The 132778-nt window shown below is 36.0% G+C and overlaps 1 protein-coding gene across 3 annotated transcripts; it reads right to left on the bottom strand.

The window, feature by feature from the left end:
- Positions 1-31811: 31811 nt before the first annotated feature.
- ITPRID2 (ITPR interacting domain containing 2) lies at positions 31812-122210 on the bottom strand. Of its 3 annotated transcripts, XM_074338864.1 has the most exons (20): positions 122107-122210; positions 73762-73865; positions 67882-68127; positions 67478-67523; positions 64420-64469; positions 63534-63590; positions 61556-61595; positions 61376-61474; positions 59984-60192; positions 58253-58950; positions 49047-49119; positions 46841-46929; positions 44274-45482; positions 42152-42229; positions 41941-42068; positions 41398-41548; positions 40281-40346; positions 39153-39608; positions 33844-33961; positions 31812-32969 (listed from the first exon to the last, which is right to left on the bottom strand). In XM_074338864.1, exons 3-19 carry the CDS (start codon positions 68090-68092, stop codon positions 33857-33859), a joined length of 3765 nt encoding a protein of 1254 aa, XP_074194965.1. In that variant the 5' UTR covers positions 68093-68127; positions 73762-73865; positions 122107-122210; the 3' UTR covers positions 31812-32969; positions 33844-33856. The 3 variants fall into 3 exon arrangements, with proteins under 3 accessions (XP_074194965.1, XP_019608400.2, XP_019608401.2); XM_019752841.2 differs by lacking the exons at positions 73762-73865; positions 122107-122210 and having other exon boundaries at positions 67882-68382; XM_019752842.2 differs by lacking the exons at positions 33844-33961; positions 73762-73865; positions 122107-122210 and having other exon boundaries at positions 67882-68382.
- Between the last annotated feature and the right edge of the window lie 10568 nt (positions 122211-132778).

Genomic DNA, 132778 nt, shown 5'->3' with positions numbered 1-132778 from the left:
ACAAAATAGGCAACAAATAACTTCCAGTTAAAATGTCTCCATTTTTTTTTCTTTAAAACATGTTATCAAATGCCAGATAGAGAGCATGCAACATCAATTAGCCCCACAATTTTAAATTTATAATTTTTCAAGGCAGGGTTTTGTGACTCACCTAAGATCAGTGACTTGTGACCTCAAATGATTGATGTCAGGTACAAGCTTGCTAGTCATCAACATTCTGGTAGACTCTTAAACCCTTATGTGCATTTTACAGCTATCAGGAAAGATATTCTGTGTACTATCTTTATCTACAGACTATTGTAAATGACTGAAAAAGACAAGAAACAGCTGCTCTCCTGAGACGGTGAAGCAATTTATTTTAAAATACATGTAACATTTGAAAAGGTACTCAGGTATAGCTAGTGGGAGATCAGGTTAGTCCAAGCCAATGGCTGCTGCCAATGTAATTCTGACTGCTAGGGACCCTTTAGAATTCTGATTTGTGGTTCTCAGATTAGGAGCTTCTTCCAACCCCCAACTGACCTTCTGCTGGTGCTTTGGTCCATCCCCCCTTTCATCCCTTCAGGCTTAGACAGTCTCAGATAGTTTCTTACAATCCTGGGGCACAACTAGAAAATTTGAATTCCCCAGAGAAATTCCAGGAAGGTCCCACCCTGTGTGTAAGGTTGTAATTGAGATGCTTCAGGTTTATCTTAATTCTGGAAGAATTCCATCCCAGAGTGGATTGCAAATCTTTATGCAAGGAGCATGACTATAGTCTTTTCCAATTACAATTTACATTAAGAATGAAATCTAATCTCTGTGATGAGGTGAAAAAGCAGGTAAGACTTTTTAAATTGAATTTTTGGTTGTTCTCTGATATGTTAATAGTATCTCAACTCATTTGTACCTGCAAAAGTATTCTATGGGATCCAATTTGAAATGTATATAACACTGAAACACACATCAAGCAAGAAATATTCTCAGAATGTAGTCTTTTGTATATTATTTTAATTAATATTCACAACCATCTCTTGGATTTCTATGGGAAAGAGAGACAAACAGCACATGCCTGATTTAAATCAACTCTAGATATTGGTTCCAATTTTCTTTCTTTAATGATTTTTTAATCTAAATTCTGTCTATACATGTATATATAAACCTTGTATTAGAAATATTTCAGGGTAACATAATTGACTGGTTTAAGTTTCATCTCTTATCCCTAAGTCTCCCTGCCTTGGGTAAAATACTGATACTGAGGTGATTGCTTAAAGGCAAGATACAGGGAAGAAAATAGAGGAAACAAATGTCTGTGTAAGCCACAAATTAATTCATCATTTCTCAGAAACAGGAAGTTGGTGCTAATCATAACTGATTTGACAGCTACTCAAAGTCTTTTTTTGAGAAAATAGGATGTAAATTTAAATTAAGCATGCATGTGATTCGAAAAGGTTTATACACTATAGATGTCAGCAAGGCGATAGTATTATATGAATTTAAACTATATTCATATTGAGTACGTTTTTCAAGAAATATATTTGATTAGAACATCGCTGTAGAAGAAGACAGTTGTTTTCTATTCTCTCAGTGTAAGAGAAAATCCTACTTTGCCAAAAATCCCTTTTCTTCGGACTTATATACCTCAAGAAATGATTAGCTTAAGTGGGCTCATTAACACTCATCACTTTACCTTTTTTACTATTAAAAAACACGATAAATGCTCTCTTCTGTCTTACTCCCTCTGCTCACCTCCATACTTACTATGTAAATGGTATTTACACATTTAGTACTTTGTATATGTTCTCTTTGTTCTAAATTCCATTTTTACAAAGCAACAAAAGAAGTTCTTTAAACATGATTGCAACTTTGGGCTTCATGTTGTAATTTACCAATCTTTTGGTTCTGAGTAGACTCTTAAAAAAAAAAAAAAAAAAAGATAGCCATTCTTGATTGTTTGCCTATGTTTCCATGCACAACGTAGGCTTATTTATATCCACAAAAAACTTAAGTAATGGAACATTAAAAAATAGAATACTTTACTGATTAGGATGAGTCACTTCCCGTAAAAGCAAACCTCTTAGTAAGAACATGAAACCTGTATTGAATGTGTGAGGGCGTTTGCCCTTGTTTCTTGGTCATGTTGGTCTGTAGTGACTCTGGCCTGGTCTCTAAGTCAGAGTTGTTTATTGATCACATGTATTTCACAGCAACCTGTTATAAGGATCACCAGTGCTATCCCATAATCTGTTTCTTGAGAGTTTGAAATAGTATAAATCTTTTTTTGTGATTCCATAACCACCTAGTTTTAAAAGTATAATTAACGTATGACTCATTAGACTACTTGTGTAATATATGCATAATGATTTTGGAAGCAAAGAGATTATTCTTAACTCAGAAAGAACATGAAATTTCTAGCAGGTTGTAATGTGCTGAGCCTTATTTTCCAGTGCAAATAATTAGTCATGAAGCAAACGGATGATCAGAGTAGGTTATTAAGAAAGTATGATAAAGAGGTCAATTAGATCATCATCTGGCTCTTTATCCAGAGAAGAAAGAAATTTTAAAATCTTATTTTCTAGACATCTCAAGCCATGCACTCTGCAGCCACACTGGACTTCTTCTTCTATCTTGAATAACCCAGACCCTTCTACAACGCTGCACCCTTTGTACCTGTGGTCACTTTGCTCAGAACATCCCTCACCACACCTTTGTTACTTTACAAACACCTTTTCCTTTAGGACTGAGTTCAAATGCCCCCTCCTCCAAAATGTCTTCCCTGAATCCTCTGGGTTTCACAGGACTTTGTTTATACATTGTTGTCTGCCCAATTAAAATTAATTATATAAATAATTAATACAAAAATGAATCAATAACATTCTCTTTTTTTTGTCTGCATCTGGCCCCAAACAAACAAAGCACTTAGCTCCCCCGTCTTCACTCACCTAACATGGTGAAATGATCTTTTACATTAATTTCAGGTGTTTTGTTCTTTTCTTTACAGTGTGTTTTGACTATTGCATTTTCCTGGTTTATTTGCTCACCATTGGTCCTACATCCCACTTCTTCATCTTGGATTCATTCTCTGTCTTGCTCTTGCTGAACTGTGTTCTTTGGTAATTTTTTTTAGAAATGATTCATAGGTAGTAAACTTTCTGAGTTTTTGCATATCTAAAAATGCAAATCTTTACTTTGCCCTCCCACACAACAGAGTTTGGCTCTGTAAAGAACTCAGGTTAATATATATTTTTTTCTTTTAGAATGTTGATAATATTTCTCCATTGCCAACTTGTAGCCAGTGATACTGATTTTAACTGGGAGAGAATTCTTTCATAGGCAATCTGATTTTTTTCTTTTGAGAAACTTTTCAGACTTTTATCTTTGTGTCTGGCATTCTGAAGTTACCTTAGGGTGTATCTAAATGTGGGTAGTATTTTTTTAATTCATGTTACTCAGAAACTTTTTGGATCCTTTCAATATTTTGAATGACTCACTGTCATGGTTAAGTTTCTTCAATTAGTTTGTAGTTTGGGGTTGCTATTTATATTCATAGTTGGGCATCTTTATCAAACAGGATTGTTGAAATGTACGTCATCAATCAAATGAGAACCTCCTTGACAGTAAATGACTTTAAATTCTGAATATAGAAAACTGCTTTGGATGTTTCAGAGGAGGATCAGGCTGGGAAATTTTGCAAGATGTACCAATAACTTTTATTTAGGGTCTGAGGGTTCCCCAGCCCTGCTGGTTATCGTACGTTACCTGGTAAACTGCCCAATGTGGGGACAGAGCCGCAGAGAGCTATTTCCAGGCTCTCGGCCTCACGTGGAGGGGTGATGGCTCGGGTAGTAGATGGCCGTCAGCTTTGGCTAGATGGCCATCAGCTGTAACCATTGAGCCATTGGCCACTAATATAACTGCCGCAGCTACGTTGGGGAGTCAAGGAGAGTCGAGGGAAGTCAGAGAGTCGGTAGATTGGCAGAAAAGCGGACAGCAGGTCGCACGTCGTGTGAATCCAGCCTCCAGTGAGACTATAGTGGTATGACTCCTCTACCTATGGCTCCGTGGGTGTTCCTTTTTGGCCTCACCATATCCTGTGTTCTTGTGTGGGGAGCGGGAGCAGAGACCCCTCATGACAGCCCACGTGACACCCTGTCTGGGATTATCATGTGTCAGAATTCTCATTTCAGGGTGCCCCTCTCCCAGATTTGTCGTGTGGACAAGGGGTCCGGGGGTACTCCTTCCTTCCTTCTTTTTACTGTGGATTTTGAAATTCCAAGTTACCACTGCTCCCCTTCATGTCCAGCCCCAACCTCACACACAGGACTCTACAAGGGAGGTAACTCACCTTGTATGCAGAAAAGTCCTCCAGGCTTTTTCCTAGGGCAAACACTGCTGCTGCCAACTTCTTTTGCACAAAGGGCTGAGGGTTAGGGGGAGGAGCTGGCCAGCTGGCCTATTATTCAAGTGCCATCTTTAATTAATTGCCCTAACTGCCCCCAGGGGCCCCTCCCTCTCTTTGATTTTTTCAATCTGAGCAAGAGGTTTCTCCTAGCTTCTTTAGGAAATGCTAAAACAATGATGAGCCTATTCCAGCAACGGCCTTTATATTGCAGTTCTCTCTCACCTGATTTCTCCAGTAAAATGAGGCTATCTGCTCTTTACCACCAAAGAGTTCCACAAAACTTCTCGTCTGCTGAGTTCATCTTTTTTTTATTTCGGGTATATGATGGATTTATTATCTATCTCTAGATAGATAATGGAACATTTTCTACCATTTCTATAGAACTATTCTGCAATTCCAACAGAAGGGGAGCTAGAGCCTATCTTGGTTCATAATTTTCATAAATATGATAGGATAGGTAGAAAGATAGAAATGAGCAGCAGGAGGAGGGAACTAGCCGCCGTTAGAAGGCCTCTGGCAGCTGCTCCTACTTGGGTCAAGGCCCCTTGCAGCTGCTCTCCTTTGGAGCACAAACACCTTATTTGCTCAGCAGGATATTGAGAACAAGATATGTCATTAGAAAGAGGAAAAATGCCGGAGAAGGAGAGGCAAACCATCCTGCTTATCAGAATGTACGTCCTACTTCTCAGGACCATTTTAATGAGCTTCTCAAATAAATCATGGGAAATTGACAGGCTCATGCTTATGCCCTGAGAAACAACCTTGGGAACTAGAAGGGAGGACAAGACATCTCAGCACAAAGAGAGGAAGACAATAGAGAGGGGATAGGGGGCACAACTCTACCCATAGAAATAAAAACCCTCACACAATGTAAAAAGGGGCTGCTTTCCTCTCTTGGGTCAGCTCACTCCATTTCCTGGAATGTACTTGCTTTTAGTAATAAACTTCTTGCTGTCCTATGCTGCCCAAACTCTGTCTCTTGACTTCAAGAAGACAAGAACAGTGGTACAAACATCATTCCTGGTTACAAATATATTGCATTGTACACTAGAGTAATTACACTCTGTTTACACACTCGAAAGTCTCCCAACTAGAAAGTGACTCCCAGATGGCAGCAGCAGTGTCTAGATAATCCTCATTACCGAGCCCCGTTGTCTGAAAGTGGAGAGACTGAATGAACAAGCAACAGAAAAAAAAAAAAAATGCAAGGACTCAAGGAGAAGAGAGTTCAGATTTTTCTGTGAATGAAAAACAATAGAAACTGGTGAAGGGGGTAGAGGAGGTTTTATGAAGCAACTAAAACTCTACAATGATGGAAAACTTTTTGTGTGACATTGAAGTTGTTCTTGATCCTTTTTCTGAGCCTCAGTTCTGCTGTATGGGAAAGAGAATGTGGCTACAAGACGTCCAAGAGTCTTTGTCTGTTTAAACTCTACAATTTTGTGAATTAGATGTTAGAAATCAATAGACCTTACCAGACCCACTGATCTTTTCATAGCGTCCCCCAGCTAGAAACCTTACGATTTGCACTTATCCTATTAATAAATTGTGTAGGACCAGGCTTCAGCACAATAGTGAAGACCTTATTCTTTTCTTATTTTCTGTGATTTCAATTCTTTTCTCTTCAGACACTAATATCCTTGGTTTTCTCTCTTTCAGCCAATAATTTATTTTGTGCCTGATTCTACAAATCTTTAATTAGGCATTAACTGATAAGGACTGAGGGCAGACACTTTATAGCGTTACATATAGTCATGCGCTGCAGTAGGATGTTACCATCAATGAAGGACCACATATATGAAGATGGTTCCATAATTATCATGGAGCTAAAAATTTATATCACCTACTGGCGACGTCATAGGCATCATAATTGTTAGGCATGGCCAGAGGAATGAGTCGTGGGAGACCAAAATTGGTCTGTTAGAATGTATTTGGTGTGTTTGAGCTGTGGGAGGTCAGGCTAAAGCAGAGAGAAAAGACCATACCCTCCCTGAGCAAAGAGGGGTATGGAGTTTTATAGGAGGGGGTAAACGAGGCTATTCCCCCTTCAATGCTTCAGGGGGTTTTCATTGGCAAAGGGTTTCAGGGCATGTCCAAGCCCTCCGGCTCCACACCCTGGCCCCAGGTCGCTGTCCAGACCACCCAGGCCTGCCCAGGCCCACTGATCACAGGTCCCTAGGAGATGAAGCAAGACAGGATCAAGACAAGATGGCTTTTAACATAAGGTTTCTGCTCCTAGCCTAAATATAGCATAACAATAATGTTGTAGCTCTCGTAAGATCATAGTTCGTAAAGTTGTAGCCATCATAACATCATAGCCATAGTAATGTCGTAACCATCGGAACATTACAGCATGACGTATTACTCAAAATTATTAATATAGAGTAAGGATATAAAAAAAGAAATATTTTTGTACAGCTGCATAATGTGTTTGTGTTTTAAGCTAAGTTAAGTGTTGTTTACAAGAGTCAAACAGTTTTAATGTCCTCTGCACAACTCCCTGTAGAATCAGGTTAAGTTTGGGACTTGACATAAAACTGCTCCTTTGCTTAGCTTCTTTCCCTTCCCTGTCAGGCCTCCCGTAAGCCTCTACTGGCTTTTCCTGGGAGTACTGCCTTCATAAATCTCTTGCTCATGGATTCTCAAGTCATCCTCTGAGAACCAGACCAGAAACTGCCACTTTGGAAACCCAGTATCACATGATATAGTTTTCTTTCCTCCACTACCCTTCAAAAATACTTAACAGTTCTTTCCTTATCATATGGAGTTTATACCCCAAACAGTTCCTTTTAGGGATTAAGATCTTGAAAGGCTTCCACTAATTATATGGAGACAAAATCTCAAGGCATGACTCCTGAAGCATTTATCAAAGATTTGCATTTTAGCAAAACGCAATAAGATTAGCAATGCAGTCATCTGACAAGACCCTTAGCCACCAGGAGACCTACCATTGACTGGTGATTATAGAGATAAGGAAAGATGGTCAGAAAAAAGTCCAAAGTATAAACCTTGCCTGGGAGGGGAGCAGAGTGGGGCATGAGAGGCACATTTCTCAAGCTGCAAGCAGCAATATCAGATTTCGATCACAGATTTAGGGCATAGGAAGGAAAGAATGAAGACTCAAAACAGAAAAAATTTTGAGTAGAAGACATTCTAACTTCAGTAATTTTATCTAGGACTATCTCTCAATTGTTTAATGTTTCCTAATCCTATGTATAAACAATGAAATAAATGCATGTTGTGATTCAATCAGCCAGAGGGATTTATAATATTTTTAAGTGGTTAAGAATAGAGAAATTACTAGATGGAACCCAGATGACACCCAGATGGCTTTATGAATTGAGATTTCAAATGCTTGCTTGATAAGAAAACAGTTATCCACTGGGAAAATACATCAATACTACTTACTCCAAGTCAAACAGCCGATCAAATGTTTTTTTTCCCAATATCCATTTTAAGGTTTAACAATATGAACAGCTGGTGGTATGAGCTTTAGAAATTATTACGGAATGAGTCAATAAACATAAAATTATGTAATATTTCAGATATAAATTTCAAAAATAATGTTTTAAATCTATACCTCACAACTTCAATTTACTTGTATCTAAAATAATCTTAAATTGGCTTTTGTAAACAGCTTGTGCAAAAAGAAAGGTGTTAAATATTACATGATTGCATTAATTGGAGTGAATGGTAGTCAAAATTACCCAAAGAAACTGTGACACAAAATGATATGAATAAAGCCAAAAAACATGTATATTATAACATTTTAATAGTGCTTATGTCTGTGTGCTAGGATTGAGGATCATTTTATTTTACTCCTCAGGAAAAGTGTTGTTTATAAAAATGATACTGTATAAGATCCTCCCAACACTTCAAACTTCCCTCAAATAAAATATTAGTGGGTGAATGTTACCGGGGCATGGACATATTATGAAAGTACATTACTATAAAGGCTGTGTGGTTAGGCAGAGAATTTACTTTGATCTCTTTGAATTACTATATATATACTGCCTAGAAAACATTCTCAAATAAGGGAGTGTTGAAGACCAAAACAGAACTGTTATTATTGGTAGTGGTGAGATTAAACAATCAGACGTTTTCTTAACATCTATTTATTTGATGGACACATACTGAAAGAGGAGAGACATACATATCTAAACACACCCACATGACATTTACCTGCTTGGAAAAAAATTATATTTGTGCAGGTCTCCCTTAAGTAATTGCTCAACGACTTCAACCAATTTGAAGGTATGGTACAGGGGAAAGAAAAATGAAACAAATTTCAGAGAAAATCCACAGCTGATGAGAACAGGATTTTTATAAAGGGGAGTTTCAAAAATCAAGTTTCCATCACATTGAAAGGGATTAGCTGTAAGTCTGCCAAACGATTTCTCTCATATTTCTCATTCCCTGTGAGTCACACCGTTCACCCGAGCATCTTAGAATATTTTATAAACAAAAAAACCTCAATAACATCTGTATTATTTTCTTTGTTTTATAAATGGATGAATAAGTCCTCAAAGAGCTTGTAAATTTGACAGAGGTCACCTAGGATGAGATTGATTCCATATCAACACTTCTCCCCATGGCCCTCAATTAGGATTTTGAGAATTCCACAGCTTCCACTCCAGCACATTCTGTAGCATGAAGCACATGTCTCTAACTTTTAAAAATAATTTTTAAGATGTCTCTAGGGGAAATAAATATCTATATACGCATGTACAGATAAATATCCTGGACCTATAGGTATATATAGGAAGATATACATAGAAAGGTTTCATAACCAGTAAAGTGGCAGTAAATTGATCACTGGCAAAGAAGTTGGAGCCTGGTTGCTGACCATGGATATCTGCCTCTGTTTACATAGCTGAGAACAGAATGGGGAATTCTGTAAGCAATAAATAGAAAGGTGGAATGTTCTCAATTTTGTTGTTAACTTCTTGTGAATTGTGATCTTTTTGACATCTCTTAATACTTGTTCAGAGGTTCTTAAACTTTCTTGGTTGATGGCTCCCTGAGGTCTCAGTAAATTTTTCACAGTACCCCTAAGCTAAAAGAAATAACCTAATAGTTCCGTTTATTAAGTTGCTAGGTCCAAACAATTTAATATAGTAATTGGAGTGATTTCTGACAGATGGTGCTGCACTTTCCCTCGACAGTTTTAAACTCTCCCTTGGCACTACTGCGAGTTTGCTCTGAGGGGCGCCTGGGCACGTGGGCTCAGTTTGCAAACCACAGCTCTAGGTCATCTGTAAACAAGGTGGATTGAACAGCAGGACTGGCCTTGGTAGATGGGATGTGAAAACACGTGAAAGAGACTCCATGGAGTTGTCTTTCTCTCATTGTAGGAACTCCGGAGGGTTATCTGGTTCTAATAAAAATGCCTAATTGCTACCCTTTAAGCCTAATTACTATTGTGCTCACTCCAGTAAAGAGGGGCACGGCTGGTCTCTCCCACATACACAGGAAGCCTATTGCTATAACAGGTTTAGCGATCACCTCTCCAGGCAAAAACCTTCAAAATTACAAACCCTCTAAGTTGATTCGTTTTATTCAACCTTTTATTTTTTTATTGTCTATGCATCATTCTCCAGTCCACATAGCCTTAAAGATGACTATACGAATAAAATTAGTCTCTCTTTGTATCTGAATCACATCAGAAGATATAAATACTAAATTCCTTTGTAAATACTAAACTTTTTTTGCAAATACTGTTTGGGAAACACTTAAAACATAAACATAAATGAAATTTGTTTTCTGGAATCCTGAAGGGACACTCCAAAGAAATCGGCAATCCTGTGACTGCCTCTGACGGTGATTTTGGTAGCAAATCTGTGTGCTTGCCAGTTGGATGAGAGGTTCTGGATGTAGTTAAGGTGCCCTGGACAGAGGAAATTGTGGGTTTAAATAAATCTGCAGATGAGAAGTTACAAGAGTAGAATGTTTTAAATGACGGTGTTGATCAGCTATGGAAGTTTTTCTCACACAGGCAACTCCATGAATCACGTATCTGGGAGAAGGGCAGCAGGCTTTTTTCTTCTTCTTTAACCAGCAAGTAGTCATTCACCTAAGCCACACCAAGAATGCCAGACAGTTTCTAATGAGGCTCTGGTGAGAACAAAATACTCTCTTCTGAGTTAAATACAATTCTTTTATTTTCAAGAACTCTAGATAGAGTGCCTACTAAGTGCCAGGCATTGTCTAGGTTCTGTGGGCTATGGAGGACGATGGTAGGGGGTGAGCTGGGAAAGGATGTTGCCTGCCCTTACAGAATTGGGATGGGTAGTTAAGAACAACAGGAGATTCCATTTTACAGCTTGGAGGAAATGGAGGAGGTGTCCGGGCATTCACTTTCTTCTCTGACCTCAAGGTACTCTTTTCAAATGAGGGGGCTGGACCACGCGATCTCTAAGCTCTGATGTTCTGATTCTAGCACCCTATGAAGTTCACTTCAAAGTCAGTGAAAGAGTTGCAGCCACATAAATAGCCTTCAGGATATAAACACTATGTTATCCAAAGGGAAAATAAAGATGACAGACTACATGTTTTAAAATAAACTCACTGTGGTTTTTAATTCTCAATTCCAACCTTGAGTTTTATGAGTATTGATTTCCCAAGAAAGGAAAGCTTACAACTACTACCTTTTTAAAGTACCATTCTATTCATTTAAAATAAGGCCATTAAAAATTTTCAGGCCCAATATATTAATATATAACTTTCAGTTTAAATGTCCTTCTTACCCTCACCAAAAGGACCTTTCTTATATAACTCAAACAAAGGTTTAATTTTGGACACATAAAAAGTTAGGCTTAATACTGAACAGCTATATGAAAACAATACCTTGCTATGCCTTAAAAAACATCTTGACTGTGATGTACTTCAAATGTTGACATGAAGTGTCACTGACAACACAATGGGATGGGCAAACTGAGGGACAAGACTTCTGTGATTTACTTAAGGTCATACAGTTGTTTTATGTATCTGCCTCATTTTCAGCTTATTTTATTTATCCCTCACAATAGTGCTATACAGTCATGTCCCTGTTCTACAGACAAGGAAATAGCTTCAGAAATAGTATGTTCTTACAGTAGTAATGGCTTCAAAAGTAGGTCTCCCTATCTCAAAATCTCTTTCAGTTTTCCCTTATACCTTGTGGAATTCTACCACATAATCCTTACTTGCCAAATTGAACATTCTCACATAGATCAAGGATATCTTATTTTTCTTCAGAGAATGAGAAGGAGGCAGTTATAGAAGGATGAAAGTGGTGTTGAAGAACTTCCACTTTGTTACTCCAAAATGTTTCCAGACTTAACTTACCCGGACCCTGTCCGGATCTTATATTGTACCCAAGTTCCTGGAATGTACTCTATCCAGCCTCAGCTTCTTTATTCTTTCCTCTCCTAGAATTCCTTTCTCTCCTCTCTGCTTACTGAAAACCTATTCATCCTTTCAAAGGCCATTTCATGAGTCATACCTCTTCCATGAGGCTCTTTGAGCCTCAGTTTTCTCAATTAGAGTAAAGAATTCCTACTGAGATAATAATACCTGTCTGGCAGAGTCGTTAAAATGATGACATCTCAGTCAGTAATACAATGTGAAAAGACAATAAATATATTATTTCTCACTGTTAAAGATACAACTTTAGTAGGTTTATAGCCTTTATACTCACTCTTAGATAATGTTTTGGCATTAAAAGTTCCAATCTAGTCTAATAATTGAAAAACTGGAGTCTGGCCCAGTAAAGAAGTGAAATAGCTAAACTCTTATTTGGTGTCAAGCTTTTCCCATTCCCAGAATGGGGGCCCCAAGAGAAGAGGAGAGAAGGCCATGGTTGGCTTCTTAAGCAATTCCTCCCCTGCCTTCTCTCTTCCTGTGTAAGCCACAGTTTTGGCCTCTGGGAAGTCAGCCTAGGAAACGAGGAAATAGAAGAAAGGGGTCAGGTTACCTGGCTGGTATAATGTAATCTGGTTTCAGTGCCCTCTGGACTGAAGCATTGCTAACTCTTCCCCTTGGACGCTTTCATTGATTCTTTGGAGATTCTCACTCAAGATCACCAATAAAGTTCCCCTGCCCTTGGCTGTGCCCTCCTCTGGGTAGCTCTTTTCTGTGCATCCAGCAACTCACCATTTCTTCGGGTATCGTAACCCACTGAGGCTGTCTTTTTATAAGAGATTTCCTTTTAAGATGACCCAGGTCAACTCATGTCTGGAAGGGGTCTCATTTTGTCCTCACGAGCCAATTTGAGTGGAAGTGCATACCCAGTGGATTCTCTTAACACCTTCTCAGACTGAAGTCAAACACCATTGTCTGGGCGGGCACGGTGGCTCAGGCGGTTGGAGCTCCGTGCTCCTAACTCCAAAGGCTGCTGGTTGGATTTCCACATGGGCCAGTGGGCTCTCAACCACAAGGTTGCCAGTTCAATTCCTCGAGTCCCACAAGGGATGGTGGGCTGCGCCCCCTGCAACTAGCAATGGCAACTGGACCTGGAGCTGAGCTGCGCCCTCCACAACTAAGACTGAAAGGACAACAACTTGACTTGGAAAAAAGGCCTGGAAGTACTTCTCTTCTCCATTAAAATGTCCTGTTAAAAAACAACAACAACAAAAACAAAACAAAACAAAAACACCATTGTCTATTACCTTCAATCTCCAGGACACCGATATCAAAATATACTCATAGTATTCACTCATTAGCTTGAGGTGAAGGTGAAACATCCTTCAATTTTCATGAGGAAGGAGCAGAGAATATCACACAAAACAATCTCTCTACTCCAACTGTGTCCTCTTATACCAGCTGGAGTACATGGTCAAGCTGGCAGAACCTTCTGTTATCCCTTAGCAAATCATGGACAGGTGGTCCAGCATTTCACTATACTATCTGGGAAGTTGGCTGGGAGTAGGGAATGTTCCCTGGAATCTATTATATTGTTCTTTGTCTTTGGTTCCATTTTAACAACATGTTACACAGATAAGGGACCTATGCAGTCGCTGAACCATGAATGTGAAAGTCATCAGGAAACAAGGAAGATTTTCTCTGTCTTTCTCTCTCTTGAGTGAAACAACTACCTTAACACTACTTCTCCCTGCTCATAATCTACTTTTTTCTCTTCTCTCTTCCAAAATTGGCTTTCTTTGTTTCTCAAGGCACATACAACTATAGCTACTGCGCAGCATCCAGTGTTATATGTTTGCTTCCATAGACCAGAAGAGACTAAATAGTTTGAATCCCACTACGTGTCTACTACAGATCCAATCACCTTTGTCTAACAAACAGGCTATCAGAGCCCATTCCTGAGGACAGGGAAATTCTCTGAGCAGATACTCCCCAACATGCCCGGCACAAGGCCTAGCATAAGTCAATGTTTGGTATGATTTTCTTCTCTTCCAAGACATGTACTCTCTTCTGAGTAGTTAGATATACTGGACATTGTGGTTACTCTCCACATTATTCTCATGTTCCTACCCAAATTGTCTTTCAGATACCTTTATCTCTGAGCATCTCACACTAGCAGTGAGACAAGTGGCTGAAGCCCAAATTAACTAACATAATCCCTCTCCCTGGTCACAGTTATTGGTTCCAGGATGACTGATGTTAGGCTGAGACCAAAGGAGTGGTTTTCTTGTGGTTTCTGGAGAAAAAATGTCCTCCCTCTTCTGAGAACACTCTTGGAAATGATCTTCTCTTTCTCCATAGATGTGCATGAAGAAGCACGTTGCCATGGGAGTGGACACAACCATCAAAGTAGACCACAAGTAGAACCAGACTTAAGAAAAAGCTGAACCTGCAAGAGACAGAGAAGAGATAAAAGGAAACGATCTTTGAAGACCCCATTGAGCAGCTGACTCAAACCAATCCTGAAGCCAACTTGTATGTTAATTTCCAGTTACACGAGCCAATAAATCCTCTTTGCTGTGTTAACCAGCTTAGATTGGATTATGGAAAGACCTAATTTGTATATTCACCTAAAATGCTAACAAGTCAGGACACACTGTTAATAATATGTTTGCAAAAGATTGTGATGTTCCCTGAGGGGAAGTTGTAAATGGAGTCTAGGAAAAAAGGGAATCAAGAATTAGAACTCTCCAAAACAATTAAGATAAAGGCAACCTTAAAACCTCTCAGGGAATACAGAAGCTATGTTAAGAACTCAGGGAAAGGTGTAAGGAGATGTTTGAACTGAATCATAGGAATCTGGCTAATTTTGTGCTAACAGGTGACCCCATGTGATATCATATGGCTTGTCCTCTCACTCTGCCCATGGAAAATAGTGTTCTAAATCTCTCTAGAAATTGAAAAGAACGTAAAGAAATGCATAACACCTGGACTACCTGAGAAAATAAAAAAGACTATATAGAAACCACAAAAGTAATAGTGTTGAGGGGGAGCGGGGTATAGGCTTTTTATTACTTTTAATAAGCCTCTCAAGAGAAGTCCCCGGACATCAGGACCCAGAACTAAGAGGAGATGGGGAGATCTCAGTAAATGCCGCAGTCACACTCCAAGGTAACACATGGAAAATGTCAGAGAAGCAGCAATCCTGAGACAAGTGCAGGGGCCAAGCACGTACTGCCCATAAAGCTTCATACCAGAGATGCTGCCAGAAGAGAAGTTTGTCATCTGGGTTCTAGCAGTGTCATGGGCTAGAGGGAGGGAAGAGAAGAGCTTAGAAGGGAATACTACTTTTTTTTAAAACCATTGTTTGTTGTTACCTAGTTCTCAATTATTTTTTATGCATAGATTATCTTGCATTATATTTGTGCAATGAAATAATATTTTTAAATACTTTATAAATGCTTTTCTTTTCATCACATCCTTGGCATTTTTTTTTCTTTTTCTTTTTTCTTTTTAAAAAATCTTACTCCTATTCAACTAGAGTTATTCATCACCCCAGGAGGATTAAGATTGTTACAATTAATAAAGAAGAATAATCCATAGTCAGAGTTTGACGTTTGGCTTTCAGAATTAGGTTCATTAAAACCAGTTTCAGTAAGGACAGTCTTAAATTTAGTTTTCAATTTCAAGAGCCAGGCAAAAGATTGAGGTAGGGTTTTTTTTCATTTTTAATTTCACAATCTTTCTTTGAAATGTCAAGAAACAAATCTTAGGAGGCTCAGAATAGAGATTTTGCTAAAAACCTTATAAATATGAAGAATACAGCAGAGGACAGGAGGAGAGTTTTCTAGCCCAAAGAAAGGAAAGAAACAAACAAAAATAACAAAAAACTCCCTTAGGTGCGGTATCTTACACTGCTGTGGCTGAGATAAAATATTGCAGACTGGGTGGCTAAACAACAGAAATTTGTTTGTCACAGTTCTGAGGCTGGGAATTACAAGGTCAAGTTTTCGGCCAATTGAGTTCCTGGTAAGGACACCCCTCCTGGTTTGCATTGTCACCTTCTCTGTGTCTTCACATGGCATAGAGAGGGAGAGAGAGCAAGCATACAGGTGTCTCCTCAAATAAAGACACTAATCCTATTGAGTAGGATCAGGGTTCTACTTTTAAAGCTCCTTAAACCTTAATTACAGGCATACTTTATTTTATTGTGCTTCACAGATGTTGCCTGTTTTACAAACTGAAGGCAAGACACTCCACGAGCAAAAAGATTATGACTCACTTTATTGAGATACCCACTTTATTGCTATGGTTTGGAACTGAACTCGCAGTATTTCTGAGGTATGCCATTACTTCCTTACTCCAGATACAGCCACATGGGGAGTTGGGGTTTCAACATACGAATTTAGGGGGAATACAATTCAGTCCAAAGCATGTGGAAGTGTCCTGAAGGTGAGTGAGAGCAACTAAGTGAGTCACAGATTAGTTTCCAGAGAGGCCCCTACTCTGCCCTCTTCCCAAGTGTAGAGGAAGGTGGGTTAGACAATAAACTAGATGGCAGAAAACTCCCAAACTGTTCACTCCTATAAGCAGAAGGAATTTTTGCTTGTTTTGAGACTGGACTTCTAATTGGAAACAGCCTCAAAGAGTGTTCCAAGCCAAACTGGCATGGGTGCCATAAAGTACAAAACAATAGACCAAGAACACCTATTATGTGCAGCCCCTTCATCTCCACCTGCAGAAGTTTCTTCATGCTCAAATTGGTGTTGCTGCAGCCCTTAGCAGAAGGCTGTAAGGAGGAGTCTCCTAAACAAGACATTGCATGGGAAACACAGAAAATCTCACTGGATCCAAAACACTAGGAAGAGCTAATGTGAGCTCTAGTCAACATGGAAGTTGGTCTAGCCCTCCAGCCATAGTGGCTGCTACACCATTTGTTGGCATTCTACTATTCCAATACACCATGCTATATTTAAGTAAGAAAACACAATAGTTTTGTTGGCATACTATTGTTGTTCTGGATATTTTTGAATTGGTGCATCCCTCTACAAAAGCACAACTGCTTACAGAATTTACCCTCCTATGGAAAACAACCAGAAAACTAGATGAAATAGATGAAACAACTGTTTTTATACATTGAATGACTGCTCTCTGAGAGAAGGGAACTAAACAACATGAACCCTATGATTGTCGCTGCAATTTCTGGACTGCAGCACAGGGAGAACACCCAAACAGACCCTGGCAGTTACAATAAGTTGAGATGACAGAGCTCAGAGGTGAGGGAGGCTAAGGCAGCTAGACTTTGCAGGGGAGATTACTAGAGAGGAGAAAGCTATGCATAGGATGAACTCTAGAAATCTGCATTGAGGTCTTTGGTGGAATACCAATCTTTGGTAGATAAGGTGAAATTTAACATGGCCAGACAAAAAACAACTGCTGGGAGAAGATAGTTTTTAGGGAGCTGTAAAAAAACTACCCCTAGAACTCATGTAAACCTGAGAAACATTTGAGTTCCTATCAGTCAGAGTGGAGAAATGTTGCTAAATACACATGGCATTTCATTAGAGAAACCAGAAGATTTGGGGAGTAAAGGCTACTATAGACCTATGTGAAAAACTGAAAGGCAAGCCTTGAAAGAATCAAGCTGATATACAAGTAGTTTAACCTGGCAGAAAAACACTCTTTAAAAGACTACCACAAATTCCAGCACTCCATGACATAAAATCACAATAAAAAAGAAAAATCCTAATCATGTGATGAAGTGGGGAAATATGCCCCATAACCAAGAGATAAATCCATTAATAGAAATACCCCAAAAATGACAGACATGATGGAATTAGCAGACAAGGACTTTAAAACAGCTATTATAAATAATGTAAATAAGTTCAAAGATTCAAAGAAAAACAGAAACACAGTAAAATGAGAAATGGAAGATATAGAAAGAACCAAGTGGAAATTCTAGAGATGAAAATATAATATTGAAATCGAAAATTTTATTGAATGGTATTAACAGCAGATTAGATACTACGGAAAAAAAATCCATGAACTTGAAGACATAGAACTAGAACTATCCAAAATGAAGCACAGAGTGGGGGTAGGAGGAAGAAGAGAACCACAGTGACCTGAGGAACAATATAAAAAATTTAACACACACATACATACACATGCACACACACGCGCACACACAGGAGTATATATGTAGTTGGAGTCGCAGAAGGAAGGGGGAGAGGTAGGAGAACAGAAAAGAAAAATATTTGAAGAAATAATGACTAAACATTTTTCAAATTTGGTGAAAGTATAAACCTACAGATCCGAGAATCTCAACCAAGAAACTCAAACCACACCAAGGCAAATCATAACCAAATTTCTGAAAACCAGTATGAAAGAGAAAGTCTTAAAAGCAGCCAGTGTTGAGGGACAGGGAATGGAATTGGTATCATTTATATCTTGAGGTATTTCCAGAGAGTCATTACACTCCTTTAAAATTTTGCATTAAACAATAGTGCCCTCATTTAGGAAGCATCCTTTTACATTGCCAGGCAACCCTCAATTTGGACTTAATACTTCACATTACACTAATTAAAAGCCAAAAAAACAAAAACAAAAACAAAACCCTTTTTCAGTATCTGTAACAATTTACAACCTTGCATTTACCTATACCAGTATTCAAGGGCTTTATTTTTTTTAATCGTAATTAAAATTTAAATATTATTTCTAATGATTAATTAAATTTTCAGCATTTTATGAGTCTGATTTAATATATTTATTCTTCTTACACTTTATAGTACATGTTAATTTATAGTAGAGTGACAAAATGTGTGATATTTATATTTTTTTTAATTTATGATTTGTAATGTGTTCATAACTTTTGTATTTAAACTTATTAAGCATTTAGTTTCATTGCCTATTTTGTTTTGACCTCTGAACACACTTTTAAAATTAAAAAAATATAACATCAATACTGATTTTTAGTTTTAAATAAAATAAATAGCAAAATATTTGTGTCATAATTTCACTCCCTTATTGGAATCACAACTCAGGAGGAATCACTCTATACTTCTCATTTTGATAGAAAATATAATTAATTATATCAGCACAATAAGAAGAAAAATCTCAAATCGGGCATTGGCAAAAGATTGATTCCTTAAGGATATATAGTTTTGTTTTGACTTACTATTTCCATTAATTAAGGTATCTTACAACTGTAGTAAAGTAAATGTTAACTTATAGAAAACTGATAGCATTTCAAATTATTTTTGTCCAATAGCATTGCTAATGAGTTTTCTTCTGTAGATGTGTAAATGGTTTCTGTATGGTCGAAAACATAAAAACACAAGGTTTTAAAATTCAGTTTAACAATCTTATTCTGCAATTTTTTGATTTTCTATTATAGTATTTCTGCCTGCCCAGTACATTTTTCAATTAGCTTTATTATCCTTCTGGTTCCCTCAGTAATTAACTAAATCAATCTTTGACACTTGCTAACTTTGTATTTGTAGATGAATCATATTTTTAATTTTTTGAAAACTATAGGTTGATGAGCACCAAATGCAAATAGAAATGGTGAGTAAGCACAGTTTTAGAGAAATAAAAGTAAGCATTTTGCACATTTAATTTATGATGAATGAATTAAAAACTCACCTCATTTGTGTCATAAGATTAGTTAACCTGCACAGGAGTTTCTAGTTTCAAGAAATCGATGTCTTTTGCACACTGTCCCTTAGGTTTATCTCCCAATAATATCTAAACACTGGACACAGTCTCATTAGCTGACCGCCAGACAAGTACACAAATTTTTTTCAGTTTATGTGCATCACTGATGTTCATTTTAGGAAAACAGATGGACATGAAAAACAAACAAACATACAAAAATGGGAAAAGTACAAACTTAAGAAATCCCCAAATTCTTTTGACCATCATCTTTTTTCTAGAGTCCCTAGCTTCCTTCTGACCTAGTGATAGGAAGTTCTATTAGACTGTGTACTTTTACAGGAACTTTGAATTTCACAAAATTTCTCTCTAGACAAGGGGTATGTGGTCTTCTTTCTGCAGGAAGTCCTTCTATAAAAGCTCATGTTCTATAAAAGACATCAGAGTTGAACAATGGGGGTCTGTTTTGTGGATGCCCAGCCTGCACCATACACAATTCTCCAGGGACCCTGACACGGAACAGTTGTAGTTGCTGTCTTGTGGTGGTAGTGGATTTTCTCCCCGAGCAGTCAAAAGATGAGGGCCAAATTAGAGCTCTCACAAATGTGTGGTTCAGGACAGCAGAATCAGCTTTGCATCACTATCCTGAAGCAAGAAAGTGTAAGTGTTGCCTAGTGTCTTCTAATTGGAGTGAGAAAAATACTAAAAAAAATAAGTGTAAATTAATATGAAAAAATTATCCTGCCAGAGTAAATCAGGAATGAAGATCTGTCAGACACTGACTCTCTTAAACTGTGTAAAACTGGACTAATCAAATGACAGTCAACTAAGAAGTGAGATTCCACCATCACTCAACATTGAATTAATGATTTGATCAAATCGGGTTTGTTACTTTGTAAGTAAATGACTTTGAATCCAGAAAAAGTGATTAGTTGTTCAAACAATAAAAAGCCATTTGTATAGAACTTGCGAGAATTCCATATATGTCTCTATGAAGCTTGGGAAACACAAACAAGGGAAGCTCATTCACATATTTAGGTTTCTATAAACAAGATGACAGAGAAAAGGATGAGCAGCTGATGTTTTTCCATTTCATCCTGTTAACATTTTACTCTGGAAATTATCACCAGGGCTAAGGTCTTTGGGCTCCCCATAATTGGATTGTTTTACAAGGAATGAAGCTCAACTGGTGCTTACTTAGTTACTGTCAACACTGCAAATACATGCTGCACAGGGAAAGATATACTTCACACAGGATCTGCGACAACCCCTAATATGTATCTACTGCAACACCAGCTTCCAGTCCCAAGATGCTAAATCCAAAGACAAGTATTTCAGATATATTGAAACTCCAGTTCACCTCCTTAAACTTAACATAGTTGAAGTGAATAAAAGGAAGCAATTGGACTAATCCTATAACTATTTAAACAGGATTCTGTCAATATTTACTGTTTCTACTGGCCACATTTGATATTTGCTTCCTACTTTATTTTTCATAATCCATGAACTGTTTCTAATAGAGGCAGTTAACACTGTAATCTCCTTGTTCTGGGATTTATGGCTAAAAATATTTAAGTAATTTTTCACTCACACTAGATTCAGTGAGACAGCATCTCCATGATCATCAAGAAGAGTTGTGTGTTTACAATGAAATATTAAGAGTATGAAAGGGAATCTGCTACTTTTGGGAATAATAGGTTAAATAGACAAATAACATCATATCTAGGTCTGGTAATGGAAAGAAACAAGCCAGCGTTAAAAAACTAAAAATCTACCATATAACCTTGGAACATAAACAATGAAAATATTTTGTTACTGTTTGGAAACACACAAAGCTCACAAAATAGAAAATAATTCTCTATGCCCTACTACACAGATAGACACATACATCAGCTCTCTATTTCTAGAATAAATAATCAGTCATTATAAAAGCCTGACAAACTAGAGTACCACGTTTTAAAGTAGATTCAATTTATTTCCAAAATGAGGGGTGGAGGAGAGATGAGATGTGTCCTTTACTCCACAACATTCAAACACTTAATTTTCAAAAATTTCTTTTTACTGAGATATAATTGACATTGTGTAGTTTAACATTTATGCACTTTATTTTTTATCAGGAAATACATTATGAGAGAAAAAACTCTATTTTTTTTAAATTTGAAAATCAGTTCAACAGTTTATTTGAAGCCTTTAACGCTTACTAAATTAATGAATTGGGGACATCTTGTTTTTCAAATTCCAGTAGTGTTAGAAATCTGAAAATGCCCTTTCAAGACAGAAATATGAAAATTTAAGACACATAAAGGAAAATACACCACCCGAGCAAGACAATAAGTAATCTGATATAGCACAACGGTAGTTTGAATTAAAAAGCCCTGCCTCATGACTCTCAGAGTTTGGGGATCCAAAACCCTCTTCATTTTTTATTGTCTCTCTTGCTTTCAGTCTAAACTGATATAATTCTTTAAAAACCAATGTGGGTTTCTTATGTGTCAATTTATAACCAACACCACTATAGTCAAATCCACAAAGCTCTTCAAGATAAACTCTTGTCTACTTAGACTTCTTTTGAGACACCTGTGGAAGAACACCCTTAGAAGTCCTGTTATTTAACTGAAATGATGGGGCCATGTAGGCGTTCATATTTTTAAAGAATCTTTCCTCTGTTTGAAATGTTTTGTGAGCAATGCTCTTAAATCCTTCTGAAGTATTCACAAAGATCTTAGAGATTCATTCTGGATTTGATTTTTTTCCAGAATTAGTAATTTAGTAATTTTTTTTAGAGAATCAGGGTATGAGAAATAATTGTATTTCAAATCCAGCAAGTTCTGGCTCTTTTATATTTAATGGTTTGTTATTATTATTATTATTATTATTATTATTTTTTAGCTCATCTGTCTTTCCTCACATTTTATTATGAGCAATGAGAAAAAAATCAGGTGGCATTTTGAGTATTCTACACGGAAATCTCCTTAGCTAGATCATTGAGTTTATTAGGAACATTTCCTCTTTGCCACATTACTGCTTATGACTATGTTGGCAAACTCTCGCCATCACCTAACAAGGATCCCCTTTCCTTCAGGTTTCAATAATATTTTCCTCTTTTTCCTTAAAGGCTTTGCTGACAGCCTCCTCAAGTCCTTTTAGGCTTCCACTAACACACTGCTTGAAACTCTTTTGGCTTTCATGAACAATCCCCTCAACACCATTCCAACTTCTTCCCACAGTCCATTTCCAAAATCAACGCCACATGTGTAGGTTTTTGTTATAGCAGCATCCAATTTCTAGGTACCAAAATCCCCAGAACTTAGTGGCTTAAAGCAACAATTATTTATTTTGTTGATGAATCTGTAATTTTGGCAGGGCTTAGTAAGGACAACTTGTCTCAACTCTACATGGCATCATCTGTGTGGCTTGACTGGGAACTGGAGGATCCACATTTGGAATAACTCACTCATATGGTTGACAATTTGGTGCTGTTCATTGCCTGGGAATTCAGCCAAGACCAAAGGCTAGAAGATTCTGTTCTTCTCCACATAGACCTGTTCTTCCTAGGTGTTTTGGGCTTCCTGACAGCATGATGGCTGGGTTCCAAGACCAAGCATCATGAAAGAACCAGATCGTAGTGCATGGCATTTTTATGTCCTAACCTTTTATGTCCTAGTCACAAGTTATCACTTCTCTTACACTCTATTGTTCAGAGCAGTCATGAAGTTTCAATCTGTTGCAAGGGGAAGCGATATAGACTTTAGCTCTTGATGGGGAAGTGGCAAGGTTTTAGAAGAGTTTGTAGGACAGGAGACGTTGTTGGACCCATCTTTGGAAAACATAATCTGTTACACTAAGTAAAAAAGGATTGCATAAGGAAATTAATATTTGGGGCAATGTTCCTTATTACTGATGCAGATACCCAAGGGATGTATTTGAATTTTAACTCAAAAAAAATCAATGGAGAGTCATTAGAAGGCTTTGAACAATGGGGGCAAAGGGGTTACAGAATCATATTTACATTTAGAGCAACCACTTTAACAATATAGGGGAATATGGACTTTAGATGAATTACTGTAGGCAGGAAGGCCTAGGTAGAAAATAATGCTATAACTCAGGCAAGAAGTAGGAGGGCCTAAACTAATGTATTAGCAATAGAGATGGTTGGATATGAAGGAATTAGACTATCAGGACTTGGTGGAAAGAAGCAAGGTGCCTGGCATAAAAAAGACAATAAATATTTCCTAAGTGGAACTGGAATTAAGGTAGGACTTTTACTTAGCTATTTCAACAAGGGAAAATGTAAAAAGTAATCTGAAATGGGTAGTGCTTCAAATGATATAATCTTTGCATAAAATATACCTTTTTAAGAGAAAGAAATGACATGGCCCAATCTATAAACATATTTTTATGTGCTTAGAATCTGTAAGTTTTTAATTAAAAATAACCTCAAGGATATAAAACCATCCACACATTTCTTCTCAAGGAGAAGTCAAATATATATTAACTACATAACCACCAAACCAAGGAATTATTATGAATATCATGAAGTTCTTTTCATAGCTATTTTTGTAGATCTACATCACCATTAATTAGGAGTCCCTTAATTTTTTAAAGAATTAACTATGAAGTTTTGTACCAGCAACCATAAAAATAGGTGTGCTGGGAAGAAGCACCTGCTGCGTGTGGGTTGTTTTTCTAGCGGTGTACCAGAATATTTTGGAGATGTCTAAATATTCCTTGTTTAAAGAAGAAACCAGGAAGTTGGCAGTGGGCATCACATCTCAAAAGTGCCTCTTCTTCTTTTTTTTTTTTTTGCCTGTAATGAGATGTCAAGGTCATAAAATATTGATGTCCACACTTCCTGATTTTCAGTCTGTAAGATACACAAGTCATGTGATTAAATAAATGTTACTCCCTTAGCAATCCTCGTGACGCAGAGTTGTAAATTCTTCCATCTAGAGAGCAGATGTTGACTGTCCCATCCATTGTAGTGCCTTAAAGTACTGTTCCCAAAATTATTTGTAATTTCTACCAGTTGAACATTTATTCAACTTTAAATTATATGTCTTTCAGAATTAACTTGAAAATCACTTGGCTGATACATATCCATTAGAACTCTAATATTCTGAATAGCAGAACTCCTCAAAAGTAAGTAATTATAATGCACTCTGGATATAGTACATTTTGGCTTAATTTGTTAGCCAATTTTTTCTCAACATTTTTTTAAACCAATATCCCACTAGTTCAGATTTTACAAGGCTATGTTTTCCGCAGTTTGTGTTTCAAAGGAATATTTCTCCAAATATAAAATTATAAAACTGAGTAAAACCACATGCACAGGCATTCTGTGTGCGCACACACACACACACACACACACACACACACACACACACACCACAAAACACATATTCTGATAATTGCACTTGTCTAGCTGAGAATCTCTATGTTTAGAGGGTTTTTAAAGCTCAACTCAGTCATCCATTAGTTCATTTTAAAAAATGAGAAAAAGAAACAGGAGAGTAATGCTAACAGAATGTTACTGTCAAGGGCATTCTTATTAAAAAAAATAATAATAAAGGGCTACAAATAGCCCAAACCAAGGATTCTGAACCCTCAAATCCTTTAAATAAATGATGCAAGAGTAATGCATCTCATCATTGGCAATTATCCCGATTAACTTTTTATTGTGGTGTCAATTAAGCATATTCTTAAAAATAATAGAAAAAAGAAACTGACAAATGTATCTAACATTGAACTTTTCCTGAATAAAATAAAGCTTAGACAGGACAAGTCACAAAATGTTGATAGTTAGTGGTTTATTTAACATAAAGCTGGAATAACATCAACTATATTTTCATTCATATTTGATTCAGATCATCAATACAGTATATCATCTTGATATTTTAATATACTGCTATATATTTTTGCTGTCTTCTCTTATTATCATTACTACTACCTCTTGCTAATAGAGCTCTTACCATGGAGTATGCTTGTGTTATTATATCTTATTAATCTCCCCAATAAATCAGAGGTAGGTGGTATTGTTATTTTCAGGACAGTAAAGCTAAAACAAGTAAGAAAATGGCAGAGCTAAGCCTGGAACTGAGGCTTTTCTGCTTCTACCGTGTTTCCCCGAAAATAAGACCTAGCCTAACCATCAGCTGTAATGCATCTTTTGGAGCAAAAATTAATATAAAACCCAGTTTGTATTATATTATATAAGACCCGATATTATATTATGTTATGTTATGTTATGTTATGTTATGTTATGTTATGTTATGTTATGTTATGTTATATTATGTTATATTATGACCCGGTTTTATATTATATGAGAATAAGGCTGGGTCTTATATTAATTTTAGCTCCAAAAGACACGTGAGAGCTGATGGTCTGGCTAGGTCTTATTTTGGGGGAAACATAGTAGATTGGACCACTTAATGTTTACACTCTTCTACTCACTTCGTTTTACACACACACACACACACACAGACCCAATTTCAGCAATATTTTCTTGTATAAAGAAGTGAATATAGATATCTTTGGTTTTTAGCAAATTCAGTACAGATGCAAACATATAGGCCAGATAATATGAAGAATTAACTTGTTTTACACAATCTAAAGTCTCAAATTCAGTGTTCAGACTAGAACGATGTTGAAAGGAAGGAACACTTGTTGGCAAAATATGATGTTTTTATTCATCTCTATCAGATACTATAATACACAGATTTTAGGAAGAAAAAATGTTCTCAGAGCATAAACGTGGGGTTCAAGGAATCTCTAAATAAGGCAATAATCTCTAGATCTTAAGGTAAGAAAAGAAGAAAAAGCAGAAAGGAAATGCTGAAATTGAGAATACACTATAAAAGAACTCCATTATTACTCTGAAAGTACCTGTGGCTAGGATTTTTCCATCACAGAAACATTTCCTCATCAAAAGATTTAAATACAGGCTATTACTGATGACTCCTCATCTTTTCCCTTTATTATTTTTTTATTAATTGGAAATATTAAGTACTTTAAAGAAAACTTGCTTTGCGGCCAATAATTCAACTAATCCATCAACCAGGACATCTTGTAAATGGATGGTTATCAGTTTTGCTGATGCTCCATATTGAGTTCCAGGTTTTTTTGTTTTGTTTTGTTTTGTTTTGTTTTTGTTTTTTATGAAGCCAAGCATTCTGCCACTTGGATTTCTAAAAAAAAAAGAAAAAAGTAGTTTACCTAGGGGTGAACACAAATCCAAAATTTCGGGGAGGTTAATCCCATTTTGGAAAAACATGTCCCCCAAATTGTGAATGATACAACTGTGTTTTATAACCCACATAATTTCTGATCATGAATCAAGTTTCCTTCACTGCTGTTGTGCCTCTTTACAAATAATTTCTGTCAAAAGGCGTATCTAGATTTTAAAGAAGTCAAACATCTCAGAGAAGACGAGCTGTTTCCTTCATTTCCCTTTGCCATTATGGACATTACAGGCAGAATGGACCAAGCTAAGACTCTTCTAGGAAATTCATATCTACTCTAAAAAATGGTTTAGGGATTATACCTGACAGAATTGAGATGTTATTTGTGTCCTGCTTTTGTTTTTTATGGAGTATTTGAAAGAACAAAAACAACCATAATAAATTTTACCAATATAAAAACTCTCTTTTGTGAATCTTGAATAACTTGGCTCAAATGCTAGTAAAATTAACAAGTTATCCAATAGTACAATAAGGTCATGAAAACATTGACTGTCAGTGCCTTCTACTCAACAGTGGTTCATTAAATGCATGTTGAATGAATCTAACTGTGGTGAGATTTCTCAATAGAAAAATAATAAATATGTGTATGCTCAACATTGGTCATTAAAATATTTGTCTGTTCCTAAGAGTAGGAGGGAACCAGCTTGTACCTATAGTGTCATGCTAAAGATTCAGCCACGATCAGTTTATATTAGTTGATTTGCAAAAGGGTATTTTGGCAGAGAGCAAGAGAGCTTGCAAGCACCAGAGGAGAAAAGCGGATGGGAAGGACAGCAAGCTATCTGTCTCCAGTGCTTTTCACCCATGGCCAAGCCCTGTGGATATGACACTGAAAGTATAAATGACCAAAGATGTGTTCACAGAGGATTCATGGAAAAATTGGGTTATAAGCAATGCTGCTTTGCTGCCAATGTACCATGTTTCCCCGAAAATAAAACCTAGCCAGACCATCAGCTCTCATGTGTGTTTTGGAGCAAAAATTAATATAAGACCCAGTTTATATTATATAAGACCTGGTATATTATATTATATTATTATATTATATTATATTATATTATATTATATTATATTATATTATATTATATTATATTATATTATATTATATTATATTATATTATATTATATTATATTATATTATATTATATTATACACCCAGTCTTATAGTAAAATAAGACCGGGTCTTATATTGATTTTTACTCCAAAAGACATATTACGGCTGATGGTCCGGCTAGGTCTTATTTTCAGGGAAGCATGGTAGTGACTAGATACAGCAAGAGAAGCTCTCTCTCTGCTTCCATACAGTGTATTATAATTTAGCCAACTGAGGGCCTGCGTAGAAGAGCAGAGAATCACAGTGGGTCTCAACAGAGAAAATAAGAGAAGAGGAAATCACTTGGAAATGATAGATGGGAACTGTTGGGAAGATATTTCAATAACTCTTGGGGACACCCCCTACCCACAGTATAAATGCATGAGATTTGAGAGGATATGTGGCAGCAGGTGAGAGAAAAATATTTTTTTAAATGGCTGTCATCATTACTGAAATCCCATTTGTCCTCACAGGCTGAGGAGGCCTGGGTAAATGCATTCCATTTTTATTCAAATGATTATATGAGTCAGGTTATTTTACATATCTTAATAGGTTAATAATGGTATAAGTACTTCTAACAAAACACAAATCAGAACATTCACTACTGAGATTTATCTGATGACTGCTTGTGATTCAGTCAAGAACAATCTCTGCCCAGGTACAAAATGGTGGTAAGTGTTTGTGAATCAACTCATCCGATAATATCTTCTTTGCAATATCTCAAAGGATTTTTTTTTACCTGGAGAAATAATAAAAGGAAGTATCTGAGACGTACTTAAACAAAACATGAATCATCTGTGAATGGATTTACTAAACAATTAACTCAAGAGCACAAATAACATATTACAATGTGTTCGACACAGGTATAACTTTTTAAATCACTAATCCCTTCCCCAAAGGAATGGTAAGCAACTTCAAATGCCAATGACTGAAACAAATTCCACACTTTAGAGCTCATCTCCCTTCTTTAGCATCACCAGCACGAGTTCTTTCCTTTTTGGGTCTTGTTCGAGTTCTTGACTGGTTAACTCTAGAAGCATTCAATGTCCAGTCCACACAGTCTATGAACTTATTACCTACCCACCATTAACAAAAGAGGTCTTTACTCATGCTGTTATTGCTGCCACACAGGGCTCTCCTGACCATTGTGTATTTCCATGAGGCCATTTCCATGAGGCCATGAGGTATTTCCATTAAGTGGTTCCCCTCATGGTTTCTTTCCTATGTGCTGTACTTATATTTGTTCTTGATTTTGAGCTTTGGGCTATAATGAAGCTTCCTCTAAAATGACATCTCCTTTTTTTGCTTAACCAATTTCTCCCTTCAAAGCATCTGCAGACAGGTAGTAAGACCTAGTACTATTTGAAATCTTTGCTACCAAACATACAGTTCATAGACTAGCAGCATCAATTTCACCTGAGAGCTTCTAGAAGTGCAGAAATTTGGACCCCTGAAAGTAGGACCAGATGTACTCAGAATCTTCATTTCTACAAAATCTCAGGTGATTCGATTTCTATGCATATTGAAGTTTTAGAAGCATTGCTCTAAGTGGTATTGCATGAGCCAAATTTTTTTGTTCCAAAGGACAAAATCTCTTTGTGGAAATGGATAGGCCATAATGTTCACCCTTCACATAATAGGAAAGTCAGACCCGGTCTTATATTAATTTTTGCTCCAAAAGATGCATTAGAACTGATTGTCCAGCTAGGTCTTATTTTTGGGGAAATACGGTAGTTGTGTGGTCCTCACTTAAACTGCATATTTAAAGTATCTCCTGAGGTTAAAGTAAATTCTTTGAAGTTCATTCAATTTTTTTCTCCTTAGCCTACAGATAAATCAGTTACTTTATCATCACTTCAAATATATTTCTAAAATAAAGCAACATTCTTTTCTGTCACACTTCTAAGTCCTTCTGAAGTCTGCTCTTCAAAATGCATTACTTCTCATATTCACTCCAACTCATATTATCTTCAATACATTTAAAATGGTTTCCTTTCCATTAAAGTACACTTTGGGTTTTTTTTTAAATAGACAAAGAAGAGACAATCTAATTCCTAAATGTATTGATTCTTTCACTTAAAGTTCTAAACAGTGTACTTTATTACCTTTTCTTAGAGTATGCTGTTATTCATTCATTCTTTATATATTAATCTTCCTCAGAGCAGAGCCTTAAAAAGAGTGGCTAACCAGAAAACTTTTAATGGAGTGAATGGAATGAGCAAGCAAGCTAGTTAATCATTGTTCACAATAGGTTCAGTCTCCTTTGGGGTATCCAAGAAGACTCTCATGAAGAAACGGACCCTGATATTTGTCTGGTATGAATGTTTATCTTTGAGTACATTCTGATGTACTGCTGAGCACACTGACTTTCTGTATACAAGCTATTAGTTATTCAATGAGTATTAGAGCGTCAGTTGTGAAAGTGAGAAGAAAACAAGGTAAAGGGCCTGAGTTAATAGTAATAAGAAGAAATTTTAAAACTATAGGAAAGGAGCTATTAGAAATGAACTTAACTTTATACATTTAGAATGCAGCCAGAATAAGTGCTAATTGCTTTCAATATTCATAAATGATTCCAACAATCATACACAACTCACTACAAAACTTACATCCTCAGCTTTAATTATGATAGAATGTTCCCTCTTCCCACTTCCTAGAACTGTTATAAATTCACCCTTTCCATGAGAGGGGAAAGAAGAACCTCTGCTTCTTCAGTTTTGCTTTATTCTTCCACTAGCACTACACTCCCATTTGTTCAAGTGAGGAGCCTGCATAGTACACCATCCCGTCAGGAATCCCCCAAGCATACTTTTTCATTACATTATTTTACATGCATTCTTATTTTCCTCTAAAAAAGTTGAAATATGTCATAAACCTAAAATTGCTCAAAAAATATAGTCTTTAAAAAAAAAAGATGGCCAGCTGAGCAAACACTCTTAACTGATGTAATGCATATTTCAAATATTCCTGAAATTCAAATGAGTATTCTTAGAGGAACAGTATGTACTTCAAGTCTGAGAAGCTGCCCATTATTGCCAACCGTATTATCATTCATAGTGACTCCCAACTTCCAAATCACCATTGCAAGATACTTGTACTTCTATGCCTCCTCGTTCAGGCTCTTAGCACAATACACACAAACTATAGACAATGTACATTCTTAAAAACATTCCTTTCATCATGCACATAGTAGTTCAAACTCAATTTATGCATTCTGGATAAACTTTGCCAATGTTCTCTACTACTTCAACCCCATCCTTTCCACGTCCTAGTCTTTAAGACTTTCCTCAAACATCTCCTTGGTGAAGACTTCTCTGACCACCCCAGGATATAGTCTCTCAAATGCTCTTTATTCTTCTTCACATTTTTCACTTGGTACTCCTAAACTTATCTATAAATAAAAATGTGCCTTGTTCTTCTATCTAGTTTGTTGACCCTCTCTTATTCTTTTCTAGCAGCTAGCATGGTGGCTTGAATATAGTAGCTTTCAAATGTTCAAGTATACAAAGGTTTAAAATGGGGAGAGGAAAGTAGAAACTCTAATAGCGTTGAGGTGCATTTTATTTGTATACTAGTAAGTGATCTGCCCATTGGCTCATCCTATTTTTGCAACTGTTACACCTCTAATTTGATTAGCAAATTCTGGGTATCTTGTATTGTCAGAAATGAAGTAAAAGTGGCTACAAAGCTGAATAATTAAAATCACTGATGGCTGTATTACTATTAATATGGGGTGTTTGGTTTACACATATCATTACTGTTATTAGAATTAACTATTCAGCAGTTAAATTGCTGAATAAATTGACCAAAGAATAAGATAATACTTTAATGGGCTTTTTTTTGGTAGTTTAACACTACATTTTAAAGAAAAGTTTTACTTGGCCTCATGGCAATCATTAGGACCACAGAACTAGATGGAACCAAAAGGCATCAGTATGTGCTCTTTCTCCAGTGTGGTCTAGTCTAAAGTACATTTTGGCCTCTTCAGGAACAGAGAATATCAACCTATTAGGTTATATGCTGTAATTCTTTTAGATCTTCTTTGTTACACATCAAATCTAATCCAAATTCTTCATGGTGTAATTGAAGAAAAGAAAGCGCTAAAAACATGTTATGTAAAATAAATACTTTATTCTTTTAATATTTTTTTTGTTTTTAGAAACCAGCCTTTGTGTGATAATTCAAACATTTATAAACCTTTTAGATTGTCTTTCAAAAAATATTGTTAACATCTCAACCACTTTTGATTAAAATTTCACACAAAGAAATATAATGGGAGTTGAAAATTATAAATGCTAAAGGAACAATTCTAATAACATTTGGTTGTTACTTTACATATTTATTTAACACATATATAACCAAATAGGAAACCACCTTCCTTTTTTCCATAAAACCAAATAGTTCTCAATGGTTAAAACTGAATTAAAACCATCTATTGTGAGGAGAACAAATCTAAATTACTTCCATTTTGAAAACACAAAACCAGCTTATTTCTATCCATTCAAGTCGAAGGCCCCATTATTTTGGTAATATTCTATTTAGTCTAGAAGACAGAAGAAGAAACATCTCCTTATAATAAAGAAGCCTCAACAATGCAAAAAGTACATAGTGTTTAACATAAGGCACATTTCCAACAGAAAAATACTACATAAGCTATAACAAAATTAAATTTGTCTCGGGAAAAGTAATAATGCTTACAGTGTAAGAACATTTAAGTAGTTGTAGGTAACCTCATATAATTCTATCCTACCGCTATTAGTAACTTCCTCAAGAATTAAGAGCTATTTTTCACAACAGAACAATTTTTCTTCTTGGAAGTGACACTAATTAACAGCAGTGGAGGGAAAATCATTGGTTTCTTCAAGCTCTCAACAAATGAATCAGTTATTGCACAGTAAATACCTCACAGAGGTCAGTGTTTAAGGAAGCTAATCTGAAGAAATATGCTATTTATAAGTTGGTTAAGTCTGGAAGTTTTCAAGTTTTAAAATTAATTCTACATAGGGAGTCGACTGGAAAATATTGACATACAAATAAATATTAGGCTTTTCAAATGGCTACAGTTTCGATAGTTTAGAAAAGAAAGTCAGCAAAGTGCCTATTTCTATGTATGTTTTTTAAAAAGATATGCATAGAAGAAATAAACATTGTACACAGTATACAGTAGCCCAGTTTAGCAGCAAGTATCTTCTGAAGCACAAATAACACCTCCACCAGTGTATATCAGTGATAATCCCAACATTACACAGCTAATACGATCCATGCCAACCTTAAAAAAGAAAGAGAAATGAACATTAAACATCTTTGAAATATATTATTAGATTCTTTAAAAAGCTAAATGAGAATATTCTCTAAATATAGATCTATAAACAAGATCCTGCTGTGATCTCTACACATCTGAGTTAATTCTTTTATCCCTGGCTTTGAAAAGAAATTCTTGTTAGTTACTTTATGAAATAGATTTTTCCCCCATTTTCTACAGCTGAAATTATATATTATACTTTTCAAATTATATTTTTGTTTCTCATATTTTATGGAATGGATATTTTTAGTTCTATAACAATATTATTCTAATGAAGTATATTACTCCCTTTTTCATTCACCAAGAATTACTGTCAAAATACATATTTTGTAAAATGTGTAAAATTACAGCTATGAGATAAAATTAAAGTAATTCATTTTAATAAATAAAACAGTTCTTTATAAATTGACATGATTAGATATGGACCTATGGGATACATTTCTTTAAAACACAAAAAATTATAAAATACACTAAGAATTTGTGATTAATTCTCAAAATCTTGGTCCACAAATTGCACGTCTGAAATCCATTATAACCAATGCTATCAAAATAAGACTCAGGTTTGAAGGTTCTGATTTCCCCAATTCCAGCATTTATTTACTATAATGAAATTTCAGTAAAATGACATAATAATCCCTTAGAAATTAGTATTATGAGATTTGACTTGCTTACATTTGAAAAGGGGTCGTATGAGGTTTTCACACTACAGGATAACATGTTACATACATTCTAAAAATTAAAATTTCATTAGACTAAACAGACCAGTATATTAAGAAAACAAAGTATTAAAAACTAAGTCCTAATTTACATTTATCTAAACTAAGAAATTCAGAAAACTTACCTATTAATTCCATTTAATGACTATCTTGCTTAGAATTAGATGATTTACTTGAAGATACTGCTGCCAAAAGTCCACTTACAATTTCCCGTCTGATTTCCCCAACAATAGACTCTTTAATCTAGAATAGAAAAAGATAAAAATAAGAATTTAGCAATATGACTGTCATCCGTTTTTATTTAAAAAAAACACCATAAATAGCATTTAATTCCTGCAATCACATAAATTGTAAAGAAAACTACAACCTTCATGTGAATCTTCATGCAATACAGAGTAGTGGGAAATCACATCCATTTATCCTGAAACCCTGATTAATTAGACTTCTAGATCTGATCTACCATCAGTCAGACAACTACATTATAAAATATCACATTTCTAAGGTTGAGAACATTAGAAAATGTTATTTTATGGAGTTAAAAAGCTTCTATTAAAGAATTTGCTTCATGACACAAAAATAACCTGGAAGAGTGACTAAATGTTAGGTTCACTTTTATGTTTATAATGTCCACCTTTGTATTGTAATTAGCAGGATGCTCACGTGTTCTCAATGTTAAGAAAACCCATTAGTGGCAAAATAATATACAGGTATATTGCCTGTTTATATTAGGCTGGTGCAAAAGTAATTGCGGTTTAAAAGGTTAAAAATTGACAACACTGCAATTACTTTTGCACCAACCTAATATTAACTGAAAGTAGAGTATCTAAAGCATTTATATATTGTTCTAATATAACACACACTTTTTAAGCGGAAAGAAGAAATGATCAGTTAGCACAAATTATTTTAAAGCATGAAAAACATTCTCTAAACAACTATAGACTCTAAAGAAATAAATTTTTCTTTAGTTGTATGGTACGTTTGTCACTATCTGAAACATTTGCTTCAGATAAAGATATACACTTTATTTTATTGCTGGAAAAAGCAGAGACCCAGGGGCAATAACAATTCCATCAAAATTTTCTTCTCCAGATGCCCTAACACTGCATATGCCTATCCATGCCCTTTTCTCTCTAGTAATATAGCTTCACCTCCAAATAGCCCTTTGTGAAGACTTTAAATGTGTATTTCCTGAAACAAACTGATAATGCCCTTCCAAATTAGCACTCAAGACACTTTCAACCAGCTTTTAAAAATTCTACATTTCCACAGTTTCCTGTCAGCCTGATCTATTTCCTAAAATGTCTCTAAGTACATCCTGAACACATCTCAATTGAAGTCTTTCCCAAAATGGCTCTGTATTAATCTGTCATGCAAAATTGGTACACAGTACACAGATTTATACATAAGTATCCAGAGAAACAAATGCTCTTTACCTACCAAACATCTGTACTGGAGTATATATAAGTAAATATAAACTTGTTTTACCTTCTACCAATATTTCTAATTTTTAAGCATCATCAAAAGTTTTGGAAGTTCGTAGCACTTCAGATTCATTTTTTTAAACAAGTATGTGTAAAGACAAATATTATGAAAACCAGAATCTCTTAGCCACAGGTACAAGCACAACATGTCGAATCAGAACCACTGCAAATCTGTATTTATAAAAGACAATGACTAGCACAATATTTGCACTTTCGTTGTCCAATGCAATATGGCAAATTTATTAAATATCATCATTCTTCATCAGTCAAAAAACAAACTTGCCAAAAAGCATTATTTAAAAACTGAAAATGTGTGCCAAAGTATTTGGGGAACACTGAAGTAAAGTCTCCACCATCATGGATGTTATCATCTAAATGGGCACAAAATGAATATTATTTCATAAAATATTAAGAGAAAAAAATTACTTAACAATTCATTAATAATATAATAACTCTGAAAAATGAGAGACCAGTATGAGTTAGAAGAGGAAAAAATACCAAATTCTCAGAGAATGGCGGACTTTAACGTAGTACAGTGTTTCCCCGAAAATAAGGCCTAGCCGGACCATCAGCTCTAATGCGTCTTTTGGAGCAAAAATTATTATAAGACCAGGTCTTATTTTATTTTACTATTATAATAAGATCGGGTATTATATTATATTATATTATAATTATATTATAATTATATTATATTATATTATATTAATTATATTATATTATATTATATTATATTATATTAATTTTTGCTCCAAAAGATGCATTAGAGCTGATTGTCCGGGTAGGTCTTATTTTCAGGGAAACAGGGTAGGTCTTGAAAAAGGAAGGATTTCAGACAACAGTGAGAATAGAAAATTGCTAACAGAGCCCCCTGGATGAGAGGGCAGCCAGAAGAAAGGAGCCTCACTGACAAGACAGTCCCTGCTAGTGAGTGGAAGGAAGTTAGAATAGAAAGGGTGAGGTCAAATGGAAAGTGTTTACTGTGAGCTATTTCAGGGAAAGGATTGGGTCTCATTTATCAATGTATCCTGGCATAAAGTAAGTGCTCAATAAATGTCTGAATGAATGAATCAATGACATCGTAAGAGAGCACAAGAGTGAGAAACCATATCTGACATAAAAAAGGGAACAGACAGTAGAAAAACAAAGGACTACAGACTAGCACTGAAAATGACAAAATGCCTTTAACAATTTATTGAAGGAATAAATGTATGGAAAAATAAATCAGTTCTCAAGTCTCCCATGCTATAGAGATGTTGGAAGGGTTAGGAGAGAGAAAACTCTACTGGAATGGATGGTAACATTGCTCACAACTTCCAAAAAGTGATAAAGGCTATTTGAGTTTAAGAAAGGAATGCTCATTGGTGACAGAAACAGACAATGCAAGTCTCAACTGTGAGGCAATACATCCATTTAATATGTATCTGCTGACTTCGTGGCAGCCATTACATCAAGTGATCACTAAAACAAGTTATAATAAGAACAGAGTCAAGCTGTGTATTTATCAAAATTTATGTTTAAAGCACGTCAGATGAACTGTAATGAGCATATTAAAAGACATGAATCAAGTCTAGGAACTTCAATAACAAAGAACAACTGAACATAAAGCAATATATGTTTATGCTTTGACTACTGTGGGCACATGTTCGTTCATTCTATTAAGTAATCTTTTTATTTACTTTTTAAAAAAATATATAATAAGTAAACAGTTTCAGGCCACTGATTATATACACCAATAACCACCTGGGCAAACTGCAGGAGAGTGTATTTTTCCCCCACTACAACACATACAATCTGGGCAGAAAAGAGGTAGCTTTAATCTAACAAAAGCTTAGTGATTGAATGAGTGTGAAAGGGCTTTCTTTCAATGCTCTCCTTCAAAAAACGAATTCTGCTGTATTGATATATTATAAATAATGAAAGCATTCTTTCTAAAAACTTCACATATCATGAAATGATGGAAACCAAACCCTGACAGACATTGTTCTCATGCGCTCATCAACGCAGTAAGAAAACTTCCCTGCAAGTGTCTGCCACACATGCTTAATCCTCACCTGCAAACTTGTTCAATCCAAGTTGAAAGCTTGCCTTCCTGAATAGCGGCTTTGTTAATGGGGTCAAGGACCCAGAATTTACTGGGAAGACAGAATCAAATTTTCTTGGTAGCTGATACAATAAAACTGGAATGCAGTACCAAGTGTATTTAAGTAAAAAGATGATGGATTTGAAATGTATGGCATCAAGACCAATCTGAATTTTAAATATTTTGTAAACAAAGTTTAACAGAATTCCACTGTAATTAAGATGATAGGAACACAATTCACTTTTTAAATTATAAATGGTGTTGGACTAATTTATCAATTAATATATGCTTTTAAAATGCTTCAAAATAGTTTACTCTCTTAAGTACATCAACATTCCTCTTTTCTTGTTTGACCTGTACATTTTGCATGGCAAGTCGTTTATTTTGTAGACAATAAGAGGGTAAATGTTAATAGGCCCAACTTCCTCTACACTGCCAAATTCTGAATTAGGGAGTTTCTAATTAATGGGTTTAGTAACAAATTCTGAAAAATTCTTGAAACATTTGCCTTGCATGTCAGTTTAAATGTCTTCAAATTATAAAATCTTCTATGCCTAATGGGAGGTTTTTATAATGTTAAATAATTCTCTAGGAGAGAACAACTGAATTTCTATATGCTATGTTCTATCAGTCAAAAATCAATGCTCTCGTCTACGAATGATTTACTCCTGCGAAATTACACAGAGTACACATCAGACCATCCATTAACGACTTTAAAAATGAGGACTCAAGTGTACATTAAGGTAGTATTTGTGCCCAATGAGTAACATAAAGTCAAGTTCTCAAGGAAAACTTCTAAGCCAAAGCAAACTAAAGGGAACAAAACTATCACATTTCTGCAGCTGCTGGAGGGGGTTGTTACTTTCTCAGTTAACAAATATAGCATGAAGAAAAACAGTTACTTAATTTCACTCAAAATTGAGCTTTGACATGAAACATTGATGAAAATGAACCATAATCCGTCATACAAGGTGGATGTACAGAGCTTGCTAAACATTAGCCAGCTACAACAAACTTACAAACATAATTACATATGTAGGACAAACACATTTACAGAATTAAGACCTTTCAAACTTTAAGTTGGTATTTCATGTCATGAAAAGAAATTACATACATTCAGTCTGTTCTGCTATAATGCTTGTGTTGAAAAAGTGAATTTGTCTCAACATGACTAAAATATTAGGAAACAATTGTCTCCCTTTTTAAATTTTATATATATAAATTCCTTTTAAGTACCTGATCCTAGTGACAAAAACAGCTATTTTACTAATTTTCACAATTAACTTTGACCTTTGATTACTAATCTTCCTATTTTTTTGCAATTCTTTTGGTAACCTAGAACTATGGTTAAATGCTTCAGGTTTGCACACTGCTATTCTCCAGAGTAAACCTTTACATTCTGTATTTCTATCTTTGAGCAACTCATATAATTTCCATATTACTCCACAAATAGATCTAATTATTTATACTTGTTAAAGTCACAACACCATTTTCTAATGTCAATTGATACTATAAAATGACACTATAAATTCCTGGAAGGAATTTGTCTGAACTGTAATCCCTCATTTTACAAACGTGGAAACAGATCTAAAGAGTTTGTCACCTGTTTATCTACACTGTCTTCAGCAGAGTGAATATACACAATGGCAATTATTTTACACTGAAGTATGAAATTTACCAAAATGCCATTACAAACATTACAAAAATATCTTAGTGGACACAAGCTGGATCAATGGGGAAGTTCATTTGAAAGCTCTCTAAAAATTACTGAATACAGTGAATCAAAGGAATGTCTTATAAATAATTAATGTTCAAATAAAACCCCCTCCAACACTTATCGCCAAATAAATTATTAAGCATGGATCTTACTCACCTCCCGTATGACTTGCTGCAACTCATCTTGCTCCACATTTTTATGCATTTCCTCAGCAGCTGACATTAATGGGGTTTTTCCATACCTTTCTTCCACTTCAGATTTAGGTCCTATAGCCTCTGAAGCTTCTTCAGCTGCTCCAGCTTCCTCAGAACTTTCCACTTCTGGAGGCGTCTGCACAGAGCCTATTCTAGAAGGAGCAGTTGGCGTTAGGGCCACAGATGCTCGGAATACTTTCTTGTTTGATCTCCGATGGGTCTTGGGTTTGCCTGCCGAGTCACTAGAAGGTACTCCAACTCTACCATTAGCAGGAGAAGGACCAGAACATACAGAAGACGACTCTGATGTTGCTTGGGAGAAAACAGATTCTGAGCTCTCTCCAGGAGGAATATCAAATCCAAGTCCCAGGCCCAATTCAGATTTCAGATATGACTGTTCCCTCATCAATTCAGTGACCTGTAGATCAGAAAAATTATAACTCTCCTCTCTTGAAATGAAGATTGGTAGTTCAAATAAATTAAAATCCTAGCTCTGATTACTGCCAGAAATCACTTGTAAAGACATGATTCTAATTCATTCATTTAGTAACTACTCAATTTCATTTGCAAAAACGGCAAAGAAAATTTACATTCATAGTGCGATCAAGCCACAAGATTTGTTAGCCAGAATATTTAGTTGGATGAAATTTTACTGGTTACCACAGGGTGTCCAAATTATTTGTAAGGAATAGTAACTAGTGAAAAAGCAAAAAGCTACTTATAATGCTTTTGCCCCCAAATGAACCAATATGTTTCAAGTATAATAAAAATCAGACTTTTGTTCAAAAAGTAGTTAATCTTACAGATCCAATTACCTAAAGGACCTGGAATCAAACTTTAAAAGAACATTTCCCTTGGCATATAAATTAAATATTTTTTATGATGCATTATCTTCTTTAGGCCATAAAGATAAATCACTATTGCAATTAACTGGCTTTGTAGTGGCCTAAGATGGCAATGGCCTTTCAGAAGTGTCAAACTCAGTTCCAATCAATTTAACTAAAAAAATTCATTTATGATAGGTAAATTATGTATTTATGAAATTCTGTATCATTCCCTTGCCCAGTGATTTAAAAAGAGAGAGGCTTACTGGTTCCATTACATTCAATGGAGAAGGGCATGACAAGTTATCAGCACTTCTACTGCCACACATTCCCTGAAAAAGAAAGAACAATTTACATAGATGTGTGTGTGCATATTTTTTCAAACTGCAACTTATTTACAATAAAATGAATCAGCTAATTATTTCCCTGAAGTATTCCATTATGTCATAAACATCACCCTCAACTGTCATAGGACCCTATAAAATGTATTATTGTGACTGAAGGTGATTGGAGATGGTCTGATTCTCTGCTATTACCAACACACATTTCTCAGAATAATGGATAAAAACCTTTTATGGGAAAGTATGTTAATCAACAATTTAGGATATTCTTATTCTATGCTACTCATACATATGTGCACACACGCACTCTTATTCTACTGATTCTACTCCATGTGTGCGTATTTATGTGCGTGTGTATTCATCCATTTATTCTTAACAAAAATCAAGTTGTTCGGGTAACAAAGAGAAGTTCACTATTTCAACATTTCAAAACAATATATTCTACAACTGCAAAGATATTAACAAAAATTAAAATAACTGCTAAAGTTCAAATTTCATAGAAAGGAACATCATGAGAAACACAAAAATTTCTACAAATAAAGAGCAACAGTCTTTCTTTTTAGTCTCTTGGTTGTATACATGTTTTCTGCCTTTACGAAGATTTCATTTGATTCTTTAAAAAACATAAATAGAAAAAAATACAAAATAAAAGTTTAAAGAGAATAATTATTTATTCAAAGGTAAGGAAGGGAAAAAAGAGTGAAATATATATTTGTGTTCTTTGCAGTCATATAGTGATTAAAATCTAAATTAGTCATATATTAACCCATTATCATTTTTCCTTTAAAACCCTAAACTTTTGTATTGCTTCTTGTTCTCTCTGACTAAAAATTATGATTAAAATTTTTCAATGTATTTCTAAATATACTAAATGTTTAAGAAAATATTCACATGTATTCACTGATTTGAGGGAAAGGCTCCTTTAAAATATGCATGCCACTAATGCCATTAGAACAAGTGTTTTTAAATTAAGGCATATATAGAACATTATGACTAAATCCTTACTGCAAACTATTGCGAAGCCCCAGGGTGCTTCACGTACCACAAGTGCTGAGGAGCGGAAGGGGGACGGTATATGCGTGGAACGCAGCTGTTCTTCCAGGCCCAGCAGACGCTCCTCCAGCTGTAGCTCCAGGTCTTCAAGTTCCATTCGGACTGAATTTCTCAAACTCTGGAGCTGATCAACTTCATACCTATGGATATGGGGACAGGCACAAAGTCTAAAAAAAACCAGTCTTGGGATTGATATTTACAATTCTCTCACCAGCTATCAGAAGGTATTGAAATTCCAAGTTCTATAAATGGGCAACTGCAATATGTGTAACCACCAGAACAAATGGTCTTCCTCTCCTCTTTCTCACCAATATCCCAAACACTAAAAAATACATTACAGCCACTACCTTCCTCAATACGTCGAAGGCAGAGAAGTTTACTTAGAAAAACATTATGCCTAATTTTATTTACAGATGCACAAAATAAAGGATACACAAAAATAAAACCTAGCTTTAAAAAAAACAAAAATCTTGAAAATGCTTTTTAGAATAAAAAATATTTTGAGTTCCATTAAGACAAAATGAACTTTTACCTCTCTTCCTCAGTCATATGCTGATATACCATGGTTTGCTGACGTAGCATTGCCAATTCTAAATCCATCATTTGCGTTCTAAACAAATTCAGGTTCCGCCTCATTACCTGGAGCTCCTGAAAAGTATTCTAAAATACAATATCACAAAATTACACTTCCAAATCATACACATTATTTTGTAACTAACACAAAGACTTAAGTCAGAACTTACTTCACAAAGAGGTAGAACAGATGATTTCTGAGTACTATATGGAGCAGCAGCAAAGTCAGGTCCTCTCATCAAAGGGTACTTCAAAAGAGTGAAAGTACAGTTACAAATCAATGTTAAAATGACTTCTACATTAATTAAGGTATTAAAAAGGCGGAATTTGGGGCCTTTTATTTTTCTCTTTGAGGCTCCTCCAAAAACCCAAAGAAAAACTTCTTATGGTAAGCAGGGACCAAATAAATCAGTCCCTAATGCTACCTGTTATTCCTATGTGTTTCAAGTATGAGTCCACTCGGAATGAGGCTGAGTCAAAGGACTATTTATAGTTCATCTATGTCTTACAGGACTTTCCTCTTGTTGAGAAAGTAAAAAAAGAAAAAAAAATGGAGAAGCAATCAGCAAATGTCATTCTTAAATAAGAGACTATTGACTTGGATGCAGTGAGTAGCAAGCAATCATCACATTCACTCTTAGACATTTAAGCATCTACCATGTCACTATTTTATGTAGTAAGGAGAAAAAGACAAAAGGAAGATAAAAGGCATTCCCAGCCTTCAAGTGTTCTCACAGTGCAAGAAAGAAATAAGAGGAATTTTAAAAATTATTATAATATTGAGGTACAGGGGAGTACTATGATGGAACTAAAAATTCAAATTAGGGGACTAAGTGTTCCCAACAGTGGCGATACCTGAACTAAGCCCTAACTGTAAACAGGAGTTAATCAGGCAAAGAAAGGCAAAAATGGGGCATTCCATGCAGGAAAAAAAAAGTGGCACATGTGAAAACAGATACCTAGGAACACACAACTATTAGAGACCTGCACGCAGTCCAATATGGCTGCAGCGCACACATAAGGAATGAGTCTGGGTAGATAGGCAAAGGCCAGGTCACAAATAACATCTATCTGTTGAGGTGGGGTGGGGAAATTCATTAGCTGAGTTATTGACAGGACATCTAAGAGCAGAAGAGCATACTTAGAGCAGCAGAACAAGCTGGCCTAGCCAGAGAGGTGAACCATGGGGGTGCAGGTAGACAGGGCCCTGGGAATCCCCAGGTTCACATAATTACAGCTGAAAGGTTGAATGTCTCACTCATACATAGAACTACATTTTGTAAAGAGGAAGAAGAAACGTCTACATTCTGGTTAGACTGAAATTCATTAGAGACACTTGTAATGAGGATAAAATCTATATTTAAAAGGAGGTATATTTTACTACATAACTTGGAAAAGTCATAACTTTAATTTTTACTTTCAAAGTGGCTTCCTGTCTAGTGTGTTATCATGGTAAGAGATCTGTTATATACATTCTAGGCCTTCTAACTCCTAGCTGAATACTCTGATCACTGCATTACACTGTCATTTTCTTCATTTCCTTAATTGTCTGAATGTAAGTAGTTCAGAGAGAGATTTAGAAAGGAAACATGAAATATGAAAGGCAAATCTAGGACAATTTGCTCATGTTTTTGGAAATTATTTCCAGCCCACTCACAGATCTGAGAGCAATGACTTTAAAAGTGACAAGACACATAGACCATTTTTATTCAAATTCACACTTTACCTGATTTTTTTTCTTTTCTGGGGTAGTTCCAGTCTCTGAACCCAGTGGAAACGGGCTAACTCTGTGCCAGAAGACCAGCAGCAGGAATCAGCAGGTGAAGGGGAAAGCTTAGTCAGAGAGCTACGAGCAAAACCAGGAGAACACACGGCGACATAGAAGCCAAGAGGAGAAAACTAAGAAAGGAAGAGGTGGTAAACACTGTCAAATGGCAGAGAAAAGAAGAGAAAGTACTTGAGAGGGAAGATTTTTTAATAATAGGGACAACTTGACTAAGACAGACAGTGGAGGAGAGGCTAAAGGGAGGATGCCTGATGGGCAAATCTCTTCTCTAAAAGTGAGGGAGATTATCAGCAGAGAAATTAACCTTCTTCAGGATTAGTTACAGCCTTTTCCCTGAGATAGGAGGAAAGAATACAGGAGGAGGGCATGTATAGGTTAAGTTTAGGCACATAAGAAAACGAAGCTGAGGCGGTTCATGCCTGCTGGGTCTTAGCTTCTCAGTGAATTAAGAGGTGCTCAGATCAATTGAAAAAAAAAGTTAAGAATGATATCGTTTTTTCTCATACCTGTGAAAGATTCTGCAGTGAATTTCTAATATCATGCAATACTCTTCGTAGCTGCATTTCAATGGCAGAAGGAGGGTTCACAGAGCACGCTCGGTAAGGGTAGGCAGCATGTCTATGTGAGTAAGAACACCCGAAAGGGGAAGTGAAGCCACTACAGACGCCGGATATGTTGGGAACACTGTGAGTGCTGAGAGTTCTCATGTGCTCACACAGGGGCCTTTCCTGCCACTCAGAGCGAAGAGAGTGGAGGGAGCAGGTGGACCGAGATATAGGTGCTGGAGCATAGAGAGAACAAGTAGGAGTCCTTTGATGATGACATTCCTCCAACTGGTTCGCCTCTCTCGGAGAGGCTTCTTCTTTCTTCACAGATGATGGAGAGATGAAAATAGTGGATTTCACTAAAGACTGACCATCATGCTCAATCTCCTCTTTTTCTAATTTCTGTTCCTCTTCAGGTGTATACTTATAGGTGAAGGAAGGTGGACTGCATCTGGTCTCTTTTCCTGGGGACAATCGAACATTGACAGAGGACACAACCCTCACTGGGCTCAGTAAGGTGGTTGGTAAAGACTGAGACCTTCTTAGAGGATATCCAGCTTTTGCAAATAAGTACCTCTGTTTTAACAGATCTTTTGATTTTATCAAGCTACGCCCTACTCTTTGATTAGACAGACCACATATCTTCATTTGAGCTCTTTGCAAAGCTGTATTAACTCTGTCCACCGAAGAGGGAGGCCCAGTTATATTTTCAGAGACTTTCTCACTGCATTTAGCTTCAATAGAAGCCAATGACTTGAGAATATGGTGTGTGGTATACTGGACAAATTCGCATTCAGTGCTTTTATCCACATCGCTTTCAGCACTTGCTTCCCTTGGCAGTTCCACTGGCTGTGCTGGGGACGAATCCTTTTTCATTTCAGTAATTTCAGTAGCATGACCGCCTGCACTATAGGTGGACTGTTTATTTCCTGTATTCTGAACAGTCTTGCACTGGGGGAAATCCTGGCTATCTGACCCCCTTTTGTCAGCAACTGTCATTGCCTTCTCTTCTCTTCCCTTTTTAGGAGGAACGAGAGACTCCTCCTCAGATTCATTAAAATAAGGCTGGTCTTGTGCTGTTGGTGTAGTATGCTCTTCACCAAATGTGACTGTCGTCTCACTGTCACAACTATCAGCACTACTCCCCATGGCCTGCAAGGGTTCTTGAACCTGAAAAAGGAAAACAGGTGGAAGGATGGATTCAAATAAGTATCATTAACAAACTACCAAACTGATATGATGCTTCTACACTTTGAGGGTCTCCCACCTCGGTTGTGGCCCTAGCACTGTTCAAAATTGCTTTTACACCCCGATCAGCAACTCCTCCACTTCCTCACCAAGATTATTCTAGACCTTTATTATTTTCCTTGAATGCCCTTTTCAACACCCATCTCCTTTTCTTCCAACACATGACACTGACTCAGAGAAAATGGACGAAGAGTTCTTAACTTTCTTCTCCAACACCTACAAAGATCCCCATACCTCTTCCCATCATTCCCTCCTCTCCGTTCTGAAAGGAAACTGTCTCCTTTTCAAAGCTAATGCCTCCAAGCTATACTTCTGATCACATCCTCTCCAGGACTAGGGTATTTCCCCACAGTTTCATCCCAGATTTTTGTGCACCCAACTCTCTTCTCTTAGAGCCCCTTCCATAACAAGTTCCCTATGTCGCTGTCCTATGAAAAAGACAAAGACCTATCGCCCTTACGCTATCATCCTTATTTTAAAAGCCAGTCAGCATTCACATCTTCTCTTTATTAGCCATTTACTCTTCAGTCATGCTGTTGCCTCATATACTCTATCAGAACTATTCATTCAACTACTGAATTTCCAAATAACTACACTCTCATCTTTGTACTCCGATGGTCACAGCCTTCCTTTGAGAGGTATCTCCTCCATCTCCTAATTTTTCTACCCACCAGATTACTCTTTCTGTTCTCTTCAGATACTTCTCTTACATGTCTACTCCTTAAATGCTATGGTTATAAAGATTCTGTTTTTCTCTTTAAAATTTGTATATAGATGTGTTAAACACTTTTCATGTACATTCTGTATACTGCACACATAGACTATAAGCTCCTTGAGAATAAAGATGTGCCCTCTTCTGGGCTATCTAATACACTCTAGCATAAAAGTCATATAATATTAAGCAAGCTATGGATCCACACTTAATATTAATTATTAAATAAACAATCATTGTAAAATACTAAAATACAATGATGATAAAAAACAAAACAGACAGAATACGCTTATGATTAAAATAACCTGTTTACTGGTGGTCCCAAAATAAAGATGACTTTTCTGGTTTTAACTATGCAGTCAGAGACAGATGAAGAATTAGTGAAACCCAAAATTTACAGTCAAATGCTTAGATTACATCTGCATCCCAGAAAAAGTTTTATTCTTACTGTTATTTGAAAAATAAAGATAACACAGACTTGGTCTTGAAATATATCACTACTGAAAAAACAAAATCAGCTAAATATGAAGAAGTTAATTATAGTGCCTACTACAATAGAAAATGTTACCTGAAGATGATTAGGGGAGTTGCAGTCGGTTGAATCTTCAGCAAAACCACTGCTGTCAGAATGCTGACTGGCAGTTCTTAACAGATGATCTACCAAAAGAAATGTGGTTACACGAAACTGATAAATATGACTTCAATAAGAACAATATTATTACAGATCTATGACTCTCAACAGATATATGATACACAGCACTGATTCTTTCTTAGAAAAATATGCAGCACTTAAGCAAAATTGTGGCTTCAAAGCACAGGAGACAACTCAAATTCAAACAAAAACTGAATCAGATCTATCAGAAATTCTCAATGTTCAGGTGCTGATTAAGCTCTAATTATCATGTATTATGGTAAATCCAATTAATTTCTTATCCTTGGAAGATAAGTGGTTGAAACAAAAGACCCAAGGCTACATTTCCATTATGTAAATATATAAAGTATGTAGCAGGTGAAATTATAAGTTTAAATGTAGTGTGTAAAAACTTCTATTATCTTCCTAATAAGAAAATAAAAATATATACCACATATCAGGGAAATCATATGGTTCTCGACTTTTTCTAATTTATTTCACTTAGCATAATAATCTCAAGATCCATCCATGTTGTCGCAAATTGTACACTTGAAAGCTATGTAACTTTACTAACCGTTTTCACCCCAATAAATTTTAATTATAAAAGAAAAATTTAACAGGCTATCTTCAAAAATAACTAAAACACTATGTTGTTCTCTCTCCCTCTCATGTACACACAAAACCATTTTACTGTTAAGTTATAAAAATGTGATTCATAAAAATGTTAACATTTTTACTCATGCCACCCGAAATAAGAGACCCTATGTCGATAAGAGGAAGAAACCTAGATGTAAATACAAACCACATTCCATCTTTCCTACCACAGGAAGCTTACTCTTAAAAGATCTTAAAGTAATTATAGTGTTTTTATTTAAATGTATGAAGTTTACCCACATCCTAATAATATGGACAAACTAGGCATATGGGATTTCAACCTTGAACAAATCAGAGAGCAAACAGCAAACAGGTTTTAGGAAGACCCTGGAAGTTTTGAGCTTTGAATCCTTTCAAGAATAAAAAATATTCCATAGGAATAAGAGTGGAATAACCCATACACAAAAAAGCTCAAAGGTTAAAGAAACTATTACCACTTTTGGCACAGGGCAAGCTGCTGTTTTCAATGTACCCCTTGTCTATCCATCTAAAGCAAAGATTCCTTGATAGCTGTCAACTCTGCCTTACAGCTTAGAAACACATGCATGTATTTATGGACTTACAAGTCGATGAAAATTAAATAGTAAACTTTGTTTTGTCTTTGAGCAAAACTAGTAAGTGGAGCTCTTGTTTCTAAGTACCATATTACAATAAAAGAAAAATTATATGCAAATTGTCTCTTATGAAGTCATTTCAGAGATCAGAAAACAAACATATAATTTCCTATTCTAGGAACATACATATGAATCTTTGCTTAAAAAAAAAAGGGTGGTTCAACATGTGTAAAGTTTTAAAAATAAACAGTCCTACCTTCAGTGGTCATTTTAACTTCTTTACTTCCTCTCTCCTTTTCTCTAAATCTCAAAACCTTTGTGACTTTAAAGATCAGACATGCTCTTCTTGTTGTAAGTTAAATGTGAAAAACAATGGATGCAAGCGTTCTTTGGTCAATAATCGTTCAAGAGAAGAATGGTATCTACAGCCATTCACCTTTGATCCATACTTTGAATTTAACTGGTTTTAATTATTGCTGAGATGTTGGTGTTTTTTTTGTTTTTTTGTTTTTTGCCACAGACATATTCATGTATCATACCTAGGAGCCATATTTAAATAGTGAAAACCCGGAGGTAGAAAATACAGTGTCTATTTCAATCATAATCATGTAAAAAAGTAGGCCTGAATGTGTTGCTCTTTCTATCATTTCCCATCTAGCCCTTATGCAAACTGAAAAATATTTAAAGGACACAGAATTATATAATGAGGTCATTACAGAATAAACAAACTGAAAGTACTTTATGAGCATAAAAGTCTTCAAGAAGATACAAAAAATTCAATAACCAAACCATAATGAAGCATGCATATCTGTATTCTTATTCATCTTTTTACACTTATATGTAGTACAAACACTGACAGGTAAAACCCCTTTTTCAGGTCAACTAATGACATTTTGGTAATGTACTTGAGATCTAGTGGATGTTGGTCTACTTACCTCTTTTTGACTTAGTAAGACCTAGCTGGTAAGTAGCTGGAACATGAGAAGCTTCTCCTTCCGTACTTTGAACCTAAAGAAGAATTTAAAGTAATTAAAACTTAAAGAACCTACGGCAAAGAATATCTTGATACTCATTTACTGAACAAATCAACATAACTAAAAGGATACCAAAGCTTTATATATTTAAAATAAGCAAGACATCTTATCTCAAATTGTTAGAATGTCTCAAATCTCAATTTTATAATCTCTTTTACAGTAAACAAGAAGAGTGCAAGTTTGTAGCTAGCTAAGAAAAAGGACCACATGAATAAACTATCTCATTAAAAGAAGTTGCTGTTTTATGAAAAATAGATCCATAATAAAAAGTTCTTCTTTAAATGTTAAACTTCCAAGTTTAAGGTCAATCCCAGCAGAAATGCTGATTGACTCACTGCAGCAGACCAGTGAGTGATACACAACTGACTCAAGTATAATTCCTGTATCTTTGAAAAATGGCACATCATACTCCCATTGCAAAATTCTATAAAATCCCACAAATTTTCTGGTATCAAAATCCCTCATGTGTGGGCTTCCACTCAAGGGGGCACAGTAGGTAAATACTGTGCACACCTCCACCCATGACCACATCAAAATTATAACTAGACAACAGAACAACCATCATTGAGAAGTGCTTGAAATCTAGCTGAACAGAAGTCCTATAACTAAGGATATACAGAAGCCACCTCGAGACTGGTAGGAAGGGTGGAGATGCAGAATGGGATGGGGTAGCACCCATGTATGGCAGTTAAATATCAGGAGAGATATCATGGCTGCAGAGGTCTTCCCTGAGGAGTGAGGGATCCCAGACTCACACCAGACTGCCCAGCCCAGGGTTCCAGTGCCAGAAGTTCCCAAAACTTCTGGCTGTGAAAACCAGTGGAGATTGCGGCTAAGTAAGACAAAGGGCGGCTGCAGTCCCAGGCGTTCCTCTTAAAGGGCCTCTGCATAGACTTACCTGCTGATGGACTGACTCGCTCTGAGACCCAGCAATGGTCAGCTGCTCAAGAGCACCAGGGACATACAGGGAGGAACTGAATTGCCTGGCTTCAGGGTTGAGCTGAAAGGGCAGCTTTCTCCCAGGCAGAAGTGCTGGCAGAAGCTACTGTGCCTTTGTCAAGCCCTCTCCCCACCCACTCTGCACTCACAGGTGGGTGCCATATATAAGTCTCCATCAACCTGGCTAACACTCTTTGCCTGGCCCTGGCGATTCCCTGATACCCTGACCCACCCAAGCCACTTCCAGTGGCTTTTCCATACAAACGGTCTGTCTTAGCTCACGTTGCGACTTTCCTACCATCTCTCAAAGGTGTACAAATACCAAACAAGCAGCATCTGGCGTCAGCATGCCCTGCACCTCTCGCTAAGCAGCCCCACGCTCAGCACTAGCGGCAACTGGACTCATTTCACAGCTTAGCCTCTCCTAGTCACCTCCAAGCCTAGTATAAGTGGCAACCATCTGCAGATCCTTTGTGGCTCATACCAAGTGGCCCTGGGCAGAACACAGGCAGTCACTAAACGTGTCCTGCACCAGAGGCCCTCCTACGAGATCCCAAAACCAACACACCCAGTGGCCAGCTTCAGACTGCACCAAAGCACCACCAGCCACCTCCACAAACGACATACACCAAGGACTGACTCTGCAGGCACCAGAGCCCTGCTAAAGTGAATCCTGATCTGAGTAAGAATCCTGATCTGTAGGGTCAGCCCCTGTGCAACAGCTCCTCCACTGTAGTCATGGCCAGTCCTCGTGACCAATCAGCCTGAGGGTCAATCCCTCCTACTGATGTGCAGACAGGAATCAAGGGTCAACTACAACAGGAGGGCACATACAACCCACACAAGGGACACACCTGAAGTACCTGGCTCAGGTGATAAGGGAGACTGAGCCACTGAGCCCACAGGACACCTATTATATACAGCCACTCTACCAAGACCAGAAGATGTGGCACCTCTACCTAATGCATAGAAACCATCATAGGCAGGCAGTCAAAATGAGAGACAAAGAAACATGTCCCAAATGAAAGACTAGGACAAAACTCCAGAAAAAGAACTAAACAAAATGTAGACAAGAAATCTACCAGAAGCAGAATTCAAAACACTGGTTATAAGTATGCTCAATGACCTCAGGCAGAAATTCAACAAAAAAACAGAAAACAGAAAAATGGAGAGAGAAAACATAAAATAGAACCAATCAGAAATGAAGACTACAATAAATGAAATTAAGAATACATTAGAGGGAACCAACAGTAGATTAAATGAAGCAGAGGACTGAATCAGTGATTTGGAAGATAAGGTAACAGAAAACACCCAATCAGAATAGGGAAAAGAAAAACAAGACTCAAAAAAACTGAGGACAGTTCAAGGGGCCTCTGGGACAACATCAAGGGTATGAACATTCACATCATTGGGGTACCAGAAAGAGAAGAGACAGCAAGGAATTGAGAAAAACCTATTTGAAGAAATAATGATGGAAAACTTCCCTAACCCAGTGAAGGAAATAGACATACAAGCCCAGGAAGCACAGAGAGTCCCAAACAAGATAAATCCAAAGAGGCCCACACCAAGACACAACATAATTAAAATGCCAGAGGTTAAAGACAAAGCAGCAAGAGAAAAGTAGTTAGTTACCTACAAGGGAGCTCCCATAAAACTGTCAGTTGATTTCTCAACAGAAACTTTGCAGCCCAGAAGGGAATGGCATGAAATGTTCAAAGTGGAAAAATCAATGACCTACAACCATGATTACCCAGCAAAGCTATCATTTAGAATTGAAAGACAGATGAAGAGCTTCCCAGACCAAAGGAAAACAAACAAAAAAAAAAACTAAAGGAATTCATCACCACCAAACCAGTATTACAATAAATGTTAAAGAGACTTCTTTAAGAAGAAGAAAGATAAAAAATATGAATAAAATGGCAATAACCTCATGTCTATCAACAGTTATTTTAAATGTAACTATATTGAAAACTCCAATCAAAAGGCATAGGGGGGCTGAATGGATAAAAAAACAAGGCCCCTACATATGCTGCCGACAAGAGACTCATCTCTTATCAAAAGTCACACACAGACTGAAAGGGATGGAAAAAGATATTTCATAAAAATGGAAACAAAACAACAACAACAAAAGAGCTGGGGTAGCAATATTTATACCAGGCAAAGTAAACTTTAAAACAAAGGCTCTAACAAAAGACAAAGAAGGACCCAGCAATGCCACTTCTTGGTGTTTATCTGAAGAAACCCAAAACACTGATTCACAAAGACATATGCATCCATATGTTCACTGCAGCATTATTTGCAATAGTCAAGATATGGCAACAACCTAAGTGTCTATCAATAGGTGAATGGATAAAGAAGTGGTACGTATATACAATGGAATATTACTCAGTCATAAAAAAGAATGAAATCTTGCCATCTGCAACAGCATGGATGGACCTAGAGAGTATTATGCTAAGAGAAATAAGCAGAGAAATACAAATACTGTATGATTTCACTTATATGTGGAATCTAAAAAACAAAATAAATGAACCAACAAAACAGAAACAGACTCATAAAAAGAATGTTTTGATGGTTGACAGCTGGGAGGAGGATGGGGGGGGTGGATGAAAAAGGGAGAGGGACTAAGAAATACAAATTGGTAGTTGCAAAATAGTCATGGAGATGTAGGGTATAGCACAAGGAATATAATTAATATGGTAATAACTATGTATGGTGTCAGATGGGTAACAGATTTATTGAGGTCATGATTTCGTAAGTTTTATAAATGTCTAATCAATATGTTCTACACCTGAAACTAATATAATTATCGCATGTCAACTGTAATTGAAAAATAATAATTTTTTTAAAAAGTGTCAGTAATAGAGCTCTAATAAATATAACCTTGCTTTTCCCAATACAGGAATCATGTTCCCTGCCTTCCACCCCAAAATCACTCATGTGTAAGATTTCTTTGTCCTGATATAATGTTCTTCCAAGACATAACTTGGGACTTGTAAGTGAAAAAGGTTTCATTACAGAACTAAAATGTTTTAAGTTCTTAACCATAAATCCTCCCTGAAAATTCTGTTCAAAGAAGGTATCAAACCCACAAAAGCTGTTTCTTTATTCTTTTTCTTCCCACCTGTACAACTACATAATTTAGGAATTTTCAGATTCTTTATTCACCATGTCTGCTCCCAAAATATTCTATTATAACATAATTAACTCTATACTAAACATTTGGCCAGTGTGTGTGGGGGGGTATTAATTCCCAACACTTTACCCTATAATGATTAGTACTTAAAAGAATAAATAACATCCTAGTAAATGTGAGCAAACTAGCCAAACATATGAGATCTCAACTTTGAACAAATCAGAGAACAAATAGCAAACAGGTTTTAGGTAGAACCCTGGTAGTTTTCAACTATGAATTCATTCAAGAATAAGAAATATTCCATAGGAATCAGAGTAGAATGACCAATATGAAAAAAATAAAAAGCTCAAAGATTAAAGATATTATTACTCATTTTAAAAACTGGTCTGATTTGTGGTATCTTTGTTCTAAACAGTTCCATGAATCCAAGTTTATAAATCTTTTGAAAACTAAAAGCACACTGGCCATTTAAAACCATCCCCTAAAAATCACATATAAAATAGTTTCTACTCTTCCTTGTTATTATTGAAACATTGTAATATATTCTTCAAAGCAGCAGACATGAGTTAAACAGGAAAACCATTGTTTTGTGTGCAAGGAAACAAAATGCATTTTCTTTTTATATTCAACAAAGGATCTATTATTAGTTTCTATTCAGGCCTAGCCTACTTCAAAGAGTTTTCTATAAAGTAAATATCAAACAGACCAGAAAAATATAAAAGAAATAGTCTAGGAATCTCAATTTAAGCACAGCATTATGACACAACAAATTATAATCTCTCATTTTTAACTGTAGAATTACCACAATTCTTTTCCTTAGATTTATAAAGTATGTCACAAAATAACATGGCTTTAATGAATATGTATCCTCAATATTCTATTCTTTAAGACGCTTCTCTATGGCAATCATTCAGTCAATCTACTCCCTCTCTCCATTCACTACAAACCCCATAACTGACTGAAAGGGCCCCTTAAAGAAAAAAAGCTGTGAGAGTGATATTTTACTAAAATACTACTCGTCCGGATCCTTTTGTCTACTTACTTAGCAAAATCGGTACTATCAAATGTTAGTGAGGGAAAAATGTTTCCTCACCTATAAGGGAAGAAAACTGGAAAATAAATTCTAAGATCTCTTACTGTGCTAGGTTATGAGTTTGTGATTAGTTATAAGTTTTTATCTTTAAAAAAGATCTTCGGGGCGGCAGGTTGGCTAAGTGGTTAGAACGCCGTGCTCATAACACCAGGGTCGCCAGTTTGATTCCCACATGGGCCAGTGAGCTGCGCCCTTCACAACTAGATTGAAAACAACAGTTTGAGCTTAGAGCTGAGCCACCGCTGGTGGACGGTCGGTTTGCTCAGTGGTTAGAGCACAGTGCTCATAACACCAAGGTCACTGGTTCAATTCCCATATGGTCCAATGAGCTGTTGTCCTCCACAACTAGACTGAAAACGATGACTTGACCTGGAGCTGAGCTGCACCCTCCACAACTAGACTGAAAACAACGGAGCTGTTTTGACATGGAGCTGATGGAGCCTGGAAAAACATACTATTCCTCAATATTCCCCATTAAAAAAATAAATCTTCCAAGTTTTAAACACATACATACATATATATGGTTTACTTTTACTGTCAGGTAAATTAAAAACAAAAACTAACTTACTTCTCTTTTAGATAAATATTAAATAACAAGACTTAGTGGTTAATTGGACTTTGAATTTACAGACATTGGTGCATATGTCACGTGTTAAGGCGAGTTCATATTCTATTGCAGACAGAATATTTGCCTTCAAAACACATACAGTTAAATTTGAAAGGTCAAAGGGACAACTTAACTGTCAAGTGTCTGTCAAGTTCTGCTTCCTCTAACATTTGGGAATATTTTAACTCAGGCCAATAAATATAATAAAAGGAATCCTTAAACTTAATGGCTAAAATAAGTACAATAAGTCTGCATTTAACATTGTTGATAGGTTCCAAGGCTAAACGAAACAATGTATAATGAGACCAAGTTTACCGTAGGCTAGTCCATGTAAACAAGAGTCAAGTTCCTACAGCATCTCATCAACGTTATAACAAAATAATGTAGAATGAAATCATGTTAAGGAAGGACCCGTTGTAATGAAGTACATTAAATCAACAATCAGTGTGGAGACAGGGTTAGAAACACTTAGTAAAACTTCTAGAAAATTATATATACTTCCAATAATATCTATATTTGAATATGATTTATAGACTGAAGAGACACAGAACAACCTATTTACAGAAATATACATATAAAAGTTCTCCTTCCTCCAACTTTTAAGTATGAGACATTTTTTCCTTTATACCTAAAAGATGAACAATCGCTTACTGAGAAGGATCATTTTGGTTTAACTATGAATCATTCATACTACTAATCTATGGCTCTAGAGAGTTACCATGATGTATTTATTCAAAATAAATCATTTCAAAAAGCACATAAAAATTATCCAGGAAGTCATTAAGAATTAGAGAACTCAATAGTAGGATTTTACAATTTTACACACACTGAAATATTTTACATAGTCTAGAAGACATTTTTACAAGGCAAACTGACTTTTAACTGAAAATAGTATCTGGTTTTTTTTTCCCTTAACGTAAGAAATAGTCACTTTCATTCTCCAAGGCCTGGATCATTCTTCTCATCCTAACTCTCTTTACAATTACAAGTTTCCTCTCTTTGCTCCTGGTAACTGTCAGATCTTACCTTCTGCCTCAAAGGGATTTAGCCAGCTTCTTTTAACAGGGTTATGTCTGCAACATTTTCTCCTACCGAGCTACCCAAAGCAGCTGGCAGTCAACCTGTTTGAGAACTGGCTTACTGAGAGAGAGAGAGCATGCGCTCTAACTTATATTTATTCGTTGTTTTTACAGGAATAAAGTTCCCAACAGGAATCAAACCTCAAGGGAAAGGAGTCCAATAGAAAAATAGTAACATGTTGAATGGGATCTAAAGGTTGCTTCAATAAGATTGTTCTCTTCATTTGTCAGTATGATTCAAATCATGCTTGGGAGGAGAGGAAATTAGAGAAACACATTATTTCCCTTCTTTATCCATTGTTCTACAAGCTCTCTTTAAAGTTCCCAAAGGGATAAAAACACAATTCTAGGAGGTTTTTAATCCATATTTCAAATATATCTGAAGAATAAGGACTCATTATCCTTAAAATTCCCCATATTTACAATGTAGCTATGGTTGACCATATATTCTTTTTTTCAAAACAAAATATTCCATTATTCTTCAACCAATGCCTGTAATCTTGTACTTAAAAAAATGTTCACTTCAATGTCACATTACTTTCTTTTCATTAACTGCTTTTGCCAGCAGAGGGCACAAAAAACCCACAGTCTCTCATTAAGTGTTAAGTTGCCTTCAAAGTGAATCTATCTGGCACTTTACAAATGTTTTAAAGAACTTTTTTGTGCATGGAATCAATAATGTTTTAAGAACTATAGCTTAGCATTCAGGAATTCTAGAAATTAAAAAGCAAGACATGAGTGTCTTCTCATCTGAGTCACCGATATCGGATTTGCAAGTGTTTAACATAATTTGTTTAAATTTGTATACTCTATTGTATTAAAACAAGGAAACTGTCATATCTGATTGTCATAGAAAAGGGACCCTAATGGAAAGCAAAAGTTACACTTTAATTATGAGTGCTAGGATAAGTTTATATCAAAACAAAGTCAAAAAAGAAATTGAGCAAGGAAATGAATACAAAAAAGAATTTTAGTCATTTTCTGAACTCATTATAAGAAATATATCATATTAGAAATTAAACAGCATAAATATAAAAATATGTAAAAAATGAAGTTTATCAAAAAATGTAAAATATTTCAAAGGGCTGCTTCTGTCCCCTTTTATTTCATTTTTTAATTGGAATTAACATAGTCAAAGACCATAAAAAAGGTAGCTATATCAGCAACTGAAATTTTGTAATAAATGAAAAATCTTCACTAATGAGAGATACATACTCACATCAGAGGAAGGATATTTATAGGCAGATCAATTATCCCATTTTCTAACTCCCTAAAATAATGACAGGTGATTTTAAAACTACTGTGAGGTATAACTAAAACTATTCTTCAATAAATTTTAAAAAGAAAAATTGCATATTATGTAATTTGTAGGCAAAACTCTTGAGTAGTACAATATATGCCTTAGTTTTCTCATGTAAAATGAGACCACCATGGCCTGTCTCACAGACTGAGAAAGAGAAGTACAAGGGCATAGTACAATGCCCTTGTGCTGGATAGGTGCTTGATAAACTTGTTTCCCACCTCAAGCTATACAGCTCCAACTCATAAGTTGCAGCTTCCACTATTCAAAAGCAGTTTTAGGTGAACCTCATCAAAATTATTTTTATCCTGTCCAATTCAAGATTTATGTAAACTAGCAGGAATATCACTAGATTTAAAAAAAAAAAAGTAACCAAACATCGCTCTTCTGGGCTTGCAAAAATCCTATCCAGTGGCCTTTCAAACTTCCTGCCCCAGGTACCCTAGCCTCCCCCCCGCTTCAGGTACCTATCTGTTCTTTCCAGTCCCTTACCCAAACCTATCCTCCTAGTCTTCACACTTACCCTTTCCACTGAGGTACATGAATAAAACCTTGCCCAAAGGCACACAGCAACTGGTGGCAGAGACAGAACTCAAACCCGTTTGATTTCAGAGCCTGTGTTTTTAACTATTATCCAATATTGATATGAATTTGAATATTCTTAGAGCACCAAAATCTTAAACTGAGAGAGAAAGGGGGGTTAAGTTCAAGGAATATACGAGGCAGTGGAGGACAGAGCACCCAGGGGAGCTGATGACCTGTACCATTACCTTGACTTCACATAGTCTGTGACCACTTCTTCGTTTGTGAAACACAAAACAAAAAAAACTGGAAAGTCAAAGTTAGAATGATTTCTTTTAGTATAAATTAGCCACCTTTCATTTGAGAAACACTTTTTGGCACTTTTTTCCCCCTAAACTACTATTTGAAACAGATCTCAGTAACTTTTTACCTACCTCTTCCATTTCAAAGGAGTCCTTCTGTGGTACCATTATATTGCTTATGGATGGGATTGTCAGTGGTGGACAGGGTTCTTTCTCAGCTGTGGACACATGGACATTTTTCACCTCATTGCCATTTTCCAGGTTACTATGGCTGGATATGTTGAAACTGCTACCTAAATCAGATTCTCTAATACCAGATTCCTCATCAAGTTTATCATGACTTTGGGTTTCTTTACTTTGTTCATTTTCAGTTTCTTGGTTAAAATTACTGTCTGCTTCCTCAGGAAGTCTATCAAGGTCAGCACTCTCCATAATACTTGCTGAACTACCTGATACTTCTTCTTTGACTGTAGCCAACATAGAAGATGAGTCTTTCTTCTTTACAATTTTTTGAGACTTTTGATCATTTTTGTTGCCAATTTCTTCGCTCATTGAAACATTCAGAATCTTTCCTTTTTCAATTGCTGGGTAAGGAGTACCACCTTCTCCTTTCTCTGTTTTATCAACACATAAATTTAGTTTTGATAGTGTTTTCATTAAGCGATTTGCAGTGTTACTTCGGGTTAAAGGTGGAGGTGAGTCTGTCTCCTTAGTAGAGGTCACTGAGGTCATACTTCCAATTCTCTGTAGGGGAGTCCCAGAGACTTGTGAATATAAAGAAGAAAACGCGTTGGCCACAGTAGTAAGCACTTCAATTTGACGAAAACGGCCTACAAAGAGAAAAAAAAAGCATTAATTATATATACATCTATGCATATATATAAATATTACTATTATTCAAAATTCCAATAACTGAACTTAGATCACAAAGTTTATGAATTTTTTCCCCCTTATCTAACACTTAAACTTTATCTACATTTACTGTGGAGAGGGAGGAAGATTTTTCACTTCAAGCACTGGAATTTGATTTTAAAAATCAGAAGGAAGCACAAGGTGTGATAGTAACACTGAATAAAACAGAAAGGACTAGGTATTGATCTACAGCTGTGATTCTGATTTTAGGTCTTGGACTCCATTATCTTCCAAATGTTCTCCTTAAAAAGTATACATAATTATATATTTTATACTTAATTGGGGAGGAGAGATTTATAGATCTCATAAAACTAATCCAAGGACCACATAAACATCCCATTTTGGGAACTTCTGGTCAACACAGAAAAATAAGCAAAGATATAATACGAATAAAACTTACTGGTTTAGCCATTCTACTTTAGATTTATCAAAAAAAAGCATCTGAAATTGACTTCAGTTAATGGTAATAAGACCCCTCCCCTACTTCTTTCTTGAACAAACGCAATCTGGAGATAAGTAAAAGCCTAAGGTTCTACCAGTAAGTTATGCTCTACAAGGTAACAACCACGTTTCCTTGAAAATAAGACCTAACTGGAAAATAAGCCCTTGCATGATTTTTCAGGATGATGTCCCCTGAACATAAGCCCTAATGTGTCTTTTGGAGCAAAAACTAATATAAGACCCGGTCTTATTTTGGGGGAAAGACGGAAGTATCACTCTGTAAGGTAACACTTAGTAAGTCAAGAATTGGGGAAGAAGAGAAGAAATAGGTTAATTAACTTTTATAAGTTGAATAATAAAAATTCAGAATAAGTAAAATAGCTATTGTGTTATCCTCAATAATTAAAGTTCCAGTGCTATTCCTAGAAATTAGTAAAGTTTTAAAAATAAGACCATCTTGCTGTGGATGCCATAATTTGAAAACAACACACTAACATTTAAAAACCTTACTTGTTAAAGCGTAATTTGGGTTTTCTACTTCCATCCGTTGCATCTGAGCACTCAGAAATACTTTAATATCGATCCCTCTGGCAAATGATGACGAACTAAAAAATCTGGGAGGAATTTTAGAAGCAATATCTGGTTCATCTCTTCCAAATCCAAGATTATAAAGAATTTCTTCAGGATCTTCCTCATAAAGTTCCAACAATTCTGAAACACTAAAAAAAAAAAAAAAGAAAAGAAAGAAAAAGAAAAAAAGAGAAACATCAAGACATAAAGTAAGTTTTTAGTCCACATCCCATGATAAATGAATTCATCTTCCTGCTTTCCTCTGATAAAATTTTTCTACAGCTTTAAATCATTATTTATTTCTGCATCTTTATACACAGTGTACTAAATGTGATAAATAATCCTGTAAGTACACACTTAGTAAGAGATTCTCTAAGTGATTTCTCACCTTATTTTTTTCGTCATTTTAAGATTCCCAGTAAAGCAGCTAAAACACTTAGAGGAAAGATGATGAAGAATAAGGAACAAAAAGATAAAAGAAGAAATGAAAAGGGAAACACAGTAGGAAGTTGGTAGAGCTTTGGTAGCAGGGGACATTCGGTAGAACTTGAGCTTCTCTGCTATCTTTGGCTGTCCTACCAGAAGCAATACAGGTAACAACCTGATCTCAGGATAGGGAGGGAGGAGCTTACTTTCAAGTGTTTACTTTTCTCTAACCACTTCTACTTAGGAAGTAGGAGAAGTAAGGTGAGTATGGGTTACACAAAGGTAACTTACTCTAATTCTATCGGGAAATGAACATTTATTATCCCTTCTCTCTCACACCACCTATAATCCAAGCTAAGACTCACTGAGGAAAATAGGACTGTTAGAAATAGAATTTGAACAGGTGGAAATTTTGATTTGTTTCAGAGAAAATGCTCAAGATTCCAATATAATATTTTGGGTAACAGTCAGAGGCCCATGTATTTGCTTATTCTAATATGTATTTTCAAGATCTTTGGTTTAGTATAAAGATAAATCTATGCTTAAATATCAAGCTTTAAATTGCAAAGGTTTATTCTTATTTTTATACCATAGTAACTCAAGACTAACAGAATGAAGAATTTTGGAAGTAGAACTTACTCCATTATGGAGTTCCTCTTTCAAGTTGCTGATAGGGCTCAAAACACTCAGAAATGAATTCCAGCAGCACTATAAACATATTTGTTGCTTTTTATTCAATCTTAATTTTAAAAAAAGCAGCAGCAGCTCCTGTCAGTTATGCTGAACCATGAAACACTTTGGATTCCTTTTGATTTCATACCAGTAAGCCAAACCAAAGTTTGGAAAGTGGTCAGAGTAGATCACCTATACAACACAATGTAACTGCAGCATAATTTCGTAAGTTACCTGGAAACTGTCCCACTACTTTTCCCAGATCCAGTGGAATTCATACTTCTCCCTTTCTGATGAAACTGTAGTCTTCTCTCTTTGGCCAAGATATTATTGCTACAAACAAAATTAAGATTATATAAAACTTTATTTTCATAAATGTTCTTCATTTTTAAAAAGAAAACAAACAGTACATACCTGTTTTCAATTTCAGCATCAGTTTCATGGAGGTGATTGGCTGTAAGTAAAAAGAATAAATGTAGAGTACAATTGTTAGTAGGACAGTAACTACTATGATACAATTATCAAGAAAGCGAATTAACCACAATATTACTGCTAAATGCCTAATATGCCAAACTTTTGTCTTGACTCATTAAATCTTCATCATTAAAACTAATATACGGATCGATAAGAACAGAAACAGTAGCTTTTGCAGGGTGCTTTCATTTCTGTTAGTTAGCCAGTAAAACTACTTCTACTGAATGCTTAAGCTAAAAAGACATATAAGTAACCAATTAAACTTCTTTAACAGTTTAGAAATAAGTAGTTAGAAGATGTACAGCATATGCTGTATATGTGGTTCTAATTATTACATTTAAAAGCTATTAATAAAGAATACTTTAAAAGCAAAAACATGATTTAGCATTATTTAAGTGTGGCAATAGTATTTACCAATTTCTAATGTGATTTTTTTTAAGGCTGAAAATTCACTCCAGTTGCAACCATTTTTTAATGCACGTACATGGAAAATGTCTACTCATTTTAACATAAGTTTATTTTTAAAAATTGCCTTTCAAGTTTATCCCAGACTTACAAGTTCTAAACAAATAAATGTCATTAATGTATGCTATATGATATCCTAATGATGGATACATATAATTATACATTTATCCAAATCCATGTACAAGACCAAGAATAAATCCTAATGTAAACTATGGACTTTGTGTAATATGATGCTTCACTGTAGGTTCATCAATTTTAACTAATGTACCACTGTAGTGGGAGATGTCATGGGGGAGGCTAGACATAATGGGGGCAGGAAGTACATGGGAAATCTCTGTACCTTCCCCTCAATTTTTTTGTGAACCTAAAATTGCTCTAAAAAAAACAAAGTCTTAAAAATTAATTCCAAATTGTGAAACTACTCAGATATCAAAGTTATTCACAGTAATACTGAAACACATTTAAAAAGGGTTTGACAATATGTTCAACTGTACTGAGTACAGAGCAGTATGTTTAAGCTCCTAACAGAGTTTATTCCTTGAGAGCAAACTAATAGTAATAAAAACTAATAGTAATAAAAACTAATAGTAATAAAAACAATGTTTACTGAAGTTCTAAACTATACAGATTGATTTAAAACAGCAAAAGATCTGGGATATTAAATTCAGTGGATAAATTCACTGCTCATCAAATTACAATTTAAAAAGATTTAATAAAATCCTTAATTCTTTTTTTTTATAAAAAGCATACTGTATCAATAACCCAGCTATACAGCTACCAATAGTAAAATACCAGTAAAATAATAAAATAGTAACAAATTCTTAATTTTACATTGTGGAAAGCATTATTATGAATCCACAGGAAAAGATTATGTAATCTGTGAAAACTTAAACACAGCACAATACACTTTTAAAATGCTAATGCAGTCTGGCAGACTTCAGTATAATTATTTCTAATGAAATTCTAGTAACTCTATTTTGTCTTTATCCTTTCATAGTCTAAAAATCTGGTAAAAGAGGAAAGGGAAAAAAGACAGGAGACACTTGGATGCAAAGAGAAAGACAAGCTGCAGCTGTAAGTCTGACATAAGGCTACCTCATACTAAAAATAAGCTTCAATTTAGTCTTCTCATGTATAAATATTTAAGTTTCCTTCCTTCTGCGGGACAATTCTTCCCTCAGTTATATCACCATTGTTTGCCCCCAAACAATTCCTTTAAGCATTTAAGTCCAAGGAAGACATGTGGACATTTTCACAATGGTTTTTCAGAGCCATTCCTATATGTATCCTACGGGCTCTGACTGGATTAACATATAAAAGGTCCTGTAAAATGTGTGTGAGCCATTTTCAAGACCTTTAAAGTTAGCTCTGAGGATCTTAAACCTGAAAGCGCTCAATTTTCTCTTTTCCTAAATTTTAAAACTATATGAAAACACTGTTCTTCCAAACAAACCTTCAGCTCCCAGTGACAAATCATCTTCAAAACTTCCTCCATTTCTCACAAGCACACCTGAAAGAAACATTGAAAGATTTATCCTGTTGTTCTTTCTGAGCCCCCCATGTAAAATCACTGTCTCAGTAAAACAAATTGACCAAGCAAAATATAAGATACAGTAAAGTGTTTCAGACCTGAATGCCCTCAGAAATTATTCTGATTATATAATTTCAAGAAGCAAGTATAAACTTTTACTTTATCATAAAGGAGCCATGATTCGCAGCCAGGCAAAGTTCTTAGAAGCCGATCTACAGGCTATTTAATACTTATGCCTTTGAAGATGTTCAATTAGATAACATATCTTACCCAAGAGTTTCATGGAAAACCAGATCCTGGAGCAATCATTCTTTTTACGCCCCTTATATTAAGTCAGGAGCTCGAGCTAGATTTTCCTGATACTGTAAATGTTTTTTATATGCCTTGCCACTACCTGCACATTCTTGTTGTACTTTGAACTTTAGAGTTCTGTCTTGCACAGGTTGTAAAATTTCAGGCGTGGCAATTTCAGTTAATGTAAGCAAAGAAATGCTGCACTAAAGCTAGTTCACTTAATACATGTTTTCCTTATGTTTACATGTATTTCTATATTTAATTAGTCTTTATGATAACCTTATCTGGACAATAAAAATATGAGTTTCACATTGTGGAAAGGTTTGGTCATTTGCTTAAACTCACCACTCTTTTAAAGTTTATTGACATGGTTTCTCCCCTTTGGCTTCTATCTTAGAATATATTTTAAACATGAATATCTCTTTTATAATTCATATATGTACACTTTCTCTCAGAGGACAAATGAAGCAGGACCCTCATAAAAAACAGATTTAGAAAGGCAACTTTATCTTACCCTTGGGTGTACTACTGCTTTGTTCATCCAGTGAGGCTCCCAAAGGGGTACTGAAACCACATAAACATATAAACCTTAGTCTTAGAAAGCTGTCTGAAGAGCTGTCATTGCACAGCCTTACACTTAAAGGGTTATAGCTAAGCAAGCTTCTAATCACAGTTTAACTCGCCTCTAGAACACACAAGGAATGCAAGTGGATTACATAAGTAATATGCTACTAAGCAAATACTTATGTCAAGTCAGTTTACCAGGAATGATTTAATCATATGTCTGATCTGCCAGCAATTAAGAGCAAGAATGGCAATTACAAATGATATGAACTAGCATTTTCTTTACAAAAACAGAAAGAAAAAAAAAGACAATGACAATAGGAATTAAGAAAATGTCTGCTTCCCTCAATCTCCTCCCTAGAAACAGGAAACAATCAAAAGACAGCAAATCTTTACCTCAATAATATTAAATAGTCACAGTTTAGTTAGAAATAAGGCTCAATCGTTTACTTAAATCCCATCTGTTAAATCTATTACTAGCATTTTAAAGCACCACTCAGCACCTCGGTTACACCAACTACTATCTTTTTTGATACAAATGCAGAAACTGGAGACTTTTCTGCTTTTAAAATAAAAAATACATATATTCTTCATTAAACTCTGAAAATTATCAAAAAGCCAGCTTGAAAATCAACCAAGAACTGGTCATTACTAAAATTCTTTCACATTCTTGTAGTACAAACACAGATAACTTGGAAATCTCTTTTTTTAAATGCAAAAATGTTTCATTTCTTTTCCGAAACTACATTAAAAAAACAGATTGTTTTATTTTGAAAGTTCTATTTTGTAACACAAAATTTTCATAACAATTTATGCCTGTTAAAAATTCACGTCAGACACAGGGTCAACATAAAAATGTTTCAAATAAATATTACTGAAATGCCAATTAAATGTTGGTATTTAACTGGCATTTCAATAAGTGAAATATACAAGCAAACAAATATACAAGCAATGGACATTCTTTGAAAATTAGTGATTTTGATATGTAAAAGAATGACAAGCAACTACCATAAAGATATTAATAAAACTTTGAGCTAAGTTTTAATAAAATTCTAATTTATGCCTTCAAAAAAGTCATTCTTCTTCTCAATGGCTACTTTCTTAAGACAAAACTGTATTACTTTTTGTGCAAATGTCTCCACTTTTCTGTGCACTAACAGAAAGGAGCAAATAAGCAAGAATATAACTGGCATTCTCCTTCAAACACAAGTCTCTCATTCTTAAAATTGCTCTCTTCCAAATTCTATCAAAAACTTGTTCCTTCTTAGATGCTAACTCAAGTGATTTGTTTCTACTTAGCCAAAAAAAAAAAAAAAAAAAAAGTGGTTATCAAAATAAAGATTCCTTTAAGCAAAGACAACATAGTATCTTTACTCAGGATATATGGACAGCAATAAGAAAACAAAGACTATTTGAGAAATTATCAGGGAGAAAAATGCTGTCTTCAGATCATGTGTACTTAATGTACAAAGTAGACAGATGCCCAACTCTGGGAAGGATCCTGAAATGCTATAGGAAAAAAATACAGTTGCATATATCCTGGCAGTCAAATCTGTGATAATAAAGCCAACATTAAAAGATTATGTGTTCTAGCTTTCCCAGGTACATTAATGCCACTTTTGTACAGAACAGGTGCAACTATAGGGAACTGGAAGGAAACCTACAAGGGAAGGGGCGGCAGATTACAGAACCTGCCTATGGAAGTTGAGATCAGCAACAAAAATGGAATTTTCAGAGATGATTTGTCCTGGTGAATGCTATTGTATTTATCTTAAAAGATGCACTTATTTACTATTTACTTGACAGGATCAAATAGATCTGATACTTCATATGATCTCTTATACAATCTTAATTCCAATACATAAAAAAAAAAAACATAATGTGCTCCTTCTCTTGCTGTTAAACATTATTTTTGTACATCTTACAGAGAAGGTCCATATATTCACCCTATCTCAAAAACGTCTATGACACTCACAAAAGTTAAGGAATCCTGCAATGAAGTGTGCTCAGGAAGGTTCCAGGCAATTAATCAAAACAAGACATCAACAGAGTAGTGGCCAATATTTTATCTATCTTTAGGGAAGAAAAATAAACTAGAATATATGAGAATCACTTCTCCATTCCCCCACCCAAAAGACTTTGAAAACTTTGGTGCTTGAACAAAAGATTAAGAAAAGCCCAAATGGCATGGCAAAAAAAATATGTGCGACACAAACACCTTAACCAAAGTTAACAAGCAATATTTTTCATATGAAATTTTACAAGTAGCAAATAAATTGGAAAAAAGAATTAAAATGTGAAACCAGCACATTTCCCTGTAGTAAGGTTACTTGCAATATGATTCACTCCTCTGTATTTTATCAAACACTTTGTGCCAGTTGCCAAAGCATATAATTAAACAGATTTATGCAGTTTGAATGCCTTCAAAGCTCTATTTCCCTTCCATGAATCCCACTGCCATCTCACAAATGCATTTCCAAAAAGTAAACTACTGCAAGAACAAAGTTAGCTAGTTTTTAACAGCTTCCCAAGTAGAATTAAGTCACACACAAAAAATTAAAGCCCAGTTAGTGTACTGTAAAGTAAATTAAGCTCACCTAAAACACATTTGAAAGGGAAATGATTCGATGCCAGATACACAGATGCCAAAACAAAAGCAAAATAAAAAATTGTGTGAAATGTGAAAATCCTTTCTAATAAAAACAAGGCAAGCATAACAACGTGGTACGGTTATATGTTTTAGGTTTTTGATCTCTGATGCTAAACTAACATCATCACCGGAGTTGAAGTCCTAACACCTAACTGTAAAAGCAACACGGTCACCAAATAATCAGCGGTCACAGTACTTCCATTTCTAATCGCTTAAAGGAAGAAGCTATCCGCAGGCTGACTTTCCGGTTTACAGCTTACAACGGCCATGGGACCCACAGGGACGGCGAGTCACTGCTCGGGCGTCCCATCTGCGTGGATCTCTCTCCGGGACGCGAGCGGCGCCAGCGAAGACTCACCGGCAGTCCTTGAGCCATATCGCGATCTTCTCGTTGGGCACGTTTCCTGCGGGGCAGAGCGAGAGGACAGCTCGTTACCGACCCCTGGACTCGGAAGGCCGGGTAAACCTGGGGACTCGCATGTAAGAAAATGCACGGGGGGCAAAATGCAGCCTAGGCAACATGTCTTAGGGTCCATCTGAAGAGAAATGAGATGGCCCCGGAGTGTCTATGTTGACAGTGAAGACGCTTTGCCAAACGCGCGTGTTTAAAGGTCGGAAGTGTCTCCTCTCCCCTCGGCCTATCAAGCCCGGGAGGATCGTCCACAACTCACAGGAGTCGCCCAAGGCGCACGAGACTTCCCCGTCTGCCAGCCCGCACTTCCCCAGTCCCCCATCCGCCGCAGCCCGGCCGAGCGCACCGACCTCTCCCCGCGGCCGCTGGCAACTTCGCGCCCGGGAGGTCCTCCTCGTCGTCCTCGTCCTCGTCCTGCGTCGTCGCTTCTGTGGACAGGTCCTCCGTCTCCGACGCCTGCCAGGACCCGCGGCACTTGGCCCAGGCCTTCCTTCTGCTACTCGCCACTTGCCACTCCAGTTCCTCCTCCGCCTCCACCGACGCCACCAGGGGCCGGTCCATGGCCGCACCGGGGGCTCCGCTGCCCCAGCCCGAGCCTGCGCGAGACAAGGCGGCGGCGGAGACCCCCGCCCCTGCTGTCAGCGCCGGGTCGGGCTGGGGGCCCCCGGCAGCGGGCGCTGGACGAGAAGGAGGAGGAGAAGGAGGAGGAGGAGGAGGAGGGGACGGGAGGGAGGGAGGGAAGGAAGGGGAGGGAGGGGGCGGAGGGCCAGCGCTTCACATGAAGCCGGCCGGGCGCAGGAGCGCGAGTGGCCCTAAGAAGCGCCGCTGGGAGCCGAGCGCCGGCCGGCCCCAGCTCCCGCTCCCCGCCCCCCGCCCTCCCGCCTCCGCCTCCGCCTCCGCCTCCGCCTCCCCGTCTCCCGCCTCCCTCCTGACGCGCCCCTGACCGGGCGGGCCGCCCCGCGTCTGCGCGCCCCTCCCTCCGCGGCGTCCCACGCCCCCTTCCGGCCGGGGGCGCGCAGGGCGGGGCGCGGCGGGGCGCGGCGGGCGCGGCGTGGAGCAACCCGCAGCCCCTTGCGGCCCACGGAGTGGGAGAGATTTGTTTACTTGTTTGTTACTAATCTTTTCTTCCTCGCAACTTCGCCTCCATTCCGGAGGAGAAAAATGTGGAAACGCCAAGTCTCACTAAACGTCCCTCTTCACCGGGTCAAAACAAGTGTCCTTTTGGACTCACTGGAAGTTATTCTTCGAGGAGTCCAAAGAATTGTGTCCAGGGAATTGTGGATAAAGATGAAACAAAGAAGCGCCTAATTGATACTTCTTGTCAAAAGGTCATACCTGGAAAAGACCAAGCTTCGTGGAGTGCTACTTTCATGCTTAAAGTTATTTATGGTGATTGTGTTAGACATGAAAAGGAATTAAGAATACTTAATCTGGGAATTCCATATTGAAGTTGGACGTGTAGAAGTAAAGAAAAAAAGAGCAAGGTATAGCTAGGAAAATGTAGAAATACGTGCTTGGATTTTGCAGCAACAAGATGCTACAAGACACATGATGTCAAGGTTCAGAATGAATTTTAAAATGAGTTTGAGAATTCCCTTTTGTTATTTTTAACATCTCATTAGCAGAAAGATTATAAAATACTATTCAAAATCAAACAAACTTCTAATGGTTTGTCATACTCAATCCAGACTAACTTTCCAGAAGCATCTTAATATTCTGGGCCTATGTATTCTGCGACGTACAAGGGGAGCTAGAACAGTGATAATAGTATCTCATTGGTTTGAAGTTTCACTATTTTCTTTGAATTTTAAAGACTTTTCAGCCTTCAAGAGTCCTATGCCAAAGTGTGGCTAACAGTTTAATAGCTCCCCAAAATAAGCCCTGTAGGAAAGGATAGAGAGTGAGGGAAAAGGCACTGAAAGGGCTGGTCAAAAGCCACAGGGAGCAAAGTCTATACGCTGTCTTCCCATTTTCCTTCAGGGCCCTGCTGGACCCCACCCTACCCATCTGCTGCTCCCAGCTTCAATCCCCTTGTCTCCACATGATATTGCTGACTGTATTCTCACGTTTTAAAGTTCATTCCTATTCTTTGTCGAATACCTTCATGACCTTCAGGATCCAGCTGCACCAGAAGTTTTCCTCCACTCCACCCCCCACCCCACCCCCCACCCCTGTCTCAGTCACGTCTCTCCCACAATGCCCTGATATACAACTGAATGTCTATATCATTTATTTGGGGACTGAGTTGTGCAGTAAATAATATGACTGGTTTCTGAGGATATGTTTGACTTCCCAGATAGATTGTAAACTGTGAGAATAAAGAACATTTCTCAGTATTCTTCCTCCAGCTTTTACACTTTTAGTACAGTGCTGATCCCACAAGGAACAACGAGTTTCTTGAAGTAAATTTTCTATTCTTTATGTTCTTCAGAATGGACAGTTGAATGGATAAAATATTTGCTTCATGTCGTTTCTCTAAGGCCTATTGCCTTTTAATTAGTTTTGTTGATGTTTAAATAATACACTTTTAAACAACAACAAAGAATTCTTGCGAAGAGCAGTAATGAACCATATTTTGTATTTCAAAACCAAACCACCAGAGGCAAACAATAAAGAAAGGGGAAAAGTGCCAGCGGGTAACTTTAGAATATAACAGTTATTGAATCTCCAACAGCACAATCGTATGTTTTCGTCTACATAATTATTTAGTGTACAGTGTTGATAATATGGAAATAATAGAGAAGGAAATCCTTGAAACAGCTACTTTGAAAAGTAAGGGGTTTTAACTGTGTTCTCAACTTTGATATTTTTTTTTAAAATGCCCAAGGTGTTACATTTATTCAATAACAAATGTCATACCATACATAAGGAGAGTCTAGATGTTTGCTTCTTCAAGAAATTTTTTCCAAACAAGTACTGTATTGTAGACCTATGGCAAATGCATTGTAGAAGCTCTACAGAAAGCATAATATCTGAGTCACTGATGCTTACAAGGTGGAGGAAGAAACAAATGTATATTAGATATGGCTATCTCCATCCAACATAATGTAGTATGAAATAGTAGGGTTGTTGATGTCAGGCTGGAGTTCGAAATATGTTTCTGTCACTTTCTAGTTGTGTGGTCTAGGGCAGGACAGCTAATATCTATGGTCATCACGTTACTCATCTGTGAAATAGCAAAAGGAGATGACTACCTTCCCAAGGTGATGTGAGGATCACAGGGAATAAAGTAGGTGCCCAGTATAGCTATTGAAATTATTATACTAAATAATATACAAAAATAATTTTCATACGGGACATTATTCTTAAACTAGTAAGTGGCATCTATCTTCATGCTTATGCAGCTGAGTTTTTTAAAAATGGCATGAATTCAGGCTAGAGCAGAAAACATACGCTGGTTAAAGTAGGCAGTTTTAAATGGAAAATCTTATATCAAGAGTAAAACATTATGCTCAGTGTAATTTAGTTATTTTTTGTTTTTCCAGATTTTAAGACATACCTCAAAATTACAAAATAAGATTTACTGTTAGGTAAGCTAAAGCATTTTGGTTCTAGTTACGGTATTGCTTCTTCAATAATATTTATGTAATCAAAATTTTAATTCTGTGCATTGAAATCTTAATTCAGAATCTGATCTGAAAATGGTAGCATTGCAGTTTACCAAATTTTTACCCTTTATTAGACAAAAGGGAGCTGGGAGGTATAAGGTAAGAATTACGGATTAAACAAATAGAGCAGCATTTTATATTTCAATAGCATTACCTGGAGGAAGAGAATTCTATATGAAATGTTTGGAAACTACTACATATTAAATACGTCTCCCCTCTTACCCCAACCCAGTCGCAATGAATGTTAGAAACTTGAGAAGTCCTCAAGATTTACTTAAAAAAAAAAAAAAAAAAGAAAAGACAAAGAAAGGTTTAACTTGTTTAACCCAATATTTCTAAAATTCATTTCAACATAAAATCTTTTGGGTCCCCTCAATATAACTACTAACATTTCCAGGAATAACAGTGGAATCATTTGCCATAGATTAAAAGAGAACGAAAGGAAAATGTTAAGGAGTAAATTTTTCAAAAACTTTCAAAGATTTAGTTACAAATCATATAATTGAATATGAGGAAGTTGTTACTCTGGTAACCATTAAAAGTGGTTAATCTCATTTAGATTAGTTTGTTGATATATTCCTTTAAGTCATTATTAATCATTCAAGTATTTCGTTTATTGCATATATAATAAAATTGCATATTTAAGGTCTGTAATTTAAACCTATTATTTGTTCCTATGGCTTTTCCACGTCAGCAAAAATTCAAGGATTGTTATACTAGTTCATTGTCATCATAAGGAAGTATTAATATAGCATAATAATCTGGTATTTTGATTTCCTTTATTTTCCCAAGGACACACCAGAGAGAGAACCAGGTGTCAATACCACAAGAACTTGGCCTTGTGAATTATTTACATAATTCTGGTAGGTTTATATACGTTCCGATTTTATGCATGTTGAAGACTTGGCATTTTAGCATTCATTTGACCATTCCCAGATCACAATTTCTTCAGTTTCCCACATAATGCAAAATTTACCCTCTCAATGGTAAAACCTTGTAGACAGTTTGTTTTCTTTTCAGTGGCTCAATTCTCTGGTGTTTCTGAGCAACAGGTAAGGATGGCTCATCTATTCTTCATCAACAATGGAGTGAAGCAAGATTATATAACAGAATAAGCTTTACTTGGTCTATTGTATGTATTGTATGATCTATTGTGTGAAACAACTCAAAAGAGGTTTTGAAATCCTCATAACTGGACATAGTTACACATAAAAGGGCCAAAATGTTTTTAATTCATCTGTGAAGTCTTAATGCTCAAGTTTAGATCTGTCCTTTTTTCCTTTTATTTTTAGGCCTGCCCTAAAATATTACTTTTAAATATCTGACATTTTGAATCATAAAAGCTTTTAAAGAGGTATATCTATCTATGTCAAATGCTCAATCTGTGCCATTTGAGAGTAAATATTTTTCTGCAACATACAGCAAAACAGGAGGATGTCGTCATTATTGCATTTCCCAGTTTTAACACTGTCCTGTTTTGTGATCAATTTATTGATATACAGTTTCTTACTATTTTAAGATTATTTCTAGCTCTTATATAGGTGATTACATCCTATATGAAGCCATTTAGAACTTTTAAAAATTTTTTTATTTCACTCTGCATATTTGGAATTATATATTTACAAGTAAATATCTTCCACATTTTATGAGGATCAGAAAAAACAGGTTAGTGACTAGTGAATCATGCATCTATCTAATACTGATGTAGCTTTAAAAGCTTCAAATGGTGCAGACCTCACAAATGGTTCTTGAAAACATACAAACACACAATGTCTTTTTAAAAAATAATTTTGATGTGTGGCTGAACTGCACTGCCCTCTCCCACCACATTTCCCTTCTCTAATCTCCCTTCTGCAGCTCCTTCATGCCCATCTCAGAACAAACACAATCTGCATTCAGAACAGGACCGTTTACAAGTTGAATGGAGTTATTTTGGGTGAGTCATTGAAAACACAGTACAAAACCTTTCCTCACTCACCAGAAATGCATTTTTAAAATAAAGCCAAAGTGAACAAGGCTTGGCAAGTTTGAAGGGGGACAAAAATCGGGAGAGAATGGGGTTTTTGCTAGACTCAGACAGGATTCTGTTAAACCATTTTTTGTCTGTACTTTACATTCAATTCCACCAATTTCCCTTACCATCAGTAATCCAAAAGTACAAGGTTGAACAGGTGGGACATTAAAACAAAGACACTTCATTTCAACCAGCTCTCTGCTGGTGAGCTAAGCCAGTGGATCTCATAGTTTAGCAAGTTATAAATCCCCCTTTTTGTCATTCTTTAATTCAGAAGCTGTAAGATGTACCTACTTAATAATGTACTCTGATTAAATAAATTTTGACAAATTAGTAATAATTATAGGCAATTTTTAGAAAGTTATTTTAAAATTGCTTTAAAAATAAGTGAAGTTCCATGAGAGTTAATCAAACAATGAAATATTAAAGGAAACAGAACTGTAGAGAAAAAAATACTAAACTAGCTCCTAAGAAACTTAAAAATTGAATTGATATAATAACAGTCTATGCAACGACTTGATAAATTTTGGAAATTTAACATGCAAATATTAAAGGCTGATGAATCAGTGTAGATTCTTATTTATCTATTTATAGAACATATTACTCACCCTCTATCCTCCAGGGAATTTTGTAGGAGAAATGCAAGTGATTACTCTTCCACAATCTGCTCTACAAATCAGTTGAGGCTCATATCTCATGAAGGAGGAGAAACCTAGAATCAATAAAGGAGACATTTTTAAACATATAATAGTAATTCAGAACTCTTTTTGCTATAAAATTTGATAGTCCCTGAAAATCATCTTCAACACAGGTTGACCTAGCAGGTTACAATGAGCTAATTAACACACCCTGTAGGTGGCCCTGTAGTTATAAGTGTTCCCTCTTCACAAAGGGTCTATCACCAAGCTGTGGGCACAAGCCAAGCTCTAGTACATGTAATTATGCAAGTATTCTCCTTGAACTCCCTGTGAATTACCAGTTTCCACAAGACAGGGTGACAACTGTTGGTTAAACAGAATGAAAACTGTGTTTGAAAGTTAATTTGGCTATGGAAACACTGGGGTCATAATAAACAAACACATATTTCCTGCTGTAGTTAAGAGCATAGCAAAGAACTCTGATTTCCCACATTTGGGGGAATTTTTTTTTCCTTTTCTTTTTTTTCTGGTTAAGCGCTTATTTTTAAATGATAAAATACAGTACTTATACAGCCTTCAAAGCTTATCTCACCCATCTAAAAATGGTGTTATCGCATTTAGTTGTATTTAAATATAATCTACATGTCATCAGTGGTTAAAAAGACTAAATGTCGGTTGATGGGAACTCAAAACTAAGAACTTCCCCACAGTTTTGTTTCAAAACAAACAGAAAAGTGAAGCAAAACTTCCATTAAAATTTCTCTAGAGTAAGAAAGTTTATTACTGCTGTTAGGTAACGTATTTGGCCTAGATTACATTAGTAGTAATCAAGCAGCTTAAAGTTGTGTTCATTAATAGACTGTTATTAAATAAAAGAACTACAGGGTAAAGGTCAGCATGCAGATTGTTTGCTTAATTTAAAAAAAAAAATCCTCTGAGTCCATGTCTTTCCAATTATTTTTTAAAACAAATCAGCCCAAGTTGACACCTTAAAACGTTCAAGTACTGTAATTATAATAGTTTTGCTATTAAATTTGGAGAAATTCTATTAGAAGAGCAAATATTTCTATGTTAAAAATAGATACTTTTGATTGAGTAGTTGTTTTGTGCCGAACATGTTTTTAGAGCTAGATTTACAGGGTGTCGTTTAATACCACAACTCTATAAGGGTTTGTATTATTTTCAGTTTACCGATAGGGAAACTGAGCTTCAGAAAGGTTAATAATTGTGCCAGGCCACATACTAGTAAGTTGCAGAGTGCAACCAGGACTTTTCCCCTGTGAAGCCCACGCTTTGACCTAAACTAAGACAAGTGACTGTCTCAGAGTATTCCAGGTCTATTATTAGGGAAACATTAGCAATTACTTTTCTCTGAAGAGGAGAATCTTCACTTATAGCTGGTGGGCAGAGTCACTGTGACTTGTAAGTGGAAAGAATCCTACCGTGTTTCCCCGAAAATAAGATCTAACTGGAAAATAAGCCTTAGCATGATTTTTCAGGATGACATCCCCTGAACATAAGCCCTAATGCATCTTTTGGAGCAAAAATTAATATAAGACCTGGTCTAATTTGGGGGGAAACACGGTAGGAAGGCAATTGCCTACAACAACTCCCTCAATTTACAGCAAAGGAAGACTGAGCTCAGAAAGTTTTAGTCTGCCTAAAGTCAGCCATCTAGTTAGTGACAGAATTCATTAGGGACAAGAATCCAAATCTCAACAGCCCTACAAACATTGATAAAAGCAAAGATAAAAAACTGCTTCTATTTGATCAAATCTGAAAAACTCAAGAGACTGTAAAAACAAAGATTTTAGGGTCTCATGTGTTAAAAAGCCAATTGAGTCGGCTCTGACTCCTGACGACTCTATGAATGAGTGATGTCCCGAGTGTCCTATCCTCAACAGCCCTGCTCAGCTCCTGCAGACTCATGCCTATGGCTTCTTTTATGGAGTCAGTCCATCTCATATTTGGTTTTCCTCTTTTCCGGCTGCCTTCTATCTTTCCCAGCATTATTGTCTTTTCCGAAGAACTCTGCCTTTTCATGATGTGCCCGAAGTAGGGCAGCTTCAGTTTTGTCATTTTTGCCTCCAGTGATGTTTCAGGCTTAATTTGCTCCAGGACTTACTTCTTAGTCTTTCTGGAGGTTAGGTTATCTGTAGGGCTCTCCTCCAACACCATGTTTCGAATGAATCAGTTTTTTTTCCTCTCATCCTTCTACACTGTCCAACTTTCGCATCCGTACATGTTAATTGGGAATACGAGGGTGTGAATGATCTTAGCTTTGGTCTCTAAAGACACATCTTTACTCTTGATGATCTGTCCTAATTCTTCCATTGCTGCCCTTCTGAGTCTCAGCCATCTCTTGACGTCTTGGCTGCAGTTTCCATTTGAATTGATGACTGAACCTAGGTAAGCAAAATCTTTAACCATTTTGATGTTTTCATTGTCTTTGTTAAAGTTGTGTATTTCTTCTGTAGTCTGGATTTTTGTCTTCTTGATGTTCATTTGCAGTCCTGCTGTGACATTCTTCTTTCTCTTTCATCAGAAGTCATTTCAAATCATTGCTACTTTCTGCCAGTAAGATCGTGTCATCTGCATATCTTAAGTTATTCATATTTCTTCTACCAATTTTCACTCCTCCTTCCTCTGAATCTAGCCCATTTTTTTGTGATATAGTCTGAGTAGAAATTAAATAAATAGGGAGATAAAATGCATGCCTGTCTGACACCTTTGCCTATAGGAAACCATTCTGTGTTCCCATATTCTGTCCTGACAGTGGCTTCTTGTCCATGATACAGGTTATGTTTCAGGATGATCAAGTGCTGAGCCACAGCCATTTCTTTTAGAGCAACACAGAACTATGGAGAGATATTCCTGGCCCAGCCACATTCTTGTACTCAGAGGACTTTCCCAAAGGGAGCTATGTTCATGATCAAAAAGTAAGAATTTTTACTTCTCAACCTAAAAGCTGGTCTTCCAAGCAAGCTTCAACTGCCCAATACAGGACCTGAAGTTTGAAAGTTTCACCTAAGAACTATTTAAACCTCGATCTTGAAAAGAAACAGTATTCAGAAAGTTTTTCTAAAAGCTAAAAATTCAGCCACTACTGTGCTTAATAATATTATATGTGAGTATTTCAATATTAGTCTTTACCCATGATTTAATGCAGACCAGCAAAGAGCTGGGTGCCTTGATAGTATCAAATGATTTCCAAAATGATAGTTTTTACAAAATCACTCTGATTTCTGCAATGGCATTTGCCTATGTTGATTTTCAATACACATAATAACATGAAATGAAATGCATTATCTCTAATAAGGAATCTTTCCAAAACTTGTTAAGTATATCACCCTGTATTCTCTTTAGTAGGATCTCAGGAGAAATATCTTTTTTACAATATGTGTTCCAAGAAGAGTTGAAATTACTGGGACTTTTTTTAAATCTCAAGGGCAATGGGACTTGGATAACTGACACAGTTTCTGTTTTTACATTGGTTACTAGAAAATTGAAAGCCAAATGTGTGGCTCACTTATGGTAGATGAGTAGGTCATAATGGTATGCATCTTAAACCTTATTCATAGCTCTATTTTGTCCCCACCCTTGTTTTTTGTTCCTTTCTTCATTTTCTTCTTCATCTCAAAATAATATTTTGTAATTTTTGATACTTTTTTCTCTGCAACATGAAAAGGAATAGCTAAGTATGTTAGATACTATTAAAATTATGTTTACTATACAAATATTCGTATGTACATTCATAGGTGAATATTAGGAGGGAAATAAACAAAAATGTTCTATTAAAAATGTCAATATTATGGCAAATTTTTTTCTTTGATTTTCCAAACTTTTTGAAATTGTATTTATAATTTAGGGAGAAAAAGTTATTTGAACTTTCAAAGCCCTAGTTATTTATTCTAGAACTAGAAGAAGTTTGGGAATTATGTGCATGGCCCCATGCAATGTACTTCATTTGATTATGCTAAGGCAAGTGGGGAACTGTCATAAACTAAGGTTGGAATGGTAGGTAAGAACCAAATTTCAAGGGCCACGATGTGCTATTCTAAGGGCTTTTATTATTGCCAGTGGGAAGATGTAAGCAGCTTTCAATTTTTAACTAAAGTGCTTTATTGAATGGTAACTAGTAACTATATGAGTATAGTTGAAAGAGTGGGGCATGAGAAGTCTTCAGGCAAGGAAACCAGTAAAGAAGCTTATTAGTAAAGAGAGGTAGGTTGATAAAGACTCCAGTAAGTTAGAGCAGGGAGACAGTGGCTGCAAGCAGATTTGACAGATTAGAAATAGGTGTAGGGGAAGAAACAGAACATCCCCAAGGTATGTTTTCTACTTTTAGTGAATTGGTCGGTGTTGGTATTATTCATCATGAGAGAGAATTGGGTATTTGGTGTTGATTGTGGGGGGGGCGTAAAGAGAACAAGAGGGAAGAAAGGAAATGAGTTCATTAGTGCCTATTGAATATGAGGTGCTTATAAGACATACTGATAGAGATGTAGCTCCAAGTGTTCAGAAATACAATACAGAGCCAGAACTCTGGACAAAAGTTTGGCTTAAATATTGTAAGAGTGTGTGGCAGTGGAAAGTATAGAATTGATACCAGACATCCATCTTTCCATGTGATCCTGGTTAGCCCTTTTCCTATTTCCCAAGTAAGATATTCTAAACCTATTGAGACAATAGTCATCAATGACATCTAAAATGCCAAATCCAGTGGATGCTTTTCAGTACTCATTTTATAGGTATCCTTACAGATTTTGTCAGGGTTGACTATTCTAACATTTTTCTTTATCTTGCAATTTCTGATTCTTCTACTTTTTGGTCCCTTTCACTGACTTTCATTCTTTTACCAGCTTAATTGTTGTGTTCCTGAGAGTTCCCCCTTCACACACTCTCTCTTACTGATAGAGCGAAGGCTTCAGTAGAGGAGTTTTGGGAAGAACATAAGTTTGCTGACTGTGTAAAGTTTGAAAAGCTTGTTAGACATCCAAGTGGATTGTGTTGAGTAGGCATTTGGATATATAAGTAAGGAATTCAAGGGGAAAATCTGGACTGGAATATAAATTTAGGAGTCATTAACCTATACAGATGGTATCTAAAGCTAAAAAACAAAAAACAACAACAGCAACAAAAAACACCCAAAAAACTAGTTGGGTCCACCAGGAGGGAATTGGTGAAGAACGAAGAGATATCTATGGAAAGTGTATTGGGGTACTGCACATTTTAGGGGCAGATAAATGAGAAGAATCCAGCAAAAGAGGCTGAGAAAAATCACTGGCAAGACACGAAGAGAACTAAGAGAAAGTAGTGTTCAGAAGACAATTGAAAAAAAGGTTTTAAAGAGGAAGAAATAGGATATTCTACCAATTTCCTGTAAAGTTGGTTAAAATGAAGACTGAGAATTGATCTCTGGGTTTGGCAATAGAGATGTTACTGCTGACCTTGAAAATAATTGTAGGGGAATAGTTAAGAGTGAAGCCTTGATTAGAGTGGGAATCGGTAAGGCTGATTCCCCTTAGAAGAGTACAACAGGAAATAGCAGGAGTAATAAAACGAAAACAATCAATTGGTTAAGGCAGAACAAAAGAGGAGGAAAGCCATTATATAAATATATGACCATTCAAAATCATGAATATCTATGCCTGGTTAAGGCTGACAAAAAGCCAAATGCTAGAGTGTTGACCCCTTTAAATTTATTCCCAATTAATTTTAATGTTAGACCTTCTTACAATTATGTGCTATCATTTCTCTAACACGGTCATGAGAGAGGTAAAGGTGGAAACAGTAAATGTTTCTGTTCCATCTGATGAAGAAAAGGATGAAGATAGGAAAATAGCTAAAAGGAAATGTTAATGTTGTAAAAGGAGTTTTGGCTATTTTTGAGGGGGAATGCAGGGAAATAAAACATGTTTATTGGTTAAAGATAGGAACACGTAAACAGAGACCGATTAAATATAAACAGAAAAGGTTATGTATTTGAAGGAATAAGATCTTGAGAAGAGGAGGAAAATTAATTTTAGAATGTCATTTATTTCTCTTAGATGGTAAGGAGATACAAATGCACCAATGTAGTTAAGTTTTCAGGGGAAGATAATTTAAAGGAGTTCACACCTAATATCCTACTGGTACTCTAAGAATTAGTCCAGATCATTTGCTGAAGAGATAGAACCTGAATTATTTGGAGAATTAAAGAGAATGAAAGTTTAGAAGAGCTCTTATTAAAAATGGAAATAAAACTACAAAGGAGAAGTAAAATATTTGACAGTTATATACTCCTGTAAACACCTTATAAATATTAGCTCATTTATTCATCATAATATACCTATGCGATATGGTTGATTATTATCCCCTATTTGCAGATGAAAATGAGGCACAAAGTGGTCATGCTATTTTCCTATGGGTACCCAGCTAGTGAGTGAAGGAGCCAGGAACTGAGCCTCAGTGCTCTGGCTCCAGAGTCCATGTTCTTAACCATTTCACAATGCTGATGACAATGATATATGACTTAACTTAGCAGGCTTAGGTACATAGGTATGAATTTCAAAATATGTAAATTGAGATTCATCCAGGATTGGAGTTCAGAGGCTGAGTGTGATGGAAGTTGAGGGATTAGTTGATGAGATAAACCATGCAATACAGGCTAGATGGAAGAGGTAGGGCAGGAGAGAAGGAAGCAGCTTCTAGAAGCTCTCAGAGTCTTGAATATTTGCTATTTTTCTAAGGTTTTACATTTTCTAAGGTTTGAGTCAAAGAGTTAGTTTGATAGCAGTGAGTAAAAGGGATAATTGAAAGGAGTAGGAATTTATATTAAGACAGTATAATTGTGAACTGTAATTAAGAGAGATAAGGAAATGCTGGGTGTCTAGGTAGCACTGGGGCATGGCCCTCGTAGCCAATCACTTAAGTCCAAATGAATTAAAGGCTCTGCATCGGAGATCAAGAAATGGTGTGTCTAGAGTGTTGGGTGGGGCATCACAATAAATACTGAAGTCACCTATGAATCACTATAGATGAGACAGGAAGTGGGGTGGAGAAACCAGTGGATTTCGATGTGAGTTTGATGAGGGAATGAAAGATGGCATAAGATGAAAGACCAGGCTGACATAATGAGCAGACTCCAGGCAGTGGAGTCATCTAGTCCAAACTTTCTTGTAACTATCTGCCTCTGTGAGTGTGGTACGGAAGCCACAAGTGCCCGTACTACTAAGATGCATAAACTGGCAGCATTCCTGAAGAGCTTTTTAAAGGGGTTGAACTTTTGAAATGATTAAAGCCTTAAATTACCTCAGTGGTCCAACACATTAGCAAAGTAAATATTAACACAGATTAGTTTACTTAACCCATAAAACCATTATCACTTAAGTACAAATAGGGCCCTAAGGATATGAATAAGTTTTAAAAGGTGGGAGAGTGGAAGGATGAAAGGAACACAGGAAACGGAGGTGAGGTGCGTTTGGCCATGGTGTGGCCACTCTCCCACCTAATGTGCACAACACAAAGGAGGAGGAAAGAACCAGCAGCCACAGAGAAACCTCTACTCTGTGCCCTAAGAATAATGTGGAAAAGGGGAAATGTACAAATGAACCATATTCTTCCCTCAATCCAGAATACTCAATAACATTATTTTAATTATTTCAGATGCAGTGATATCAACTTTCCCAGTTCTAACACAGTGAAAATCCTCAAAAACAAAAAATAAATTTTTGCAGGAAAAAAAAAATCCTAGTGCTAAATCAGAAGGCAGGATAAATTACATACTATTATAGAACTAACTAGATAATATTAGAGGAAATTATGTTTTAGTCAACAAAAAAATCAGTTTGCCTTGCTGACTTATATTGTTAGTTACCTACCAAACCACCACTCCTCCACTTTCTTCCGTACCAACAGAATCCTTTTTCATACCACTGGATATTGGCATTTACACCTGATATTAAGAGATATGGCAACCATCTGGTAACCATAAATGGAGGTTGCCTACAAAGGAAAACCAAGATGCTGATAAATTCCCCAGATTTAGGAAACTAATGCAGGGACCCAGTCAAATTTGAAATTTCAGATAACAAATAATATTACATGGGACATGCAATGTTTAACTGAAATTCAAATTTAACTGTATGTCCTGTATTTAATCTGACAACCCTAGACAGGATGACAAAATGGAAAGTTGGATAGGTCCTAAATCATTGATGAAGTAATTGAGCTGCTGAATTAGCCAACTCTGGGACCACTTTAACTCAAAACATTTTAATATGGAGTAAATCTTCCTTACTATTAAGCCAGCTCTTATTGCGTCCTCTGTTACTTACAGCCAAAAGCATGCTAACTAGTACGGTTTTATAAGCCCTCTCAGTGAGCAAGTTAAAACCACATATTGTTCATCACTAAGTATCAACTTACAATTCTAACCAGTATTTTCAAAAGGTCTCTTTGTGAAAGTTCTAAGGTATAAAATACATCTATGTTTCTGGAATTCATAATTTTACATCTTTGTGTAGTACTCCATAAAATTATTTTTGTGAAATACATAACAGGTAATGTTTTCCTCTGTACAGTTTAGCTGGATTGGATGGTCTCTAAGATCTATTCTGGTTCAGGAAATACTACTTAATACAGGACAAATGAAAATGTGATATACAGATGGGCGTATTTTCTTGGTTAAGCACCTAACAATAAGGCCATACAACAGAGATCACCCAGTGTTAAAATTAATCCATAACAAAAGGCTTCTATTGACAGAAGTCACTTGTTTTAAGAGTTAACAGAGTTATTTTTATAATACCACCACCATGAAAAGCAGTAATTCAACAACTTCAGCATGGTGTTCCTTGAGTTGTAAAAAACAAATTAGAATGAAGTCCTTTATCCATATATAATGGTTTTGATTCTTAATATCCTAAAATACAAAGTAACCTCAGGCAAAAGAAAACAAGATAAATGATGGAAAATTTCTAAATGATTATATTCACAGTCTGTGTGGCCCTGGACACACCAATGGTTGGCATTTTCCATTCATTTTCAAAGGCTTATCAGAAGGCTGAATCAGTTTGTGAATGCTCTTAAAGTTCAATTGTCTACCCTTGGGTACAACCATAGTGTTTCAAGAACAGATGAAGTTTTGCATGAACTGACCTCCCTTGGTCAATGGGGAAATGATCAAGCTGAAGGTACGAATCTTTTTACATGGTGGTATACATTTGTGTGCATGTGTGCACAAGTCTGTGAATCTGTGTACACACTTATGCTTGTGAGTGATCCAGAGGTTATTAGACCAAGAAGCCTCTGCCTTTCCCCCTACGTCTATCCTTAAGGCAAATCCAACCACACAATACCAGAAAAGGTGAAGTCCTTTTTACTAGATTTCCAGGACAGCTAAATGGAACGGGGCTACCAAGAACTTTATAATGGACCTTGTTATCTAGCATATTAGTACTCTTCAAAATCATGCTCTGATTTGAAACTAGCCATCTATCTCATCACTCTTCCCCCTCCCTTTCCTAACAGTCTTATGTAAATGTAATTCAGCTCTCTTTCCAAGTTTGCATTCTAAGAAAAACAAAAACACTGAAGTTGCTGAAGCCATTCATTTTAGAATATCGTCCAATTACCACTACTTCATTCAAACATACCTCTTGACAGACTTCCCATTCACACCCCTCAGTATGTATATCATAGTATTTATCCAGCAAAACCAGGTAACTTGGGAAAAGGAAAGGAGAAGAGGGAATATTTAACATTTCAATTGGTGGTCTGAAGACATTGGAGATTGAAGAAGTATATTTAGAAGTTAAAAAAAATATGATAATTTTCATTTGAGATCTATTTTAACCTATATTATAGGATGTGTTACTTAAACTAATAATGGTTTACATGCTTCTCCCCTAAGAATTAGTAATCATACAATGAACTCTTTCTAAGAACCAATTAGTGAATTGACCTTTGAAGGATATTTTCAGTCCACTGATTCCTTCTTTACATTATTTATCGTAGGTAAAATTTTGTCTCTATGTCTTGCAGAGTAAAGAAACAGAAATGAAAGCTATAAATAGAAAAGAACACTTCTCTAGGGTCATTTAATTCAAATCTTCCTAAGAAAAGTTTTCTCCTCAATTTTAATTATCTAGTAATACCCATTATATTTCTAATGTATCCAAATAATATTTATGCACTAGACTGAGAGACTATTTTATTTCAAATATCATTTTTCAAACTAGGGTTTCCAGGCAGGAATTCCCACCTCGTTCTCAGGAATTTTTTTCACTTTCCCGTTCCCGAATCCTGAGAAAAGTTGAGCGGGATATCGGGAAAATCAGCTCCTTGATCCCAGTAATACCCACAATGGGAAATAAATGTACCACTCACAATGTATCTCTTAGACTTTTTTCCTTTTTATCTCTAGGGTTTCCAGGCGGGAATTCCTGCCCATTCTCAGGAATTTTTGCTCACTTTTCCGTTCCCGAATCCCGAGAAAAGTTGGTCAGGAAATCGGGAAAATCGCTCCTTGAGCCCAGGTGGTTGGTAGTATCAGCCATCACTTTGTGGAAATGATTCATCGTGGAAAACAGAAAACAGTTCATATCTTGTGATTCAAGAATGGCAAAGTAAAAAAAATTCCTGAGATGTCAAAGTAAAAAAAAAAAATCCTGAGAATGGGCAGGAATTCCCACGTCGAAACCCTATCTCAAACCAATAACACCATTAAGCAAAATTTCTTAACGTATTTTCCAAATTCTTTAAAAAGGGATTATAAAAATCTTAAATAATATGTAGTATATAATTCTGACCTGAAGGAGTTTTTCTTTTTTTGCAAAGTCAATAGTGAGAACAGTATAAAATGCTGAGGTGTGTGTACTATAGGTGTAGTATAGGTGTTTTTAAATCTATGAAATCTATAATCTTTTGAAGTACCACCTAAATTTTTTCCAACAATAATTTAAGACAGTAAAAAAAAAATTCCCTTGAATATTCAGAGCACATTGCCAGCCACCTAGTACTCAAGCTCTTCTTTTTGTTGAGGAGCAAAGTTAGTACCATATTGCTTTAATGCATACTTTAAATTACGCATCCTCTATTGCCTTCAAAGTGCTTCTTCAATATAATCCCGTTTTACCAATTCAAGCTTATATGCCACTGACACAACACTCCTCTCCATTTAGATCTGTCTTCTTTCTTTTCAGTAAGCATGCTTTATCCCTCCCCCTTTCATCCCTGTTGTTCTCTCCACCAGGAATGCCATCTCCTTTATCTTCTATTCTTACTTGAGCACCTCTTTTCCCAAAAGCTCTTCCTCAGTCTTTTAGTCCATGTGGTCTCTTATTGTCATATGTCCGTTTAGGGTTCCATTGTTCTGATTTATTTTAACTAGTTTATTCTTATACTTTTCAAATGTTCCACCTATCCTTGCACTCTCAAACACATTAGAAGTCTACTAAACTTTGTTTATTTGTTCATTTCTGTACAATTCAAATTTCTAGAAACACTAAGTAAACAACCAAAGTACAAGAAAAAGAAAAAGTAGAACAAGGTTTTACCTGTATAGAAACAAACAAGCAAACAAACAAAACAAAACAAAACAAAACAAAAAACCCCCTACATTCAGGACCCTTTTTTCCTTATTTTGGTCTGCAATTTCTAGGCACTTCCATGAATTCAGCTACTAACAATGACACCATTTCAGATTTGGGTCCTCATAATATTTCCCCTCTTTTTTCCCCATGGTACACAAGGTAATACAGTGGTTATCAAATTTGTTTTTTAGGAACAGAATTTTTTTTTCCAAAGTCATTCTTACTCAGAATTTCAAATATGTAAGAGATGCAAGTGGAACAACTCTTAGAGTGCACTGTGTAAGGGAAAGGTGAGGGATTCTGCCTGCTTGTCCAGCCACAGCCCCACAATTAGCTCCTGTGGCTCCTTGGGGGAATTCTGAAGGCACTTTGTAGAAAGAGCAGAAACCCTGGCCTTGGCCCTGCTGTCTTATCTCTGTTCAAGAGACTTGAGCAAGTCTCTTTCCTCAAGTTTAAAAACAATGAACTTGATCTTCAGAGACCATTCATATAAACTACAATGCCTCATAATACAAGCAGCACTCAAAACAAATGAGAAAAATGTTCATGTATAAACTATAGTGTTCTATTATTGTATTGGGTTAATACTCTTAGACACATTGTTAGAAAAAAATTGGTTGATATTTGATAAAAATTAGTATTGAGGGTTGATTAAATATTTGAACTTTTAAAAAATTATTTAGATTCTGATAAATTTCAGTTTTGAAAATTCTACTTTAAGCCATTTCAAAAAAAGAAACTAAAGTTTGTATTCAACATTCACAACTTCTAATCTTCTGTATTCTTTCAAGGAAGCAAGCAGTGTAACATAGTGTTCCTACATAGAAACAATCTGGTATAAATATCATTCAGATATTTGCTTTGGCAGGTGTTGATTTAACAGAATGTGTGAAGAAATACACAAACCCAGTGTCAGGCAAATGCCATTAAAGAGTACTATCATTCCATTTAATAAAATATGTTGGTGAAATTAGGACATTCAATTTTGGCTATATTTAAAAACTATTTCTACTGATTCATTTGAAAAAAGTTAGGCAAATACCAAAAACAGTAAGTTCCACTTGATTCCGAGCAAACTATCAAGTAAATGGTTGCTGCTTTTAACTGCAGAATACTTAAGTGTAACTGCCAACATCTGTAATTTTTTTAAGAATTCCTGGTTTCCCCATCTGATAAACTCGACTCAGATGTTAATATAAAAGTATCTTAGCTGTCGATTGGCTTGATCAAAATAACTTTTCATACTACTATTTTTTTTACCAAAAAATTTTTATTTTAGAAAATAGATTTATAACATGAAAATCTCAATAAAGAATCCAATTATTCTATGTGTATGTATGTATGTGTACATATATGTGTATACACATATGTAATTTTAGAAGTATTTATTGTTAGTTAATTCTAGTGAATTAAACTTTGCAAATAAAAGTAATACATTTATACAACTTACAAAACCTTTATTTTTTTTGCCATAGTGCGCTTATTACTAAGAACTTATATAAGATTATAAATACACTTAAGTTAGGAATCAGTCTATGCACATTATTATTCAGTCAATAAATAGTTGTATTGTGCTTTTTTGTACAAAGAGATTTACTTGACCCAGATAGGAATTGAGTACTAAGATTCTGTTTCTGATACTTAGAAACCTGCAAACTAATGAGGACCATAATCAGGAACTGCATCATAAAGTAATTATCATTTTAGTGGTACAGGCAAGTGTTTTAAAATACCACTTTAAAAAATATATATTTAAAAAAATATATTGAAAAGCAAATGAGGTCTGAAATGACTCAAAGGGGAAATTTTTTGCCTGGAGAAGCAGTAATAAGAGTCCTGGTCACACTTTCTCTCCCTCCTCCTGCAGAAGCAACCTCAACCAGCTTTAAAAGCACTGTTATTAAAAAAAAAAAAAAAAAAAAGTCTGGCAAGGGTGAGAAGAGTGATTTTGACTTGGGAAATCCTGAGGGAGAGAGGAAGGGTAAAGAAGTAAGATAAGGAAGAAAAGGAACTAACATTTATGGAGTACTTAGCAATTGAGCTTTTCTGTCTATTATGAGATTATGTTTCTTCGTAAAGGGAGCCAACTAGAAAACCACCGAGGTATAAATTCTGCCATTATAGCAGGAGTAGAAACTGGACTAGTAGAATAAAGTTTTGGGATTTTGTTGTTGTTGTTGTTGTTTTGTGTTTTTTAAATCTTGGCTCTATTTAACTTTGTCCCAATTGAGCAGTCCTCGAGGGAAGAGTATCTAGCTCCAAACTAATGAAGAATGTCTAATAAGATTTTCTTTCAAACTGTAGTCATGCCTTGAATTTAGTATATCATCAATGTTTTTATTTGGTTTAATTAAGCTGTCAGTTACAAAGAAAGTAAGTAAATAAAGATAATGCTCAGAAGATACATATATTTATGTTTTTGGAATAGGTGCCACCTATAAGCAGATGAATATAATTGCTGCTGGCAAGACTCACAGAAAGATACTACACCCAGGGAAAGATGCTTGAAAGTTGGTTGCATATTCCTTTTTAGAAAGATGTTGAGTTCGGGGGTCTTTGAGAAAAAAAATCCCATTTTTTTTAATAGCACAAATACACTAAAATAAAAACCAAAAGCAAAGCATTCTGACAATTAAAATGTTGCAGGTTCATTAAAAAAAAATCTCTATCTTTACTATACATTTCTGTTTTGTTTATCTACATCAGTTTTTTTTTTTTTTAATGCTTCAAATTAAATTTCCTTCACATTTCTAGCAGTAATAAAGGGGAGTCTAGTTTTTCTAATTTCTTCAAAGTTAAACATCTTAAGAGTAGAAAAGCAAGGGTTAGGCAATAATTTGAAGTTATGGATACCTTCCAGAAAATCTATATTTAGTTTATTTCTATGTTCAACAAGTGAAAATGGTTTATCATTGGTACAATTTTATGTTACATATTATAGAATTTTAGCACATCTTGTCTGAAGAGGATGTTGTTAAAGAAAAAGGCAGATATTTGTGCTCAAGTGTAAAACTTCCTAATAGAAAATGATGTCCTAAGTAAGGGTAGGTCAGCCTTACTGCATATTTTAAGGCTATAAGAATTGTTTAGTAATTGTTTCTATTAAGAGCTAGTTAAGGCAAGCTAAGCTGAAATATTGCTAGGATGGAATTACATGCCATAGTAAATGAAAACTATATTAGTTTCATTTTAAAAGGAGAGTTCTTTTGCACTTCTCTGATTTCATGCTAGTCACATCAACAATAAATCAAAATTCCCCTAATTATTTTATTGTCAACATGCATATTTTTGTATGTTGCTTTCTATATTGTAAAATAAAATATTAACATTAAATGCTGTAAAATTCTATATGTTACCTCTAATAGTATACAGATTTCTCATAGAAAATGTGCATATAATGTATCACACATTATTAATTTTGACATCATAAAGTGAGAAAAATTGTTATGTAAATGTGGTTATTTTAAATATGGTTCTTTAGAACAAATTTCTGTAGAATGGGGTCAGAAAATGCTTTTGTTAAGAGGCCAGATGTTTTAGGCTTTGCAAGTCTAATGGTCTTAGTTACTACTCAGTTCTGCCATTGTAGCACAAAAGCAGCCATAGGCAATGTGTAAATGAATGATCAGGGCTGTCTTCCAAAAAAACTCTATTTTCAAAAACAGGTGGTGGGTTAAATTTGGCTTTTTGGCCATAATTTGCTGACCACTGTTGTAGAACACATAAACTTTTTACATTTTCTCTGTTTAATAAAGATTATTAAACTACATTTCCCACTCTCTACAGGTATTATATATTATTATATACAATATAATATGTATAACATACTGAGATTTGTGAGGATCAAAAAAACAACATGGGGGATCACTTTAAAAAATAGAAGTATTGGTTATGGTTAATTACAGTTAATTCCATTATAAATAGGAAATTTGTTTGAAACTAATTTTGGTATATTTTAACATTGCATTTGAAATACATCTCTTCTACACTTAAATATCTTTGCAATATCATTGCAATAGCTCGTCTACACTTAAAAACCAGGGAGATACTAATTTTTAAAATGAATTATAAATCCCATTACTAATAATCCCATTAATTTACTATAAAATCAGTGCCACTCCTAAATGATTTTTTGAGGATGAGGAAGTTTGGAAAAAAAGAAATGAATTAAAGAAGGACAGTAACAGCATTGCTGACAATGGAAGTTGATGTCACCGTCACATGGAAAAGTACAAGAAATACTAAACCAGAAATTCTCCGTGTAAATTAGGAACTGTAAGTTCTGACCCTGGCTAGACAAAAGACATTCCTTAAAATTATTTTACTATGAAGATTGTTCAGATTAAAAATTGTGATTTATCTGTAATAAATTTTACATAATAGATTAAAGAATTCAGATTCTAGTGACAAATAGCTCATAGATTCACATTAAACCTTTTCTGCTTCAAAAGAAACAAAAGATTATTTCACAGTTTTAGAGAGATATATTTTATAGCTTTCAGAGTCCCATCAGTTATGATAGCCACATCGTGTTCTTGGGAATACTATCATAATTTAGGTAGTGACATGACTTTAAAAATATTTTATATCTTTCATAATCTAAGGAATCATTTCTAGTTAAGCAGGTGCATATTACATAATTTGCATTTTTAGAACACTTATAAGGGAGATCATGATGTTTTAAAAGATAAGGAACAAACAATTCCTGCTAACATTATTACTCATTTGAATTAGGATTAAACACTAGACAAGTTAGTGCTAATCAGATGTTTTCTGACCTATATAAAATGATTCAATCCTCCCACATCCAGTTACTAGAGAAAAAAAAAATATTACTGAATTGCTTAATTATAATTTTTTCTTCAGGTTTAAGGATGTTATTTCTAGATTCTCAACTGTGGTATATATTTGATGAGTACTTCTATATTAGGCTTTATCATATTATATCATGGATAGTTTATATTGTTTACATGTAAAATGAGTTATTTAAAGGCAGAGCTACATCTTACTCACAATATCCTAGGGCTTAACTCACAATATCCCTGCCACTTAGTCACATTTTATTGGTTAAATTGAATTAAAGACTACACTACAAAGAGTTCACTTTTACTTTTTTAACAGTTTCACTATTAAGAAAGATGGTTTCTCAAACACAAGAGGCAACCAAAATGAGAAGACAAAGAAACATGTCCCAAATGAAAGAAAAGGGAAAAACTCCAGAAAAACAACTAAACAAAACAGAGGCAAGTAATCTATGAGATACAGAATTCAAAACACTGGTTATAAGAATGCTCAATGAACTTAGGGGAACTATAGATGAACTCAGTGAGAACTTTAACAAAGAGACAGTAAACATAAAAAAGATATAGAAACCATAAAAAAGAAACAGTCAGAAATGAAGAATACAATAACTGAAATGAACAACACACTAGAAGGAATCAACAGCAGATTAGATGAAGCAGAGGATCAAATCAGTGTTTTGGAAGACCAGGTAGCAGAGAATACCCAATGGAACAGCAAAAAGAACAAAGAATTTTTTAAAAATGAGGATAGTTTAAGAGACCTCTGGGACAACATCAAGCATACCAACATTTGTATCATAGGGTTACCAGAAGGAGAAGAGAAAGCAAGGAATTGAAAACCTATTTGAAGAAATAATGGGTGAAAACTTCCTTAACCTGGTGAAGGAAATGGACATACAAGCCCAGGAAGCACAGAGAGTCCCCAGCAAGGTGACTCTAAAGAGGCCCACACCAAGATTACATCATAAGTAAAATGCCAAAGGTTAAAGACAAAGAGAATCTTAAAAGCAGCAAAAGAAAAGTAGTTAGTTACTTACAAGTGAGCTCCCATAAGACTGTCAGCTGATTTCTCAACCGAAATTTGCAGGCCAGAAGGAACAGGCACGAAATATTTTAAGTACTGCAAAGCAAGGACCTACAACCAAAATTACTCTACCCAGTAAGGTTACTGTTTAAAATCCAAGGAGAGATGAAGAACTTCCCAGATAACAAAAAGATAAAGGAGTTCATCACCACCAAACCAATATTACAAGAAATGTGAAAGGGACTTCCTTAAGAAGAAGGGGGAAAAAGGTCATAAATATGAATAACAAAATGGCAATAACTATATACCTACAAGTAATTACTTTGAATATAAATGGATTAAATGCTCCAATGAAGACATAGGGTGACTGAATGGAGAGGAAAATAAGACTCACACATATGCTGTCTATAAGAGACCCACTTCAGAACGAAAGGCACACACAGACTGAAAGTAAAGGGCTGGAAAAAGATATTTCATGCAAATGGAAATGAAAAAATCTGGGTAGCAATATGTATACCAGACAAAATAGACTTTAAAACAAAGGCTACACCAAGAGGCAAAGAAGGGCATTTCATAATAATAAGGAGATCAATTCAACAAGAGGACATAAACATTGTAAACATATATACACTCAACATAGGAGCACCTAAATATGTAAAGCAAATATTGATCGTCATAAGGGGTCAACAGTAACACAGTAATTATAGGAAACTTTAGCATCTCTTTGACATCAATAGATAGATTTTCTGGACAGAAAATCAACAAGGAAACAGCAGCCTTAAAATACACATTATGCCAGATGGATTTAATTGATATTTATAGAACATTGCACCCCTAAATAGCAGAATATACATTTTTTCCAAGCTTACATGGAACATTTTCCAGGATAAACAAATGTTAGGTCACAACATAAGTCTCAATAAATTTAAGAAGATTGAAATCATAGCAAACATCTTCTCTAAGCACGATGGTATTAAACTAGAAATCAATTAAAAGAAGAAAACTGAAAAACACACAAACACATGGAGACTAAATAACATGCTACTAAACAATGAATGTGTTAACAAAGAGATAAGGAATAAATTTTAAAAAATACCTTGAGATAAATAAAAATGAAAACACAACAACCCAAAATCTATGTGACACAGCCAAAGCAGTTCTAAAAGAGAAACTCATAGCAATACAGGCCTATCTCAAGAAATAATAAAAATCTCAAATACACAATCTAACCTTACACCTAAAGTAAGTAGAAAAATAACAACAAACAAAGCCCAAAGTGAGAAAGAAGGAAATAATAAAGGTCAGAGCAGAAATAAACAAAATAGAGTCTAAAACAGCAGTACAAAAGATCAGTGAAACTAAAAATGGATTCTTTGAAAAGATAAACAAAACCGATAAACCTTTAACCAGACTCATCAAGAAAAAATGAGACAGGACCCAAATAAATAAAATTAGAAATGAAAGAGAATAAGTGATAATTGACTGCACAGAAATAAAAAGGATTATAAGAAAATACTACAAACAATTATATGCCAATAAATTGAACAATCTGGAAGAAATGGATAAATTCCTAGAAACATAAAATCTGCCAAGACTGAGTCAAGAAGAAACAGATAGCCTGAACAGACTGATAACTACTAACAAACTCAAGTCAGTAATTTTAAAAATTCCCAAAAAACAAAAGTCCTGGGCCAGATGGCTTCAACAGGTGAATTTTACCAAATATTCTAAGAAGACTTAACACCTATCCTTCTCAAATTATTCTAAAAACATTCAGGAGGTAGGAAGGATTGCAAGTTCATTTTATGAGACAAGTATTGCCTTGATTCCAAAACCAGACGAACACATTACAATAAAAGGAGGGAAGGAAGGAAGGAAGGAAGGAAGGAAGGAAGGAAGGAAGGAAGGAAGGAAGGAAGGAAGGAAGGAAGGAAGGAAGGAAGGAAGGAAGGAAGGAAGGAAGGAGAAAAGAAAAGAAAAGAAAAGAAAAGAAGAAAGAGAAAGAAAGAAAGAGAAAGAAAGAAAGAAAGAAAGAAAGAAAGAAAGAAAGAAAGAAAGAAAGAAAGAAAGAAAGAAAGAAAGAAAGAAAGAAAGAAAGAAAGAAAATTATAGGCTGGTAACTCTGATGAACATAAATGCAAAATCCTCAACAAAATATTAGCAACTCAATTCAGCAATACATTAAAAAGATCATACATCATGATCAAGTGGGATTTACTCCTAGGATGCAATGTTGGCTCAATATCTGCAAATCAATTAATGTGATACACCACATAAATAAAATGAAGTATACAAATTATAGGATTATATCAATAGATGCAGAAAAAGCATTTGACAAAATCCAGCTTCAATTTACGATAAAAACTCTCAACAAAGTAGAAATAGAGGGAACATACTTCAACATAATAAAGGCCATATGTGACAAACCCATAGCTAACATCATTCTCAGTAGTAAAATGCTAAATGTGTTTCCCTTAAGATCAGAAACATGACAAGGATGTCCATTTTCATCATTTTTATTCAGTGTAGTATTGGGAGTCTTAACCACAGCAATCAGACAAGAAAAATAAATAAAATACATCCAAATTGAAAAGGAAGAAATAAAGCTGTCATTATTTGCAGATGACATGATACTATATAGAAAGAACTCTAAAGAATCTACCAAAAAACTATTAGAACTCATTAATGAATTCAGTAAAGCAGAATACAAAATTAATATTCAGGAATGAGTTGCATTTTTGTACACTAATAATGAATTATCAGAAAGAGAAATTAAGAAAACAATTCTATTTACAATTGCATGAAAAATAAATAGGATAAATTTAACCAAGGAGGTAAAAACATTGAAGAAAATACAAATAAATGGAAGCATATATTGTGCTCATGTTTAGGAAGAGTTAACATTGTTAAAATGTCAATGCAATCCCCATCAAAATACCAACGGCATTTTTCACAGACCTAGAACAAACAATCCTAAAATTTATGTGGAACAACAAAAGACCTCAAATAGCCACAAGAATCTTGAGAAAAAAACAAAGTAGGAGGTGTCATGTTACCTGATATCAAACTATACTATACGACCATAGTAATCAAAACAGCATAGTAAGAGCATAAAAACAGACACATAGATCAATAGAACAAAACAGTGCAGAATAAATCCACACCTACATAATTAATGTATGACAAAGGAGATAAGAATATACAATGGGATAAAGACAGTCTCTTCAATTAAAAGTGTTGGGAAAATTGGATATATATTTTTAAAAAAATGAAATGACCACTTCCTTATACCATATACAATAATAAATTCAAAATGTATTAAATACTTAAATGTAAGACCCAAAACCATAAAACTCTAGAAGAAAACATACGAGGTCAGATAATTAGGTTTGTCAACTCATCCTAGAAAAAGTGCTACATACCTCATTGCTGAATATCACTATGGTCACTTTCGAAGTACTCCCCTTGGGAAGCTATGCACAGACGCCAGCACCTAGTCCACCCTTCAAAGCAATTTTAGAACTCTTTTTCTGGAATGGCCACCAGGGCTGTCATTGTATTACCCTTGATGTCCTGAATGTCATCAAAATGTCTTCCTTTCAATATTTCCTTCATTTCGGGTAAAGAAAGAAGTCATTGGGGGCCAGATCAGGTGAGTAGGGAGGGTGTTCCAATACAGTTATTTGTTTACAGGCTAAAAAATCCCTCACAGACAGTGCCATGTGAGCTGGTGCATTGTCGTGATGCAAGAGCCATGGGTTGTTGGCAACAAGTTCAGGTCATCTAACTTTTTCACGCAGCCTTTTCAGCACTTCCAAATAGTAAACTTGGTTAACTGTTTGTCCAGTTGGTATAAATTCATAATGAATAGTCCCTCTGATATCAAAAGGTAAGCAATATCATTGCAACAAGTTCATGAACTTGTCAGACCTTATAGGCAGTAAAGTCTTTGACACGCTCTTAGTAATATATATATATATATATATATATATATATATATATATATATATATATATATTGGGTTAAGGGAAACAAAAGAAAAAATAAACAAATGGGACTACATCAAACTAAAGAGTGTTCGCACAGCAAAGGAAACCATCAACAAAATGAAAGACAACAAACTGAGTGGGAGAAGATATATGCCAATGATACATCCGATAAGGGGTTAATATCCAAAATATATAAAGAACTCATATAACTTAACACCAGAAAATCCAAACAATCCAATTAAAAAGTAGGCAAAGGATTTACATAGACATTTCTCCAAAGAGGACATAGAGATGGCCAATAGACATAGGAAAAGATGTTCAACATCACTAATAATCAGAGAAATGCAAATGAAAACCACAGTGAGATATTACTTCACTCCTGTCAGAATGGCTATCATCAATAAATCAACAAACAACAAAGGTTGGTGAGGATGTGGAAAAACGGGAACCCTCGTGCACTGTTGGTGGAATTGCAAATTGGTACAGTCACTGTGGAAAACAGTATGGAGGTTCCTCAAAAAATTAAAAATAGAACTGCCTTATGACCTAGCAATTCCACTCTTGAGTACTGATCTGAAAAAAATCCAAGGCACTAATTCAAAAAGATATGTGCACCTCTATGTTCATTGCAGATTTATTTAAAATAGCCAAGATATGGAAGCAATCTAAGTGTTCATCAGTAGATGATTGGATAAAGAAATTCTACATATATACAATGGAATATCACTCAGCTATAAAAAAGAATGAAATCTTTCAACATAGATGGTCCTAGAGGGTATTATGCTAAGTGAAATATGTCAGACAGAGAAAGACAAATAATATATGATTTCACTTATATGTGAAATCTGAAAAAAGAAAACAGAAACAGACTCATAGCTACAGAGAACAAACTGATGGTTGCCAGAAGGAAGGGGTTGCCAGAAGGGGGCTGGGTGAAAAAGGTGAATGGATTAAGAAGTACAAATTGGTAGTTACAAAATAGTCACAGGGATGTAAAGTACAGCATAGGAAATATAGTCAATAATATTGTAATAACTATGCATAATGCCAGGTGGGGCCTAGACTTGTTGGGGGAATCACTTTGTAAGTTATTTAAATGTCTAACCACTATGCTTTACACCTGAAACTAATATAATATTCAATATCAACTGTAATTAAAAAAGGATAGTTTCTAACATGCTAGCATCATGCAAATAACTTTTTACAAACTATCCAGGGAGGCATTAGATGGACAAAATTGTCTTATAGGTTAAGGAAGATACTGTACTGAAATTTCCTTAGGTACCCAATTAACTTATATTATACTTTTTTTTTTTTAATTGGGGAATAGTGTGTTTCTTCAGGGCCCATCAGCTCCAAGTTGTTGTCCCTCAATCTAGTTGTGGAGGGCGCAGCTCAGCTCCAAGTCCAGTTGACATTTTCAATCTTTAGTTGCAGGGGGCTCAGTCCACCATCCTATAAGGCAAGGATGTCCAAACTTTTTTCAACGTTTTTTACCAAGGGCCATATGTGGTAAAATACAAAAACAGCCGTGCCACTCACTCGAGGTGAAGTACGTATTGCCTCACCTGGTTTATTTAAGTAAACTAAATATATTTTTGGAATTTGCTGCAGGCCAATTAACAATGGATTGTGGGCCTCAGTTGGCCCGCGGGCCGCAGTTTGGACACCTCTGCTATAAGGGAATTAAACCAGCAACCTTGTTGGTTAGAGCGTGAGAGGTCACGCTCTAACTAACTGAGCCATCCAGCCGCCCCTCCAGAAGCTCAGAGGCAGCTCGTTGTCTTCAGTCTAATTGTGGAGGGCGCAGCTCACTGGCCCATGTGGGAATCAAACCGGCAACCCTGTTGTTCAGAGCTCACACTCTAACAAACTGAGCCATCTGGCTGCCCCTATAATTACTTCTTAATAAATGTTTTTAATAATAAACTTGCACTGACTATTGAAACCCACTATTATCTTGAGATAATCTATCATTAGGAGTAGAGTTTAAAGAGGCCCTTAAACCAAAGCTTTTCTGAAGCTCTTCTATAGGGCATTGAGTGTAACCTGTTCTATAAATGATCTGCTGCCATGAGAATGGTTAAATTAAAACACTAAAAATAATATTTTTCACACAAGAAGTCAGGAAGATGCCTTTCCATTAGAAACAAAATAATTTGAATGTATAATTCTAAGGTAGATAAATTTACTTAGGAAAGAATCAGAAGAGGGCACTAGGGGAGATTTCTCTCAATTGTTAATGAGAGTTACCTATAGACATAGCTGATCTCACCAGACCCGGTGCATACGTTATATTTTAAAATATTTGACTTCAGTCTCAAAATAAATGAGTAGCAATCTGTAGTTCTAAGGGTACTGATTGGTTAGGGCCAGTGTACACATCATTATGTACAAGTATTTGTGCTACCTCTTCTTGACTTATATTTTCATGGTTGGTAGAAGAAAACTGCTTCAAATTCGTCCCCTTAAAACCAGACCCCTGTCCTACTGCAAATTCCACTTTCCAGTCGATCTGATCTATTGTAAATACCAAACGTTCTGTGCCCTTTCTCCCAGCCTTGTAGCTTTGCATGCAGGGCATCATCTCTACTCCTTTGCCTACTGTTTCTTCTGCTTAGGACACCCTCGACCCCATCTTAAGACCATGATCTAATTCCTGCTCACACTTCAACACCTTGTTTAGCTATTAACTTCTGTGGAAGCCATTCCCACCTTTCCAGGCTTGGTTAAACGTGCTTTTACCAGTGCTCCTGGAGTGCCTCTGCAGAATTGTCCACTGACTACTTGTTTTTCTCCCTTTTAAAAGTCCCCATGAAGACAGGGCCAGTGTCTTAACCATCATCATATCTCCAGCACCACCAAAGCAAGGAAGCAATATGGAGAAAGAATGAGAATTTTGGAGTTGCCAAGGCTGTTGGGTTTACTAGCAGTGTTACTTTATGCAAGTCGCAATCTCTCTGTGGCGTGGTTTCATCATCTGTAAAATAGATATACTACTGTCTGTTTTTCAAGGTTGTTATTAGGTTCTCACATAGGTAATTGGTGCCTTTTCTAAGCACTGTACATGCATTATTTCAGCACAACCTCATGAGATAGGTAGTGATATTATTCATATTTTGTAGTTAAGGAAACTAAAACAAAGAAAGATTTAGTAACTTGCCTACAGATATTCAGTTAATAAGGGCATAACCAGGATTGAAACCTAGGTAATCTGTCTCCAGAGTACTCGTAAATTCTACACCGCATGTCACTTTCTTTCATAACTTCTAGAATGTGGTTCAAATAGTTGAACTGAGTTGCCAGTTCTACGTAAGTATATTGTATTTGAGGATCTTAATTTCCACGTCTTTTCAGCTTTCAGAAAGTTTCATGAGGCAGTACTTTTGCTTTTTGTTTAGAGTAGATTCAAATTAAATTATGTAGATTCAAAAAGGATTTTATTGCTATGAACTTCCCTCTTAGAATTGCTTTTGCTGCATCCCATAAATTTTGGTATAAATTTTTCCCTTTTCATTTGTCTCAAGGTAATGTTTTATTTATTCTTTGACCCACTGGTTGTTCAGTAGACAATTACTTCTTAAAATGTGTATTTTATCCCAAATTGAGGAGCAAATGTCAAATAGAATAATTATAGTTTTCTCACCCTAACCCATAAGTCTTTCTCCTGTGTCTTAATACATAAATACATTAACTTCTTGCTTCACTTCTAGTCTGACCTTGATACTAAATGCTCTCATTTAAGATATTAGTCGTGCTTAGTCTCTCAAAGCACGCTAGTATCTAGGGAGCTCCCAAGCTCACTCAGACAGGAAGCCAAACCCTTCTACTTTCTGCCCTTTTTATTCCTTTTGTCAAATTATTTGTCCTAAAAATCTATTTCCACAGTTGTTGATTTTTATTTTTGTTTGCAGAGAATCTCCAACAGACCCGCAGATAGGAGATTAAACAAACTATGCTACATAAGAGTCAACTCCGTCCTTCCCCACACACACACACTAAAATTCTCAGTTGTAAACAATCCTTCTTCTTTTTCAAAACGTAGCAGTTTAACTTTTTCTTGAAGAGATCAGATAGTTGGGGGTGGGTCTTGAGTGTAAAGGGGTTAGATTTCATTCTGCTGTCAATGAAGAGCTACCAATGATACATAAGTATGGTCTAAAATGCTTCACAGAGATTCAGCTGGCAGGTGTCAGGAGGGCTGTAAAAAGGAGTTGGGGAATTGAGACGGCAGACAGTAGACCAGTGCCATACTGCAGATGCAGGTGTTCACACTTGGGAGGGCCAGAGTGAATTCAGAGGGGTGCTTTTGAAAATAGTATCAAGCAAGAATCCATGCAATGTCTGACAGGATATAGGCATCGAAGGGAAGAAAGGGAAGTGGCATAGGTTTCCCTGTTTTAAGGCTAGGTGACCAAAGAAAGAATGATGTAAAAAGAGCTGGAAAATGCTAATCTGGGTGGCAGGCATAGAAAGTGATTCAGGGTGCTAGATGAGAGAAAGAGGAGGATGAGTAATTTGACTAAAGACATGTTTTATGTAATGGCAGTATATCTGCATCTTATATTTTATGTACGAGAACAAGATTTTTTTAGATGAAAATTAACATATTCTAAAAACCCAAAATTCTGATTCTTAAATTCTGTTTCTCCTAATTTCTAAATCATAAAAAAAGAGTCAATGACTTGTTAAAAATAGGACAGCTAATTTAGTCCTATGAAAAACTGACAGTGCCTTTGAAATCTAGCAAGTATTAAGATACATCACATAACACTTTTTAGAAATGACATATTTTTAAAATGATCCCTCAAATACTCCAAGTGGCCCTAAGATAGTCCTTTCATAGTATGTGCTCTATCTAGGGAATGAATGAAGAAGAATAGAGTCAGTGGGCAGTTAGTCTTGAACTGTACAAAAGTGATCAAAATAAAGACGTCAGTTTTGGAGCTGTCCACATATTCATGATAATTAATCAAGAAAGCTCTAAGGGAAGGTGATTCAATACAGAAGAGCTAAGGGTCTAGGAATGTATCTTGTATTACGACTAAATTTAAAGTATGTAGAGAAGAGTGAGAGCTAAGGTAGAAGGTTGAGTAATATCATGGAAATGAGAAAGTGCAAAGAATAAAGAGTAGAATAAAGGGTAAATCCAATAATAGGTCTAGGAAAGGGAGAACTGGAAAAAGTTGCTGAGTATGTGTGCATTTTAGTGGACAAGCCAGTGAGTAGGAGAGGATGCAAATTGTGTTAAAATCACAAAACTGGATATACGCATAAAGATAGTTACAAAGTTGGGCTTTTGGCATTTGTTTCACACCACAATTTACAAAATTGGTTTGGTTCATAAATGCAGGTAATTGCAGATCTTCCCTCACCTGCATTCTGCATCCTGAAAATATATATAATTTGCTTAAATTCTCAGTGCAGCTGACCATGTACCATTGTGCCAATCGCAATTCAGGAACCTTTCTTTATTTGCCAGGTATTGTTTGAGCATGAAAAAATAAAGTCAAGTGACGCAAGTAGCTTTTCTGTGGCCGTATTGTTTGCCGAAGCTATGATTGGATAAGGTCCAGTAATACATTTAGGATAGGCCCAGACATAAATTTAAAAAGCATTGTGTATTTTGAAAGAAACTTCTAGAAAAATCACATGAATTCATAGCTTTAATTGACCTTAGAGATCAGAGTGCAGCCCCTCGTTTACAGTGAAAAATATTTAAGATCAAAGGAGGTCAAATGACCTGCCCAAGCTCACCAAACTAGCTATTGGCAAAGCTAGAACCATAAGTCAAATGTCATTCTTATTTTATAAGCCATATCACCTTCACATAAATTCACAAAACTCCCCGACGTCAATAGTTTTAGTTCTGATATCGTCTAAAAATATCTTTTCTCTATTTAAACCAGTCTAGTTACAACATGCAAGTGCCTTTAGTCTCTGAGACATTCTGAAATTAACATTTTCTACTCTTCCAAACTGAGTCATGGTAAGCAAAATTTTAATCAAATATTTCATATCAGATGATTAAAACAAATTAGTTCAGTTGAACAACTTCCCAAATTTTATCTGCCTGTTGTTTAGTTTCACAGGTTAGAAACTAGAAAACACTTTCCCTTTCTTGTGAGGACTTTGACATGGTTTTAATGATTAATACAATCCACATTTAAGTACGGATTTTTTTTTTTTTGGAATACACATTATTTTACAGTGAGACAGTATAAGTAACATTCATTCAAGTTCTTGTTAAGGAAAGCCAGTTAACATTTTCTCTCTCTCCCTGTTTGTCTGTGTCCATGGCAAGTAAAACAATTCCCTAATCACATTAAAACATATGGCAATTTTTTAAGTGCTCTCTCTAAACCGTGGCAGTCAGTATGTTATCCATGTAAAGATTCTTACTGCTAATGGTAGGAACAATATCTGATGTGGGTTTGTTTGGTTTTCATCAGTATTTACAGTTTAGATTTCATTTTGTTTTTCACAAGATCATTTTATATCTGTTCAAACTAACATTTAACAATAATTCAGCAAAGCAGCCCAAAGTTGATCCAACACACTCACACACACACACACACACACACACACACACACTACAGTCCTTTTGCAAATATCAGAAACCTGCATACTCATTCATACTCATATCAGTTACCTGATACTCATTATAGTCCTGAAATTTCATCTCTCAGGCCTATCTCAACAGAAGTAAATCCACATAAGTGTATTATAGTAACAGAGAAGACAGTTTAGAATAAGACCTCATTTATTTTTCAATTATTTTTTAGAACTCTTAATGTTTTCTGCAGTTTAATGCTTAGGTGGTTATGCGGTTCTGTAGGCCAAGGGAACACACAGAGGAGCCTAAACTAGCCAGGTAGGTTCTGGTAGATACCATGCTTCAAGAGCCTCAGGAAGGCCATGGGAGGTAGATACAGGCTGGGAGGGGCTCAAAGTTGTTATGCTTTTGGCTGGAGTCCAGGGAAGTCAGGTAAGGCCAAGCATAACTGGCAAGGGCCATTGTTCTAGGTAACCAAGGCCCAGAGTCCAGGAAGTCAGAGTACGTTGGAAAGAAAGTTCTGGAGAACAGGTGACACTTTGTTCTTCCTGCTATGTGTGGCCTACACAGGCCCCTGATTGTTGATTGCTACCAGAAAGGGGTCACAAGTTTGCCTGGGAATTCTGCCTTTCACTGAGGCAGAGGAACCAGGATCACTCAGTGCACAGAGTTTTGCTATTTCAGGTCACAGACCACTGACTTCCCTATTTCAAAATACGCCGTTAGCCTTGAAAGGAAGTTACTGGCTATATACACCTTTCATACTTTTGAGATGCCAATTAAAGCTAACAATATTTACATTTGTGATACATATAAAAATTATGAGGGAACAGAAATAATAAAATGACAGTGGTTGATAGATAAATCCATCATTTCACAAGCTGTGCATGCTTGGACAGTTTATACAACCTTGTGAATTCTCATTTTCTTCACCTGTAACAGAAGATTTAATGCCATACAATATACAAAACACGAATCAAGCTAAAACACAAATCCTTGCGCTAGAGTCAGTACTTAATATCAATTACTTCCATTAATTTACTTCTTCTTTTCTTAGCCAACAAAATATCACCATTTTGGATTCTAGGTTCTGAAAACAGGGTGGTGAGCCAGCAAGATGTCCTTGTCTTCAGGGAGTTTGCACTCTTGCACGCTTCCTCTGTTTGTTTACATATGCCAATGACCCACTTTCTTCTTCACAGAGTAATAAAATATTTGAGAACAACGGTTAAGTAATAAGGAAACCCACAAATTGTTATAATGATCATGATCCAGGGTGTGGATCACTTAAAATATCAGTAGAATACCTTATCTTATTAGAAATTCTGGAAATCAGATCACAACAGATTAAATTCACTACTTCAAGTTATCCAAGACTATTAAATGCAGTATTAAACTTGAGTAGTTCAGATCTGTAATATCCGCTCAGACATCTGATTGACTTTACTAACAGTTACTTTACTTCATCTTCTCTACCTCGCTGGCTTCTCCTGTTGCCTACCCTCAAGCTTTTGACTTCTCCACTTCCGAAATACAAGTGCCAGCTGAAACATTACCTCTTTAAAAAATTAAAAGCCACCATTCACACATAAAAAGTATTTTTTCTTCTTATTCATATGCTTCATTTTGTTGATTATCTCCTTTCAATGTCACCATACCACAAAAAGTAAATATAGTTAGGGTTTCAGTATTTTTTGTTCAAAAAATTAAAGATTGAGCTTCAACTATTGCCAAAGACAGTTGGCAGCTCATGAGCTTATCAGGTTTTAAGAATAGGGATATTCTTGAAAAGTGTATATAACAAAAGCAAAGACACTCAAGGGAAGAGGATGTGAAGCCACCAATGAGGATAGGAGGACAGCTGAACGAGGCTTCCCCATGTCAGCCCCCTGCTAGGCTTTGCTCGGCAGGAGGTAATGCTCCTCATTTTCCCACAGTGCAGAGCAGTACATCAAGGAATGGGATGAACAGGCAGCCGGATGGCTCAGTTAGTTAGAGCGGAGCTCTTAACCACAAGGTTGCTGGTTCAGTTCGACTTGGAGCTGATGGGGCCTGGAGACCCAATACTCCCCAATTTAAAAAAAAGGGTGGGGGGGATGGGATGAAGTTGATCCTCCAGTACATAGATGAGGGAAACCTGACAGATTCCCACGCCTTTCAGAGAGGGGCTACAATCTCATTATTTTATAATATATCATTATTTGTTTGAAGTATTTAGATATCTACAGTCAACTAATTGTTGCAGTACACCCAGAGACAAGTGGGTTGTATTGCTCATCCTTTTAGGTCATCCGTCAGGTTATACCTCTCCTTTCCATAATATAATTGATATGTGATTATATGTTAAATTTTCTGTCTTTAAAAGATATACAGGCAACAGTGCTTGGCATATACGCACATTATGTACACCCACCGATTATGGCTCTTCGACCTGGGCAAGAGGCCTCTGTTCTGGGCCTTATGTGTTGAGAATCTCTCTGCTCTTCTTCTGATTACAAACCTTTGCACAAGGTAAAGAATCCAGGAACTGAAGGACTGCACCCACTCAGAGTCTGAGCTATGCCTCCTTTTATGACTTCTCTGGTTACTTGGAATCCCAGAATTCCCCACCCAAATGGCCACAAACCTGCTTCATCTTCCCCAGGTCTATTCCCAGGCATTTACTGTTCTATGGTATCTGTATGGCCTGAGGGATGTCCAAGCCCCAGGTGGTTGCAGGGGATCTGATATGGATACTGGAGAGATGTGGCCACAGGTATACCCTTGTGACCTCTCACCTGGTGGGATGGAACTGGGGATTGGAAGTGAAGTGGCTGAGCTGTGGGCTTTGGAGCAGGCGCTGCCAGTATCTCCACTTTTTAAACATGAAGCCAAGGTATCTAAGGATTTTAAATTTGAACTTGGCCTGAGGTATACTTTTTAAGGTAGGAGGATAGAAGACACTTAATTTAAAGATATTTACCATAATTTATAACTTGATACATTGTATGTGGGCCTTCGTTTGTACTCTCTTTCAAGTCCCACAAATGTTAGGAAGGGACTATATGTATATATTAGAGTTAATTTTCCCTAGCATTTCTGGTATATGCATTCCCAAGAGGCTGGCAAAAACTCTTTAAGTTTTATAAGGTGTGATTTCATACTAAGTCCACATTACTTTGGATTGCTTTTCCTAACATGTCTCAGCAAAACATTAGACAGCCTGGTTAAACAAAGCCTCATTCCCACACAGCTCCACCTTCCTTACTTGGCAAAGATTTAATCTGGTAACACCCTTTATAGACCATTATTCCAGCCACATTTAAAAGAAATAGCCATCACGTTTCCATACTTTTTTTTTTTTTAAGTTGAATTCTATTTCTGACCACAGGGCAGGTAAAACCAAAGAAAAAATATCCCTAAAAGAATAACATATTTCAAATATTTTTCCCACTCATCCTCTCCTATTTATTTTTAACCAAAGCCACACAAATGAAACAAACAAAACTAAAAATCCAAAATAGAAACACTGTTGAAACCCATGGATCATTCTAATATTAATTTCCCTAATACTTCCAAGCCATAATAATAATAATACATTAGTAAATATTTATTAATGATCCCATTCAGCCCTAGGATATGCTCCTTGGTGATGGCAGCCAAGGGACATTTGTACAATACAGTGTGGAAAAGAAGACATAAGAAATGCTAGGCAATGGAAGGGGGGTGGTAGATGAAGGTAAAGGGGATCCAATATATGGTGATGGAAGGAGAACTGACTCTTGGTGGTGAGCACACAATGTGATATTTAGATGATATATTACAGAATTCTACACCTGAAATATATGTAACTTTACTAACAATTGTCATCCCAATAAACTTTAATTAAAAAAAAACAACAACAAAAAAAGAAATGCTAGGCAAGAGAAAGGAGTTTTAATGTGAATTCAGGGGCAGGAATGATTATTTTACTTTAAGCAGTGAGTAGGAATGAAATACATTTGGTGAAAAAGCAAAAGGGCATTCCATAATTGCATTTTAATTTAATTTATGGCATTCTGGAATATTCCAAGTTTAAATATTGAAGGTATTAAAGCATCTTGCTTTCACATGTCCAGGCCATTTAAGATTTGCCAACTTCCTAGGGTAATTGAAATAGAGATAAACATGGGCAAGGAGAAGTAGAGAAAGGTTGGACATTGATTTTCAGGGCATTGTTAATGAAAAATGATGATTTTTTTTTTTTTTTAAGAAAAGTAATAGTTGTAAAATGCATTTAAAATTTTAGCAAGTATATCTTCTCTTTGGATATTGATATTTAGTGGGAGCATAGCATATAGATTTTCTAACATTAACTCCAGTGAGTCATTGAATTACCATGACCATATATGGCATAAGTGATGAACTGACTCCATGATACACACCCAGTGTGTCATAGCCAGTGATGCTCAAGACAGGTTGTTCATAAGCCATCCAGATTCCTCAACATACATCTCCTTGGAATTAAGTCACCCCAGTGGTGTGCATGACATTCTGTATTGTCAGAATACAAACGTAGGTATAATAAATTCCTGAGGCCTGACTATCTTTAATTTCTCTTGTCAAGTCCCTGGTAAAAGTTCTGATCCACAAATATGGTGCATAAATTATTATTTGGGAAATACCACCATAGGCATTCAATTAAGTTTGTTGAATTAGATTGAAGTTACAACATCAGAACTAGTGCTTCAGCAAGGATGCAAAATGTAATATAGACAAATGGGTATTTTTGTTTTGTTTTTAATCTTAGTTTTAAATTTGTCTAATTTTGAAACATCTAAACTAAATCTGCTTCAGTATGGTACAATGTATAATCCATTATGGCAAACTGTTTTAGAAAAGAAACGGGTGAATTTGGGATGTATACAGAAATTATGCTGTTTGCAGTACAGATACAGAGGGAGAGGGAACATTTGAGCTGAGCCAAGCACATTCCATCTCAGGTCACTGCACTTGCTATTCCCACTGGATGGACCACTCTTCCTAAGTATATCTGCATAGATACTTTCCTGCAACCTTCCAGTTTTTGACTAAATGTTGCCTTAATCAAAGAAATCTATGACCATTCTACATAAACTAGCAACACTTTTCTGCATCACTCTCTACTCTCTTATTCTGCTTTAATTTTCTTCTTAACATATATCAACACCTCACATGTTATACATCTACTCGTGTACTTTTTTTTTTTTCTCTAGAATTAGAATATATTCCTTGAGGACAAGGACTGTGTTTAATTCATTCCATGGCACATAGTAGATATCCATTAAAGTTTCTTGAAGAAATAAATGGATGAATGCTAGCTTATTGTAGGTCAAGATGAATTACTTATAACAGGTCTCACCCATTATACTCTTAAAATATAGTAAATAACATATTTACTTTGGAGAAGAGAAATACATTCGCACATCCAAGATATTCAACAAAACGAAACTCACAAAATGTTTAGAAGCATGAAGAGGTGTCGAGTGTATACAAATGTACAGAATCAAATATTGATATCTGAAGACTCTCCGAGTTGAATTTGCTTACTAGGATACTCAGTTACACATAGCTAACACAACAGGTTCATAGTATATAGTTTTAAAGTATATGAAACTTCAACAAATGGTGCTGTATATCTGGATATCTACATGAAAAAGAATGAAGCTAGACACCTACCTCATACCATATACAACTATTAATCCAAAATGGATTCTAGACCTAATACTAAAAGCTAAAATTATAAAGCCCTTAGAAGAAAACATAAAAGTAAACCTTTGTGATCTTTGGTCAGGCAGTATTTTCTTGGATATGACTCTAAAATAATAAGCAACAACAACAACAAAAATAGATAAATTGGACTTTCTCAAAATTAAAATTTTTGTGCTTCAAAAGAAAGCAACAAAAAAGTGAAGGAACAATTCACAGAATGGGAGAAATATTTACAAATCATGTATCTGACAAACATATCCAGAATATATAAAGAACTCTTACAACTCAATAATAAAAAGACAAATAACACAATTAAAAATGGGCAAAGGATGTAAATAGACGTTTCTCCAAAGAAGATACACAAATGGCCAATAAGCACATGAAGAGCTGATCAACATTATTTGTCATTTAGGGAAAGGCAAATCAAAGCTACCACTTCACACCCATTAGGATGACAATACAATTGTTGGCAAAGATGTGGAGAAATTGGAAACCTCATACATTTCTGATGGGAGTATAAACTGGTGAAGCCATTTTGGAAACAGTTTGGCAGTTCCTCAAAATGTTAAACATAAAATTACCATGACCCAGCAATTCCACAACAAGGTATATACCCAAGAGAATTGAAAATAGATGTCCACACAAACACTTGTACATTAATATTCATAGCAGCATTATTAATAATAGACAAAAAGTGGAAACAACCCAAATGTCCATCAACTGATAAATGGGTAAACAATGGTGGTAGATTCATATAATGAAATTGTTTGACAATACAAAGCAATGAAGTACTAGTCATACAAGCTACAACATGGATGAATCTTGAAAATATGGTAGGTGAAGAAAGCCAGTCACAAAAGGTCACATCTTGTATGATTCCATTTATATGAAAAGCCTGGAACAGGGAAATCTATAGAGCCAGAAAATAGATTATTTGTTACCTAGTGCTAGGGTTGGGTTAGCAGGGATGAGAATGGAAAATAACTGCTGATGCGTATAGGGATGAGGAAAATGTTTTAAAATTAGATAGTGGCGATGGTTGCACAACTCTGAGTTTATACTAAAAATTACTCAAGCGTACACTTTAAATGGGTGAATTTTATGGCATGTAAATGATATCTAAATAAAGCTATTTTTAAAAAACAATGTGGATGCTTCAAGTACGTAGAACTCACAGCAGACAGCAGAACATCAGCATCAGTACACTGAAGTTGTGCTCCATAACAGGGCCCTACAGAGTACCAGAAACCCTCTCCCCACGGGTGCAGATTACACAAAGGCAATAGAAGGGGAGGCCCTTCAGGGACAGTTCTGTTCATAGACAGAGAAAGAGCCTCAAATGTTCTCCTCAGCTTGTTGCTTTAGGGTCTAAAATGACTTTTACAGGTGGTCCTGTGGAATAAGTCATGAAAGCCCTTATTAAAACAGTAACACTCTCTGTGGAAATGTATAGTACATTAACTTTTTAACACCCATAAGAACAAGCTTATGAACTTCCTTAGCCAGTCATTTCAGTGGCCCGAAAGGAATGAAACGTTAATTAAATGAAAGGGAAGAGAGAAAGACTTGGTCCCTGGCACACTGCCCAAAGCACTGATCTTAGTAGTAAAATCTGAGAAACATAAATTTGAAATACGGGATGGTGCGAAGGACTAATTACTTTGTCTATCATAATTTACCCACCTTGCCTTACCTTTCCTGCCATGTAAATCAACTCTGGCCATACAGGTTAGCTTTACACCATTTTACTCTTTTGTTCTTTAAGCTGTAGCAGGCAAGTGGTAAATCTAGAATTATAAATCATAATCCTGGGCTATGAAAAGCCGCTGAAATGTTTTTAAGAAAGGGAGTGTCATGATCAGGTGTTTTAGAAATATTATTCTAGCTGCCATGTGGAGAACAGATTTGTGGGAACAAGACTGGATGTAGGGAGACAGTATAGGGACCAACAGCCCACCAAAATGGTGTGGAGGTTACTCCAAAGTGAAAATATCTGCAGAAAGAAATCTGATCTGAACTTCCCTTCTTTGACTAAAGCAGGACTTTATGAGAGTTAGGGAGGTAACTGGCCTTGGGCACTGGGACATTCCGAAAAAAAACAAAAACAAAACAAAACCAAAAAAAACGGTGTCAACAAGCCTCTGTTAGAACCTTCCATCCTTTGAAGCTCTAAACTCACCCCACCCCCTTCATTAAGCTGGGGAATTACTTCTTATGGGGTGCTCCCATATGCATGTGAAAATAGATTTTTCTACTGTTAATCTGTCTATTATTACTTTGCAAGCCCCAGGCCACTCAGACCTAAATTGGTAGAGGATAAGATTTTCTTCCCAAGAATAGGTTAAGAGGCCATTATGCTAATCCTGGTGAAAAGACAGTGCTGGTTTGGAGAGGGTAGCAGCAGAGGGATAAAAGTTACATCAAGTAGAATCAACAGGGTTTGGGATATGGATATGGCCAGCAGAAAATAGGGCAACATGGGAATGAATCCCAGGTCTCTTCCCAGGGCCCTTCCAAACTTAATACTCTGCTGCCTGAATGGCTTTCAAAATGTAAAGTATGCTACAAAACCTGTGTGTGTGTGTGGAGGGGGGAACTCCTGGGGGGCGGACAGATAACTCAGAAGCAGGTAACAGAATTGCTCATGGAAAAAACTGCCTTATTTAGCAAAAACATCTTGGTGAGCCATCTTTGATTCTGCACTTGGAGCTTGTCTAAAATGAGCTAAAAATTAGACAAAGACAATATTGCCTGCATAATAAAATGAGAAAAATGTTTTGCTGCAGTCAGAGATAGATGGATCAAGTGTTCCAAGACCAGGAAAAGCTGCAGGTGTGTGTGTGGAGGGGAATAACAGGAGGTAGGGAAGGTGGCCCAGCAAGACGTCAGGAGCTGGGTCTTGAGCAGAGTGCTGGCTAGTGGCAAGTACTGCCAGTGAACAGGGATGCCAGGTGTTCATGTTGCCACTATTTGCCATGCTGTACTGTGATATACTATCCTCGTATCCCAAGATACACACCCAAATCTTCAACCCAACTGCCTGGTGTGAATGTGTTTTAGGGAACTAAATCAAAACACATGTATTTCATATTTGCGTCCATGAAAAATGGATAGAAGCTAGCTATATGAGGAAGGATGTGAGAGATCATTCAGCAGTAGTAGGAACTGAGAAAAAAGTGGGGAGGACAACCCCCCTGATATTCACCACATCTACTGGGAAGTAGGGTGGAAGGTGGCGGGGGGCGGGGTGGCAGCAGGAGAAACAAGAAAAGTATGTTTCATGCTACATGGGAGACTCCAGTAGGGGCAAAAGTAGGGCATTTCCAATCAGCTGATGTAGGGCAAGGCAATTCTAAGCACACTGGATGATTAGGGCCACCAAGCAGCTGCTGTGTGAGTAAACACCTAAATGAGAATCTTTTAAATTATCTATTCAGAAAGGTAGCTTCTGAATTTCCCTATCTGTCATTTCTATACAAAAATGAAAGTACTTCTCTATTTATCAATGTAGGTTATCTTGGACACACATCTAATCGCTCAGAGCATTAAAAGAGCTCTGTATCAAGTATGAGATGTACCAATTAGGGGGAAGAGCTAAATGGAACACAAGAAGATGATATTGTCAGGAATAGAAAATAATATTGTACTATGTTTAATCTTATGACTCTACTTAATGCTTCAGCAAGGTATAGGTTTTTCTTAATTAAGACTTCTAAGTTAATTAAAATGTCTAAATTGTAGTATAAAACTTGTGCTTTCTTACCTGGAATACCTACTAAATTAGTGAAATATATTTTGAAGAAAAATATATTGGAATGTCTTACCTAATTTTTTAAAGTTTTGTTTTCTTATTGTTTGAATTATTTCCTGAAGAGACCTCCTTGAAGCAGAGTAGCTTAGAAGAAAGATGATGCACCTGGAAATTATCCACATGGGTTAATCTTTTAAAGATTATGTCCTTCCTTCATGATTTCCACAGATACATTATTGTATTTACCAAATTACTGGTTCTATGTTCACCACCATGGACTCTAATGAAAAATTAGATTGTTTTCTCCTTCCGTTGTGATCAATGTGATCTAGTGTATTCTCTCACATTTCAAATAAAATTTAATAGAATCTACCATGAAAACAAACTGGTAAATGAGGGGTTTTTAAAGTTGAAAGCTGCAGCTGCCTGGTTTGGAATGTCCTTAGAATGTAAATATTCTACCAATAAAAGGCACAAACCTATCTACGTTACTTTGGTTCTATACTATGGATAAATTTTTTGACTTTGTATAAATCAGGTTTTTATAGATTATGTGGGAGTTTTCAAAGTAAATTTATTCACTTTTTCAGCAGTAATAAAAAATACAAACATGAGCATTGGAATTGGTCACCAGCCTTTCCTGCAGCTATTATCTGTCCATGAACAATTATTTGCGATGGTTAATGATGTGCGGTGGTATCACTGAGACAAGCTCACCTTCATCAGCCTGGCCTACTAAGCAGGTGACAGTTAAGATGAAGTATTTTTTATCTTTGAGAGATGAAATTTGTCACCAAGGCAGATTTCTAACATCATCTAGTAGAAAAGACATGCTCCTAGATTTTCCACATAAAACCAAGTCTCCATTAGCACTTGGGTATCAAGTTAGGAGGCTTTCCACGTACAACTTTCAAGTAAAAACTCACTATCTCTAAGATTTTCAAAGGCAGAACGTTTTTGCAATAGTTTCACAAAATGGGAAGTAGACAAAATGTTTCTGTTTTTAGACATAAAAATTCAGGAAATGAAACATAAACTAGTTCTTTTATACTAGCTCCTTTTCCCAGTCTGTTTAATGCACTGTCTAACCAAAATTGGATATTTTCTTATCAGACATCTCCAATAGTTGTCTCATAGTTCTCTGTCATTTGAGGAAATCTCAAGAACAGCAATAGGAGGTTTATCAATAAAATACTCCTATTCTCCTCTCCCCACCCTCAAAGCCATAGATAAGGAGTTGGACTCTCAGAGAAAAGATACTATTTGTTTGGGTGTATGGAATGGAATCATTAAAAAGTACATCTTTAGCAACACTTTTTCCCTGGAGTGTGAATATTTTGAACTTTTTGGGGAGGATTTCAACAAAGAAATGTTAGAAAGAAAGACTAGGCATTTGTAGGAGTAAGCACATTTTTCACAAAAATTTGGGTGAAAAAATGAGAAGTTACATTTTACCTGTTAGAAGGAAGACATAATTACTAATGTTAACATCAGTTAGCTGTTATTTCCTGAGAAATTAACACATGAGATATCATTCAGTATTTTATTCTAAAATAGAACAAGTTTAAAGTCTTAAAAGTGATAAATAATGGTAAAAATAAGATTGTAGCTTTCTCTCCCCTTCAGCTTCAAATTCATAAGCTTTGTGTGAAACTTCACCCAAATTAACATACCTAATAAAGTTTCAAGTCACTGACTTCAGTCATTTGTAGCATTTGTGGGAGTGGGAAAAATGAGAAAAAATTCCTAACGCGTTTCCCGCCCACTGTCTTTTCTTCATGATAAAGGTCACAATTTTGCTTTATGATAGATTATAGACTGTTGGAGCTAAGAGAGACTCTTTCAGCCCTCTAGACTGATTTTCTTGTTCTACACAGAAGAGGAAACTGAGACCCAGAGAATTTAAATAACTTGCCCAAGTTCACAAACCTACAAATAATGGGATAGGAGCTAGAAAACATAGAGAAGGAAAGAGTTTTTTCTGTTAATTATATATTGTGGTTGATTGTTCAAATATGTTAGCCCTATAAGAGATTCATTCAGGTAAGCCAGCTAAAAATACTTGTAATTGATGTTTCTCAATATAATAAGAAAAAAAAATCTAAAGCATAGAAATGAAAAGAGAAATGAACCATAGAACAAGTGAGACACAGCCTAACATACTTTGGTTTTTAAGCCTCTGGGCCAAAATCACACTTAGGATCTTGGTAACCAGAAAGAATCTTGTTCCTGGAATGCTTGCAGAAACCTGAATTAGTCATAAGCTTCTTAGGAAAGAATTTATCCTGTTTGATTATCGCAATGATTCTTGATCAGAAAGGCAAGCAAGCGTCTTTTATTGTTATGGGCCTAGTCATACTGCAATTGCCGGTGTAACAGATCCTTTTGGCGGAAGAACCATCTATTTTGAATGACTTTAGTATGGATTAGATGATCTCATGAGGTCTCTGCCTGCTCTGTCATTCTTTCCTTCTTGGTGCCAACACAACAAAGCTCACATGCTTGTTTCAGACAAGTAGAATAGCTAGCAATGACAGACTTTCTAATCGTAGACGTATTCAACCAGAGAAATAAGCATAGAAAATTTCCAAAGTATCGCCAAAATCATTACTCTAAAATGTTTAAATGAGTAAGACTCAAATGTCAATATCCAGGACAAAACAACTCCAGTGAAATCATGGCTTTGGAACAAATATTTGGACCATTTGATAATTGAAGTGATAAGTTTGGCCTCTGGTTTTCCTCACTCCCCAACCCCCTTCATGTAAATCTGTTACTGCCTGTAGCTGGAAGATAAAAATTCCTTTCTAATCTACTTTCACAGGTAGGAGATTGACCAAAAGCTCCATTCAGTCCTTAATTAAAATTTTCTTTTTTGCTAAAAGATGAGAAAAAAGCACTCTATCTTTAATTCCGAAGTCTCTAGGAGCAAGTTTAGTTTGATATTATATGAAAATACAACATTCAAAATAATGTCTGGCGTATTCTTGACATTCCACAGGCATACTTGAAATAAGTGATGCCAAAAGGAGCTAAAAATGGTAAAGGAAATTACAGAAGTGTTTGACTATCATCCAAAAGATTCTAACAGAGGAAAATTTCCCTCCACCTCACAAGCATCTTAAGGCTTTGTACTAAAGAATGCTAAAGATTTTAACTGGCTGGTAAAATACCGAGCAGGTGGCAAAGTATTTTTGACTTGGTAGCTGAACCTTTTTACTTACATCCTTGACCATTTCATAAGTAAAAATAGTAATTACAAAACAAACAAACAAACATCAGGAATAATTTCTACATAATAGAATTCATTCTATGTGAAAACAACAAGATTCTTCAATCTTTCATAGCAAATAAAAATTCTTCAATGCTCCATATTTGATTCGCTGGCTTCCCCCGGTGCCTCCCTGCTTCATTAAAATACTGTGAACCACCCTTCACGTTTATTCTTATGAATTGACATGAAATTTGACAACACTTTCCCTTCCTCATTTCAGATATGACTCATTGCTCTTGGTGTAATCCCCTAAGGACCGGAAGATCTACTTTAAAGTAAGGAAACAAAAGAAGCACCTTTAATTCAAGCTGGTTTATCCAGAGAACTCTAATGGTTATTATTCACTGACTTCTTAAGGACGCATTATAAAGCTGAGCACTTCAAGTGTCCTCCCTTCAGCTTTCCCTGGGGAAACCAGTGTAGAAAAGCTGGAGAGGTAACCAGACTGATAAGTCTTAGACTTGAAGTTTATCAGCAGTTCTACTTAACCACCCATTATCTCTAGGATGCTATTGGATTTTAGTTTGGGGAGCATTTTATTTCATTTTCAAGATTTTGGATCATCTTCCCTCCATACCCCTCTTACTTGGCATACAAAAAGAGATCTGAGCTATATCTCGAAAGCCTTTCTAATTTAAAACTTGACCCATTTTCTGCTGTGTGAAACTACTACCCCACCTCCCAGTCTCTCTCAAATTTAGAAAGTACTCCAAAGCTCAATTCACTACGGAAATCTTAAATCATCTAGAATAGCCCGTGGTCTTTCAAACAATATTCAAATTAGAAGGAAAAAAGAATATGGCACTCTAAGTAAAATTCTCCTTACCTTTACTTGAAAAATAGAAAAAAAATAAATAAATAAAAAGCCAAGGCCCTTTACTTTTTTAAATCCTGAAAAACTTCTAGTCCTCAGAGAAACCATTTCTTGATTTAGAAGATGAGGAAAGTTGAAGTTAAACAATGATCCTTTTTCCATTTCTTAAAAAAAAAAAAAAAAAAAAAAAAAAAGGCCAGCAGAGGCAAATGCTCTGTTGGACAGATTGTTTCAGCAGATGTTCATTGTCCTAGGGAGAAAGCAGCTCCACTTTGCAGCTTAGCATTTGCAAATTTAGAAACCTTAATATTTTTCACTTGAAATAGTCCATGTGGTATGAGCGAGATGTAAATATTAAAAGCATTTATATGAGCAAATGAGCAAGTGTTTGCATTTTACTATTAAGTCCATGGAAGGCTGACCCTGTTGTTATATCATGATATGAGGATGCAGCGATTGTTGCCCACCTGAGCTTTACAAGTTTCTGTAGTTTTTCCCCCCAATCATTTAAAATGGCATCCTAGAAGAATACTGATAATTATAGTAACATTAATAGAGTACTTGCGATGTACCAGGCATGCAAAATTATCTTATGAGGTAAGTACTATTTGAATGCCTATTTTAAAATGTGTAAACTACGGCTCACAAAGGTTCAATAACTTACCTACATCGCAGAGCCAAGAAGTAATGGCATTGGTATTCACATGGAAAGGGTTTGACTCTAGGACAGGGGTGGTCAAACCCTTTTTGTAAAGGGCCAGGGAATAAATATTTTAGTCTTTACAAATCACAAAGTCTGTTTTCAACTACTCAACTCTGTGTTTGCAGAACAAAAGCAGCCTAAGACAATATGGAAAAGAGCAAGCATGGTTTGTTAAAAAGCAAATAAACAAAATCTTCATCTATGGACAATGAAATTGGAATTTCTTATATTTTTCATGTCACAAAGTATTCTTTTGATTTTTTTTTGCCAATAGTTTAGAAATGTAAAAACAATGCTTACCCTATGGGCTGGACAAAACGATGTGGCAGGCTAGATTTGGCCCACTGAATAGTTTGTTGACCTCTGCTCAAGGCTCTTAGTGATTGTATTATTTTTCTAGTAGTGTCTTTTTATAATTTTTTAAACAGCTAAAATAACTACATTTACATTCTAGCATTATCAAGTTATGTCACTTTTATCATGTAAAATTATGTTTTGGGAAATGAGATTTTGTTTTTATATTATATACAGAGGGTGCCAAAATACATATATGCACATTTTAAGACGAGAAAACGTATTAAAATTGTAATACTCAATATACACTGATAACAAAAGATGAATACAAGTCACGTTTGACTGCTGCAATTACAAGAGGTGCTCAAAGTGGTTACCATCAGCTTCCAGACACTTCTGATTACTCAGGCGAACTACTGCTTGAGCAACGTTGACCAAAGTGTCCACTTGTATACATGTTTTTGGCACCCCCAGTATATTTGGTTGAATCATATGAAATTTGCCAATATTGAACTGTTTGACCTACTAAAGTAGCAATTTCATGTGTTTCAACAGAGCATTTATAAATGCCTGTTTCCTTAGGAGGTAACAGTTTATTAGCGCTATTAAAACATAGGCTAGTGACAAGGGGAACATTATGTAAATACTTCAAGCATCCGAAGTGTAACACACTAGATGATTTCTAAGGTTTCATTAGAATCTTTTCTAGTAAATGAATTATGAGAGTCTAGGACTGAAGTTATAAAGAAAGGGGAACATAGTATTATTGCCTAATTTCTGTGACAAATACTCCACTGTGTTATCTCATTTAGTTTCCACAATTAATATAGGGAGGGGGCATGAGGACTATTTTTACAGAAGGAACTAAGAGGTTGGATTCCAAGCCTGCTGCCTATGTGCCCCAAGACACAGAATTCAGGCTGACGTTAATCAATCACACAGAGCAAACTCTCCGGAAGACCTGAGATTCCATTAGGACCATTCCTGTCCTTAAGCCCACGGCAAATTAAACACAGGTTGTACCTTACAAGAGTTACAAACCAACTTATTCTTGCATCTCACTGAAGTTAAAGATAAACTTACCATTGTTCTTCTACCCTCCTTCCTCCCCCTGTACCAGTGAATTTTCCATGGAAGCAGAAAACACATATAAACCCTAGCCCAGGGTGTGGAGGGGTCTCTTCCCCTAGCAATTAGGATTAGAGACCGCCACTGTTTATGGGGTGGCCTTTGCTTTCTTACTTACTCTCTGCTAAATAAACTTACTTTTACTTTAAAGTCTATATCTGCTCACCTTTGACTTCTTTCCTACGTGAAGCCAAGAATCCTCTTTTCCTGCAACACAATGACACTGTGAGATAAGTATTTTCACCCAGTTTGAGCAAATCTAGGTTCTTGGAGACTAAGTATAACTTGCTCACATTCAGAGCACTAACAGATGAAAAAGCCTAGACTTCAACAAAGAAAAAAAAAAAGTATGAACAAACTTTTGCAACTATTTATAATGCACCAGATTCTGTTGTTGTTTTGAGCATATAATAGATGAGGATGAAAAATGGTTGAAGGAAAAGGGGATTTTGGATCTACTGATTTCCACTAGAATGTAATCACTATGAAAGTAGGATTTTTGTCTTATTCACTGCTAAATTTCCAACATAAAACAGTTTCTGGATCACAATAGGTGCTCAATGAATCTTTGTAGAATGGATGAATGATTATTGAAGAATGACTTTGGACATGAAATGAGGAGCACAGCAATTACACAGATGATATTATTGTCTTGCATTAATGAATCCTTCTTTAGTCACAAGTAAAAATAACGAGGGAAATAGTCTACAAGTCATTCTGACAAAGCACTATTTAGTAACATGGACATGACATGAGCTTAAAGATAATGTGACCATTGTCATTTTGTACTAGTAACAATCAAGGAAGGGAAAACTGGACAATCCAGTCAGATCATGATTCCTAGACTTTATATAGGCAGATTCCAGAAAGGTCATTAAAAAGTAGGTACCATCCTATGGGCCAATATTATAAATAAAAGGAATGAAGACACATGAGATTTCAGGATATTCTGAAAACAAAAATTCTAACCCATAATTATGTATTTAGTCATGATAAGGTATGTGAGACCTGTAAAGCAGGGTTTCTTAATCTCAGCATTATTGACACTTGGAATCGGATACTTCTTTGTTGTGGGAAGTGTCCTGTGTATCGGAGAATGTTTAGCAGCATCTCTGTCCTCTACCCATTAGATGCCAGGAGCATCCCACACCCTCTGTTGTAGCAATCAAAAAATACCTTCAGATATTGCCAAATTGAGAATAACTGCTCAAAAGGAAGGAAGAGAGGAGAGACTGCAATCTCAGATTTTAGAAATACTTAAAAGCAAATGAAGGGTAACAGCGTTTACCACCTCAAAATATGCTTTTTTGGGAGATATTGATTATTTTAAACTGCTTATTTTTAAGAAAGGAAAGACTCAGGAAGAACCTTTGAACTTCCCCCTAACTGCCTAAAGTAGTTTAGATAGAGGGCCTGCTCCAGGAAGGGAGCTATCATTATAGATAACTATAATTTAATATGAATCATAATAGTATGTAATAGACAGGGAGGAACCTAGCAAGGACATTGATCCAAGTCCTCTCTGTGTGAAATCCTTAAAGAAAGCCCAGCAAACATTTGTTTACCAAACATTTGATTTTCCATCTCCATGTAAATTGTCTTCCCCCCCCTTGAAGTGTCAAACCACTAACACCTCCCACCTCCCCACCTCTGTTTTCTTCTTAGCTCAAGATAGCACATAAACCTCAACTACCCAGTTTGTCCTGGGGAGTGGATATTCTTATGGAACCCTCATGTGTACATACATAATTAAATTAGGCAATTTTCTCCTGTTAATCTGTCTCATGTAAATTTGATTAGACCAGCCGGAAGAACTAAGAGTGAAAAGGAAAAATATTTCCCTTTCCCACACGAACACTGAAAAAAGAACTTATAAGAATGATTCCTTATCATTGCTGTTGAGGAGTTAAAAATCCCAGTTTATCAAAAATTTTAAGGACAAAAGAAAGGAGTGTTTGTGGTGGCTTATTAAAGCAAGATAAAAGTTTGGTGCTGTGTATAGATAAACAACAGGACAATTAAAATTACTAAAATATTTTGCATATATCTTCTCCCTTTAGACAAATGAACTTCTAATATTATAAAGAGACCAGTTTTAGGTGAGAAGACAGTAAGAAAGTACTTTATATATTATTCTGAATTCCCAAAGTTAGGTAAATTACGTATCAAAAGAGTATGGGAAAAGTAGCAATCAAAGGCATAAGATTTTAGAAACCTTTGAAATGATGTTTAAGAGTTGTACCATAAAAGAAATTATCCTAGTTTTCAAAAAATAGGTGGTCTTTAAAAAAATTGATAAGCCACTTATTAAGGATTCTTGCAATAATCCTAGAACAATGAAAGAATGATGAGCACCTGCAAAAGAAAAATTGTCAAAAACCTTGAGTGCACTAGAAATGAAATATGTCAGATTAACTCATACTTGACTGGGTTTCTTGAACTGCAGATCAGAGTATTACTATACATAGAGTGTGTCTTGATTTCCACGAAGGGTTTTGTCAAATACTCTTAGGCTCTCTGTGTTCTTGCAGACAAACTCAGAAAGTATAGGCTGAATGATACTAATGTTTATTTCCCCTATACCACCACCTTCACGCACTCACCCTTGTTATAATGCTTTTTGAAATCTCTAGGACTCCTCAAAATAATGTTTCAAAGACATTAGATTCTAAAAGTATATCGTATCACGGGATTTCAGTCACTGTGATCTATAACCAATGCAATTCAGTCTCTTAATTAATGTTGCACAAAAATTTTATAGATTGATTTTCATCCCACCCTAGATGGACATCATTCTTTCTGCAAAACTTTTAATCCACAGAGAAGCAAATCAATATTTTAACAAATAGTTAATATTTGTTTAATTAAAAAAACTCAAAATCAAGATATTTTGCTACACTATTAAATATTTCTTGTATAGTTAGTTCATTAATATCACAATCTTTCTGTTGTACTGACAAAGAAACAGTGTGCTAGATATGGGAAGAAATCAGCCTGTAAGATAGTATATCAGTCTGACTTTTACCCCACTCCACCCATTCTATACATTCACCTTCAACCTGGTCCAGTAATTGCAAAAATGAACAAGCAAAAAATTTACCAGCGCCGATATTTTGAGCACCATCATACCAGTAATATCAAAAGTATATTTTCAGGGCAAAGAATACATTTTGACAACATGAAGAAAGGAATGTAAATCAGAACAGAATTGTTTAATTACATCTTACCTGGAAACAAATGAACAGTTCCAGCAAACTTGGTAATAAGTCACACCAAGTATACATAACTACAAACCATGCACTTATTTAAATGGACTGCTTCAATTTTACTACTATGTAAATAAAAAATACAGTGTAATGAATTGTGATAGCTGATGATACTGTGATTCTTTTAGTTAATTAAAAAAAAGTTTAGGAATTCAAGAAAGGAGACTCTAGTTTGACAAGTTAAAAATAAGTGGATGGATTGTAAGTCATATTCAACTATCACTTCATCAACATTATTCCACACAATAGTTTCCTTACCAGAGTATTGGTTCACTTGTGGAAAACCCAAATCATATTATCAGGTAAAGACATGCTACAATGATTTCTTTCCAGCTGCAACTAGGGTTCATATTACACAGGTCATATTTATACTCAGGTGTCTTCAAACTCTGAACAAATGGAAACTTACCTAATGAAACAACAAATATCTGACCTGCCTTGTATCCATTTTTGATGATCTGCCCTGTAAAGGAAATATATTCCTAGGAAATTCAGAGCCATGGAAGAGAGGAGGTAAAGTATGACTTTGAAAGAGAGGATCAATAACAGTGTCCAAGTAAGTTCCTCTGCACATTTGACAACACTTGTTTTCAACGGATAGTGGAAGCAAACTGTGTGATGTTATAAGTGTAAATTCATGGGTTTGCAGAGTTCAACCTAAGCCTATGAAAATATAAACTACTTTAGAGTGGGTGGATAATTTGACCCAACAAACTCAATTCACAAAGTCCTTTTCAAGCACTTGCCCCACATCATTACCCAGAGAGAGTGCAGCATTGGTGAGCCTGGGAGCAACTAACTTTAAACCAAAAAATGCTATTTTCTTTCCTGAGGAAGAAGGGTGACTTTTGTTTTGTATATATGACATCTACTAGTAAGCTACAATGAGTACAAAGACCCTGATTTTATCTTCATCTTTAAGACAAAATCATGAAGAAAATAGCCAACAGAAATACACAGAATATTTTTTTAAGAGAGACAAGTGATCAAGTTATACATAAAATCAACATTTTTTCCTTAAGAAATTAACAAATATAAAGCTCATTTCTTAATTGGAAAGAGTCAAACAAGATTTGAAATCTTTTCTCCAAATAGAAATAGTGACTATTGCTTCCATGGCAATGATTTTAATATTTCAACCCTAAACATATTCACAACTTTTTGGTTTACATGTATTTACTACTCAAATCAAGAAGAAACAAACTCTAGAGCCAGTTTCACAGACATCTATTATTATCTCTACCTCTTTTTTTTTTCTCAGAACCTTCAGCTGGAAAAATAAAAATCAATTTGGAAAGATTTTACACGAAGCTATCCCAAGTAAATAATCATTTTAGAGCCACTCATTCACTCAACCTAAAAGCATTTAAGTGATTTAGGAAAAGTTAAGCATGAGGAAGAAAGTAGCACTTTCAAATCCAAATCTTACCTGGTATATTGAAATGGAACAACACCCCTGAAGGTCTTCTTTGAGCTCCTCTCCTCAAGGGACAACTAAATCACAGCAGCCTATATTCTTAAACCCTCAAAGAAAAATCAGGAAGCTGGATCTGTGCACATAATGGCCTGCATAATGTAAGAAAGCGCCGTTTCTTGGCAACTAGAAAACAATCCTTTTCAATTAACTCACAGCAATTGGCCCACATTTGTTGTTAAACACTGAATAAAGAAAATGTTTTAAGAACTAAAAGGAACCTGCTAACAGCTCACCGAGAAAATCAGATCAGTTTGTTCATTCTGAAAAGCATTTTTAATTAATTGACTACCTATTCCAGGGGCTTAACCCAAGAACTTTTATCAATTTACCTGTCTCACTTCCTGTTGCATATTATTTACTTAAAACTCCAATCCTGAATAGTTGCACCCATTGTTGCAGAAACACGGTAAAAGGTGAAAGGTAATTCTAGCAAACCTGTGGTATGTAATGTTATCTGGTCTTGGTCATTTCGCATACCATATCTGTCTTTCTAAAACATCAGCTTAAATGTTGCCCTGGATGCTCATTAGGATACATAACTCAAAGCAGTTGTATTTTCTCTTAGCTTTTTAAAGACCACCTCCAGCAGGCACGAATTTTAGGTAATGTGTAAGAAATGCAGCTGGGCTAGGTTGAATTTGTGCTAACTTAACTGTTTTGTGGGTTCATATATACTTATGAGAATATGATGAAATCTTTCAACAATCTTCTTAGGGTGCTGTGAATTCTCACACACATATATATTGGAAAATTCATATATCAAATTGGAGTCCCATATGTGGGACTCTTATTTAAGAATATTTGTTCAAAAACGGAAGTGGTAAGCAAAATATAAATTATACATAGATAATTTTTGCTGTTTACCATTGCAAATAGTAAAGTTTTAACTATCTAGTGTGGTTGTATTTCCCAAATGAAAAGACAGCTTACGATGAAACAAAATAAACTAACGAAACAGAAACAGACTCAGATACAGAGAATAAATTGATGGTTGGGAGAGGGGTTGGAGAGCTGGCTGAGAAAGGTGAAGGGATTAAGTACAAATTGGCAGTTACAAAACAGTACAGCATAGGGAATAGTCAATGATATTATAATAACTATGCGTGGTTTCAGGTGGGTACTAGACTTAGCAGGGGGATCACTTTATAAGTTATATAAATGGCTAACCACTATGCTGTACACCTGAAACTAATATAATATTCAATGTCAACTGTAATTGAAAAAAGATGGATAATTTCCATATACAGCCAAAGCCAAATGGGATGCATTTTGTCTTTATCACCCCTCCACTTGCCAAGACTGACCAAGAGCCTATAGTATTATGGTGTTTACCTTCAACAACTCCTTGGGTGATTTTTCCTTTTATCATCCAAATCTCCCTATAATGTGTCACCCTTGTCTTGCTATCATTACTCGTCAATTCTTGGGTAATATTCTAAAGACACAGCCTTTTGGAGGCATTATCTCCACACAAAGCATTTTCTCTATTGGTGAGAATTTGAAGCAGTGTTGTAAATCATTGAAGGTGATGTATTTGGGTAGACCTTCTGGCACCTTCGCATCACACTCTCCACAGCTGTGTACACTTTCCACGGATAGAACTGGCTGGGATAATTTTACAAGTGTTTCTGCAGCTTTACTACTGTACTGACTCTTCCACTTGCCAGTTCTATGACCTCAGGCAGATTTGTTAAACATTTTGTGTCTCAGTTCCCTTATCTGTCAAATGAAGTTAATAATATTTACATCATAGGATTGTTGTGAGGATTAACTAAGATTACATGTATAAATTTTCTTAAAATAGTGCCCAGCAGATGATAAGTGCTCAAAGATTAGCTATATTATTAACATTACTGTTGTTATTATTACTATTCCTGAACTAAATAACTTTCAGGGTTGTTTTCAGAGTTAGGATTTCCAAAATTCTACGTAATCCTTATATAAAAATATAAAGTTATGTAAACAAAGGCTCTTGAGGCATGTAACGTAAAATTATTTTTCTTCCTTTTTTTACAGATTAATCCTCATCTACCATCTAATACATCTAATATTTAGAACCTTTATATGTCCTTTCAGTAATAAAAGAAAATATGCAATTATTTTGAAAAGAGGAAAATTTATTTATCTTTTTGAAAAATTCACTCGTTAAATATTAGCTTGAACAATTTAACCGAAGGCATAGAGAAGCAGAAATTCTATAAGAATCTTTTATTATGGGACATTTTATCACCTGCAGTATGATTATTAAAAGAATCACAAGCCTTTCTTCTCATATTCTTAAAATGTATGGACCATTTACTTCAGCTTTTGGTGTCCATTTGGATGTATTTTTAACCAGTGGCTGTGTACCCTAATATTTGAGAGGAAATGCATGCTTTTGAATATTAATTGTAAACACAGTCCATTCAGAATGGGCCATGAAGACTCCATCTGATCCTTTCCAACTTAAAAGGCAGGTATAATCTTCGGTTTCAGCCAAATCTATTATGTGGCTCCCTCAATCAAAAATACCATGCCCACTCTCTCTTAGGCAGAAAGGTGCCAAATGAACCAATCTTCTTTGGAGGGATGGGCTTTAGCTACTCAGGTAGATGTTTACTATTATCTTCTTAGTATATGGCAGAACCTCCTTTGTTCTTTATTTCTGACATCTTGTTTGCCTCAATATCTTGGAAATACAAATTCTGGTATGGGAAAATTAGCCTATGAAATCTGTGAAAAACTGAAAAGACAATATTTGTTTAAAAATATCAGACTCTGGAGATTTTAACAGAAATACTCTGGAAAACATCAGTCTAGTGTCTCTTCACAGAAGATTGGGCATAATATGAAAACACTGCTGCATCACAAATTCTGTAACAGTATGTCACGCAGTCATTTTCCTTCCATAACTCTGAGAAAGTCCAGTGCTTCCAAGTTGAACTGCACAAAAACAGCATGATATACGGCATTTATGAGTAACTTTTGGGTACCTTTATTTCTAATTCAAATATAATGTTGAAAAATGATTAATCAGGGGAAATATTAGAATTTAAATACAAATAAAATTAGTGCTGTTATACAAAAATATATGGAAGTTCATAGATAATCCTTCCACAGTTTGTAAATTTGGAAACAAAACATCAGGTCTCATGAGATACAAGTTGATGAGGATTGTGCAAAGTGATTCTTATGGACATACAGAGGGTGCCAAAAAATGTATACACATTTTAAGAAAGGAAAACTGTATTAAAATTGTAATAATATATACCGATAACAAAAGATAAATAAAAGTCACATTTTGTCTTCTGCAATTACAGGAGATGCTCAAAGTGGTTACCATCAGTGTCGAGACACTTCTGATTATGGTGAACTACTGCTTGAGCATAAATAACATCTCTTAAAATGTGTATATGTTTTGTTTTGTTTTTTGGCACCCCTTGTATTTAATGATGAAATATTTTACAAAATAAAATGTTTTATAAGTATTGAATTAAAATATAAATAAAGTGTAGCAGATTACATTCAGTCAAAATGTAATAGAGCCAAACCAAATATTTCTGAGTTCTCATTTTTGCAGTGAAGAAAAAAATTGATCATAAGAAACTGCTTGGATGTCCATCAGCAGGGTGCTTTTCTGTAACCGAGGAAGCTAATTTTCAAGCTTCACTGTAAGAAAAAAACTGACCTAGGAAACTTGTTAAACATGCAAATTCTTGGACCCCAATCCCAGAGATACTGACTGAATGTCTTGAGTGAAGCCAAGAAATTTGCATTTTAGTGGGTTCCTGGAACTGACTCTGGTGGGTGTAGGTCCACTGTTGAGAGCTACTGATCCAGAGAAACACAGGTAGCTGGGTCTCTGTTTGTCCGACAGAGGGGAGACTTGGATAATTGAAAGAGAAGGAAGATAGCTAAAAGGAAGAAACATGATTGGTCATGAGGAAAAACAGGAAGATATAACTCAACTTCCTCAGGCCAGAGAACAGGATGGATAACAGTGAAGAATGAATCTTGAGAGGCAGATAGAAGATGTAGACAGACCTGTAATGACTTCTCATTTTGTATGTGTAATGCCATTTAATGTAATAGCATAAAAGCCAAAGTTCTTAGCATAGACCACCAGACTGGCCCCTCTTGCCTCTCATTTCTCACTACTCTCCCCTATCTGACTCCACTTGGCCTGCTAGCTGTTCCTTAAAACATGGCATTCTCCTCTAGTTCCTTCACATCTTTCCTTAAATGTCATCTGTTCAAGAGCCCTTCAGATAGAGTGGTCTATCTGAAACTACTATCCCTACCCCTATCCAACCCCACTGACACGCCCGATTCCCTTCCTGACTTAATTTTCTTCTTATCGTTTATTGCCACATTCTGTATTTATAAATATTGTTCATTTTCTGTCTCCCCCCACTGACTGTAAACTCCATGATGGCAGGGATTTTTATCTGTTTCGTTTACTGATAAATATCCACTCATCTAGGATTTTACTGGGCACATGTAACTACTACAACACAGGATTAGAAAGGGTCCCCATTAGGAAGTATGACATTGTTAACATTTAGAGACAGGAAGGACTTTATTCAGCACTAGAAGTAGAGAAAAAGTTTATTTAAAAGATTTGTTTTTAATTTCTCTGTGCTCTTCTAGGAAAAACAAAAATAAGAAAGAACTGACGTATGGGAATCTTTTCAACTGTTACAACACTTCAAGGTGTATTTGTTTTCCATTCTTTCACAAAGGTTAGCATAGGTAGTTATTGTTTAACCCTACCAAAAGCTAATAATTCTGCCACTTTAGCCTTAGGGAAATGAACAACAGGAAACATTTTATTGAGGTACGTAGATTCATAAGTAATATTTGGAAAGGTTATTTGAAGGGTGCTAGAATTCCTTTCAAACAGACTTGTGTTAAGGTAATCAAAAAATCTATTTTTTTGGAAAAGCAGTGAATAACATAGAAATTGGCCATTAATACCCTGTTTCTTTCCATACCCGGCTAAACAATGTATTTCTTAGAATAAAACTATTATAGAAATAATCATGAAGCAATGGAAATTGTTATTTAAATTAATAATGGCAAGATTACTGCATTACATTACTGAATGCATTTCTCCCAAATGGCCTAACACATAAAGATTAAAAACAGGAATGACCTCACTAGTGCATTTAAAAAGAGAGAAAAGGCTTTGCCCACCTCAAAAATCTTTCTTTCACTCCTTCCCCAACTTTGTTCCTTAGGAAAATCCACTCTTATTTGTATATTACACTGGGTTTTCTTCTCATAACATGAAAATGCCTTTGTTATTTGTAGTGACATTGTTATGGCCTGGTGATTTTCCAACTGTTTCACCTAATGGACAGCTGAGTTTTGTTCGACAGACTTCTGACATTGGGTGCATGCATACAAGTGCTGAGAGGGGTACAAAAGTATGATTGAAATGGGAACAGAATGGGGAGCAGGAGGTGGGAAATGTTTCCGACTTTCTGCTTTGGTCTATGTATAGGAGACAAATAACTCTTTCAAAGTAACATAAGTCTCCAAACACTTCCTGACATTCCATTCCTATTCCATTGCAACATATTCAAAATTCAAAATCCTTTCATCAAATAAATTAACAGCAACAAATAACCATCATATCCATACTATATTTCCAACACTGTTTTCTATATGCCCTCCCCAAATATTCTCTCCCTCTCCCTCAATCTCTGTCTCTCCCCTACTCCCTCCTCTTACACACACACACACACACACACACACACACACACACACACAATATCGATTAAAATTGTATGCTTATTCCTATCTTACTTAACTGTACAACTACTCTGAGCCAAGCATGGGTAAGTAAATTACTTATATTATCCCATTTAACCTTTAAAGCAACCCTAGCAGGTAAATACTTTTATCTCCATGTTACAGATGAGGAAAATGAGCTATAGACAGATTCAGTAAATTTCCTAGTCACATTTAATAACCAGAGAGGCTAAAACAGATCTAACTGACTCCAAAATCCATGCTTTTAATTATCACACGTTATTGCTTCTCCTCAACCCCTGCCATGTCCAACAAATGATCATACTTGAAAAGTCCCCTGACTTGTTCATGCAAAATAAATAATCACATAAGTCGGAATGCCTAGCAAATCTACTACTTGTAAACTTCTGAATGGGTTTCTTTAGTCCCATTAATATTTCTGGCTATTTATAAAACTTCATGAAATACTTTTAAGGACAAAAGAAACAAAGATTTTCATGCAGTCTTATATAACGATGTGCAATTTAGGCCTAATCCTTTTAGCCCAGAGATGGAAGACTGACACTCTAAACAAAACTCATTGTGTTCTTTTGTGCTGCCATAACAAGGTATTTAAAGGATGAAATTCTGGCTGGCAGATGGACTTCTTGGCATCACTCTACGTGCTTCACAGAAATTGTTTTGTTTCAGAGGATTCAAACAAGATGCCTGACATTTCTCAGAAGACATTTTCACATATAAATATGGTAACTTGTTAGGAGGGGGCGCTAAGGGACAATAACAAAAGTTTCTAAGGCTTTTGTCCTGTTTATAACTTTGCGTGATGTGTAAAAGAAGTGCATTTACGGAAACTCATCCTAACTCAGAGTCTAGGTATTTATTCTTGGTATGTAATATTCCTGGAGCCCTTCTCATCCACACGAGGGATTTATCTGTGTTCTGTGGCACAAGAAAGTGGAAACACCCTACTCTATTCCCGAACTAACACGGCACAGAGAGAGACATTCAGCTGGATATCTGTGTGGCCAAAGGTGCTCCCTGGAATAGTGCCCTTGGAGAGCGTCCCAAGTCCTTCCAGATCACTTGCTTGCCATATATTATTAGAGGGTGCCACAAGGTTATCATAACACTACATAGCTTTGGGGTATGGGAGCCTGACTGTTATTAAAAAATATAAATAAAATCTCTGGTAATGTATGAATGTCCCTTGGCCCTCGAATAATCAAAAAATGAAAAGAACCGAAAGAAGTACACAAAGGTCAGCCCTTTGCTTTTAGACAAGTGAATGCTTACATCACCCAAAGTCGCCAATAGTGGCGTCTCTTCTCCTCTTGAAGATCCCAGGGATAAAGACCTTATATGGCCTAACTAGTTCTAGCACACACACACACACCCCCCCCCAGAATTCCTTTCCTTTCCCTGCCAAAAGCCATTGTTTTGACAAACACTTACAGAGCACCCTCTGTATGTCTGCATTATCATAAGGGCTGGTGATAATGCAAGGCCCCTTGTGGTGGGTTTTAGAAAATGGCTGCACACTTCTTAGATACTCCTCACATTGACAGGTGAGTATACGTTCTTACTTTGAATCTGGGTGGATTTCTAACTGCTTTGACTAATAGAGTACAGGCAAATGGATGCTATGCGATCTCTGAGACCGGGTCATAAAAGGTGATGCAGCTTTAACCTTGTTCATGAGAACACTAACATACAGAGTTCTGAGTTACCATGCAAGAAGTTCAACTACCAAAGCTGCCAAGATGTGAGAAAGCTAAACCATACGTAGGGGCCAGCATTATATGCTCTCAGCTGAGCTGAACTCCCAGTTGATAGCTAGCATCAACTACCAGCCACGAGAGTTAGCTTTGTTGGACATGCAGCCTAGTCCAGCCTTCAGGTGACTGTAGTCCTGTCCAAAACATTTGACAATAACTACATGAGAGACGCCAAGTAGGATCTGTTCAGTTGAGCCCTTCCCCAAATTGCTGTCAGACAAAATCATAAGCAAAATGAAATGAATGTTATGTTTTACCAGTAGGTTTTAGGTGAATTTGCTGTGTAGCAAGAGTAGCAGATTTTGTTACCTGGAAGTAGAGTGTTACCAGGACAAGTGAGCCTCAAAGTGGTTGTCAGTGAAGGTTTGAAGGAGAGTGAGTGAAATGTTACGGGTAGAAGACCTTGGATATATAGTGGTGGAAAGCTTAGGGAAACCATCACCCACAGAAAATAGAAATGTATCTAGTGAACGGATCGATCTGACTAAGGCTATTTCTAGGCTAACTGTTGAAAGTGACAATTAGTTTCTTTTACATGCATGTCATAAAATGAAAATAAAGAGATCTGAGCTAAAAAAGAAATTATTCTATTTTTCAAGCAGATGTAGAACAAATAAGACATTTGAAAGTGAGATGTTTGAAAATAAGATTCATCCTTAGTATCTCCCAGAAGAAGACCCTCAAAAGTAAGAAAGTGCCTCAGGGCAAAGTTCAAACCAAGATGCTGTCAGGAAACAGGTAAATATGAAGGATATTTAGGGTAATATTAGAGTTAGTATGAAGGAATATGAAGGTAGTTTTGGGTAAATATGAAGCAAAATGTGTGACTGCAGAACCTTTTTTAAAGACATCGAAAGATTTAAGGTGATCCTTTCAAAAAGCCTTCTATGAATTTTCAGGATGTGCCTCACAGACCCTCTATTTTCAATTGAACAATAACTCTACTAAAAATATTAAAGGAATAGGTTCACAACAGCTCCACAGGGGACCCAAAGTAGAGATCTACTCTGAGGTCAACTTTTCAGTTTTTGCAGAGGAACACACTGTTCAAGGTTGAATATTTTAAGCAAAAAGCAGTGTATCATATTACGACATAAACCAAAACCATCCCAAGTTACAGAGGAGGTTCTTTTTTTTTTTTTTAAGTTTACCACAGTGGACTCGCACATAGCATTTTCTTTGGAAGGGGCAGTGTGTGCATGTCCATTGTGATTTTGCCTGACCAAAGGCTCCATTTGTTGACGCAGAGTCCCTCAGATGCTGGACATCTACTGTTGAAGCGATTATCAGGCAAGCATTGGAAACCCCAGTAGAGGCCGCTAACCTGTTAACCATACACTAGATACCATTCTCCGTCCAATTTCAGGGAACAGAAAAAAGGATTTTGAATTTGAAGAGAATGTGTTGTGTTGCAGTAGTGGCAGGTTTTAGAGACAGAGATGTGAAGCGGATGAAAAGTGTGTAGGCTTAGCATTCGTAGGTATACATGATCTCAGTCCTGCCAGAGTTTCATCTCTGTGACGAAATACTTGACAGCGTCGAAAAGTAGACTTGATAATGTGGACAGCTGCTAAGACTTGTACATCCATTCCCCGACCAGGCACCAACAGGAAAGAGAAAAGTACCCTGGAAATGTGTTAATACTAGAAAGTCTTTTGTAATGAGCTGTATGACAAGGTGCTATTGAACAGTTGGGAAAATCAGATTCAGTTAAAACATGCTATTACAAGAGCAACATACAGTAAGGCATTATTTAAGAAGCTTTTGAATTCATGAGAGATCTAAATTCTCCTTGTTAGCAAAGCTTTATTCAAGAAGAGAAAAGAAAGTTGACAGATGTCTTTATGGAACCCAACCAAGTAGCAGAGTTGACCTGGACTCCTCAGTTGAGATTTGGGGAGTTACAATTGATGATGCTGGTTTAACAGCCTTCCTAGAAAATCAACTTCCCTGCAAATAAGGTCCCAGGGAGTGATCTCCAACCTCCACCTCTGGTCTGAAACCCAGAAAAAGTGGGAACCCTGGTGAGAGACTGTCCATTAATTTACCTTTAGCGTATGAGGTCTGGTCTCAAAACAGCTGGGACCATCCAAGTACAAACCACCTTTAACTTAGGAACTATTCATTTGTATGGTGTATAGTCAATGCATTGGGCTGCCAGGTGAAAGGAAATTATCTCCCTCCCTCCCTTTTAAAATTTAGTTATAGAAAAGATGGGTAGATTCTAGCAAACAACACTTGCTATGGGAGACTTTCCTTAGCCATCCAGAAATTAAGATCAGAAAACAAGGAGGAACCAAGGAGGCAAGTCATCCCTACAAGCAAAATTGCCCAAGAGATATTCTAGCTCTTTTTTCTTGTAGGAGGCAGAGATCATGCATGTAGGGGCTGAAAAGACCAGCAGCTGATGCTCCTCCCCTGTAAGGCATGCCTTGTTTTATTGCGCTTTGCTTTACTGAACTTCACTGTTGTTGCATTTTGTGCAAATTGAAGGCAAGACCTTCCAGCTGAAAGATTATGATTTGCTTAATTGCGATAACTCACTTTATTGCATTGGTCTGGAACCGAATCTGCAATATCTCCGAGGTATGCTTGTATATAGGTGTCATTAACTAAGAAGTAAGCCTTGATTCTGAGAGGGGAAGAGATGATAGAGGATCCTGATGAGAATTTTGTCTCAGGATCGTATTCTCTAATGTTGTGATCTCCAAGCTAGGGACAATTGTACAGTCCCTGGAAAGCCAGAGGCCACAGAGATGTCCTCAGAGATGATGCAGGGAGACTGCCTGGCTAGGCTGGGGCAGTGGCGGCGTTGACCTGGGTAACTTGACTGTCTCGGTGAGTGTGAGAAACTTCCCCAATATCCAATCGACAGGGCAGAGCCTGAAATAAATATCTCGGGTGCCAATTCAAACCCTCAAATAGAAAAACGACTTTGGGGGCTCAGAAGAGAAATTGGAGTAAATTCAGTCTTGTCTTTTCACCCATTCCTCAGGAGGAGGATTTTTATGGCAGGTGAGCCAGAGGCTGCATTTCTCCCTCTCAGGGATCTTGTATTTGAGGCTGTGGTGTGCCGTCCAGATCCCCTTTTGGAATTAAGGTAGTCGTGCTCT

Source organism: Rhinolophus sinicus, linkage group LG01 (genome assembly GCF_036562045.2).
Source record: "Rhinolophus sinicus isolate RSC01 linkage group LG01, ASM3656204v1, whole genome shotgun sequence".
In the NCBI taxonomy this organism is placed as follows: Eukaryota; Metazoa; Chordata; class Mammalia; order Chiroptera; family Rhinolophidae; genus Rhinolophus; species Rhinolophus sinicus.
This window is presented reverse-complemented; position numbering and strand designations above follow the sequence as displayed.

Coding starts and splice junctions, on each gene's coding strand:
- ITPRID2 (XM_074338864.1), bottom strand. CDS start 68,092: ATGGACCGGCCCCTGGTGGCGTCGGTGGAGGCGGAGGAGGAACTGGAG. Junction 45,483..46,840: donor ACTCCCCTAATCATCTTCAG/GTAACATTTTCT, acceptor TTCCTTTTTCAG/GTTCAAGAACCCTTGCAGGC. Junction 39,609..40,280: donor CATTGAATGTAATGGAACCA/GTAAGCCTCTCT, acceptor TCTGATCTACAG/GTCACTGAATTGATGAGGGA.